Raw genomic sequence first — 144,179 nt, 5'->3', positions numbered from 1 at the left:
AGTCTTTCAAAGTATTTTCTTTTAAACATTAACCATTTATTTCCCAAAACTAAGCCCAAAGAAAATGAGAAGTGCTACAAGTTTTATACTACAAAGGACAAAAGCAAAGGCATCTGTGTCCTTTTTCTGGTCTTCTCCCCTTCCCCAATCTCCATCCTGCAGACCATTTGTAGGTTTTGGTTGTTAAAATTTAGTTCTACAGTAATCTTATAATACTCTAGATGCTGAAAAACTTCTTATCCTTTAACATTGCTTGGCTTAAATTGATGCACTGCTCCTAGGAAGGTAACCCAAAAGCCTTTTTAATGACAGATGTATTATGGAAAATTTTTCCTACAAAGTTCTGATGCTGTGAAATATCAACACCCTGAATCACAGAAAGGAAATGACTTACATTTTGGAAAATTAAGCCACTAGCAGCTTTCTCCGACAGCATTTTCTAATCCCCAAACTTCACCCTGTGGCAAGTGGGTGTATTTCATACAAAAACTACATTTAAATAGATTCTTATAAAACCAATAAACAAATATTACCGGGTCCTTGAAGATAAGGGAAGGAAAATACATGGAAAATACAGCAAGAAATGATTTTTCTCTATATTTAGAAGTGCTAGAGCAGAGTTGAAGTCAAAAGCAATCTGAGAATTGTAAGTTCATCTTCCCTGCTGTGGGTAATGCACAACTCCTGAGGAAAATGCTGGCAAAACTGATTCTTTGCTAAAATAAAATAAAAACTAAAACTAAAAGGGTAGAAGGGAGTTAATGACCTAATATTTCTTTAGGCACAAGGTACACAACTGTAGGGTCCCAAAATTTTGCAAGCTTTCATTTCAACTTTAAAATATACTAGTTTTGACAGTTTTCCATCTCTTCATATCTTTTAGAAAAAGCCCCTCTGTTAGGCTCTGCCATCCCGGGACTGGAGGTGTTGTCTTCATCCTTTTGATCTCCCATGGGTGGCTCCAGGTGTCCCTACCTGACAGTGCCTGGCCAGCCAGCCCAGAAAGTAAACTGGGGGGCTTCTTTGCTGTCACCTGGACTATGGGCCGCAAACTCCTCCCAAAACTCACATTCTGCAGGCCGCCCCTCGGATCCCTTTAGGCGCCCATGAGCTCCCCCCCCCAGCCTCCAGGCCACATAGCCGGCGGCACCCACAGCCCCCAGGAATGCGGGCTCAGATGATGATCCCTCACAGTGACGGAGAGACAGGCAAGAGCCCTAGAACAGAGCATTGGAGACACCACCAAGCCCTGGAACCTCCGGAGCCCAGTGATCCCTGGTCGAGGCTTGGCGCAAGGAGCCCGCAGCGCAGCCCTCAGTTGCCACTGGCTTCCTGCCCTCACCACCAAGGTGGCCCAGGAGCTCCAGCCTCCCCTGCTTCCAGGTTCTCTTGTCCTGTGGCCCAGTTCTCCCGCCTCAACATGGGCGAGCTTCAACTCCCAAGGTGACTGGCTTGCCTGGTGCCTGACCCTAGACCCGACGAGCTAGAAGAAGAAAGACCAAGAAGGGGCCTTCCTGGAACTGGTGACCTCGAGAAACCCTCCCGAACCCCAGACAGTCTCGGTGGCCACAGTCTGGCTTACAGGGGACCTAGCCGGCGGCCAGGGCGGTGCCCAGGCAAGGGGTGGACTAGGAGGTACCAGGCGCTGGGTTCCTTCTCTTCCCTCTAGAATGTCCCCAGGGCCAGGAGTCAGAGCCTCCTCAGCTGTTGATTTACTTTTGCTGGCATTGAGCCTGCCCACTCCTTCCTTGAGTCTCTTTTAATAAGTCTTATCTGCTTTATGTGACTTTTTGCACCACTGAATCTGGCGGAGCAAGACAGAGCACTCAGCCTCTTTTTTAAAAATAATTTTTAGTTGTGAATGAAGACAATACATTTACTTATTTATCTAATGTGATGCTGAAGATTGAAACCAGGACCTGACACATGCTAGGTAAGTGCTCTACCACTGAGCCTCAATCCCAGCCCCACTTAGAACAAGCAGGCTGGGGTGAGCAGTCATGATACTGTTATTTATTTATTTATTTGCCTTGAAAAGCGCAGAGTGGCCAGCTACTATTAAGAATGAACACCTGGGAAGTGGTTTTGCAGGTTTTGTAGGAAGGCAGGTGAGTGCCCAATGCCTGGAATTCATGTGACTTACCTGGAAACCGGGCAAGCACCAAGGTTGATATTTCTTTGTGCAAGGCTGTCATCATGAGGCCACTGCAGATATTTCTGACCAGTCAACTACTGAGCCCAAGTGCCCAGCTGGGATTCACACATTTCTGAGCTGACCCAACTCTTCTGTAATGATTGCTGTTTTCTGCCTCCAGCCAGAAACTCATCTCAAGATATTAATTTCAGAAGGAGGAAGATAAGGTTCTAATGCTGCCATCCAGGTCCAAGTCTTCTCCAGGGCACCTGCTAGGCCTACTGTGAGCCACCATCAAAATGGTCAGGAATTCATTGAGAAATTTCAAAGGGGCTGAAATGTCATTACTGTTTGTATAATTTTGTATTGATTAACAATATCATAAGTGATACAAACATGACAAAGGTGGAAGGTACAAAGCAAACCTCTCATTGGCAATCTTTTCTTTATTCAGTATTCAGCAGTAGAGTCAAGCAGTGGTTTACCTAGCATGACTTATTTGGGGGGCAGAAAATGGCTTAAGAAAGGATCTGGGTTACATAAGCTTCTTTCACCATATCAATTTTCTTTCAGAAGCTTACAAACACTCTTGTCATGGGCACTTATGTCATTCACATCTCCAAATAAAATATGTCAAATCTTTCTTTTCTGAAATCTAGATTCTATTTTTTGATGTTTCATAGTCCTGCCAGTAATTATATTTCCCACCTTGGTCTCCTTTATCCTCTGTGTGCTTTCTTTAAAAAAGTAAAATAAACAAAGAACAAAGAAAAAAATTCTTCTGCATGCCTATTTAGCTCACTTTTTTTTTTGAAAACATAGGACTTGATGGTACTTTACATCTCTCTAGATCAGCCTGTTCTCTAATTATTAAACCTTGATTAAACTTCCAACATATTCAATGACAACCTATATTTTGTATATAAAGGGGTGTTGAGATAAATTCTAGCTGGTGTTTGTCCTTGGTGTAAACTGTGAAGGGTATGGAAAATAATTCCAAGGACATTACTCTAAATCTTTTGTCATTTAAAATTATAGGGGCTGAGGATGTGGCTCAAGCTGTAGCGCACTCGCCTGGCATGCGTGTGGCCCGGGTTCGATCCTCAGCACCACATACAAACAAAGATAATGTGTCTGCCGAAAACTAAAAAAAAAAAAAAAAAAAAAAAAAATTCTCTCTCTCTCTCTCTCTCTCTCTCTCTCTCTCTCTCTCTCTCTCAAATAAATAAATAAATAAATAAATAAAATTATAGACCTCTGCCACAGAAAAGGAACACACACAAAACTACTTGCACCTGCCTGGTTTCAGACTCCCCACCCTAATGGGGCAGCTGACTCCAAAAAACGATAACCCCAGGAAATACCCTATTCACATTCCTGTTCCATGCTGATGACTCAGCCATACTCCAATATAATATACCCCAGGAATTGCCATCCAACCCTAAAAGAAGCCTATTTAATTGGGACCCTTGCCTCAGCTCACCAGCATTTTTTGTCCCAAAAATTAGCCTTACCAGGGTTACATCTATTGACTCCACTGCAAAATACTGAACAAAGTAATTATCTATTTCATAATAAGAACATAGAGCATCTGGTCATGGTTGCACATGCCTGTAATCCCAGTAGCTCAGGAGGCTGAGCCAGGAGAATTGCAAGTTCAAAGCCAGTTCACAGCAAGAATGAGGTTCTAAGAAGCTCTGTGACACATTATCTTAACTAAAATACAATGAAAAAAGAAGGAAGGGGGTGGATATGTATGTAGTTCAGTGGCCATTGCCTCTGAGTTCAATTTTTAGTACCAGGTAAAAAAAAAATGGAACACGGAACAGAAAATGTCAGGGTTTTTAGCACCCCCCCCACACTCCTGCTGCTCCCTCCTGACCTGCAGGAGAGATTGGGGAGAGATGCCTCAACCAGGAAAAACCAAGAAAGGAAAGGCCAACTGACTGCCCGAACCCAGCCCTCCCTCGCCCAAGGACAATCAGACCAGTCAGGGAGACCAGTCAAAGAAGGATCTCAGCTTATTGAGAACACACACACAGCTAATAAAATGTACAGGTGCCAATCAGGATAAAGGTCAGCAGGGTGGGGAGAGTTCACAGGTACATCCATCCTATGGGCAATAATAGGAGACATGAGCTGTCCAGGAGGGCGGAAGGGTTCTGAGCCTATCCTAGAGGTCATCTGATTTTTTGTCACAACCCAGGCAATGCCTTCTGCCTAATCACCAGGTGCTATCTTAGCCACATGTGGCCCCAGGACCAAGAAGCAGGTAGCAACATGCCCTATATGTTACATCATGCCCTACAAGAAAATGTTAAATAAAATTTTATACTAAGTGTCATTATGTTACTTTTATTCTTAAATCATATATAGGCATATATAATCCATAAATTGAAATGACTTCCTATGAAAGATTAAATGCAAATCTTCTGATATTTGGACTGGATTCCGCTTCTTGAATTAAATCTTACCTTAAAATAGAAGTAGCATGAGGCTCTGGGATGCTAGGAAAAAAAATGCAAACAACAATTTGTCCTAACCTTATTCATGCCTGGAGTGGATAATATTTTTTAAAAAATGGTTTATTGATCTCAGATTTCAGGGCCAATGTCTGAATCTCTGGCAAGTAAGTCATACTTAGTGAGAACTCTCCAATTATGTGTGCAGCCAGAGAGGAGAGAACAGGCTTCAACATTCACATCTTTTCTCCCGAATGCACCATTACTGTCATTCATCTCTGGACTCTACACTCATGCCTGGAGTCAAAGGTTGCTCTGCTGTGCAGGTGCTGAAGCTCCCTAGGGAATAGGCCTGGCTCTTGAGCACCAGGAAATGGTGAGTGTGCAGTATCCTCGGGATGGAGACTGTGGGAGAGATACAGTTAGAAGCAAAACTGGCTGTGGTAGGAACAGGAGCTAGCACATGGGAACTGTTGGCAGTCTCTGGAGTCTGCAGGCCTAAGCCATGCACTGGGACAGTATGCCCGAAGTCCTACAGGCCATCCAGGGGTGGAGCATGTCAGTGGAAGAGATTCCTTGCTGCCTTCCTTATCCTCAAAGAGCATCCTCAGCCCCTGCCTGAAATGCCATCTGGCAGATGTGTGCTTGTAGCCCAGTGTATATTCAGATGCTGATAAATGACATGTGGAACAATTAACATAATAAATTTTGTGATTCATATTTAGCTAATGTGCTAAATTGAGTATTATGCTCGAATTTGAGACCCCCAAAAGACCACCAGAAACCAAGATTGATGTAAACAGCAAAGAGGTGTTTATTGTGAGCTAGCTTAGTCCTCTGCACACACACAGCAACTCGTGACGCTGAGAGGCCCCGAGCCCAGGGTTTGCAACAGTTTTATGCAGGGACCCCCACATACATCATAGCATCTCTTAGCAAATCATCGCACACGGCAGGAAAATCAAATAACAGCTCTAAAACATGATTAGCACATTCACTGGTGGGAACAATTTGGGTAGGGGTGATTGGTCAGTACAAAAGGGGTATTCATTTGAACTGATTGGTTTAAGCCAAGAGGGGTGTATGTGCTGAACTACATGGTTTCCCAACATGTTATCAATCACCATAAACTACTGGGAGGATCATCTGGCATCCCAGGTATTTCCCTGTCTCATGTTGATTGGTGGTTGCTAGGGGGTTGCTATGGATTCCCACCTAGCCTGATTGAGTCAGGGACACCTGGCGCAGCAGATCTCTCCTGTTATTTGTAGATAAACAACTTAGCAGGGTGGGAATGTGCCTAGAAGTGCTATATGGGTCTTTCCAAGGACAAAGGTGATGTCCCTTCCTTGGACAGGCTTTGCTCTGAGGTAGAGGCTGGTTTTTCATGAGCAATGTACCTTTGATGGACTACTAATTCTGATTAAAGTTGATGAATATCCAATAGGAGCAATAAACTAACTTTCCTAGGTCTGTTCCAGTGTTAATTAGTTGAGATAAGATAAAAATCAATTACATATTGACCTTAAATTTAAATATTGGTATTCTTATAAGAAGAGGAGGCAACATACTTAAAGTTGCAGAGAAGGCCAGAGAAAGCAAAGTCAGAGATTGGAGTGGTACAACAACAAGCCAGGGAACATCAATATGTTAAATCTTGTTACCAGAAGCTAGGAGGGGAGCATTGGACAGATTCACCCTCAGGACACCCAGAAAAAAAAACAGTGTTATCTGAAAATTTTTTCTTTTGTACTTATTTTTACATGAAATTTGATAAAATTAACTATTCTTTTGAGCCGCTGGGTTTTGGTCATCTATTGTGTCAATTCTAGAAAAACAATAAAACATTTGTTACAATACTGCTGATTCAGTATATAATTTGCTGCTTGATTTTATGAGTCAATGTGACAATATTTAAAAAAAAAATACCCTTATAGCTGGCAAAGCATTAGTTTGGGAAGTGTCTGTGAGAGTGTTTCCAGAAAAGATTAGCATTTGAATAAATAGAATTAAAATGTTGTGTCTCCTCAAGAATGGAAACAGGGAGGCCAGTTAAGAAATAACGTACATTGTCAGGGATAAAATGATGGGAAAAAATAATTTGTTTGTTCAGGGAGTGGAGGGAATAGGAAGATACGAAGGATACTAGAATGAATAAGACATTAATATTCTATGTGCATATATGATTACATCGATCAGCACAATTCTACAACATGTAGAACCAGAAGAAGGAGAAGTTATACTCCATTTATGTATAATGTGTCAAAATGTGTTCTACTGTCATGTGTAACTAATTTGAACAAATAAAATAAAATTAAAAAGAATTCATTTGTCTGTAATTCCATGAAAGCGTTTTTTAAAAATTTCATATGAATCAGTGTTTTTGATAAGGGAGCAGTATCAAACAAGATGATTTTTTTTTTTTTTTGGTGCTAACAACACTGCAGAGCTATCTCAGGTGTGATAAATTGCATTTCCCTGAAGAACTGAGGGAAAGTCTTACCTAGAAACAGACATTAGCTCCTGAGAAGGGCTTATGCTACCCATGCCTGACCACTCTTATTAGTCTGGGCAAGCTTAACAGGGATGCCCCCCACCCAAATATGATGGATCTAATGGGAACTTGGCCAGATTCTAAAGTTAGAAAAACAATTGTTGAAGTATTTGGCTAAAATAAAATGGTTAAAAAGATCTAGGCATGATGGGCACTGAGGTTGTGGCTCAGTGGTAGAGCACTCAGCTAGCATGAGTCTGATACTGGGTTTGTTTCTCAGTACCATGTAATTATATATAAAAGTGTTGTGTCTATCTACAACTAAACATATTTTTTAAAATGGCACTACAGAATACTTTAATGTGTTTTTTAAGAAAAATTTAACCCTTTTCAGATTTGCTGCCTTTTGTTTGAAATTTAGAACAGGTAGCCCCAGGTATTTCCCATTAAGGAATAGCTGTCTCCAGTCACAGGTGAATAAAGAAAGAATGTGACAGTATGCCAAGTTGAAAGGTAGCGATTAACCATTAAACTTGTAATGATAGTCCAACCATTCTGCATTAAAGACCCTTTTTGTAGCATAAAAACCAAATGGCCCTACATGTCTACTTAGCCCTCCTGAAGATCCCAGATGCAGCATTTCTTGTATCCCTCACTCTTCACTTATTACATCTGGGATCTTCAGGATGTGGTTCTGTAGTTTGGTGATTAAATAATTTGTGAAGCATTGAAATAATCTTGGATCCTCTTCACCCTCAGCAGTTCTGAATTAGTTGGTGGTAGCCAAAAAATCACTACTCTATAATATGCACGATGTGTTTCAAATATGTAGACAGATTTTAGATATACTTCTGTAGAAATAGGGATACAGATACTAATAGCATTTTGGGAAAGAAATATTGTTATAAAGGAAAATAAAAACCATAAACAAACTGCAAATATTTTAAGCAATGAACAAAAATTTTAAAAAGTGATTATAGTCGAGTATAGATAAATGATACTCAAATGCCAAAAATAATGTAATTTAACCACAAGTGGAGGACATTGTAATTCCTGAGATTTGTTATGTCCTATGAAAAATTGTCAGAGTGGGCCTGGGGGACACTGAATTAAGCAAAATCTATGTGGGCCAAAGGACTATGATATTTGGAGATAATTTAGACAAGTATTAGCTATTTGGGAAACAAACCCAGTAAAGACAATGTGTAAGGTTGACAGTAGCTTTCTTGCTCTAGGTAGAGTGTAGAGTTAAGTCAGCACAGGGGGAGAGGAAGTTCAGGATATATCTTCACAGAGTCAGGAGCATCTCAAGATTAAAGCCATCCTCAGCATCTTTGAGTTCCCCAGTGACTCAGCAAGATCCTATCTCAAACAAAACTAATAAATAATTAGAGCTTGGGGGTGGATTGTTGCTCAGAGGTAGAGCTTACCTGAAGGAGAAAGAGGAGATGGAGAATCAGGAGAACAGAAGTGGGCAGGTAGGAGGCCAGTGGGTGCCAAGGCTGGAGTTGGAGCTGACCCTGAGTTCTCCAGTGGCCTTCATGCCTCTCATATTGGGGGTGTGACAAAGTGTGCATTTGAGGATAGTGCAGGTCTGTGTGTCAGTAGCCCACTAACCCCTGAGGAAGCTCTGCTCCAAGAATGCTCCTTGTCCCTGCTATGTGACCCAGGTTGCTAGGAAGTTCAGCACCACTCAAGCCACTGTGAAGCTGAAGAAGTGGGAGGAGACAAGTCTTTCTGTGGGGTGGGAAAGGCATCACAGGGTGCTCTGGGAGCAACCAGAAGGCAGTCTCCTTTGTCCTTCATTTCCCTTCATGTTCCCACCAGGTCTAGCCTCCCCACCGTTCTGTACACCTGCTTTTTTGAAGGGAGAGGCAATTGTCATGGAGCAGAGGGTTCCTTGCTGTACTTTGCCTTTCAAAGCCTTGACTCTGTACAGGAAATCCAGCTCCCATTTCCCAACTCTGCCTTTCCTACACTTCTGTCACAGGCTGTAAGAAAAAAGCATTTGATAGACCCAGTCTGATTCCCTCTTAAAATTGGGAGCAACATCACCACAAAGAGATTAAAAGTTAATTTTAGCTTTACTGTAAATTACTGCAAATTCTGAACTTGCTTGGAATGCCTGCCCATGCCATGAACTCATTCATGCTGGGTTTTCCCTGACCAGATAGCAGTGCTCTCTGAAACTTTAGTGATGCCTCATAAACCTTGGCCTTCCCTGGCCAGATAATGACCCTCTCTGAGGCTCTAATGACCTTCATAAATTCTGATGTTAGGGCCAGCGAAAATATAAACTAGCCTTTATGTTATGCTCATGAGAGTTTTGTTATCTGTAACCTTGTTTGTGTAATTTTCTGGGAGATAAAGCTAGGCTGCAAGAAAGCTGCAGGGCTGTCTTGTTCCTGTGGTTTTTGGTGGGAGAGGCAGCATGGCCAATTGAAATAATAAGCTTGCTTTAATTTGATTTGAATTGGAGTCGGTGGTCTTTTCTTTGTGTCCTGGTGTAACACATTGCCCGGACTCCCCTTCCTTTTCAGATCTATCAAGCTTTTGTAAATGATTTAAAGGATCCTCTCTGTTGTTGACTTTTAGAACTAAATTTCTTATTGCAGCTGTCAAAAATAATAACATGCTATATTTTCTTGTATTTCAATGTTCATGTAATTTCCCTTTCTTTTTTTTTCCTCTCCTTTCCATTAGTGGTTTGCTTCTTGCTTAAGTACTGCTGTAATTCAACTTACTTATAAAATATACATGATTTTAGTATACATTAATTTTAATGTACTATTTATAGCCTATTCAGCATTATTTTTGCCAAAATTACCTCTAAATTATTTGTGTTAAATCTTTTTAGTATATATATTTTTTAATGTTGAAAATTAACAATAAGGCTTTCCTTCAAAGGAATAGCCAAATGTCATAATTGGGAGGTCTAATTTTTTTCATGTTTGATTATAAGTTTCAATTATAATATGATGATGGTATTGTGTATTTGTAACACTTGCAAAAATTTGGGAGAGGAGAAATGAGGATTGAACCCAGGGTAACTTTGCCTCTGAGTTACCTCTGCAATTTTATTTTTTAAATTTATTTTTAGTTTAAGACAGGGTTTTACTAACTTGCTGATATCCTTACTAAGTTGATGAAGTTGGATTTGAACTTATGATCTCCTTCTTTATCTTTCCACTACTGAAATTTCAGGCATGTAGTATTTTATCTAGTCACTAATTTTTTTTAATTATATACATGTTGCACATAAACCACATTAAACCAAGGTAATTAATAATAAATTTATAATGATATGAACTTAATTAAAATACCCTATTAATATGTCTTAGTTATATAATATGTAAGCTGATTTTTTATTTTGTTTATAGGTTTGCATAGTTAAAGGCCCCAGGAAGAATAAATATCCCAAGAAGAGTATTTCTTGATAGATAAAATCAGCTTATTGTAGGGTATTTCATATACAGTTTGACTATATAAAAGAAGAGGATTCTAGAACAGGAAGAGATGAAATTTTAACAATAATATTATTTTTATAATCTCAAATTTTCAAAATTGTACATAAAATCATTTGAAAAATAGGGAGTAATATTAACTTAGATATACTTACAAGGGAGTAAGAGAGGTGCACATGGTGACTTTAAAGTGATTTGCTGAATTATCAGGAACTTAGATGTAGTGCAAGGATTAGCAAATAAATGTCTGTAGTAAAATCCATATTTGTAAATATAATGATCTTTCTTTCTTTTTTTGTTGTTATATTTTATTTCTTCTAGATCTCAAACTCAGGGACTTTCATGTGCAGTCTTGTTAAGCAATCACCTTACCACTACTCTAGTGATAACTTGATTAAGAATGTGTCCACACCTATTTATTTATTTTTTATAAGAGATTTCAGAATATAGCCACAGGATTCATTGGTTCCCAGTTTCTAATTTGAATAAAATAATTGTTCTTCACATTTATGTTATATTGGTATCTCATTGCAATTTTAAGATATTGAGGATATATATAAAATTTTAGAATATCTCTGGTTTTCTAAGTGAACAATTCCAAGATTGATAATAAATTACTTTTCATCTTTTCAGGTACATATGTGATTTATCTCCTTTCTTTTCTTAACTATACCTATTTTCTATTTAGGTAAATTTGAATAGTAAATTTTTATTTTTTACCTTTTAATATAAAATAAAAATAGCTGACATTTTTCAAGTTCAAGATTTTAATTAAAAAATACGTGTTGTGGCATCTGGAAATGGTGCTGTCTTCTGCTTTGCAGAAGTGGTGCTCATTCTGTTCTACTTTTACTGCCATTTTAATTAGAAATACTGACCAAAGTGCTCCTTAATCTGTATTCCTCTTTAAGATATTGATTAGAAATGAATTCTCTGAGAGGGATTGCTTTAACTTCCGGATTTATATATTGAGAATGTATTTTTCTTGTTTATAGATTATCTTTAGCAATATTCTACTTAGATTTTTTCCCTTCCATTTATTTGTGGTATTTTGTGATACTTTTTAGGTTTTAATAGTCATGTTTTTCCAAATTAATAAAATGAAACCATGAGACTTCCATGCTAGTTTCCTGTAGTCCTGAATATTTTCAAATATCTCAGAATCTAACTCTGGTCCCTAAAGTTAGCTAGAACTCAGCTATTAACCTATGTAAATTGCCTGTCTTCCTAATGTTAAATAATAGTCCCCTTTATGATATAATAATTCATCTACTAATATTTGTCACTGAGTTACTTTTAACAGTATGAAATTTATTTAAAAAATAGTCCTTATTGATTTTCAAATGTAATGCTATTAATCACCTTCTGTAATCTCTGTTGATTTTTTTAGTAATGTATACATTGTTATAGGAGATTGAACCAAGTGGAACTTTTCTAATAACCTTCATCCCCATGTTTTTCATATTTTAATTTCATACATAATCTCATTAGGTTCCTTAGGGTCTTGCTAAATTGCTGCAACTGGCTCTGAATTTGTGATCCTTCTGATTGAGCCCCCAGGTCAAATCACTGGAACAAAATGCACATATCAATTCTCCTAGATTTTTTGTTGGTTAAAATATCTTTACTGAACTCTGGTTATTACTCTTTCTCAGTACTAATATTAAAGTTTCATTTGCCTTCTTTTTTTTCTTTATATAAGATTGAGAAGCTGGGCACAGTGGCTCATGCCATAATCTCAGCACATCGTAGGTTAAAAAAAAAAAAGAGGAAAAACTCAATTTTAAGCCAACTTGGAAAATTTAGTTTTTCAAAATTAAAACTTTTCATTTAAAAAGGACTGTGTGAACAGCTCAGTGTTGAAGTACTTCCGGGTTCCATCTCCAGTACTGGGGATTGGGGTAATTGAGAACCATAAATTTAATAATCACTTGTATTTTCAATTATATGTTTGATAGATTTATCCCTGATGATTAGATTTAGTAAGTTACTTATTTTTAATTTTATTAGTATTCCATAATCCTGTCTTTTGCTGCTTTTGGTGTTGATTAGTTCTTGTTTCTCTAGGGCTTTGAGATGTAATGTTAAGGCATTTTTTTGTTGACTTTTTCTTCTTTTAAGAAATGAACTCCATGCAATTAGGTTTCTTCTTAGAACTGTTTTCATAGTGTCCCAGAGATTTTGATATGTTGTATCTGTGTTCTCATTCACCTCTAAATTTTTTTTAAATATCCTCCTTGATTTGTTGTGTAACCAAATGTTCATTCACTAACATCTTGTTTAGTCTCCAGATGTTGGAGTAAATTTTATTTCTTATTTTATCATTGATTTCTAACTTTATTTCATTATGGTCTTATAGAATGCAGGGTAATATCTCTACTTTTATAGATTTACTAAGAGTTGCTTTGCAGCATAATATATGGTCTATTTTAGAGGAGGACTCATGTGCTGCTGAGAAGAAAGTGCATTCTCTCATTGAACGATGAAATATTCTATATATGTCAGTTAAGTGTAAGTTATTGATTGTATTATTGAGTTCTATAGTTTTCTTGTTCAGCTTTTTTTTTTGGCTTGGAAGATTTATTTAGTGAGGAAAAAGTGTGTTAAAATTACCCAAAATAATTGTGTTGTAGTCTATATGACTCTTGAACTTGAAAAGAATTTGTTTGATGAATATAGATGATTTATCTTTGGGGGCATACTTATTTATAATTGTTAAATCTTGTTGGTGTATTTTTGAGCAGTATTGTAGTATTCTTCTTTATCCTTTTTGATTGACTTTAGTTTGATGTCTGCTTTATTTAATATGAAGATGAAAACCCCTGCTGACTTTCATAGTCAAAGTGAGTGGTATGATTTTTCCTAACCCTTCACGTTCAATCTGTGGGTGTCTTTTTCTATAAGTCTCTTGGAGACAGCATATTGTTTTTTATTGGTGAGTTTAGGCCATTAATATTCAAGGTTATTATTGAGAAATGATTTGTATTATTTGTATTATTAATATTTTATTTATTATGTAGACTTCTCTCTAGCTGTAATTTCATCATAATTTTGCATGGGCATTGAAACCAGTGTTCTAACAGAGTGCAGAGAAAGCACAGAAATTTAACAGGATGAATTATATTTTCAAATTAAATCAAGTTTTACACTGTTACAAATTGTGTAGATAAAATGTGAATCAACAGACTCCTGATTAAAATAGATAATATTTCCTCATTATATGTCAAAACAAGTCTAATGTTTAAACCTTAGTAAATAAGACACCATTTAAAATGGGGTGATTATCACAGCTCTTTTTCTGTTTGACATCCCAATTCTGCCTGTGTATGAACCTGAAAACAACTGGTATGGTGATATGTTTCTGTAATTTCAGTGACTCAGGAAGTTGAGGCAGGGAGATTTCACACTCAATGCCATTATCAGAAACTGAGTAAGTACCCAAGCAATTTAGTGATACACTGTCTCACAACAAAATAAGACTGTGTTGGGCAAGGTGCACACAAATGTAATCCAAGAAGAATGGGATAATGAGGGTTGAAGATGGTAAATTCAAAGTCAACTTCAGCTAAAGTGAGACCCTAGGTAACTCAGTGATATTCTGTGTCTAAGTATAATACAAAATAGGGTTGGGGATGTGGCCCAGGGTCAAGTGCCCCTGGCTTCAATCCCTGGTAAAATAAAATAAAATAAAATGGGGCTGTAAGTTTGACTTTGTTCTTAAATACCCTTGGGTACAATCTATGGTCCAAAAGAAAAATAATCTGCTATTTTGAATAAGTGCCACTATCTAACATCCAAGAGAATATGAAAATATTGTTAACTCATGTAGCCTAGAGAGGTGAGTTTTGGTTTTGAGATAAGTTAGAGTTGACTCTGAATTCCAGTAAAGTTACTTAGTAGTTGTGAGCCTTAGCAAATATTCTTTCACACTGAACACCTATGTAAACCTCATCTATTACAAAAGGCACAATAATAATAAGGGTCAACATGTAAGCAATTCTACAGCTTGATCTATATACAGAAAATTGATGGTATGTTTTTACTCCTACTCTAGAAAAATGTAGAATGTGTTTCCAAAACTTTGAATCTGGCCTCTTATTATTTTTTATGGATTATGTAATGCTGTGGCTAGAAAAGAATATTAGGTATCTGTTCAGGAAACAATTTGAATTCTTCTGGTTTTGCTTTCAGAACACTGTAACCTCCATAAGAACAAGCCCACAATATTTTTTGATAACAAGTTTTCCAGGAAAAGAAAACCAAGGTTTTTTTTTTTTTGTCAGCCAGATTACACTCTAAAGTTCAGTGTACTTACCAACCATCAGCAAATCATATGCAGCAAAAAATCCAGATGAACCCAGCCTAAATTTATGACCATCCCAAATATGAGGTAATAAGTTTTAGAGTGAGTTAACTAGTGACAGATAATAAATTATTTCACTCACTATAGGCTGGATGCTAGGATTCAATCACATGATGTGCAGAAGTTGTATGAAAACAGCAGTCAGCTTATAGATAGAGTTTATTTTTACTTTATTAAAATTTTGTTCACTTTCTTAGTAAACTGTATTGAACTATAAAAAAATGTAGACATATCTGCCATTAATTGTGCAAATATTTTCCCAGTACCTTATACATTTGGTATGAATATTAGCACAATTAAAAAAAAACAGTTATCTCAACCTTGCCTCTAGGCTCAAGATAATTGCAAATATGTTTTCCTACAATTTATACTATAGAGTCTAGGCTACTGAAAAATCTGAGGACCTAGCAACATCTATCTCATGGGATACTAATTGTTTGTGTTTACCCTGTGGTACCTGAAATAGGAATAAATATGTTCCTAGAATCTAGTGAGAAACAATGCCCCCATTTGTACAGTTCTGGGTTGGAGCTGCCAGCAGTCTCAATGTGTACTGTCTGTCCTGTTCTTTGGCCCTATTGAAAATATGTCGAGGAAGTGTATTCTGTCACCTAGGATATAAAAATGAGTGGTCCAGGCCTTTCATCTCACTGATGTCAATGAATTCAGAGCTTTCAAACATAAAATTTGGATGCATTAAACTGAGATATGCCTGAGACTTTAGGTAAATAGTGAATATTAAGATGAATTTCTGAAAGTACATGTATATATTAATAAATTCATAATGTCAACCTTTAAAAATATTTTGAATATAGTGTTTTTAGTTGTTATAATTTCTTAAGCTCTTATTTTATTCTTCTCTTCCTCCTCCTTCTTTTTCTCCTCCTCCTCCTTTTTTTTTTTTCATTTCAAGACAGGGTTTACTGAGTTTCTTAGTGCCTAATATTTTTTCTGAAGGTAACATTGAACTCACAGTTGTTTTGCTGATAAACCCAGCCTTATTCCCTCTTAAAATTGGGAGCCATCTCACCACAAAGACATAAAAAGCTAATTTCAGCTGTACTATAAACTATTACAAGTTCTGAACTTGCTTGGAATGCCTGCCCATGCCTTGAACTCACCCATGCCTAGCTCTCTCTGACCAGATAACAGCCCTCTCTGAAACTTTAGTGATGCCTCATAAATCTTGGCCTTCCCTGGCCAGATAACAACACTCGCTGAGGCTTTAATGACCTTCATAATTTCTGATGCTGGGGCCAGCAAAAATATATCTAGCATTTATGTTATGCTTCTCAGATTTTTGTTATCTGTAATCCCCCCCCCCCCGCCGCCTTTGTGTAACTTTCTGGGCTATAAAGCTGGGCTGCAAGAAAGTTACAGGGCTGTCTTGTTCCCATGGTTTTTGTTAGAAGAGGCAGCCCAGTCAGTGAAAATAATAAGTTTGCTTTAATTTGATTTTAATTGGAGTCAGTGGTCTTCTTTTTGCGTCCTGGTCTAACACTGCCTCCACCTTCTGAGACACTTGGATTTCAGGTGTGTGTCACTGTGCCTGACTTTTGTCTTTTATTTTTAATGTGAAGAGTAGAAACTTTAAAATTATACTTGTGAGTCACTTGTTTAGCAAGGAGAGCTATGGGAACATTGATGCCTCAGGGACTTGCTAATGAGTTTAAAGCTCAAGTTGTTTTTAATAAGATCAGAGAATAGGAAAGCTAAATAAAAATTTAAAGTAACTGTAATATTATTTTCATGAATAAAAATATATACATATTTATTCACAAATTGCTTTAACTTTATATACAGTGATAAGTGTCAATGCACTTCTGTCTGTTTAGGTTCTACTATTTGGAGGAAACTACCTTAAAATAATTCCATCCATATACTCTGAATGCTATTCTCAGCCACTCAAAATAATAATAACAAGCAGGGTAGGGGGATTTCAGGTTTGTGAAGCACATTGTAATATAAGTTACTTGAAAAGGCATCACAATAAAAATGTATACCCTCTCTGAAGACATATATGTATAATATATATGTGTGTGTGTGTGTGTGTGTGTGTGTGTGTGTGTGTGTGTGTGTTTATGGAGTCCTGTAGTGAGGGTGCCTAAATCTAATAAACAGTTCTTTTAAAAAAATATATTTTTGTTTTAGATGGATATAATATCATTATTAATTTTTTTTAATGTGTTGCTGGGTATCTAACCAGTACCTCACTCATACTGGGAAAGCACTCTAACACTAAATCACAACCCCAGTCCCCACAGTCCTTCACTTAATCTTTCTTTTTGTTTGTATGTGATGCAGAGAATTGAATTTGTGGCCTTATATAAGCAAAACAAGCACTGCAAATGCAGTTACATAAGGGGCTTGAACAGTCATGAATGTGTACATCCTCAGGGGTCCACCCTAGATCTTGTTCTCCACAGACACTGAAAGTCAGCTGACTATCCCTAGGGTCCTGAACAGACCTCATCCTCCAAGACACAGAGGGACAGCTGACTATTTTTTTCTTCATAGAGATTCAAGGAAACCACAGCTGGGGAAATGGTGGTGCTGGTTCTATTCTTCTCCCTTAGTCTCCAGCTCCTTTTTTGCAGCAGAGAACACTCAAGCAGAACATGCTGGATGAAGGGAAAATAAAGGCTCAATCTGGGTTCCATCTACTCTGTCCCTATTAAGTGGAAAAGACCTTCAGGTCCTGGTAACAACTGACCCAATCATACTGCCTTTCATTCTATCCTGTGAAGAATAGTAATTAATTACACATTTGTTCTTGTCATGCTTTGAACTAAATTGAGATTAAAAAATGTTTACATGTACACACAAAAAAATGCAAATGTGAACAATCATTCTGAAAAAAAGGGGTTAAAGCTTTTTTGGTTTGTGCAAAAATGATGATTGATTGGCACCTTATTATGCAAATTATGCTCCCCAGGAAGAGATGGAAGGGAAAAACATAAAAGCTACCAAATGAGGTGAACATTCCCATGTGACTTATTTTCTATTCACCTTTCCCATTTTGTTCTCTAATATTACCCTATTTCCCTCATGAAAATTTATTTTCATTCATTCAACAGAATATAGGTCCTAAAATTAAAGTCTAATGTTATATGTGGCCCTGACATCTGGGGAAATTTTAAAGGATTAAAATTACTTAACCCTAACTCCCCCTTCCATCCTGTCGCTGCAGGGCTAGTCTCCTGGCCAGGGACATCCTGTCATTCTCAGGCAGCCTCTGCAGAATGATTCCAGCAAACCAGTTGTATCTTCTGGTGGGAACGGGGTCAGTTGGCCCTCTTTACACTAGGAGTTTGTCTCTGAATCTTGCTGGAGGGACTTCATCCTCTCCTGTGAGTCATTCCCATAATGAGTCACCTGTGGCCCCAAAACAGCCTGTGTAGCCTGACAGTATCTTGTACACCTCTCTGTCCTAAAGAAAGGTGATCACAAGCTGGTGTGGGCTCTTTTGTGTGGTACCTGATGTTGAGTGCTTAGTTCTTCTCATAAGCTTTCTCCTAACAGGTGAATGGGAGGGCATTAAAGAAAGTCTGGGGAACTTTTAAAAAGTCCTCTTACTTGTTCAAGGAGGTCTAAGAACCCAAGGTAGACCAAAAAGACACCCTGTCTAAAGTTCAAATTCCATGTCACCCAGCCAGTCCTTTGTGCTATGACTGAGATTTGCAGGTCCTGCCTTCCCAGGATATTGGGCTGCTCAGAGTTTGTATGTGTTACCATCTATTTCTGTGTAGCAGAGCTCCCCAAAACTTTGTTATGTAAAACAACACACAATTATCTTGGGTTTCATGGCCCAGAAATTGAGGCATGGCTAATCTCTCTGCTCCATGGTCTCCCCAGAGGCTGCAGTTACAGTCCCAGCCCTGGGCTTCTTACAGGACTGCAATGAAGATAAAAGCCAGGCTCCAGTATTTCTGATCCAGTGGCCCATTCATTGGTTGCTGAAAAGACTCTGTACCCTGCAGGGTGTTTGTTTGAGGCCCAGGGTTTTTGCTGTACTTGGTCAAAGCTTCCTTCATACCCTGGTGGGGTTGCTCTCCCCACAAGATTAGCGTAAGAAGGACAAAGGGTCCCATGGAGCAGGTCCATCAAAGTGTGATGGTGCAGCATGGCTCAGGGGCTCTTCTTGGCCTCTCTGTGCAGCCTTCTCTCCTCCTGGGGTCAGGCAGGACCTCTTCTGAAATGGGTGTCTTGTGATCTACTACCAGATAAGGGAAGTCAGAGCATTTGTTTGGGGCCAGCTCTAAGACAAAGAGGTGGGCATTTGTTTTATTTGGAGGAAGGGGCTCCAGTTCCCATGAACTGCCTTGAAAAAACAGAAATTCAGAATTCTAGTTTCTAGAGCTTTCCTGAGGGGTTGAATGGGGGCAGGAGGAGAGGAGGAAAAAAAAAGACAGGCTGCTTCTGTTCTCAAAGTGCCATGCTTCAGGGTGCCATTTTCAGAGCTCCAAGAGTATGAATGTCAAGAGGCAGCGGTGTAGGCATTTCTCTCAAGAGCTGTCTCCCCTTCTGGGCTTGATAACTAGACAGATACAGTAGGGCACTAAGATGCTGCTTCCTAATTTGAAGGGAAGGCATCTTGCTGGAAAGCCATGCCCCCCAAGACCCTATTTCCAGACTCTCCCCAGGGGCTATACACCTGACCTTACCCATGATAAGAGCAGCAGGAACAGGGACCACCTTAGCTTCCCAAACTTGCTCGCTCCTTTTCTCCATCTTGATAATCCTGCAATTGTTGGAGGCCAATGGTGAACCTGCAAAAGCCACAGGAAGACAGCCTGAACCCCTGTGCCCACTGCTAAGAAGAGAACCACCCTACGCCCTGAACCAGAATGTGAGATCTGTTGAAGTGAGAATCCAGTCATGGCTACACCTGTGTGTGCTCTGGAGTTTGTTGAAACAACCCTCATTGTGTTAAATGAAATGTGTGTGCATCTGTGCATTCACATGCAAGTGTACACACACATACCACAATCACATTCTTATATTCTACACAACAGTTGTTTACCAATGCATATACTGGTGTCCATCCCTTCCCCCAACAAACATTTTCTTTCTTCCATCTGAGCTTAGGCTAGGCATTTGCTAGGAGACATGGTTGAATTAGAGCATGAGACAGACTTTTTCCTGATTTAGAACTTGCAGGGTGAAAGACACACATCAATGTGCTCACTTGTAGCTTTTGGGATCATGCACTGAGTTGTTTGGTCCCCCAGGATGTTCCTGGAAGAAGTCATGGGCACCTCCATCCATTTCCAGGCAGGACACCCGAAGGCTAGCAGGTCAGTGCATGTGGCCCATAAAGCGCTTAGAAGAGACTGCAGCAGGTCTGAGGCTGCTACTGCCCTTGCTGCCGCCCTTGCTGCTCAAACACACACTGCATGGCACAGGAGGTGCTGCACATCCCACACAGAGTCCAGAACCTCCCACCCTGAGGGAGGGGAGTTAGGCACCCTGGACCTTAGCTCTACCTTTATCTACTCTGGTTTTACAGCTGCTCCTCATTCTCACTTCTACAGAGACATTTAATGTTCCTAAACTACCTGGTGAGAACCTGTAGATGTGAAATATATTTATTAAGCTATTATTTTCTTTTCCAAAAACTTTCTTCACCATAAATGTTTCTTGTTGATGTCCTTAGCATCCAACTGAATTTTTGAATTTTAGATAAAGCACAAATGTTTTCTATAAGTTCACCCCTGATATTCCCTAGAATAGGTCTACACTAGTACTTTTATTAATAACCAGAATTCCAGATTTAATTGGGGTCCTGCATTTCTATTTGGCAAATCTGACAGCCCTATCATAACACTGCCCTTTCTCCTCCTTTTTCTGTGAAGTGTGTGTATAGTGTCTGAAGAACCATCACCATTTCACTTTGTTCCTCTGTCACCTCAACAATTTCAATAGAGGTGAGTGAGATGCAGGGCAATATGTTCAATAATTCACTTTTGCATTAATCACAGTTCCTCATGTCACAAGGAAAAACCCAGAAACAATAAAGTCAATGCCCAGTCCAAATGCCATGGCAAAATCACATGCATGGCCCTAAATAAATGCCAGTTTTGAAAATTAGAATTTATAAGGAGGTAATACATTTTGAAAAGCCCTAATAACCATATGCAGGGTTTGATATTTTGAGTCTCAAAAAAATGAAATGCTTAGAGAAAAACAAAAGGCAGACTCCTTTTGTTGAAATGTATAATTGGAAGCATTTAATGAGGCTGAACATGCAGTATCGACACTAGGTTGTTGGAAAGAACAAAGATTTGTGAAAGGCAAGGGAACCTCTGAGGAATGGTCAGACTCTTATTAGTTTTAAATGGTTTCTAAAACATCAAAACCCCCATTAAACAAGAAAAATTACTAGACATGTATTAAGCAAGAATATTTTCTCTATAGCTTTGTCGTTAGCAATGAAAATAAAGTACTTTGTATCATTAAAGTCAAGGTATGGATATTGGATCATTCCCATGATGTGGGGTTTTTTTAAAACTAAAATGAGCAGAATTAGAAAGTTTCGCCATCAAATTCCTTCTCAAAATATGAAAGAGAAAGAAGTGCTGCTCTGGATAGAAGCAGAACGTCAGCACTTACAGTCCCGCGTGAGAACGTCTGCACAGGCCAACTACCAAATATGTTGGCACCTTTGCCAACTCCCCAGAGCATGCGCCAGCCTTGAGGTTCAATTTGTTCTGCTTTGTTAATTTGAAATATTGGATGGCCAAATGCAGCAAATGAAAAAGCCCCAGACAGTTCCCTTGCTGTCTTGTCTGCTTTCTCCACCCTTCTCTGATTCCACAAGATATTTGGCTTTCCATCAAACTCAAATAAAATGGGGAAAAATATTTGTCTTTACTAATTCATGTTTCTTTGCCTGAAGTGACTAGAGAAATCAAAAGCCAGAGAATAATTGAAAGAGTGAAGCAAAACTCTAAATTTAATCCATTAGTACTCAAAAATTTAAACTTCATTCTAGATTGTAATATTGTCTCTATAAAATCAAATTTATCAAAGGAGCATTTGAAAATTCAGTGAATCATTATCTGTTAATTTCACACATTTCTCAGAAGAAGCAGCTTCTTCCTAAGACAGTGCTAATGAAGCACAAATCCATCCAGCACTCAGGAGACCAACCAAGGATATGAACATTTGGATGCAGAGTTACAGTACACCAAGATGGGTGACTCACCAGCAATCCAGCTGCAAAATCAGGAATCATGCAGAGGCCCAGTAAAGCTCTGCACTCAGTCCCTCCCAGAGTGAGAGTGGCAGAATTATGGCACATTATATCACTGGGGCATAAGGAGACTTGGCTTCTACTGGAACATAAAAGCATATAGCAGAAAAATCAAGTTCCGAATAAATCATGTCATTCAGTCACTATTAGCGCACCACGATGAATGTCTTTGACTATTTTTCTCTGTTATATAAGATGCTAAGATAAGTGTGGGATGTATGGGAACATGACAACTACTCCAGAATTCTAAATTTAAATTTTTAAATGCAAGTTGGTGCTGAAATTTTTGCCACTTTTTCTCCTCAATATAGAGATTCCTTATTTCCAAAATATAAAATGCCCTCCTAACATTGAAACAGTAGCTCCTTCCCACAACAGTCTTCTTGTAGCTCCGTTTATTTTTATGCAACAACTACTATCTTTCTGGTTTAAAGCTGGCCTAAGATGTTGACAGATGTATTAACTGGTCCACACCCTGGAAGAACTCACAGGCTAGCAACAGAGACACCAGCCAGTGACATAGAAGACCAGGGAGTTCCATACTCTATTCTAGTAAGTTAACCAGTGAGATTGGAAACAAGGCAAATATTTCAGAATTCTAAAATCAACTTGATTTTATTTTTAAATGCAAAGTGGTACTGATATTTTTGCCAATTTTTCTCCACAATATACAGATTTCTCATTTCCTTCACCTTCTAATGTTATTGAAAATGGGATGCATTGTGCATTAGATGGGGTTTCCAAATTGCAATTGGCATTATTCTTTCTCAGTGGTACAAGGTAACAGTGATGCATTTTTCATTAAGGGGCAAAATTACTCCATCCTGATTCATAGGAGCACAAAGAGAGATACTTCTTGAGGGGTGTTACTTGGGCCTGTTCCTCCCTGGTGCTGGGACAGAGAAGCACATACACCTCCTGACTCTGCCTCCACTCCACCCCCTTCCCTTCATAGCCACAGCATTTAATCTATTCTCTACCACATTTTTCCTCCCAGATAGCCTGCCCTGCCTGGGCTGACCTCTTCCAGCCCTTTCTGCCCAGTCTATTCTCCACTCTGTGATCCTCATATTCCTCATTTTTATTCTTATTTATTGAGTATGATGGACAAACAGAAATAATATCCTTTTAATTTTGATAAAATATTCTACTGTGGAATGATGCCTTTGATCAAACTAATTAACATACCTATTGCTTCATCTTTTCTATGGGGTGTCAGGAGTACTTGGGAACTACTCAGCTTATTTCAGACTAACAGGGACAATGTCACACAGGTGCTGCAGAGACATTTGTGACTTGAAGGTGGTGATGGCATCAACAGGTGTTTGGCATGCCCAAACACACCAAATTGTGCATATTCAACATATGCAGTTCTTTGTACATCAATTTTACCAAAGTAAAATTGCTTTTTAAAGTAAATTTGAACAACTGCCACTATCCTAAAAATTCACATTGATTTGATGCATAGTCTCTTCTTACACAGCATGAGGACTTGTTGGGGCTGGCTGTCTTCACGAGCTCAACAATGGAAGGGGTCAGATTCCAAATAATCTGTCTCCCACCTTAAGCAGTTTTTCTCCTGCCACTAGGGTCCTAACCAAACTGCCTGACCTCAGCGTGGTCAGGGATACAGTGGGTCTCACCTGATGGGCACCAATGCTTAATGGTTCATGGTTCACTCCCAGAGGTCCTGACAGGTGTTCAAAGCTGGCTGTCTAGTGAGCATTTGGTCCAAACAGCACAGCCTTGTTCAGAGAAGGCCATCTCTCCTGATTCCTGCTCCTATTTTCTTGGCATCTGTCCCTGGCAGAAGAGCAGAACCTCACACTACTCACATCTTAGGTAAACATGTCACCTGTGAGTACTGCAGTGGGAGTCACAATTCCCCTCCTGCCCAGGAGATGCCTTGTTCCACTGCCCCTCCAGTGCAGCCACCCACTGCACAGTGACCAAAGCCTAGCTGTCTTCAGGGTGAATTCAGGCCAGGCACATGTGACCATACCCTCCTAATGGGCAGATTCACCTGGAGCTCTGCGGGGTGGCCCTGGTCAGTCACATCCCCCTACCTAGTTTGCTCCTTGTGTGGAGGGGTGTGGAACTCACAGCACAGCTCTGCAAAAACACCCTTGGGCTGTCCCCACCATCCCCAAAGTATCAAAGTGTCTGATTCATGAATATCCCCAGTGGAGGTGTCTTGGAAAAAAACAGCTTCTGGTATAAAGAGAGAGGGACCTTGATAGTGAAGATACAAATAAAAAGGAGAGCCACAAATTAATTTTGTACCCTTCTTTATGAAAAAAGAGAGAGTCATGCCTGTAGGCACAGAGACTCATGAGGCTAAGGTTGGGGGATCACAATTTCAAAGCCAGCCTCAGCAACTTGGCAAGGGCTTCAGCAACTTAGTGAGACCCTGTCTCAGTATTAAAAAAAAAATTAAAAGGGCTGGGATGTGTCTCAGGGTTTAGGCACCTCTGGGTTCAATTCTCAGTAATCCCCTTCCCCAAAAAAAGAAAGAAAATCAGAGGGATTTGTTACTAATCTACTTAACATGAAGAGAAGTTGAAAAGAGGAAGCAGAGGGGAAAAGGAAGGGAGGCAGCCAGCTTCTGGACCCTTCTTGCATCTTATAAAGGGGCCTGGGGAGTAGGGCGGGGCTGCATTTCCAGTCCTTGCCCATGGGCTATGGGTCTCTGTACACCTGCGCTTCACATCTCCCACAGCCACAGTCAGTGTAAGGGGTGGCCAAGTGGAAAGGCTCCAGCCTGAGCAGCTGCATCCACTTCAGAACTCAGGCCAAATCGATGCCTCCTGGCCCAGGGAGAAGCCACCTGCACATCATGACCCCTGCCCTGTGGCTCCAACTCCCTCCAACATGCAGTAGAGATTCTTGAACACAGAGCCTTTCCTCCTAGTTGGGAGACACAAATGAAAAAGAAACAATTGCTCATATCTGATGGCACAGCTCAATGGGCTGGACACATGCATACCCCTGGAATACCCAGTGAGGCACGGGTTTCCTGCCATTCTCTCATAATCCCCTGTGTGCTTTGCTTTGTTTTGCAAGAATACTTAACCTGAGAGCTAAAGGGCAAAATGCCACATTTACCACATTCTGAACTATGGGCAGTTCAGGTGCAGGAGATCTCTAGGTCTCACTCACATGGCACACATACGAGCATGTAGCTTTGACCAACACCTATTCCTTACCACTCACCCCTGATAACTATCATTTCTCAGCCTTTGTAAGTTCACATTTTTAGATTTCCTATGTAAGTGAGGTCATGCCAGATTTCTCTGTGTCAGGAAACTCAGCACAACATCCTCTAGGTCCATCCAAGTTTTTGCAAGTGTCAGCATCACCTTCCTTTTCGAGTTGAATAATATTTCACTATACAACCACCAATTTGCTTATCCATCCATCCACAGGACATTAAGATGGATGATTCTGTCCCTAGCTATATTGAAGGGTATTCAGCAAACCCATGAGTACACACATCTCATCCACATGCTGATTTTATTTCTTTTGAATATATGCAGAAGAGGGCTTGCTTGGCCATATGGTTATTCTATTTTTATTCTTCCAAGGAACCTCCACACTGCTCTCCATGGTGTCTCCACTTGCACATTTGAAAATCCTCAGTGAGTAATGCTTCATGGAAATTGAGGAGGGGGTAGGCTGGAGAGTCGGCCATATGCGTCCACCCAGAGGAGTTGCTAGGGGAATGGGCATGCAACCTTGAAGCCCACTGAAAATAAGTTCAGTGGCCTTGGAAAGTTGCATTGCCATGCACAAATCTTATGGAAGGTGAAGCTCAAGGCAGAAGCACACATCACATGTTCTTTGGAAGACATCAGGCTGGAAGTCTGGTGCTGGCTCTGCCCATCCACCTGAGGGTCTGTCAGTGGTAAGTGATGCTTCACTACCTTCCTGTTCTCTCTAGTGGTATCAATCTACAGTCCTGAAATGGTTTTCTGGTGACATCTGAAAAACCTGCTGTCAGCTGGACACAGTGCCTCATCCTCTTACCCACTGCTTCCCACGCTGGCAGTGCCAGCCTCCCCATGTCCACTGGACCTGCCAGCTGCCTTGCAGCCCATTTCTGCAGATCAATGCTTAAGAGGGACTGAAACCAGAAAACCCAGTCAGGCTGCTCCACTTCCATCTAGGATGCAGTTGAACACATCCAGGGCTTGATGACTCCCTGAGAAAAAAAATTTTTTTTAGATTTAAACCCAGAGTGATGTAAGGCTGGAACTGCCTGCCTCTGTGGGAGAAGAGCCTGTCTAATAATGAGGAATGCACAACAGAAGGCAAGAAATGTAAGGTAAACTATATCCTGATGAACCCCTGGATTCTACTGGACCTGCAGTCCACTTTTTCCCTGAATACTTTAGCTATACAATGTCACTCTTTGTTGTTTGTTTAAACTTGCTTTAATTGGATTTTCTGTGATTTGCAAAAGGAAGATAACAATCTGATATATTTCATAGACTCAGGACAATTTATCTTGCATTTTTGGTTTTTCAACTATGTAGAACAGCATCTGTTTCCATGAAAAAAAGAAGAAAGGGAATGAGGGAGGGAAGAAGAAAGAAAGAAAGAAAGAAAGGGAGGAGGAAGAAGAAGAGAGAGTGAGTATTGGATGGAAGGCCTAGCTGAGCACTCAGCCTAAGAATAGAAGGGCAGACATGGTTGTTCTCACTGTCTCCACAAAGAATGGCTGCCTGCACTCCAGGTGGGATCACTCATGAAATAAAGTAGGCTATTAGGCTTATCTGTCTCTCCCACAGCACTCTAATTAAATAACCACCTTTAAAAATGTTACTATCTTGAAAGAAATTCATTTAAGTAATTTTAGTTAGATGGGAAATTACAAGTACCAGTAGTCTTTGATAAAAAAAAGGCTGTTCCAAACTGACTCACCAGAAACCCCTTTCTAAAATGATTTACGGTGCCTGAGATTCCACAACTCAGGCCTCAACTGTGGTTCAGGATGGGGGTGCTGCCACCTAAGCACAGAGAAGTCCCTAGCCATTAGGAGACTAAGCCTGAAGGCAAAGGCCGTGGTTACAACTTACCCTGAAAACTGGGCTTTCTGAGGGTTTAGACACAGAGAAAATCCACATTAGGGCCACTGCCAGATCTTGCTTCTCCTGGGAAATGTACAGTAGATGCAGGTGCAGAGACAAATGCAAAAATTAGAAGCAAAAATAGCTCAGTTCAAAGCTCGAGCCCCTCAGGTTCACAGAGGAAGCCCTGGTGGCCTGCAGGACCTCATCTGTCTACCACAGAGAAGAAAGCAAAGAGCGCACAGAATGGGAGGGCAGAACTCTTATATTTATTTATTTTTAATCTGAATTGTTTAAGCATCCTTTGCATTTCTCACAGGGATCTGCAAACCTGGAAGTGCCACAGCCACTGTGGCAGGGGCTAGGGGATTCCTCAAAGGCCAACCCATGCAGCATATGTGTGCAGGCAAAGGGACTCCAAAAATATTGCTGCAAATTGCCCTGGAAACTGCTGAATTAAACACTTGCCCAGGCAAATGTATGGGCAGGGAAGACAAAGGACAAAGACACAGTGTTCTAGCTGAGGGCATTTTTTGTTTGTTTTGTTTTAATTTTTTTTTAAATGTAGTTTTAGATGGACAGCATACATTTATTTTATTTATTTCTATGTGGTGCTGAGGATGGAACCCAGTGCCTCACACGTCCTAGACAAGTGCTCTGCCACAGAGATACAGCCCCAACCCCCTGAGAGTGGTTTTTATGACAGCCTCAGGTAATCATTTCAGAACTTTAGCAGCTCCAATGTTCACACAGGTGATTTTCGTAAAGGTGCACTTCAGGGTCCAGCCAGCTTTGGCCAGCCTGGGCATCTGCAAACGGCCATACTGGAAGCCTCTGCTCCCCATGCTAGAGTGATGTTGGACACCCTGGGTGGCTTAAAGACGTATCCTCTGTGGCCTGGAGGCCAAAATACTGAGCTGGTGCCCAGGCCATGATCTAGGTCACCTCCAGGTGACTTCCTGTGCCCTCCCAGCTCCAGTGATCCCCGAAAACCTCAAAGCCTTTTGCCTGCGAGCTGCCTGGCTCCAGCTTCCTCCTCTGTCATCACAGGGCACCTCTGTGTACCCTTCACCCAGCCATCTCCTCATAAAGACATGGTCACCCTGCATAGGGGCACTCCCTGCAGCAGTGTGACCTCATCAACTAACTCTGCAACAACACGACTGATTTTAAATCTGTTTGTATCCTGTCCTCGGGGACAGAGTGTCTATCTACCTTTTGGCAAAGACAACAATCACAGAACCCCACCCCTGGCCCAAGAATGCACGTCCTTTCCAGGTCCACATCCAGGCCCATCACCCTCATAGTGCCATTCAGCCTTGCACTTGATAAGTCTCAAAGTCAACGTCACACAGACACCTTGATCTGGTTTGGGGGTCTCCAAAGAGGAGGCCTGGGGAGCTTGTGGTCAGGGACCAGAGGCCGAGGGTGAGCACCGCGGGGCAACTTCCACTGAGAACCCCTTCTGTGCCTTCCTGGGTTGTGGTCCCAGGGACTGGACCCAGGGGTGCCTACCCACCAACTGCCCCAGCCCTTTAGAGACAGGGCCTCGCTGAGTTGGTGAGGCGGGCCTCCACCTGGCAAGCCTCCTGCCTCAGCCTCAGCCTCCTGAGGCACTGGGATGACAGACACACCCCACTGCACCAGGCTCCTTCGGACATTCCAAGCCATCCCCCTCCCCTGTGCCAGGGAACATCTACCGCGGAGGTTCCCTTCACAGACGGCTCCCCACGGGCACCTCCCCATGCTCTGCTCCTCTTCTGATGGGAAGCAGGCTGCAAAGGAGCTGAGCTAGCGTGGCCACGCCCCAGGGGCGGGGAGTGGGCGGTGCATAAATGGGGGCGTGGCTACGCCCCAGGGGCGGGGTGTGGGCGGGGCGTGGGCGGTGCAGGAGGGGGGCGGGGTGAGCATGACCATGCCTCTGGGGAGAGGCGTGGGCGGAGCGTGGGCGGAGCCAGGACCACGCTGTGCAAGGGCTTCTGCGTGGGGACGCTGCAGCCTTCCGGTTGCCGGCCACGCTTCCTTTTGAGGCGACGGCAGAGCCCCGGGGAACCGCGAGGAGGCGACAGCGCATCTCTGCTGCGGGTTTCGTGAGGCTCAGATGACCCGGCCAAGGTCCACACCTCATTCCCGCTCACAGCTGGGCTCCTCTAGGGAGGCCGCGGCTGTCCCCCGCCCGGTGGCGATCGCAGACGCTGGGGGACGCCCCCGGACCTCCGTGTCCCCCAGCCGGTCGCGCTGGGCTCGGGGCGACTGCGGAGCCGCTGGTTTGCAGGGACACTGCCCAGGGGACAGGTCACCTCAGGGATCTCCCCGCTTGCCTGGAGGAATGCTTCGGAGTTGGGTGAAGTGCCCGGGAGCCCCATGACCTTGACAACTTGTTGCCACCGCCACCCGGTCCTGAGTCTGAAAAGTTCCCGCTTAGGGTGCCATGGGTGTGGGATTCGCCCCTGGGGTTGGGACCAAACTGAACCCAGGGGCGCTGGCCACTGCTCCAAGTCCCAGCCCTTTTGACTTTTAAGACAGGGTCTTGCTAAGTTCAGAGGCTGGCCTCAAATTTGCCATCCTCTGGCCTCAGCCTCCAGACTAAGATGACAGGCGCCCAGCTCGGATCTGGGGTTCATGGCTGGGACAGTCGGAAAGGGGTCCGCAAGGGACAATGATGGTGGCCCTAGAGGCTGAGTCTGTTGCAGGCAGGGGTGAAGTCGGGAAGCCTGCCTGGTTGTCACTGTGCTACTGCCCCCACCCCTGCTGAAGTCCCTCTGGTCCTTGGGTTACCCTGGTGCAGGAGCCAAGTCCTAGGGTCCCCCTGCGCGCCCCAGGCCCACATCCACCCTGCGTCCCCTGTGTTCCACAGGGTGTCCTGCGACGTCCCTCCCCATGGGCTGCCAGTGTCCGCATTAATCACAAGAGGCTGAGGGTGCAGGCCTGCCATCCTCCAAGTGGGAGGTGGCAGTTTGGTGAATCCCCCTGGGGAGGGGACAAGGCAGGTGCTGACCTGCTGACCGATGGGTGAGTGGGGAGAGGGGTGGCCGATGCCCTCCAACCCTGGCTCTGCTTCCCCTAGGCCTTGGAGCAAGGGAGGCCACTGCTCCCTCCCCTCATTGCAGCCCTGGGGCAGCAGCCCAGGGTCTTTCTCCCAGTGGGGTCACTGGGTGGAGCTGATGACTTCGCCTGGTCTGATCCTCTTGGCTCTTAGGCCCTCTGCAGGCCTTGGATTCTTATCCCCCAAATGGAGATTTATCTTCTAAGCCCAGCCTCTGGGAGGGGAGAGTGGAACCGGCCAGGGGGTCTCCTTGTTGACAGACTGCCAAGTCCTCTTCCTGGAGGGACCGGGATTGGGGGCTCCTCTCAATCCAGGCTGCTTGGGTGGCTGATCACACATCACCTCCCAGGTCCATGGGATATGGTCACACACCTCCAGTGATAGGAAACGGAGGCCCATCTTACAGATGGGGAAACTGAGGCTCAAGAACTGAAAGGAGCGCCGCTGGGTGGCAAATACCTGTCATCCCAGCATTTTGGGAGGCTGAGGGGGGAGGATTGAAAGTTGGAGGCCAGCCTCAGCAACTTAGAGAGGTCCTGAGCAACTGAGTGAGACTCTGGCTCTAAATAAAATATATAAATGGTTGGGGACGCGGGTCAGTGGGTAAGGGACCCTGGGTTCAGTCCATGGTGCCAAAAAAAAAACGCTTTTCATGTCCTGGGTTCTCACTCCCACAGGGGCCCCTGGGAGCCGGCAGGAAGCTGGGATTGATGGGCCACCCAATCCTGCACTGGGAGGCACCCCAGAGCCTGGGCCCAGCTGTGACCAATTCAAACACTTTAGGGGACCAGCCCCCCCTTCATCAAAACATCACAACCATTTTTCAGGCTCGAGCTGAAATAGCGCAAAAAATGGGGGTGCTGTCATGGCTGCTAGGTGGCGTCAGCACGATAAGATGTGACAAATCCCCTGCTCTCGCCCAGGCTGTGTCCTGCTCATAATGGAGGGAGACATTCTCCCCCCCACCCTCACCCCCTTGGGCGAAGGATCACTAGGAAAAACTGCCTCTGGGAGATGAATGTGACCATCAGGCCTGGCAGCCAGGGAGTCAGAGGAGATCCAGGCCACTCAACCTGCCCACCAAGAGCTATCTCCACCCAGAGCCAGCTGGCCATCTCCCCGACACCTGAGGAATAGGAAGGAGACCACACACCCCTCTGGTCACCAGGGCACCTCTGTCCCAAACCACAGCTGGGGCCTGCTGTCACTGCGGCCTCTGGTCTGTTCCTGGGAAAGGTTGGGGCCTGGGTCAGAGGAGGGGTTGGGGCCAAAAATGCCCTTAGGGGTCAGATCTGAAGATGTGCAGCAACCTTCAAATACACAGGACTCAAGTGAGGCCAGTTTCATGCACCAAGGGAGGGGATGTGGCCTAGGGTGCTCTGGGCTCTAATGGCCAGTTGGATTCCATTTTTTGGAGGGGTATCAGGGATGGAACCCAGGGTCACTCAACCCTGGGCCCCATCCCCAGTCCTATTTTATATTGTATTTAGAGATAAGGTCTCCCTGAGTTGCTTAGGGCCTGGCTAAATTGTTGAGGCTGGCCTCCAATTGCCATCCTCCTGCCCCAGCCTCTCGAGCTGCTGGGATGATAGGCCACCCCTCTGCACATGCCTTCTTGGAACTTTTGACCACCATGTGAGGCCCTGGGTTCCATGCCCAGTGCTACAAGGGGGGAACTTAGAATTTTAGAACAGTTTTAGATTTGCAGAGCAGTGTGACGGTGGCAGTGCATTCCTGTGTGTCACCCATCATCATTTGTAGTTGGCACCCAGTCACCACCTGCACCCACGGACTTCTGTTTTACCTGATGCTCCTTTTTCTGTCCTAAAATCCTAGCCAGGGGCCTTGATGTCCCATCTCTAGAGGCTTCTCTGGGCTGTGACCTTTTCTTCGATGGCCCTTGTTCTTGGTGACCTCAAATGTTTGGGGGAGGACTGGTCAGGTGCTCTGCTCCTGTCCCTCAGCTGAGCTCATGGCCTGACCAGGTGTGGGGAGTCCACTGTACCCATGTATCTGCCGAGGCACTTGCCGTGGACGCCTCCAATTGGCATTGACCACCACTTCCTGGCTGGTTCGAGGGGACGCTTCAGACCCACATGGTCCCTCTTCTCCTGTCCAACTGGTGTCTTGAACTGCACATTTACCTCATTGACTTGGAACCCGCAGGTGGCCGAGCCCAACCCCCTGTGTTGACCAAGTTCCTCTGATATCTGTGTGACTTGCGTCACTGTGCACTGGGTGACAATCCAGAATGACTCTCTCTGGTTGCTCAGGCTGGTCCAACTGGGCCGTTGAGAGCCTTCTGTTGGCTCCTGGTCCCTTCAGCGTATCCCCATCACTGACCGTCTCAGGGTTAGAGGGCCACTGAGTGAGTGGGGGGGGGCAGCCTCTGACAGCTGGCCAGTCCAGAAGGTTCCTTGCCAATAAGCCAAGCACAGTGTGTATGAGCACACAGAGGCGTCCCCCAAATGGGCAGGACCTCAGCAGCCAGGGTGTGGGGACATGGATGGAGTGGACGAGGAGATTGTGGGCAGAGATGGAGGTAAAGCTCAGGATTCAGCCTTCCCCCGCTGTCCCCTGCGCCACAGTGAGCTTGCCCCAGGGCTTGACCTGAGAGAAATCCCAACAGCACCCAGTGGGGGACATGGAGGCACCCTTCCTGGGGACAGTGCCCAGAACCCACACCTTTGGCCTTGAGCCCAAGCCATGTTGGAAGAAATATATATATAACAATAGTAGATAATTAAGATATGGCCAGCTGGGTATGGTGGCACACATCTGTCATCCCAGTGGCTTGGGAGGCTGAGGCAGGAGGATCTCAGGTTGGAGGCCAGCCTCTGCAACTCAGCAAGGCCCTGAGCAACTCAGTGAGACCATGTCTCTGAATAAAAATGTCCTTGGGTTTAATCCCAGTTATTCCTTGCCCCTAAAAAAAAAAAAAAAAAAAAAAAAAGTTTAAGGGAGGGAGAGAGATGGAGGGGGTAGGGGTGGTGTCTTCCAAATAATATTTAAGATTTTATTTAAAAACACCTCAGGGGAGGGAGGATTCCACCAAAGCAATTCCAAAAGTTATAATTTAAAACAAAACAAAACAAAAAACTCTTCAGACAGAACTAACCATATCACAGAGCTCACGGGAGAGGGGAGGCCAGGCTCAGGCCATGCATGCTGCCTTTGTGGAGACACAGTCTCCATGGAGTGCCGCCTGGGTCCCTTCATGGACTTGTCCTGCTGGTCATCCAGGATCTTGGCCAAGTATTTGGTGTCGTGAACAGCTCACTGGTCTCCTCCATGGGCTCTTGCTCAATGCTGTTCTTCCTGTTGATCTTGGCCAGCAGGTTGGCTGGAGTCAGCAGCTTCACCAAGGACCTGCAGTGGACAGTTGGGCCAGGAGTTTAGCCGGGCCCAGAAAGAGTCCCCCTTAGGTCCACGGACAGCAGGACTCTGCCAGCTGGGCCCCCTCCAGGCTCTGGCTGGTTCTTGCTGGCGCAAAGGATAGCGCTTCCATGACTGGGAACATAACAGCCCCATCAGGGAGGCCACCAGTGTGACATAAGTTCTGGTCCTCACATCTTCACCCTAGTCTAGAAATTCCTCAAGCCAGGCACAGTGGCTTCCCAAGGGCTCTGGAGGCTGAGGCAGGAGGATGGCAAGTTGGAGGCCAGCCTTAGCAACTTAGTAAGGCCTTGAGCAACTCAGTTGAGACCCTGACTCTGAATAAAATACAAAATAGGGCTGGGGATGGGGCTCAGGGGTCAAGAACCCCTGAGTTGAATCCCTTTACCCTCATCTGAAAAAAAGAAAACAGACATCATTGCCCCCAAATGCCACAAAAAGCCTTCCATGGAGCTGTGTGGGGTGCAGTGTCCAGGAGCTGCCCCATAGAGCCCCAAGCCTGATGCCAAGACACCCCACTTGGGATCCCCAGGGAGATGCGACTTCATATGCAGATTCTCCTCTGCTGCACTCAGTCAAGGAGCCCTTTTGGGGGCCCTGAGTGACAATGCTCAGGTTAATGAACTTTCCATCAAGTGCAGTTAGAATCCTCTCCCCAGGAAACCTGAGCAAGGAGGGTCAGAGAAGGCCCAGCCTCAGCCCCTAGAACCACCAGCCCCTGCAGAATGGCAGACCCACCTCAGGTGCCAGCCCTCACCTTCCAAACCAGCGCCCCCTATCATCAGGATGGAGCAGTTCCCAAAGAACTGGGATCTGAGGCCTGTCCTCGCCCAGAGCCATGATGCGGGGCTGTAAAAACCAAGTTCAGAGACAGATCTGCTCTTGGCCACTCATGGAGGAACTTAGGCTGCTGTCAAGCCTCAAGGCAACAGTGGATTCATGTTGAACTTACATTTTCAGGGAGTAAAGTGGTAATGGGCCCGAGAAGAACATAAAATTGGGGAAGAATCAGGCGCAGTGGCACATGCCTGTCATCCCAGCAGCCAGGGAGGCTGAGGCAGGACAATCACAAGTTGGAGGCCAGCCTCAGCAACCTAGCAAGGGCCTAAGCAACTCAGCCAGGCCCTGTCTGTAAATAAAAAATAAAAGTGCTGGGACGGGGCTCAGTGGTCGAGGCCCCCCGAATTTAATCACCAGCATCAAAAAAAAAAATAAGTCCACAACGGAGCAAAGGAGAACCACTGCCTGGGGTCAAATTCGGCACCTTTCTGGGACCTCAAAGGAAGCAGATGCTGACCTCAGTGGGACCAGAACACACAGCACTTCCACGGCTTCTAAAGGGAGTAAAGACCCAGAGTGGCGCAGTGGGGGTGCTCAGAGCCGGGAGCATATCAGAGGCAGGGCCTCAGCTCGGCTCCAGGCTCAGGCTTCACCACGTGTCCTCCCTGTGATCTCTGCCTTCTTTGGCTTCATCAACTGGCCCATCATGGACAGGACGTCTTGTCCCTCATGTAGGAGAGAGGACTTTCTAGGCAGCTACCAAAGCCCATCCTCCTGCCTCCTGCGGGTCCCTGATGTCACTCAACTTGGAAGCCTGAGGTGGACAGGCCCAGCACAGCTCCCCTGGGAAGGATGAGGGGCTCCTGAACTCAGAGGGATCCCCTCGAGGTTTCCCCTGACCTGCAAGAATCAAGCAGAGTCGTGCGTGGTGGCATGTGTCTAAAAATCCTGGCAGTTTGAGAGGCTGAAACAGGAGGACCGCAAGTTGAAGGCCAGCCTCAGAAACTTAGTGAGGTCCTGAGCAACTCAGCAAGACTCTGTCTCTAAATACAATATAAAAAGGGCTGTGGACGGGGCTCCATGGGTAAGCACCCCTGGGATTTAAGCTTCAGTACAAAAAAAATAAAATAAAATAAAAACCACTCTGGCCAGGTAGGAAGAAAATCCAATCCCAAGAGTCTCTGGCCTCTCCTGGGCAAAGCTCCAAGGGACACAAAGCAAAACCAGATTCCCGGCAGAAAGCCCGTTCCTGGTTGGGAGGAGGAGGCCCCCTTCAGAATTACAAACGAACCTGTCTTTCTGTCTAGCAGGGCCCAGAGCAGAGCCAGCTGAGAGCTGGAGGACTCGGGGCTTGGGCTCTGTAGAGGCCGGAGCCTCCGTGAGGCTGTCTGAAGCCCTGTGAAGGCTCCCGCCAGGAACCCCCAACCCCGGGGTGGAGAGCAGCCCCCAGCAGGCTGGCAGGCAGCCAGGGGCAGACAATGCCCAGAGATCAGCGATGATGGCATCTGGACTTTGGGACAAAGGGGCCTAAGCTCATGTCGTGCTCATGGTTGAGCCTCCCAGAGGGCCTCCAGGAGGACAACACGGCCCTGACCACTGGTTTCCAGGGCCTTGGGCATGCGCTGGACCAGCAGGGCCTGTCCCTGGTTCCGGGCGTGGGTCACGTACAGGTCCTGCAATGTCCTGTCCTAAATGACCTCCTCCTTCTTCTTCTTTTTTTTTAACAGAGAGTGAGAGGGAGAGAGAGACAGAATTTTTAATATTTATTTTTTAGTTCTCGGCGGACACAACATCTTTGTTGGTATGTGGTGCCGAGGACCTAACCTGGGCCGCACGCATGCCAGGGGAGCGCGCTACGCTTGAGCCACATCCCCAGCCCCGACCTCCTTCTTCTTGTGCACGTCGCCCTTGGGCAGGGCATGTCCTCCTCCGCCTCCAGGATGAACTCCGTGGCCTAGGAGTCGCACCTGCCCTGCCTCTGCCAGCAGACCATGGGGCACCGGGACCACAGAGATCTCAGTGACAGAAAGATCCCCGCTGCCCACCAAGGGCCCCCAAGGGCACCCTCCGCCTGTGCTCTGCGGCCTGGTGCCACAGTGGGCTCCCAGACCCACCCAAGCAACACCTGAGACTTTCTGAAAGATTCTCTCCCCTTTCTTTTCACTCCTGATAAAGGAGCATCCACGGGACTCACTGGAGCCAGGCCGGGCTCTTCTAGGTGGTGATTTATGGGTGACACGAGCCCTGAGGCTCATCCATGAACCAGGGAGGTGCAGCCACCATGGGATGCAGCAGCAGATAGAGGAGAAGCCACCTGGTGCAGTCCCCAGGCTCAGGACTCAGGGAGAGACACCAGGGAGATAAAGGAAGATGGAAGACGCCGCCTGGTGCAGTGGAAGGGCCGAAGGCTGTCTGGTCCCTGTCCCCCAAAGGGTTTGGGTCTTGAACATCTGCCTGCTGAAGTCACGAGGAGAGGAAGACAGAGAAAAGCCAAGATGACTTAGGTAAAGGAACGGTTGCTGACCTTCCACCACCCACCCCCGCTGGGCAAAGTGATGCCCTGGTCACCCAGGTCTCCCTCTGGGAGACCCCCAGGCGTGGCGCTGTCCTGGGGGAGCATACCTTCACAGCCCTGCTGTTGACTTCCACATAGATGACATCTCTGGCCTCCACTCACTCCTTCTGCAGACTTTCAAAAATGCTGAGTTTCAGCTAAAACCAAACCAAACCAAACAAAGGGGGACTCAGACAACTGTGATGCACGTTCCAGTTCCTTCTGACCCCGAGGGAAGGCACCTTTCCGTAAGAGACCTGAGGGGCCAGGCACAGTGGGGCACACCTGTCAACCCAGGGACTCGGGAGGCTGAGGCGGGAGGATTGCCAAGTTGGAGGCCAGCCTCAGAAACTTAGCAAGGGGAGACTCTCTCTCAAAACAATCAAACCAAAATAAAAAGGGCAGGCTTCTGGCTCCCTGCTTAAGCACTACGGGTTCAGTTCACAGGACTAAACACAAGAGAGAGACAGACAGACAGACAAACACCTGAGGTAGCCAGTGACCCTAGGAGTGGGTGGGTATGAAGGTGGGTGGCAGGGCACAAGAGCCTGGACTGGGGGCTTAGCTCACCAGGAGGTGAACCTGAGGGTGACCGTGTCTGCCTGCAGGAGACAAGAGAAGGTCACCATTACTCTTCCTTGCCTTGCCTTCAGGGGTGGCATAGTGGCAGGAGCATTCTCACAGGAACCCAGCTGCCCTTAGAGGGGACACGTGTCCATGGCCATGCCTCATGGCACCCCCCAGGATCACCACTACAGCCCTAGTCCTTGGGTTGGGGACACCAAATTTTCCTGCTTAGCCACCTGAGGCTGCATTTGACGTGGCCTGTGATTCCGGCTCTCTGGGCCTCGGTCTCCTCCTCTATGTGACAGCACCCAGAAGCACCCACAGAGGAGTCCAGCTCAGAAGGGGAAATATAAGTTGGAATCCCCCCAAACTGTCTGGGTCAGGAGGCTGAGGAAGGAGGATCACAAAGGTGGAGACCAGTCTAGACCACACAGCTAGGCCCTGGGGCTGGGGCACAGCTCAGTGGCAGAGCACTAATTCACTATGGCCAGGGCCCTGGGTTTGAGCCCAGGACCACAAAAAAAAAAAATCCTAGCATCCTCTGGCCCCCAGGGCTGTGCACATACATCTCAGGGTGACGGTGCTCTATGAGGCCTTGCTCTTCCCCAGGGGTGTGCACTGGGCAAGGACAGCAGCCTCTGCAGGACACGGCTGGTAGACAGGTCCTGAGGCTGAGCTTCCAGAGCAGTTACTACAGACTGCCACCCTGTGGAAACATACCTGAGCTCTGTCCCAGTCAGAGTCCAAAGGGGGGCGCGGGGGACATGACACAGACTAACACCCAGTGCAGGGCTCCCTCGGCAGGAGGGGGCCCCCAAATGGCCAATCCAGAAACAAAGTCAGTATGTGGTGACCAAAGGCCAGGGGGAGGGACAGCAGGTGGCCATTCATGGGAATGAGGTACCTTGGAAGGTCATGACAATGTTCTAGAATTAAGATGGGGAATGTAAACTTTGTCATGCATCAAAATCCTGTGGGCCACACACTTAAAATGGGTGGATCTTGTTCACAACTGCACCCCAATAGAGCTGCCAGGAGCTTGCCAGGGCCCAGACTCTCTGGCCCCCTTGGGGCACTGTGAAAACAGGACCAGGGCTGGGGAGTCCCCAGGCCAAGATTCATAAGCCTCCATTAAACTCAGACACTTCACAACTCCATACAGTGCATCTGAGGTTCTTCTGTCCCAATATCTCATCCATGTGGGAAAACTGCCCAGAAGGACTTGGGTTTTGGAGGGGCTGGGGGTACCAGGGATTGAACTCAGGAGCCCTCGACCACCAAGCCCCATCCCCAGTCCTGTTTGGCATTTTATTTAGAGACAGGGTCTTCCTGAGTTGCTTAGGGCCTCACTTTGTCTGAGGCTGGCTTTGAACTCGAGATCTTCCTGCCTCAGCCTCTCAAGCTGCTGGGATCAGAGGTGGGTACCACCTTTGTTTTGGAAGACAATTTTCCTCTTCTCTGTTAGGCTCTTTCCTTTGAGAAGCTGGATGGAGCAGCCTGATGGATGGCTCAAATTTCCAATGTGTGCCTGTGTCCTCTTTTCTACATGGAAGAGGACAATTTTTCTCTTTTCATCTCAGGCACTTTTATGTGGTTGATTTTCCAGATGAACTTCTCATTCCTGAGAAGGGGCCACCTTCTCAGAACCTCATTAATCCAGGGTAGACAGGATGTGGTGAGGGATTAAAGAGAGAGAGAGAGAGGTTTGCGGAGCCAAGCTCCTGAGATGAAGGCCCCCTTAGGAAACAGAAAAATGGACCTTGGGAGAAGTGACATTTTCATGATCTCCATAAAGCAGTGACCCAGAAACCACCTCAGAGAATCAAAGAGCCACCAAATTATAAAAGGGGAAAAGATGGAGAGATTCTATGGTGGATGGAGAGTGGTCTCCAGATGAGAAAATGAGTCCCAGAGAGCTCAGAGGACTTGCAGGGGTCACCCAGCACCAGAGGACTCGCAGTCACCCTGCCCCTCAGCCAGCACTGGACGCAGGATGACTGTGGAGCCTCTTTCTGAGCCTGAGGCCTTGATCTGGAAAACAGGGGAAATGAGAATCATGGTGCCTGCACACAGACACACAGCTGCAAGGAGCCACAGGTAAAATACCTCCCCAAGCCTGCAGCAGGGGACCTGGCTATGCAGCAGGCGACAGATACAGAACTAGTGTCAGTCAATCATAACAACAGTGCATGCATAAAAACATTGGAAAAAGAAAGAAAAAAGAAAACAAAATCATGTCCACTTTGACTTTTTTTTGGAGGTGAGGGGGCAGTATTGGGAATTGAACCCAGAGGTGACTTACACCTGAGCCCCATCCCTAGGCCCATTTTTTATTTTATTTAGAGACAGGCTTTCCCTGAGCTGCTCAGGGCCTTGACTAAGTTGATGAGGCTGGCCTCCACCTTGTGATCCTCCTGCCTCAGCCTCCTGAGTGGCTGGGATGACAAGCATGCTCCACTGTGCCTGGCTGGCCAATGGTCATTAGGTGGGGGACGAGATGGCAGAAGCAATTTCTTAACTACACAACTCCCAGGAGCAATGAGAAAAGGAAGAGCTATCTCATGAAGGGACCCATGTCCAAGCCCTCTACGAGGTGTCCCTTTATACTACACGGTGTTATCCTGAGTGTCCCATATGGCACAAACAGTGCAGAGGCCAAGGAAAGAGGGACACAGAGGTCACACCACCTGCTCAGTGCCACAGTGCTGAGGACAGGGCTCAGGACAGACTCCCCTTGAGCTGCTTGGTGCCCTTGGCTGTCTTGAGCCCTAAGATCATGTAGCTTATGGTCTTGTCATAGCCGATCATGGAGTTCTCGGTCTCACATGGCGTCATCTCAGTCACCTCCCCCTCGTAGACTTCCTTGGCCTCCTTTATCCGCAGTCCTGGGAGGGACGGCTGATGGGGACATGGTGAGAAGAGGAACCATCCTTCTCTCCACATCCATCTCCTTCCCACCAACAACCTTCTTACCTCAAACTGCCACAGCACAAGAACTGACAAGTCACCTTACAGTACAACCCGGAGACACCATCATGGGCAGAGAGCAATACTACAGGGAGCAGTGGTCCACGCCTGTCATCCCAGCTCGGGAGGCTGAGGCAGGAGGATGGCGAGCTGCAGGCCAGCCTCAGCAACCCAGTGAGGCCCTGATCAACTCAGTGAGACCCTGTCTCCAGATAAATTCAGAACAGGGCTGGGAGGTGGCTCCATGGTTAGGTGCCCCTGGTTCAATCCCTGGTGCCCCTCCTCAAAAAAAAAAAAAAAGAGATGAGGTCGCTGCTCTCCTGACAAATGGGGAGGCCACCGAGGACTTCTGCTGGCAGGTGGCCATCGGGCTCCCTGTGAGCTGATATGGAAATGTCCCGAAGACAGAGACACAGGGCCACAGGATCAGACACTCTGGCCACTTCCCATTGTTCAACGGGGGCATTATCTTATCACGCCATCCCTTGCCTTCTCTTCTCCAGAAACCCAACCAGGACAGGGACACTCAAGACTGGAAGCTAAAGGCCAGCTCTCCTCTGCCTGTGATCCACTTGAGAGCCTTTAAATGGGGCTTTTGGAAAACACCCCAAAGAGAAGCCACATTCTGTGTTTGATGAACCAAGTTCCCAGCTCCTGAACCCCAAGACAAACTTCCCAGAGCAGCTGCGCACACCTTGAGTTCCAGCAGCTCCAGAGGCTGAGGCTGGAGGATCATGGGTTAGAGGCCAGCCTCCACAACACTAAGGCCCTGAGCAACTCAGGGAGACTCTGTCTCTAAATAAAATGCAGAATAGGGCTGGGGATGGGCTCATGGGTTGAGGGCCCCTGGGTTCAATACCTGGTACAAAAAAAAAAAAAAGAAATTTCTCAGACAACATGAAAGTATCACAAAACTCTGTCAAGCTTGGAAAATTCTGAGCTTTTAAGCCTACTTTGATTTTTTTAATAGAACCTTTTCTATTCTGCAAAGAGGAAATTCCTCCAAATGGAATGCCTGCCCATACTCACTGTGAGGGGACAGTGACATGAAATTCCTCCAGGAGGGGAAGAAAGGCATTCCCATCTCTCAGCCACTCATAGAAGTCTCTCCATGGTGACAAGTAGACAGGGGAAGCCCAGTGGACCATGGGCCCAGCTGGTGGCCAGGAGAGGGGCTGCGGGCAATGTCTCTGGCCATGACTGCACAAAGGACATGGGTTTCATCCACTGGCTCAGGTTTCTAAGTCCCTGACTGGGACCTTTATCACGTCAAGGGAATGGCATAGATGGGCACAGACGATCCTCTCTCCCTCCCTCTGCAGCTTTGTAGGAATTCAAAGGTGCAGGGACAGCAGGCTCCTGACTGAGAGGAGGCCACAGCTTGCCCTTTCATTCTGTGGCAGGATCTAGAAATTTCTCCTCACCTGCTGCCATCAAAAGCCCCCGCTGTGTCCCCCAACCCCCACTCCAGGGGCGACTCCCATCAAATGTGCCTGGTGACCTCTACTTTTTCAAATTTTAAAAGTATTTCAGTTCCCACTGAGCCACTGAAACACAAGCAACTGTGTGAAGGCCAGTTTCATCAGGTGTTTGTCTCACAAATTTTTTTTTAATTTTTTTAAGTTATAGATGGACATAATTCCTTTATTTTATTTTATTTTATTTTATTTTTTATGTGGATGGAACCCAGGGCCCCACACATGCTAGGTGGGTGCTCTACCACTGAGCCCCTGCTCCAGCCAAGAAAAATGTTTTTTTTTTTAATTTAAGTTCTTAAAAATATTAATATTCAGGTATTTGAAAGGTTGTGATATCTTACTGGTCACATTTTTTTTTGTTCTTTTTGGTACCAGGAATGGAAATCAGGGGCCCTCAACCCCTGAACCCCATCCCCAGCCCCTTTTATATTTTATTTAGAGACAAGGTCTCACTGAGTTGCTCAGGGTCTGGCTAAGTTGCTGAGGCTGGTCTCCAACTTGCTATCCTCCTGCCTCATCCTCCTGAGCTGTTGGAATATGGTTCATATGTTTAATTAATGAGATAAATAAAATCACTGGCACATGTTTAAATAAGGAAAAGTAAGCCAGGCACCATAGCACACATCTTTAGCCATAGTTACTCAGCATACTGAGGCAAGAGGATCCAGGAGTTCCAAGACTGCCTGGGAAACATAGTGAGACCCTGAAAAATAGGAAATGAAAATAGAAAAGGAAAGGAGAAATGAAGAAAAAAACAATAGAGAGAAAAATTTTAAATGTAAAACCTAGGTGTGGTTGTACACACATATAATCCCAGCAGCTCAGGAGGATGAAGCAGGAGGATTGAGAGTTGGAGGCCAGCCTTGGCAATTTGGGGAAACCCTGTCTCTAAATAAAATATAAAAAGGGCTAGGGATGGGACTCAGTGGTAAAGTGCCCCTGGGTTCAATCTCTGGTACCAAAATATAAAAATAAAAAGCCTAAGTTCAATGTGACACAAAGCTTAGCTCCTGGACAAAGTTCAGAACTAGAACTCTTCAGTTTATCATTAGTGAAACACAGGGGCTGGGGATGGCTCAGTGGCCATGGTCCAGAGAGAGAGAGATAGAGAAAGAGACAGAGAGAGACAGAGAGAGACAAAGAGGACAGAGAGAAAGAGAGAGAGCGAGCCCATAGTTGAGTGCTTACAGGGACCTGCTGGGGAAGATCAAGAGGCAGAGCCAGTCCCCCAGAGAGGCACCGCAGGAAGACACAGTGCCAGCCACCAGGAAACCAGGTGGCTGTGGAGGGTGAAACACGGTCCCATGACATCTCCCCACTTCCAAACACTGCACCTTCCCACTGCATTTTCTTTCCTTCAGCATTAAATCAAAAGCTCCCCATGTAGACTTCTTAGTCTTTTTATTTATTTATTATTTGAGTACGAGGGATGGAACCCAGGGGCCCTCGACCACTGAGCCCTGTCCCCAGCTCTTTATATATTTTATTTAGAAACAGAGTCTCGCTGAGTTGTTTAGGGCCTCACTAAGTTGCTGAGACTAGCCTCCAACTTGCGATCCTCCTACCTCAGCCTCCCAGGCTGCTGGGATGGCTGGCTGCTCTTGCCTGTCTTGTCAACAGCACCAAAAGAACACAAGCAGTCCAATCAACACATCACAGAAGCATTTTTAGGATGAAAGGATTCAAAGCACCAGAGAAGTAACAGCCATCTGTCACTCCAATGTGAAACTCACTGATAGCCCTGTGGAAGTTCTCCATCAGCACCTCTTTGTTCTTGATATCCATGGAGTAAACTTTGCTCCCCACCATGGGGCAGAAAGGCACCTTATTCCCCAGCTCCTGAGCAATCACCAGGGCCAGGGCTGTGTACATAGGCAAGAAAGAAAAGGTTTTCATTTTACAGTCTTGAAAACATAATTCAAAGACATCTATAAAAAAATTACTCAAGAGGCTGAACATGGTGTCACACACTTGTGATCCCTGAGATTCAGGAGGCTGAGGCAGGAGGATGGCAAGGTGGAGGCCAGCCTCAGCCACCTAGCAAGGCCCTGAGCAACTCAGTGAGACCTTGTCTCTAAATAAAATATAAAAGGGTTGGGGATATGGCTCAGGGGTTAAGCGACCCTGGGTTCAATCCCTGGGACCAATTAAATAAATAACACTAACAAATCAGGAAGGATTCATTACATGACCTTCATTTTATGTTAAAAGGCCGGCAAATAGTGGATGATACATGAGGCCAAATCTGGAAGTGGTGGGTTGGTCTGCACAAGCTCCCCTGACCGTGCCCTGTGGTCAACTATAAATTGATGCTCAGTACCCTAACTTAGGTTGGCAGATGATAAAGAGAACCAGGTGGAACAGACGTCTCATCAAATAACAAGTTATTTCTCAATCATGCGCATAGCCAAAATAGTGGTGGGCAAAGTTTGCATTCGAAAAAACACTGGCTGACTCATTTTCCCCCTCCAACAATGTGCCACAGAAGATTTTTTAATATTTTTTAAGTGTGCATGGATATAATGTCTTTGTTTTATTTTTCTAATATTTATTTTTTAGTTGTAGTTGGACACAATACCTTTATTTCACTTATTTATTTATATCTGGTGCTGAGGATCAAACCCAGTGTCATGCACGTGCGAGGCGAGCCCTCTACCACTGAGCCACAGCCACAACCCATCACAAATTTTTACACGGCCCTGGACCAACAGAAACGGATTTTCAGCTGGGTGTGGTGGTGCACGCCTATAATCCTACTGCTCAGTAGGCTGAGGCAGGAGGATCACGAGTTGGAGGCCAGCCTCAGCAACTTAGCAATGCTCTCAGAACCTTCAGCGAGACCCTGGCTCTAAATAAAATACAAAAAATGAATGTGGCTCGGTAGTTGAGTGCCCCCAAATTCAATCACTGCTTAAAAAAAAAAAAAGAAAAGAAAGAAAAAAAGAGAGAGATGCATTTCCCAAGCAAAGGAGACTTGAAAGAGTTCAAGGACCATCCCAGTGACCAGACCCCTCTGAGGACTTTTCCCTCCCTCTGGCCAGGATGATTTTCATTCTAGAAGTATGAGTTGAGATCAGATTCCTTTTTTAAACACACATGTGACCATGTCGCTAAACAAAGACTAGTTAAGATATGAATTCCTTTTGGCTTCAACGTGAGGATCCTCCTCTTGGGAACCAGAAATCAATGAGAGCACAAGGACCTTTCCAGATCCCAGAGGTCCCACCCACAGCACGGCTCTTCCTGCCATCTTCTTGCTTTCTATGAACTCTACTATGTTGCCACATGTCTGCAGCACAGAGGGAAGAAATGGTCACTATTACTGTGTTTCAGTGGGGAAAAAAATGCAGTCTCTGGTCCAAACCATTCACAGACTCGTCCAACCAACCCTGGGTGCCAGCACCCTCCATGCACTGTTCTGGATGCCCCAACAGTGGAGGTGAGAGAGAAAAGTCTGCTTGACACAGTGGCCCACATCTGTGATCCCAGGGACTCGGGAGGCTAAGGAAGAAGGATCTCAGTTCAAAACCAACCTCAGCCAAAGTGAGGCCCTGAGCAACTCACAGATACCCTGTCTCTAAATAAAATGCAAAATAGGGCTGGGGAGGGTCTCAGGAGTCAAAGGCTCCCCAAGTTCAATCCCTGGCACCCCCCACCGCCAAAAAAGAGACATAGGGCTGGGGATGTGGCTCAAGCGGTAGCACGCTCGCTTGGCATGCGTGCGGCCCGGGTTCGATCCTCAGCACCACATACCAACAAAGATGTTGTGTCCGCCGAAAACTAAAAATAAATATTAAAAAAATTCTCAAAAAAAAAAAAAAGAGACATAGACGAGAAACCAGAGACTTTTCTTTGGCCCTTTCTGTTAATAGGAGGTTCTGAGGCCACAGTCACAAGCTCATATAAATTGCAGGTTTCTGTAGCTGCTCAGCCTCCAGGGAGACCACAGGCCATAACTCTAGGATCCAGGGGCATAGAGGCGGTGGAGTGCAAACCCCAGCTGTCATTACTAAACTCCGGTGGCCAATGGATGGGCCATTTTTTTCTGCAAAATAATAATAATAATAATAATAATAATAATAAATACTGTAAGTGCTGGGACTTGGTACAGTTGCCACTTAACAAAAGTAGACCTGACTGGTAAAAGGATGGTTTGTTCAGAGCACAGTGGCGCAGGCCTGTCATCCCAGGGCACCTGGAGGCTGAGGCAGGAGGACTGCAAGGTGGAGGCCAGCCTCAGCAGCTCAGCCAGACCCTGTCTCTGAATAAACACAAAAAGGGCCACAGAAAGGGCCGCAGTGTGGCTCTGTGGGCAGTGGCCCTGGGTCGACTCCGGCAGGAAAGTGACACTGAGTCGGGCGGGCGAATGCTAGGATGGTCCTCACACCCCCGGTCCCCCACCCTCCGCCCCCCCCCCCCGACCGCTAGTAGGGCCAATGTGGGGACGGTCCCCATGCCCCCGGCCCCCCACCCCGACCGCCACCCCTCTCCAGCGTTCTCCTGGCCCTGGAGCCCTGAGGCCGCCTGCATGGCCAGAGCGCTCTCATGGAGACCCAGCCCCTTCCCGAAGCTGTGCGAGGCAATGCGCGATATCTTCGTGGAATTAGGAGCCACTACCCTGTGCCGCCCAGGGGTTACCAAGCGGCAGTTACTAGGGCGGCTTGCAAAAGCCCGCCTCCGTGGGCGCCCCATTGGAGGATCTTGGAATACCACCACTTCCCATTGGCTCAGGCATGCGCTCATGGCAGCTGCTGGTAGAGCTCCGCCCACACACTTCCAGCCGCGTCTCTGGGTTGGCTTCCCTGGCAACAGTACTTCCAGCTCGCTCTAGGGGTGTGATTGCAGAAGGACTGAGCCCAGAGTTTTGCTCCCTGGCTAAGGAGCTGAGCCCAGGGGGTGGGTGGCCCCGAGGAACGTTTTTCTGGGTGTTTGTTTGGTATCCAAGATTGAAACCAAGGGCTCTAAATCACTGAGCCCCAGCCCATTTTTTTTTTTAGAGAGAGAGAATTTTAACATTTATTTATTTTTTTTCTTAGTTCTCTCGGAGGACACAACATCTTCGTTTGTATGTGGTGCTGAGGATCCAACCCGGGCCACACGCATGCTAGGCGAGCGCGCTACCGCTTGAGCCACATCCCCAGCCCCCATTTTTGTATTTTATTTAGAGACAGGGTCTCACTAAGTATCTTAGGGCCTTGCTAAGTTGCTGAGGCTGGCCTCCAACTTGCGATCTTCTTGCCTCAGCCTCTAAAGCGGCTGGTATTAGAGGTGTGTGCCACCATGCCTGGCACCTACTCAGAATCTTAATAAATAAGTGATAATTTATCAGAAGCAAATGGCATTGCACCATTTTGCAGAAGAAGAAAACCCATCCAGAGGAAAACAGAACTTCCAGAAACAAGTGATCTCACATGAGGGTGAAGACACATCTGAGATCCAGTCCAGTCCAGCTTGGGGTGGGGGTGGGGGTTGCTGACTCCCATGTGATTTCTTTGTCCTCTCTAGTCTGACTTTTAAATATAATTGTTTTATTCTGATCATTGACATCATTATTGAGGTGATATTTGCCTCATTCCCTCTACTGCTTTACATTATGAAGGTCGAGAACACATATTTACCATTTTCATTTTAATTTTGGAATGTGGTACACAGTCTACAAACCAGCTTATAGATAAGACTTCTTATGAATTCAAAGAAGGTTCTAGAAAACATCCCCCTGCACATGCACACACACTGTTGAATCATGTTCTTTATTTTTATATTATGGATTGAAACTAGGGGCACTTTACCACTAAGCCACATATCCACCCATTTTTATATTTTATTTACCAACAAGGTCTCACTGAATTGCTTAGGGACTCAATAAATTGCTGAGGCTGGCCTCCAGCTTGCAATCCTCCTGCCTCAGCCCTCCAAGTCACTGGGATGATAGACATATGCCACTATGCCTGGCTTCAGTTATGTTTTTATCTACTAACAGGTACTAAAAAGCCAGACCAATGCAATGAAACATACACAAGTAATACTGTGGAGAACTACCTTCCAGAACCATGCACTGGACAACCCATCTCTGCCATCTCTCAGTTTCACTCCCATCAACTTTCTCCTTTAGTCCTTCCACCTCTCTTCTCTCCAGCTCAAGACTGATGCCCTCAGTCACTTGGTTCCCGACTCTCTGCTCCCTGCCTTTCTTGACCTCTGTCCCATCTGACCTTTCAACACACAAGCCTGGGGTCAATCCTGCCTTTCCTTCTGTACTGCTGCTCAGGAGGAGAAAGTCACCCAGGGTTCCCCAGGAGCCCTTGTGTCATCATGGCTTCCGACCTCAGCTGAACACTCAAAGCTGTGCAAGTGTTGATCTAATGTTGTATTAGTTAAAATGTTAGTATAACTGCATTAACAGAGAGACTCAAAACAATGGTGGATAAAATAAAATAGAAGTTATTTATTTTTCTCAGTTAGGCACATTGGTGCACGCTTGTAATCACAGGGCTCAGGAGGCTGAGGCAGGAGGATCTCCAGTTGGAGGCCAGCCTCAGTACTTAGTGACACCTAGTATCAAAACAAAACATTAAAAGGGCTGGAGATGTGGATCAGTAGTTAAGCACCATGGGTTCAAGCCCCAGTACCAAAAAAAAAAAAAAAAGTTATGGCTAGATGCAAGGGATTTCCAAGAAAGAAAAGCAAAGCCCAGGACCCAATGGCTTGACTCGATTGTGAATTCTATGATAAAGAATGAACACCAGCCAGGCAAGGTGGTGCACTCCTGTTATCCCAGCAGCTGTGGAGGCTGAGGCAAGAGGATTACAAATTAGAGGCCAGCCTCAGCAAAAGCAAGGGCCTAAACAACTCAGTGAGTCCCTGTTTCTCAATAAAATATAAAAAAGGGCTGGGGATGGGACTCCGTGGATAAGCGCCCCTGGGATCAAACCCCGGTGCCCAAAGAATGAAACCAAATGCATCCCAAACTCTTACCAAATAAATACCTAAATAAATAGGAAGAAACGTTTTCTCATATGTTCTCATGAAGCCAGCGTCATCCTGGTAACAGCATCAGGTAGAGATTCTACAAGGAAAAACAAAACAAAACAAAAACCCAGGTCGATATCCCTGTGAACACAGACACAAAATTTCTCACAAAAATCTGGTATTAGTAAACCAAATTCAGCGGCAGGTTTTCTCATTGATTGTGGTCCTAGGGAGGGAACCCAGGGATGCTCTGCCATTGTGCTGTATCCCTCGCTCTCTTTGGTGTTTTTATTTTGAGTCACTGTCTTACTAAGGTGTGGAGGCTGGCCTCCAACTTGCTTGCCATCCTCCAGCCTCAGCCTCCTGAGCCACATGGATGACAGATGAGCACCACTGTGCCCTGCTGGAATGAGATTCTTCCACTGTGTCAGATTTCCTCCACCTCTGATTCAGTGTGGCATTAGCTGATCTGTTCAGTTCTGGGGGTGACAGGGAGGTCACCTGGAGGCCTGACAGTCTGATCTGAGGTTGGTGCACGACCCACTGAGGAACACACAGGGTTAATGGCAATCGCTGGCAAGGTAGGTCCCCTCTGAGAAAAGAGAAATTTCCATTTCACTCCTGAAAGCATCTTTAAAGCCCAAATTCCAATCAAAGGGGAAAGTCTAATAACTTCCTCTGGGCAAATTTATAATGAATCCAGGATTAATTGGCCTTAATGAAGTTGAATTCATGACTGGCTGTTTGTAAAGAACTCTGAACCACCTCGGTTTCAAAATGGCATTGAAGACACAAAAATAAGCCAGCATCCTATGTCCATGAAGAACAAATTCCAAATCATCCAGTTCTGCAGGCAGTTTTCCAGCCGTCATGTCCCCTGGGACTGTGCCCAGCCAGTGGGACTGAAGGGGACCTGGGGAGTGTGCTTTAGAGGAAGATGCTATATAGGCTAGTGCTCTGGGGGTGAGTTTCACTCAACTTGGGGTCATGGTACACTTTCAGGTGTCCATGCATTCTCAGAGCTGGGTATGGTGGTGCATTCTGTCATCCCAGAAGCTTGGGAGGCTGAGACAGGAGGTTCAAAAGTTGGAGGCCAGCCTCAGCAACTTAATGAGGCCCTGAGCAACTCAGCGAGACCCTGTCTCTAATTAAAATACAAAATAGGGTTGGGGATGAGGCTTAGGGGTGAGGCATCCCTGGGTTCAGTCCCCAGTACACACAAAAAAAGAAAAAAAAAAGGAAAAAAAGACCAACAGCCCTCAGGACATGGGTGGTCTCAGAAGGGCTGACCTGTGGGCTAACCTCCATGCTCAATCCTGAGGCTGGCTTTGAATTCAAGCACGTGGCCAGTGTGGAGGGACATAGGGCCCGGGAGGGTCTTGGGCACATCTGGACCACAGATGGCTATAGAGATGTCCTTACTAGCCTGCTCTCTCCATATGACAAGAAGATGGAGAAATGTTGACAGAGGCCTCCAACTCCAAGTCAACCCTTCAACAAGCTGGGAACCATAAATGGTGGGCCTTAGTTTCTAAATCTGTGAACTACAGCCAAGGACAGGAGCAGCCCTGCCTACTGAGAGGTCTATTGGGTGAATTACAGACTAGAAAGTATGGAAATACTCATGAAGCTTTAAAGGGCTATTCAAAGTTGGTGACAGCTAGAGATTCAAAAATGTCTGCCAGGTATTGCTACAGGTGATGCTGGAGATGTGTGGGTTCTGTGAATGAAAGTTGATAATATGTTTTTACATCTGAGTCAGAGAAGTCTGTTCAGTTTTGCTGCCCACCATAATCTGTTGAGATAGGTGCAGAGTCTCACACTCATTACTCATGAAAATAAAACAAGGTTTCTGAGTATGGGAGGAACTTATCCAAATTCCCACAGCTCCTCTGTGATGGAAATGATGGCACATTGCACTCTGCCATTTGGGTTCTTGTAGGATTTGGTACAAAGTCCTCTCTAAAGAGTCAGATTGACAAAGCTGGGTAGGGAGCAGACTGGGTGTGATGTCCCATGCTGGGAGCCTTGGCTTCAAGTGGATTATTGCCAGTTTCTGAAACTTGAGTGTCTCCTTTTCCCTTCCCTGTTTAACCTGAGATGTATTTGTGTCTTCAGAGCAACATTCTGTGCTCTGCCTTCTCTGCTATTTGGCCACCCTGCCCTTGACCCAGGAATTTCCTCCAAGAAGAAGCTAGGAGGTTACATGATGCAAAAGATAAAATCTGGCTTTAGGGCCAAACAGGTGCAGTTGGATTCCCAGCTTCACCTTTTCTTAATCTGGGAGATTGCACAAGCCATGGTTTCTGGGCCTCCGTTTCCTCATCTGAGATGCTTTGAAAATTTAATGAATTAACAAACCCAAATGAAAGAGCCCAGCCTGGGGCCCAGGACTGAGCCAATGCTCAAAGAGAATGGGCACCTTTGTCTTTCCCCTTCCATGGAAGCAGTTCCATGGGAATATAAGGTCAGTGTGTCCTGGGGAGCAGGCAGGCAAGACCTTACCAGCTCTGGCCACCAGGGACTTGAGAAAAAAGCAAAGATTCAGTGAGATGAGTCCTGAGAAGGTAGTGTGGAAAAGTTCAGAAACATGTTGCTAAGAATTCCCTGGGAGAAGAAGGGAAAGTTGCTTTTTGAAAAAAAATATCTATGTCAAGAAACAAATCCAGGGAATCATAAAAACAAACACTATTCTGTGCAGAGTTGATAGGGCATTGAAGATAGTCTTATCCAGCTCCTTTGATCCATGTAAAAATTGAGGCACAAAGAAAAGAGGTTAGTATTGGGGTCACAGAAGGCATTCATGAAAGACTTCCAACTCCCTCTAGTGATCATGACACCTCCCATGCAGCCTGGATGGGACTGGAAGAAGGCCTACCTGTGTCATGGAAAGGGACATAGAACCTGCTCCTATCTTTTGGTGGTCAGAAGAGGAACAGGAAAGAAGGTGGGTCCATTGGCAGCATCCAAAGCATGGACCCCAACTTTTCTGTCCAAGTCCTGGTGGCCTTGCAACGACTGTGATCTGCCAGTGGAAGCTGGCTGGCCAGACTTATCTGTCTAGAATTCTTTTTTTTTTTTTTAAAGAGAGAGTGAGAGAGGGGAGAGAGAGAGAGAGAGATAGAGAGAGAGAGAGAGAATTTTTAATATTTATTTCAGTTTTCGGTGGACACAACATCTTTGTTTGTATGTGGTGCTGAGGATCGAACCCGGGCTGCACGCATGCCAGGCGAGCACACTACCACTTGAGCCACATCCCCAGCCCCTCTATCTAGAATTCTTTCTGGCCCATCCTGCTAAGAAAGAAGAAATTTTGCACTCAAAGTGGGAGCTGGGGCAGGCTGGATGTCCTTGGAGGTCCTCAACAGCTCTGGAAGTCTTCACACAGGGTCTCTGGAAAAATAAGAGGTCATGTCCCTGCAGAAGAACCATTAGAAACTTCTGTGTGATGGTGACACAAACCATTTCTTCTTCCATAATCATCCTTGCTATAGCCCTGGCTCAGATCAGACAGCCTGCCATACATGCACTTTATTTTAAAATACCTCTTGCTTTATCTATATCTATATCTATATCTATATCTATATCTATATATAAATCTCTCTATATATCAATCTATCCATCTACCTATCTACCTATATATCTATATATCAATATATCTGTATATCTATATATCATGTATCTATCTATATCTATATATCTGTATATCTATATATCATGTATCTATCTATATCTATATATCTGTATATCTATATATCATCTATCTATCCCTGTGAATTTCTGAACTCCCAGTCAGAAGAAAGCACTCAATTCTGTCTGTGAGTGTGCTGATGGTGATGTGATTTCTCAGAACCCTCTGAGCTCTGCAGCAGAAACAAGCCCCCTCCTGAAGTAATTTAAAAGAATAGCCTCCCAATTTTCTCATCTCTTTGCTGGATACACCTTATCCAAGGACAGGATAAGCCAGTGTTTGGTTAAATAGTTCAGAGGTTAATTCTCAACAGATTTGAGAACTTTTTTCTTACATTCCTCCACTCTTAGAGGGAATCTGGTCAGCTCTTCTTGCTGGATTCACAAGGCTACGTTTGGCCCACGTGTGCCCCACTCTTCAGGCCTTCCCACCTACATTCCATCACTGAAAGATGACAGAACAAAGGACAGGAACACTGACAGAAATGCAGGAAAGCTAAAAGAAAACCTTAGAAATAAAAAGGGGAAGATATCACCCTTCCACAGATGGGAAACAGATGGGATTAATTGTGTACTTCAAATAACAAAATATCACTTATTAAAATGGAATAATTTTCCTAAGTTCAGAAATTTACAAGGATTGTTTTAAAGTGTGAATAAAGAAGGAGTTAACAGATGGGAAAGAGAAATTAGAAGGTTCTAAGTATGGATTTAATAGAAGGAAAATGTGTTTTGGGATAAGAGAGTGTATGTGATTGAGTAAATAAGAGGGTTTAAGCAAGTGATAAAGAAGGTCTGTTTATGTTGGCTGTATAGGATTCAGTAAGTGATAATGACGGTCTGTGTAAGTTGATTATATATGTAAGTTTTTTGAGCAAGTAATCTTGAAGGAATTAAGCATTATACAACTGTGATTAAACAACAACTGTTATTTTGCAATATTTTAGTATGTTATTTTTTTTAAGAGCTAAACTTGATTAATATAAAACCATCAATAGTAATTGTGGTAGTATTACTCTTTTTTTGTATATTAAATGTGTTCATGTTTTCCAGGCATATAAGTCTTTAAGATAGAAGCTCAAACAACAGCAACAACAACAACAACAAAACCAAACATTATATCAAGCTGGTGTTCTCCAAACTAAAGTTGCATGGTAATTTTAGACTTATAAGAATAATATATTGGAGATTTATTTATATGATTTAATTTTCTATAACTGGACCTGCTATCAATAAGATAAATATGAAATCCTACACACTGGGTAGAATTTAATTGTAACATCATATTTTGTTAGCTAGTATTCATATAACATCAAACAACAATATGTGTAAACTTTATAAAATGATATTTAAGAAACAAAGATCAACTTCAATACTAGAACACTTTACCTAAGATTTATAAAGAGCCTTGCCTTCCCTGAGATAAGGTTCTGCCTACCATCTTACTACATATCAGAATGACTCCAAAGTAGCTATTACTTCAGCTAAAAGCCAGTACTCTTAATTTAAGGTGAAACTGACTTTGCTGGATCTTTAAGATCAAGACTTAAATTAAAATGGCCAAGAAAACCAATATTTGACTCTTGCCCTCTGAGTCAGTCTGAATCTAGGGAACAGGGAACTTCTCTAAAGAGCTTTGCAACTCTGGGCCACATAACCTCCTGATCAGGGAGATTAATGAGACCACTGGAGAATGAAAAGCCGATCAGTGAACTTGCTGTGAATAGGAGGGTCATTTGAGACAGGAGATGTTCCTGATGCTTCCAACGAAAGCCACATGGTCAAGCAAGACCTGGACCCATCATAGCGCAGATAGTACTAGCAGAACTAAGAAGCTGCTTTCAAGTTCTCCCACGAGTGACCCCTATGGGAACTCAGCTGACTCTTAATGATAGAAACAAAGTCAATTTTGACCAGCTTGATCTTAAACACCTACCTAAAACACAGTCATTCCTGGGAGTAATGAAGGACAGGAACAGCTAGAAAAAAGGAGACAGCAACTAGGCCAACAGGCTCCACGGGAAATGTTCAGTCAAGTGTGGCCTTGGCTCCTCCACCTCACAGGACCCCTATTAGTCCTCTTTATGTTTCTCCTAATAGAACTCTGTATGTTAAATTGCCTACAGAAGTTCCTGCAAGATCAGATACACAAATTCACCAACCAGCTGGTCAATCAACTACTTCTTTAAGACTACCAGCCCCTGATGCCCACGACTGAGACCTATGACTCATGACCAACTCTTTTAGTGAAAAACCAGCCTCTACCTCAGAGCAAAGCCTGTCCAGAGAAGGGACATGACCTTTTTCCTTGGAAAGACCCACAGAGCACTCCTAGGCACATTCCCACCCGGCTAAGTGGTTTATCTACAAATAACAGGAGAGATCTGCTATGCCAGGTGTCCCTGACTCAGGCTAGGTGGAGACCCATAGTAACCCCCTAGCAGTCACTAATCATCATGAGACAGGGAAATACTTGGCATGCCAGATGACCATCCCAGTAGTTTATAGTGTTGGGAAACCATGTAATTCAGCATGAACACCCCTCTTGGTTTAAACCAATCAGTTCAAATGAATATTTGTAACCAATCACTTCTACCCAACTTGTTCCCGCCGGTGAATATGCTAATCATGTTTTAGAGTTGTTATTTGATTTTCCTGCGGTGTGTGATGATTTGCTAAGAGATGCTATGACATATGTGGGGGTCCCTGTCTTCTCCAAAGAATGTATAAAACTGCTGCAAACCCTGGGCTCAGGGCCTCTCAGCATCACCAGTTGCTGTGTGCATGCGGAGGACCAAGCTAGCTCACAATAAACACTTTTTTGCTGCTTACATCAATCTTGCGTCTCTGGTGGTCTTTTGGGGGTCCCGAATTCGAGCATAACACTAGTTCCAGAGACTCTGCCCCCACCTAACACCCTTCATAACCTCTTTTCCAGATTTTACAACCTCTCTTTCACTTCCTAGAAATGAGATCTGCTCTCTGGCAGGTCCACTCTGCTTGGTCTGTCTGCTCTACAGCATCCCCACAAGGAAGCATCAAACCTAAACTTCCCACACATCAGATGAGAGCCACCAGCCAGACGAAGACTGGCAGATCAACTTCACTCACATGCCTAGGCACTAAAAGCTTCACTATCTACTTACTTTGGTTGATACTTTTTCAGGTTGGATAGAAGATTTCCCCACATCCAGGGAAACTGCTGACACCATCACCTCCATTCTCATCAAGCAAATCATTCCCAGGTTCCTACTTCCCACCTCCACCCAGTCAGACAAGCCCCAACTTCTCAGGAAACAAGCAGACCAGTGCCTTCCTGCAACATTCATTGTCTCAATCCCAGCACAACCACAAACTGAATTGGACCCTCTTCAACTGGGTGACTCAGTCTTACTTCAGGAACTGCATTCTCAGTCATTGCAACCTCGCTGGATGGGACCCCATACAGTCATACTTACTACCACAATGGAGACCAAGCTTTTAGACATTCTCCCTGGTACCATGTCTCCCACCTGAAAAAGGCACCTGTTTCAAATATCCAGTCCTGGACTTCCACCACACCCATCAAACTCAAAATTTCTCACCAATCCTGTTCTTCTTTTACTAATCATTAAATTTTTTTCAAGTTTCTATCTCAACCACAGATGGTGCTTTAACATCTAAGCGACATGGAACCAGGATTACACCACCCATTCTCAGTTTATGGGTCAAGGCGATTGCCCTTCCACTGGCTGAAATTGGGCTGTCACCCTTAACATTACTGGATTCAACCAAGCTACCTCTGATACTTCCTAGAGTTCCTACGACAGGACCAATGACTGATACCAAGGATCTCCTCTGCCCAGGACTGATTTGATACCATTGATGACTTGTGGTTTCAGAGAAGTTTTATGGACTTTACCCCTGCCAAAATAACTGTTTATAGCCACTGGGTGTTATTTCTGGCTGCCTGGTGTTCCCAGACCTGTCCCTGAACATTCCTCCACTTTCTCTCCTAGGTCCCATGCTGCCCACCATTAAGCAGGATATAACCAGAGGATTTTATTATTTCCCCATGTCACTTAGAAAAACAAATGGAAGAAATGTTAGGTTCAGGACAGGCTGAACCAAGTTGTCTGTAGGGCAGGCTGAACGGATGTTAGCTGAGGATAACGCATGCACACAACCCCCCATCTCTGGTCCTTTATCACCTGTTTACATCAAGTCTGAACACTCGACCCCCACGCATTTGGTGCAACAGAAACCCACACCTGATCCCTGCCCCATCTGCCTGAAGGCAGAAGAGGATACCCTTAACAACCACTGTGTAATCCAATCATTGTCCGCCAAGAAGACAGCTTGCAGATCCAGAGACCCCATTAGAATTTGGCTTTAAAAACTCCCTCTTGCCAGGCCCCGTCTCCTGTTCTCTCTGTCTCAATCTCTTGCTTCACTCTCCGTTGCTCTCTCTTCTCTCTTTCTCTCTCCTCCTCTTTTGCACTGCTGCAATAAAAATCTCTTGGTCACTCCGAGTGTTGTGGTCACTTTTCTTTCACTTCCACCCCTAAACTATTATTTGTCCCTGTGTGAGAGAGCAGAGGTGGGCTTAGAGTGACCTTTGTATTCCAGGGGTGTGGTCACTCGCCCAAGGAAAGTGAAATACTGGAGCCCAAGCCTTGCCTCAGGCAAAGAAAAAAGTTTGATTACCCTTGAAGCAGGGAATTCCAGTCTGGAACAGTTGGTTGTTAATCACAGAACCAAGGTATTCTCTCCGTGGTATTGAACGTTTATCAAGCCCACTTTGCTACTGAGCAGTGAGGTTTGTACACAACAGAACCTGCCTACACACATAAGTGAAAGTGGGTGTGATACTTTCACTTACATGTAGAAGAGAAATAAAGGGAGGACAATATATGACATGCATTGCAGTCTCACTTATAACCAGAAACTTCAACTATGGTGAAGGACAGCATGTGTTCCAAGTGCTTGCACCTGCTGCTAGTGAAGAAGTTTGAGTTGGTTAAAAAAAGAAAGAAAGAAAAAGTACTAGGATCTAGTTAAAACAAGAAAATCCAAGAGGGAGATGAAGATGGAAACTAGTGTTGGGACACTTAGTGTTGGGACAACCTTATTTAAACTAATAAAAAGGAGAGGCTAGATTGAAACTAGGGATAACATGCCAAGGTCAATTACAGGCTGTCTCAGTCTACCCACAGGTTGTACTATGACCCTTCCATGGATCCCTTCAGTTGCCAGTAATAACAAGTAAAATATTAACAAGATTGAAATTTTTGGATTCATTGGGGTGAGATTTATGTGCCGTCTCATACTGTTAGCATATATACTAGTCTATGTATACTCACTATAATGTTAAATTTATGTTGAGTTAATGTGTAGTGTGAAAAAATGAGCACTAATTTTCAGACAGTTTCCTTATTCTCCTGAAGCACCCCTTACTACTTTGTCTTACATACTTAGAGGCAAGGGGTGGAGTTTCCTATAAAAACTTTTAAATATTGCATCTTAAAGTAATGGTCATTTAAAGTGGGCTTGATTAAACCATTTTAAGATCAAAATTCTTGTGAGCAGGATGAATCTTGATGATACAGATCCATCCCACCCAAGCATTGTGTGAAGTCTAGATCCTGGCCCCCAAACACTAAATACCCCCAAACACTACATTGGTGTCCCTCAATATCTTTGATTACTAAAAATTTTCCTTAAGGACTGTTCTGCCTCTTTGAGAATACTATTTTTTTATTTATTTATTTTATTGGTTATTCAAAACATTACAAAAGTTGCAGAATCACATCAGTTACACATCCACATTTTTACATAATGCCATAATAGTAACTGTTGTATTCTGCTACCTTTCCTATCCTCTACTATCCCCCCTCCCCTCCCCTCCCATCTTCTCTCTCTACCCCATCTACTGTAATTCATTTATCTCCTTATTTTTTCCCATTCCCCTCACAACCTCTTATATGTAATTTTGTATAACAATGAGGGTCTCCTTCCATTTCCATGCAATTTCCCTTTTCTCTCCCTTTCCCTCCCACCTCATGACTCTGTTTAATGTTAATCTTTTCCTCCTGCTCTTCCTCCCTGCTCTGTTCTTAGTTGCTCTCATTATATCAAAGAAAACATTTGGCATTTGTTTTTTAGGGATTGGCTTGCTTCACTTAGCATAATCTGCTCTAATGCTATCCATTTCCCTGCAAATTCCATGATTTTGTCATTTCTTAGTGCTTCGTAGTACTCCATTGTGTATAAATGCCATATATATATATATTTTTATCCATTCATCTATTGAGGGGCATCGGGGTTGGTTCAATAGTCTAGCTATTGTGAATTGTGCTGCTATGAACATCGATGTGGCAGTATCCCTGTAGTATGCTCTTTTAAGGTCTTCAGGGAATAGTATGAGAAGGGCAATAGCTGGGTCAAATGGTGGTTCCATTCCCAACTTTCCCAGGAATCTCCATACTGATTTCCATATTGGCCGCACCAATTTTCAGTCCCACCAGCAATATACAAACATATCCATTATCTACTCTATTTAACAAGAAAGAGATGACAAACAACTTCTTTCTGGGAAAATTATTTTTTCTGATGTGTCTGCCATATAAAAAAGGCCATGACCTTGGTTAGTGATGAAGCCAGATTTAAAATTAGGTACTCAGTGTTGTTAGGTAAATCGGGTCTAATATCGAGTAAGATCTAAAATGGAGGCCATGTTGAGAATGAATTAAGGGAAATGCAGGACAACTCATGGAATGTTAATGAAGTCCTCAGGAAAGCCCTAGGCCCAAAGTCCATCCCAAAGAAATGTTAATGAACAGCCCCAGCAGATTTGAAGATAGCCCATCCCAAAGAAGTGTTAATGAAGTCCTTCCTGCCCAGATTACTTCTTTGGCTCACCTATGTCCCACCCCTCAGGCCTTCCAACCTAGGATCCATCACTGAAAGAACTATAAAAAGGGGAAACAATGGCACTTCCACTTATTCCACCTCTTGGGTCCCCTTCTTCCTCCGGGAGAAGTCTTTTCTGCTGTCCTTTAATAAACTTCTAATTTCTACTCTGACCTTGCTTTGCGTGCTTCTCTGGTGTTATTCTTCAACATTGGGGAAGCAAGGACTCACTGGTCAACAGCGGTAACAGTGATAACTTTGTCAATTATTCTAGAATCTTGGAAGGTAAGGTTGTGTTTGTGTTTAATGGGAACTCACATTGGAAATGTTGACATCTAAACTCTAATATCATTTTAGCAGTTTGATGTGAGAACAGAGTTGAGAAGTGACAGCAGTGTGTACAATAGCATTTCTGAGTTGAGTAGAATATACATTCATGTCATCACTTTGGGAGATGGGTTACTTCCTAGGGGTTGAACCCAGAGGCACTCTACCACTGAGTTCCAGCCCTTTCTCCCCTTCTTGAAATGGCAGTCTCAAACTTGGGATCCTCCTGCTTCAGCCTCCCAGATTATTGGGATTAACAAGGAAGCAGCACCATGCCCAGCTGTAATCACTTTTAAAATAACCCTTTCTACTTACTGGCGTTCATATTAGCAAATTTGGAAAATGTAGATAGATGTACATACACTAGACCTCATGGTATGACTCATTACAAATTATCTTTTCATTTGAAACACTACTAGTTATGATAGAGAAAAATTAAAATAGCATTTAGCTCAAGCTAGCTACAGTGTAACAAAAATTTCTTCAACTTGTTTAATTCTAAAAAGAATGTTTATTTTGACTTTTTAAAAACCTTGTAAGGTGTTTATTGCTTATTACTATTGAAAGGTGCTGTGGAAACAAACATGTAAGTAAAGATTTCTCGGAAGAGAATATATTTTCAATTGTGTAGAGATGTATTGAATCTCTTTGACCTGAGAAGTCAGCCACATTGAAAATAATTACTTTTTTAAAAATTTCGAGCAAGTAAAATGTCCCAAAGTAAAAGAGGTCAGTACTGTTAAAAATCATTACTTTTTTTTCATATTTACATATTCCTAAGTAAACTAAATAAATAACGAGTTACAAAGATATTGAAAATGTTCCAGTTTCTAAGCATGGAGGAAATGTTGTCAAATGAACAAAACATGCATGCCTTTATGGAGTTTTACATTTGAGAGACATAAGAGTTAATTGGAAGAAAAACAAATAATTTACCATACAATTCTGTGGTTTATAATTAAGGCATTTCAGTGATTTTTAAGATGCGCATCTGAGATAGATGGAATCTTAAAATTGGCATGTTGTAACCACATGGCAATTTTTCTTCTGAGTTGTAAATAAAATAAGAATGTTCTAAGTGTCTTAAAGGTGATGGCATCTCAGAGACAATGAAATAGGAAATATATAAAAATGTTAGCACATTGGTTAATTTTTAGCACCAAAAACTATTCAAAGGTGACTTGCAAAAAGAAGTTACAGATTTCTATATCCTTCTTTTTATTGGAGGGGGATGAGTACCAGGGATTAAAATCAGGGGCACTCAGCCACAGAGCCACATCCCCAGCCCTATTTTATATTTTATTTAGAGACAGGGTCTCACTGAGTTGCTTAGTCCCTCACCATTCCTGAGGCTGGCTTTGAATTTGAGAGACTCTTGTCTCAGCCTCCAGAGCAGCTGAGATTATAGGCATGTGCCACCACGTTCCACTACTAAATCTTTCTGTCTAAATTAGAATTCTTTTTTTTTTTTTTTGCAAAGGTCAACAATGTTTTATTGTGGCTTGAGGGGGAGGGGAGCGCTGCGGATGCCCTGTACCCTGAGCAATTGTTGGGAGCCCAGAGGTGGGGAGAGGGAGGGGGCCTGGCCTGGCCGCTTCAGCCAGCTGGCTCATTGGCTCTAGAGTCGGGTGGTAACCATGGCGAGGGCCCTTGCTAAGGGCCGGAGCCAATGAGGGCGTCACCCGGGTTGTTTCAAAAATCTCCCTGCAGCCTATGGGGGAGGGGAGGCCAGAGCAGCTCCTTGGGGAGGGGAGGTGAAGTGAGGTCGTGGTCCAGCGGGAAGGTCCCGGTCCCCCTCCACGTTGTCACGTGTGGGGCCAGGCGCTCACTTGCAGCCCTTGGGCACCTTGGGGACACTGGGCTTGGCTGCCTTCTTCAACTTCTTGCTCCCAGCCGCTGCCTTCTTGGCCTCGCTGCTGCTGCTGCTGCTGCTGCCGCCGCCGCCCTTGTCCCGGTGGCAGCGGCCTTCGGGGCGTGTGCTTGTTGGCTGTGCTGCCCTTGGTGGGTCAGGGGCCCATGTGGCGCCCTGCTGCCGGCTTCTTGGGTTTGTGCACGGCAGGCGCGGAAAAGGGGCGTACCGTTAGCTGGCCACCAGCTTTTGGCGATGAAGTTTGAAGGAGCCTGTGGTGACTGTGCCCTTGACCTGCAGTAGCAAGTCATTCTGCACCAGCGTGGACCAAGTACTTGAGGTAGGTGCGGCTGTTCTGCTGGCCGAACCCCGCCACCTTCCTGGCCTCTGCATAGATGCGGGCCAGAGACAAGCCGCTGCTCGCCCAGCCTGCAGAGGTCTCCACCACCAGCTGGCTGTACTTGCCCAGCTGGTTCTTCTTGCGGCTGCTCTTACGCTTGGGGCCACCACGGCCCTTGTGGCTGTCCCCCACGTGTCGCTGCCCCCCCCCCCCATGGTCCCCTTGGCGCCCGGAGCGGCAGGGCCTCCTCCAGCTCCACCGCCATGGTGGCCAGCGGGTTGGTGGCAGGTGGCTCAGGGAAGAGGAAGGTGAGGGGCTGCGGGGTGGGGGTAGGGAGGGGGAGCTCGGGGCGCGGGTCCTGGGGCTGGGCGGCAGGGCTGGGGACAGATGGGTGAGCGCCATCGGGGAGACTGGGGCAGCTCTGGGGCTCAGGGAGGGCTCCAGCTTGGGTCCGAATCCCACTGCTGCTGCCGGCGCCACTGCTCCAAATTTGCCCGCCTTCTGGGCATGTGCGCTGCGCTCTGTTAAACTAGAATTTTTTATTCAGAAGATTCCTATACAGATCTTTCTCCTTGTGTAAAACAAATGGAAGACCAGTGTTCATCAACATGAGGACAATTTTTTTTTGAAAAGGGTTTGAGGGAAACAAACTTCTTGGTGCTTTTCCATGAAAGCACATGGTGGGCAGTTAATGCATTTGAGATTAAGTTGTTCAAAAACACAAGCAGCATTTATGGAATATGGATTATTTTTGTTTCTTTGCCCTATCTCTGAAAGTTTGTAGATCTACTTATAATTTTTTTTTTCAAGTGAGACATCCTTAAGTTGAATTTCAATGATTCATAGTTGTTATTGTTTTTATAAGAATGTATTTGAAAACATTCTCTGTGTACACAGTTTATGTAAAAAAACTAGCTCCATGATATCTCTTGGCTAGGAAGCCTGTATAAGGACTTTTTCCATCTGATACTGAGGACAGGTTTCATGGGAAACTCAACCATACGAAGGTTACATACCTTTTTCCCCCAGGAGGACTTCAGCTTTGCTTATCCAAGTGTGGTTCTATGTCCTGGATCTTGTTTGAAATGCAGACTCGTGGTGTACATGAACCTGTGGGAAGAACCAGACAAGATATGTGACTCTCAGACTTGAGAGTATTACTAGGATTGCTAGACTAGTACAAAGTTTCTGATTCAGTAGTCTGGGTGGGAGCCTGAGAATTTTAATTTTAATAAGTTGATGCTGCTGGTATAGGGACCACACTTGGAGAATCATTATACTAGAGTGTCCTCATTGTACATTTTTCTCCCCTTTCCAAATTTCTTACTCATTCTAATAGCTTTTTAAAAACAGACTATTATATTCTTTAACTTGATTGAAGGGGAAAAAAGCATTTTTTTTTTTTTTGCAATGACCACACCAAGATTGCTTTTCAGCATCTAATTCAGAGCAAAAAATCTCTTTAAACCTTAATTTATCTATGGGTGTCTCTTTCTCTTCTTTCTGTAAGTATTCTTTTTAATGTTTAAAAATTCTTTTAATGTAGATAGCATGTTCTTATGGTTCAAAAGTTAAAATGACACAGTTAAAATGACAATGCCTGTGTCATTTTAACTTTTGAACCATAAGAAAATGTGATTTCCAACTGCTTTGGCCCCCCCCTTCACCTTTCTTTCTTAAATAACGACCTATTCTATTAGTCTTTTTCTTCATATACCAGTATCACATTATTGGTTTTATAAGTTTTAATATCTTTTAAAACTAGGTTCCCCTTGTTGCTTTTCATATTCCTGGAAATTCTTGCTTGCTTATTTTCCCATGAGTACTTTTGAATTGTTTTGTCTAGTTCCAGAAAAACAGAAATCTAAAGGAAATAAACATCAGATTAAATGTATACATTTAAAATCTATTTAACTTCTCCAAACTTTTTTTTCAGGATCATAATAAAGGTGCTATGAAAGAATGTAAGACAGGAAAATAATTAAATATTTTTACTGTGGTGTTTTATGATTTTACATTTTAAAAATTCTTTTATTATTATTATTATTATTTCAGTCTGTTTCTTTAATGTGTAAAAGGGATATTGTTTTAGGAGTGTTTGATTTCATAGAACCTCTGGGTGGTAAGTTGGAAGCAAATAATGTGGGCTGTTTAAATAATGATGTTTGACTCGAATATTTTAATTTCTATTATCTTGTTATTTTAAAGTGTGGTTCTGAGAAAGAGATCCTGTATTACATTTACTTGCAACATTCAATGAATTCTTTCCTCTTAAAGAGGAATATGAAAAGATTTGAAGTAATTTTGGTGATATAGAGGCACTTCTTTCTCTTAAATGTTTGTTGTGATTATTTATTATAATAATTAGAAAAATTTTTACCCAGGCTGGGGATGTGGCTCAAGCGGTAGGCTCGCCTGGCATGCGTGCGGCTCGGGTTCGATCCTCAGCACCACATACCAACAAAGATGTTGTGTCCGCTGACAACTAAAAAAAAAAAAAAATTAAAAAATTCTCTCTCTCTCTCTCTCTCCTCTCTCACTCTCTCTTTAAAAAAAAAAATTTTACCCATATAAAACAACATAATGACAAAAGTAAGCCCTCAACTCCTGCACAAAGAAATGGCCACCATTAACTCACTTTTGGAAACTTATTGATGGATATGAAAGTATATATAAGACTTTAAATACAGAGCAGTCTTTCTATATGAAGCTATGTGGTCATTTTTACTGTGTTCTATATATATCTCTATTTGTTAGTTGAACCTGATGTGCACAATCATGGGTGATCATTTTACTGGCTGCCTAGTTTTGTTTTTTTAATTATTTTTTTAGTTGTCAGCAGATCTTTATATATGCAGTGTTGAGAATCAAACCCTGTTCTTTACACATGCCAGGCAAGTACTCTACCACTGAGCTACAACCCAGCCCTGCCTGCATAGTTTTCTATTATTTAGAGACATCATACTTTATCTAGCTACTTCTTTCATAACCATTTAGATTGTTACTTGTTTTTCTTTCTTGTGAATAATGGTATGTTGATTATAGTATATTTATTCACTTATCTTCATAGAGGATTTAACTGCCAGGTCAAAGATTATATACATTTTAAATATTTATAAATATAACTAAGCTGTTATCTGTAAAAACTGTTCCCCTCAATGTCCATGAGAATCCTATTCTCAAAACCCTTGCTCACACCAAGTTTTGTTAATCTTTTTAATCTTTGCTAATTCAATAGAAAAAAAAGTACATTTTTGAGATAACATGTTTTTTATTGGTATTGGGGATTGAACCCAGGGGTACTTTACTAGTAAATTAGATCCCCAGCACCTTTTATTTTAATTTTTTTTTTTAAAGAGAGAGGAGAGAGAGAGAGAGAGAGAGAGAGAGAGAGAGAGAGAGATTTTTTAATATTTATTTTTTAGTTATTGGTGGACACAACATCTTTGTTTGTATGTGGTGTTGAGGATCGCATGCCAGGCGAGCACGCTGCCGCTTGAGCCACATCCCCAGCCTTAATTTGTTTTTTTTAATTTTGAGACAGGGCCTCACTAAGTTGCTGAGGCTATCCTTGAACTTGTGATTCTCCTGCCTCAGTCTCCTGAGTTTCTGGGATTATAGGTGTGTTCCACTGTAAACTATTGAAGGAAACCTTGTGTTATTCAAAGATTTCTTTCATTCAACATTCTTATTAACTAAAGAATTCTCTTCCTTAAAAACATACAAGTGATTCTTACATGTCAGATATTCTTAGGCATTAAATGTGATGAAAATATTTAAATATTTTGAGTTCTTTTTAGGTCTTTTGCCTTGATTTTAACTCATTGTTAATATTTGAAAACTTGAGGGTTGGGGATGTGGCTCAAGTGGTAGTACACTAGCCTGGACTGTATGAGGCACTGGGTTCAATCCTCAGCACCACATAAAAATAAAAATAAAAAGATTGTTTCCACTGTGGAAAAGAAAAAAAAAAACCTAAAACTAAATATTAAAAAAAAAATATTTGAAAACTTGATCAACCAGCTATAATTGTTTTGAATACAGAATGTTTTCTTCTGCAAAGAGCAGTACTTTTGTGTTTTATTCACCTGAAGGGAAGCCTAAAGTAACTTTCAAAATAAATTTCTTAACAATTTTCAAACATGGATACCAATGGCTGAATAGCATATAGAATATTATTTCCATAATTGGGTGATAATATAGTTTTTATGACTTATGTAAACTATATGAATGTGCGATCATGTCTAAAACTATGTGTATCTCTTCTGTCCAAAGATTTTATCACTTCCTAATGTAAATATGATTTTTTTGCTTTTAAAGAGAGAGTGAGAGAGAGGGAGAGAGAGAGAGAGAGAGAGAGAGAATTTTAATATTTATTTTTTTAGTATTTGGTGGACACAACATCTTTGTATGTGGTGCTGAGGATCGAACCCGGGCCGCATGCACGCTAGGCAAGTGCGCTACCGCTTGATCCACATCCCCAGCCCCATGATTTTTAATTTTATGTTTGCTTTAGATTTTATTTCAGTCAAATAAGAGTTACATATAAAGATGGTCTCACATGAAGCAGATTCACAACTTTATCATTGACCTACTATTTATTCTTTGAACTGTCTTCTATATATAAAGTACATCTAGATTGCCTTTCCTGAGAGTGCTTTTCTTTTCACTTTAATTAACATTGTTTACTGAATAACCCAAGGCTGGGACAATATGGTCTAACTGGCGATTTATTCACCAGTTTTCATTCAGCACTGAATACCTACCTACCTGGTAGGTATCCACAGACCCCCAAATCAGTATTCTTTGTTTAATTTTTTTGGTACTGGGGATTGAATCTAGGGGCACTTTGCCACTGAAACACACCCCCAGCCCTTTTGTTTATTTTTTAAAAAATTTTTAGACAGGATCTTGCTAAGTTGCTTAGGGCCTCACTAAGTTCCCAAGACTGGCCTTGAATGTAGGATCCTCCTGCCTCAGCCTCAACCTCCCAATGGTTGATGTATATTGTCATTATTAAGTTAAAGATGCAAAAGAGAATAGAATACATTTTAATTTAGAGAAGAGTACAATGGTCTCTTTTAAATTTAGATGTGCATAACTGTATGACACTTGCTGCCATAACATTCGATGGTACTTTATTTCAAATTTTGCTGTGGACTATATTCTATTTAGTTTTTAGAATCACATAAGTCCTTTATTTTAAATCTTTTTTTTTTTTTTGTAATGTGCAGAGTAAGTATTTAAACTTAGTATGTTGCTGGATCTTGTTTAAGATCTGTTTATGTTTCTCAGTATAGACATAGCAATATTTTTCACAATATATTGTTTGAAAATAATGATAAAGTAAATGCCCCCCCAAATAAAGTAAATATAATTGTATGGTTCACATTTTTTAAAATAAAAGCAGAAAATTAGATTGCTAGACTTTGAGTAGAATGAATAAGTTTTTGTCTGAGACTTGCCTGTGAAGCCTTTCTGACTCCTGAACCAGTTTTTCACAGCCAAAGTAAACAGAGATGGAACAATTAATGATTTAATAGATTTTAGTCTCTATTTTATATACTTTATTCCTATTAGAATACAGGATTCTAAAGAATACATGTAACTTGTTTTAATTATTATTTTTGCAGAAGTCATTTGCATGTGAAACTTAAAATCATTTAAATAATACTCTAGCAAGTTTTATTTGCACTTTATTTTGCCTAGCAATTATTTCTTTTCTTAATATATTTTTTTTGTTGTAGTTGGATACAGTACCTTTATTTTATTGATTTATATGCGGTGCTGAGGATTGAACCTAGGGCTCCTCATGTGCCAGGCAAGCACTCTACTGCTGAGCCACAACCTCAGCCCCTAGCAATTATTTCTTAATATATAGTCTGAAATTAAATCAAGGCAGACTTGAAATTACTGAGTCTTCCTTATTGGGCCAAATTAATGAGGTCTTCCTAGACTTTTCCTTCTGGTATCTTGTTGTGGCTAATGATGTAATCTTATTTGTTTTCTAAAATATTCAAGTTTTAGGTTTTTGAATCTTTTCTGTGGAAGTACAGGAATTTGTTTATACAGTGCCTTTCATTTTACTGATGAGTTAATTTCTTTAATTTTGTGCCCTAAAACCTACTAAATATATTCCTGGAAAGTGTGGGATTAAACAGAAGTTGTAATAAAAATGAAGGCCTTTTTCTTTATTTCTCCTGTTAGCTCCATTTGTTAAAATTTTTATACTACATTTAAATAAAAATTAAGAATTTTGGGGCTGGGGAAGTGGCTCAAGCGATAGCGCGCTCGCCTGGCATGCGTGTGGCCGGGGTTCGATCCTCAGCACCACATACCAACAAAGATGTTGTGTCCACCAAATACTAAAAAAAATAAACATTAAAATTTTCTCTCTCTCTCCCTCTTTCTTTTTTTTTTTTTAATTTTTTTAAGAGAGAGTGAGAGAGAGAGAGAGATAGAGAGAGAGAGAATTTTTAATATTTATTTTCAGTTCTCGCGGCCACAACATCTTTGTATGTGGTGCTGAAGATCGAACCCGGGCCGCACGTATGCCAGGCGAGCGCGCTACCGCTTGAGCCACATCCCCAGCCCTCACTCTTTCTTTAAAAAGAAAAAAAAAAAAGAATTTATTACAGGGATGGGATTATGGATCAGTGTAGAGCACCTGCCTGGCATGTGTGAGGCACTGGGTTTGATCATCAGCACCACAATAAATAAATAAATAAATAAACAAACAAATAAATAAGGCAATTATGTCCATCTACAACTACCCCTCCCCCCCCAAAAAATACTTTATTACATATTAAATGGGTTGGATGTTCTATATTTGAAACAGTTTCTTTCTATATTAGGCATAAAGTTTAATTTAGACTGGCAGAGTAAGTGATCATTTGATTGGAAAGTTGGGTAGACAGTCTTTGGTTAGTTTCATTCTATAATCTTCCAGCTAATTGTTGAATTGCATGCTCTTTTGTTCTTTGCTCTTTCTACTTTGGATCTGGTTTTATGGTTGGCTGAAATAGGAATTTATTGGTAGGAACATAGATTATTTTCAAATTTGAACAGATTGTGTGTTTTTCTGACAGCTTATTCTGTCACAGGCAGAGAGATTCAACCAGACCCTTGTGAAGAGGTGTTAGTATATGATTTGGGCAGCCATTTTCAAAAATAACAGCTTTATTGATATATAATTCACATTACCATCAAGGTCACTCCTTAAAAGTGCAATTCACTGAGTTTTAGTATATTCACACAGTTGTGTGCCTATCCAGCTATCTAATACTGAAACACATTTGTCATATCCAAAGAAGACCCATGCCCTTTAGCAGTCAGTCTCCACTCACTCTTGCTCCATGTAGGTATAAATCTTCTTTCTCTCTTTCTGGATTTACTTTTTCTGGACATGATATATAATATAAATGTAATCATTCAATATATGGCCCTTTGTATCTGTTTTTTTTAGCCTGTTTTTGAGGTAGCACATATCAGAACTTCATTCCTTTTATTGCTAAATAGTGTTCTGTTATATAGATACACTGCAGTTTTTTTTATCCATTTATCAGTTGATGGATATTTGGGTGACTTTCACTTTGTGGTTCTTATGATCATGCTGCTGTGAATATTTGTGTTTTTGAGTTCACTTCTGTTTTCTTTTGGGTAGATACTTAGGATTGAAATTTATGGGCCATAAGTAACTCTGCAAGACTGTTTTATAAGGTGACCAAACCATTTTGTATTCACTTTAGCAATGTTTGAAGATTCCATTTCTCCATATCTTTGCCAACATTGTGCTATGGTATTTTTCCATAGTAGTTATCCTAATGGGTATGAAGTGGCATTGCATTGTGGTTTTTATTTGCATTTCCCTGATAACTAATGATATTCAATATCTTCATGTACTTGGTAGCCATGGTTTATCTTTGTTAGACAAATGCCTATTCAGATTGTTTACCCATTTTAAAAATTGAGCTGTCTTTTTCTTGTTTGGTTGTAATAGTTCTTCTGTATTCTGGATATACACAAATGTACACTTATCAGATATATGAAGTATAAATTTTTTCTTATTCTATAGTCTTTACATTCTTATAAGGCCAATAGGTTTTTTTGTTCAAGTCCAATTTACCAGTTTTTTTGACTGCTTATGCAATTTGCTCTGAAATTTTCTATAAGTTAAAAATAAACAGACCTTATTTCTCAATATCTTCCATTAATTTTTTTCTACAGAAACAATGATCATTTAGTTAACTACACAATGGGTTAGAGATATTAAAGATATTTTTTGTTTTCAAATATTTTCATCACATTTACTGAACGAAGCTCAAGATTTCTAACTCGATTTCCAGTGCACTTTTGTAAAATCAGAAGATGTCTTTGATTTTTCTGCTTAGCTTCGAATGCACACATTATTCTGTAAATATTTACAGGTGTCTGATGAATTCTGAGGACTTGACTGTACTTGGAGATCCAGGGATGCTTGGAACATGGTTCTTCCTTAAGGAACCAGAGGTCATGTGCCCAGCTACGGATTTCTACAGAGGGTAGTGGCACCAGTGGAGGAAGAGGGGCACTGTCTGGGTGAGAATGCCTCTCAGGGAGTCAGTGATGGTGCTCTGTCTGCAGAGATTCATCGGTGATCAGAACCTTTTGTTATAGCCTGTGATTCTTCCTTTCAGACATTTGCTGCTGCTGTGTGTTATGTACATTGGCATCAGTTATCTGTTACAGCAATATTTAGGGATATTGATGTAATGAAATGTAGACATCAATGTGATGATTTTGATACCTAGAAGCAAGCTGGAAGAAAGCCACATTTCTTTGATTTCTTCAGGTTTTCAAGAATGGGAAGTTTCTACTCACTAATTAATTCAGTGTGGTGGGTGTGTGTATCTGAGCTCCAGACCAAACCCAAGCAGTTTTGGGTAGTCAGAGCTAAAATGTGAGTCAAGGAGGAACAGCTGTTTGACTGGAGGGAAGATTGTATATAGGGTTAGGGTTAGGGTTAGGGTTAGGGTTAGGGTTAGGGTTAGGGTTAGGGTTAGTCCTGTTAAGGAATTTAGATCTTTCTTTAATAACAGAGAGCTATTGATGTATGTAGGGAACGTGGTCCCTCCTATTATCTGTACCACAGAAGCTCTTTGTGAGGACTAGAGACAGGAGACTTGTGGGGCTGTGGGACTAGTCCAGATGAGAGCCGATGAGGACCTGAGCTAGGGCTCTGCTGATAGAGGTGGACACACAGACTGGAAATGTTTAGAAGGTGCAAGTCTGGATGCTTGTCTGCAATCAACCATCATAAGTTAAAAGGAGGATTACTGAAGAAAGAAGATTTCTGAAGAAAGTTTCAAAGGACTGAAATGCCACTGAAGCCAGCATGATTTTAGGCCCTTGAGGGCTAAGCGACAGTGCAGGGCCCATACTCAGGCTCTCCCACAAGAAGGAGGAAAGAGGGTCTCCTTCCATTTGTGCTTTTTAAAATCCCAAGAGCACTCTTTTTTTTTTTTTTAAATTTATATTATTTATTTTTTTTAGTTTTTGATGAACTTTATTTTGTTTATATTTATGTGGTGCTGAGAATTAAACCCAGTGCCTCACACATGCTAGGCCATTGCTTACCACTGAGCCACAACCCCAGCCCCCAAGATCACTCTTAGCCTTGGGTTTTGTACCCCCTGCTCAGGCAGACGCTTTGCTGGGAGCTCTGTGCCCTCATCACTAGCATTCCCAGAAGTGGGGAAGGATTGTGGAGCAGAGCCATCTGTTGCTATTTGGTTACTCAAGCTGGCTTGGCCAGATGTTAAGATCTGAAGGGGAAGGTTGGGAATGCCTCAGAAGTTTGTGGCCTGGGTAGACCATGATGACAGCATTTCTGTGCAAGAACAAGGTTCACAAGTGAGTAGACTAGAATGCAGGAAGTAAACAGAGTTCACTTTTAGACCAGTTTAGTTTGGAATGTGACTGTCAAGATGGTATGTTTCTGTGACAATTCACTTGACTTTATTCACTAATAGAAGCCTCTCTAGGGATTGGTTATTTTCTTCGCTATGACTTTCCAGAGACTATCATGGATTTTCAGAGGTACTTTTATTAGCTCTTAGATAAAGTAATTAAAATTCATTTTATATAGTGCAGCTTATTCTATTTTTATGTTTTCTGACTTTTTTTTGTACCAGGAATTGAGCTCAGGGTGCTCAATCACTGAGCCACATCCCCAACTATTTTTTTCTTTTTTCTTGAGACAAAGAAAAACTTTTTTTGTTAAGTTGCTTAGAGCTTCACTAAATTGCTAAGGCTAGGTTTGAACTTGCAATCCTCCTGCTTCATGTTTACAAGCCACTGGGATTATAGGTGTGTGCCACCGACCTGGCTGAGCAATCTTTCTTAATGGACAAAGAACAGTAGATGCTGTTTTAACCGGTTCTTGCTCCTATGTTAGTGAAGTCTGAATTGAAATTTCTTTCTGCATCTCAAAGAGTACAATATAGTGTACAGCAATTCTAAAAGGGTGGAAGTTATATGGTTTCTGTAAACTTCTTTTCTGGATGTAATCCGTGAAACATCAGTGTGTGTAGCAGTTAAATAGGAATTTTGGTCAGAGGACAGTGGAAGGCTGGCCTGGCACTACACTGTTACTCCAACAGCATTATTCAAACACCAGCATTCTGGGCTGGGGATGTGGCTTGCCTCACATGTGTGAGGCCTTGGGTTTGATACTCAGTTCCACAGACAACTCATTGTTCTGTTTTCATTAATGAAATACAAAGTTGTTTTTGGAGGAATGAAGGATAAATTACTCATTTATATATCTTATGTGTTATAACATGACACGAATCATTTGCTTATGTGATAAACACTACTACATTTAAGATCATAATTGTTTTGAATATTTTAAGTCACTTTAAACATGGTCAGAATTGATAATAGCATTGCGGGTAAGGCCATTCCATAGATGTCATTTTACTAAAGAGATCTTGATCTTGCCTGGCTTTGCAAGATATGATAATGAAGGCTAGCTGAATGCCAAAACTTGGAAGATAAATTGTTGCCCACACCAGCTCTGCCACTATGTTTTTTTCTCCTCTATGCCAAGGCATCAGATTAAAGTGAATTAGAGAAAAATAAATTTGCTGAAATTAAATGGGAGGTACTCATGGTGGGATGAATCCATATTCTCTGGCAGGTGTGGTCCCATTTAGGGCCCTCTTGATAGAAGATTCTAGATATACTTTGTGCTGTTAGTAATGGGAAGTAGCTCAGTGACCTTGGACAAGTATATTAAGGTCAGTTACACTCTACCTGTCTATAATATTCTCCATCATAGTATTGTTGTGAGGATGAGCAGAGCTGCTGCATATCAACTGGTAAGCACAGTGCCAAGAACATTTCAAATTACAAGTAAATCTTACTCCACACAACAGTGTTTTTCTTCAAAGTAAAATGCAACAGGAGGGCAGTAATTGACAGCAGAGGTATCACAAGGAACCACAAATTGGCTCTTAGCTTCAATGGAACTCAAGCTGTAGCAGGTGTTATTTCACAATTTTAATTAAAATCAGTATCAGAGGTGAGATGTAAATTTTCATAATTTTAACTATAAGCAGTTAAATTTCTGTGCTTTTTTCACCAATTTACCTAATGCAAGCCATTTTCATTCGTAAAACTCTAAAAAATCAATAAATAGAAGATGCAATAACTGAATACTACGGTTGGTTTCATCTTTTGTTTAGTGGATACTGCTTCTCAGTGAAGATGAGAATACTTGGATATTGTGCTTGCAGAGCTCATGGTCTGGGTTCCATGGTTACTGAACACTGAGGATTACTAGTGTTTAATGTAGATATGAATTTGGGTATGATGTGTTTGGAACACTTGCAGAGTAAGCATGTCAGTCAAAATTAACTAAAAGCTTATGGTTTAGCAAAATTGTACCTTTGAGAACACAAAACATGACAGTTCTGAAGAACCTGAAAAAAATTGGAAGAAGAGTAACTTTCTAAGGGAATCTGAAGCACATGCCATCCACAATTATCGCTGACAAGTGATTTTTATAGATTTTGGTGGATGTGGCATGAGTTTGTTGGGTTCTTTTTTTTTTTTTAAATTATTCACTAGTTCTAATCAGTTATACATGAGAGTAGAAAATGCTTCAATTCATTGTACACATATGGAGCAGGTGTTGGGTTCTTTTAGAGAAACAATCTTAAAGGGTAGTATCATTGCAAGGGAAAAAGATAGTGGATGGTTTTCAAATGAATATCCTTGCTAAGCTGTAAAATGGCAGAGCTATGGATGGTTATATTTATGATGAATAATTAAGGTTGTATCTTCTATAAGATATAGTAATTTCCATTCTTGATTCAGTTAGCTGAGCTCGGTAATGAAGAATATGCTCTTAGAGTGTTATATTTTATACCACCTGTTAGAATATTTACTTAAAATTTCCTGTTATTGGTATTTTAAAAAAAATCATTTGGGGTCTGTCTTCACATCCTTTTATATTTCTAAGCCAGAATGACCTCTTAGAGCTGGTAGACTCTATACTTGCTGTGTGTGGAATAATTTTTAATCTTTTTTTCTGAGTTCACTTAAGATTTGAGATACACTTGTCATTTTGGAATTCTAAGCTGTTAGGATACAGTTCTTCAGTCATGTTATCATTGAAATTTAATATTTTAACCTTTAAAAGAAGAGTCATTGGTCTAGTCTGTGGCATGTTTCCATTGCTATTCTTTCATCATGTGATTTAAGTGTTGCTAAACTTTACAAATTATTCCAAAAGAAGACATGGAATAACTTTGTAATTTGGTACTGTCTATTCTGCATGAAATGCAGCACTTTCAACAGTGCCATATAGAAAGCACATGTGCAGTAAATATTTATTTGAATTAGAGAATTGCTTTAGGGCAGCTTGCAAAAGTAATGTTTTCAATATTCAGTGACTGAGCCTTCACTACTGGTAATTTAGCTAAACATTCAGATTTCATTTAAAGCCAGTAAACAGACAACTGTGCAATTTAGGGAGACCAATTTCTTCACTTTTTTTTTTTTTAAAGAATTCTTTTTTTAAAGAGAGAGTGAGAGGAGAGAGAGAGAGAGAGAGAGAGAGAGAGAGAATTTTTAATATTTATTTTTTAGTTCTCCGCGGACACAACATCTTTGTTGGTATGTGGGGCTGAGGATCGAACTCGGGCCGCACTTATGCCAGGCGAGCGCACTACCGCTTGAGCCACATCCCCAGCCCCCCAATTTCTTCACTTTTCTATCCAATAGTAATTTTCTTTTACAGTCATGTTTATATAGAGTAAAGGTCAAAGGAAAAGGTGTATTTGGAACAGTTACATGAGTAAGTTTGCTACAGTGAAAGATTTTCGGTATGCTGATGGAAAAGGGACAATTTAAAATAGATATTATAAAATTCAGGTAGCTCTTTTTTTTTTTTAAAGAGAGAGTGAGGAGAGAGAGAGAGAGGATTTTTTTTTTTTAATATTTATTTTTAGCGGACACAACATCTTTGTTTGTATGTGGTGCTGAGAATCGAACCCGGGTCGCATGCATGCCAGGCGAGCGCGCTACCGCTTGAGCCACATCCCCAGCCCCTCAGGTAGCTCTTTTTACAGACCGTTTTATTGAGGTCTAATTGGCATCCAATCGACTTCATGTTTAAAGTGTATGATTTCGTCAGTTCTGACACATGTGCACACTCAGGAAACCATCATCACAATAAGGAGAATGAGCAGATCCATCACCACCCCAAATTTCTTTGTACTTCTGTCCTCATGGTTCTCTGTCCCTTTTTCCAAGCAGCCACTGACCTCCCTCTCTACTGTCCCAGTAGGTTAGTTTGCTTATTCTAGGATTTTATGTAAATGGAATTCTATCACATGAATTTTTATTTTTTGGCTTCTTTCAGTGTAATTATTTTGAAATTTATCTCTTTCTGATGATATTAATAGTTTACTCCTTTTGTGTGCCAATGTGCAAGGAGAGCTGGCAAGAGAAGCACCTCAGCACTGCCCTCTCCCCCGTCTCCTCCGTGGGCCTCACTGTAGCCTGAAGAGTTGGCTAATACTCGAGTAACAGGAGGCAGGAATCCACTAGGCAGCTCTTTGGTCAGTCATATTTCTTAGAATGCTGCTGCTCTTTTATTTTATTTATTTATTTATTTATTTATTTTTTGCATTCAAAGCAAGCTGTGGTTAGGTGCTGAGCAACTTGTTGAGGCAGCTTGTCTTCCTGGCCTCCTCATGGTACACCTATGGTACTCACTATGCATCCTGCTGACTGACAAGGCATTCTGCCAGCCCCAGCCTCATGTGCTCCTGGTGTGTTGCAGGCTCTGCAGATGACTGGGAAGGTGAGGAAGGATGGCCATGCCTGATGCAGGCATTCTGTGCTTGTGGACTGCATTTGTTTCACTAGGCTGCACTTTCAGAGCACAGGTTCAAGGATGAAATTGTTGAGGATTTCAAGATGGTGAGCACAGCACAGCAGAAACAACTGGGAGGCCCTTCTGGGCATGGGGTCTTTGGTACTTGTGAGGCTGGCACTGTCTGCTCAGAGTCAGAAGAAGGAATGCTGTTGGTATTTCATGAAAATATGGCCTTGGACATAGTTTACTTGGATTGGAGGAAGGCTCTGTTTGGGAACTCAGTGGTCAAAGACCTGCTGAGAGAATCACAAGCCCAGTGCTCTTGCCTGAATTTACCTGGGAAAGATGAAGGAGGCATCTTTGAGGTTCTATGTATTGTGGATAAAGAAGTGTGACTATCAATCTGGATTTGGTCCTTAAAGAGTGCTACGTGTGGGAAGAGGGGCCTGACCTCTTGGACTCATGTCTCCATTTCTTTCTGGAGAGCACAAATCTGACTTCAAAGCTGCTGCTGAGATCAGGCAGTTGCATTGGGGGGGGGTAGAGCTGGTGCTTCGGGTCCTGTGCTCAGGTCATTAAGCAGTCAGGTTAAGTTACCGGTGGCATCCTGGCTGACTACATGCTTGAGACCCAGGACATCAATGCTGAGGAGCCTTGGACCAACTCCATGTGGTGAAATTGCACTCAACTTCACATGAGGATCTGTGACTCACTGGTAAACCTAGGCAGTCATATCCAGCTTTGAACATCTGAACACACAAGGTAATTTTCATGGAAAAACTGCCCTGCCAGTTTCAACTGCATCATCCTGGCTGATGGATCCTCTTCTCATTTTAAGTTTGAGGAGATTGAGGCAGAGGCCATGTGAAAAGACAGCTGTGATTTGAGCCATGAATGCTATGCAGCCCACTTTTTCTCCTGTGTTACCCTGTCACCATGTCCCTTTTTGGTTTTGGGAAAGCCTACTTATTGCAGAGTGTGTAAGAGGATGGAGTGACATGGCAGTCTCACAAAGCATTTTATGTGATGTCTCTTTCTGCAGAATTGGGTGGTGGGGGCAAAGCTACCTTCCTAATAGCCAGGGAAAGGATGCACTTCACGCTCACTTGGCAGGGGCCTCTGCCCACTGGAGGCCAAAGAGAAATGAAGGACAGAAACTTAAAAGACAAAGTGATCTTTTCCAAACCATGACCCATTCAGGGGATTTTCCAGGCAGCACCTTTGAGGAGCACCTCTGTTTTGTACAGTGAGTCTAATTCTGTGTTTGGTCCACAGACTTCTGATGTCCCATTCTTTTTCCTGACCATCACTGTGACTCACTACTGGGTATCTCCTCCAAGACAGCTACCTGTGAGACAATAACTTATCCCCATGAGAAAATGTGAGGCACCAAAAAGACCAAAGTAAAAAACTAGTTAAGAAACTACAAATAATAAGTAAAATCGATGGCCCTTGTTAGCTTTAACAAACTGATGGATTTCTTTCCCCATGAAACAATGAAAGTTCACATGGATTACCCAGTAAGTTTTGAAATAGAGACGACAGTCATTATTCCAGGATATCAGGTTAAAAACATTCTTAGGAAACATGCAACCTTGTTAATTATGTTATGTTTTTCTTCAAACTAGAGCAAATAACAGAGTGACGTTTACTGCTTGACACTAAATTTGTTACTGCTCTGCTCTTCACAATCTCACATTTGTATTTTACCCATAATGTTCATTTATCTTCCTCAGGCTGATTGATTTTCATGTGAGAAAGATACTTGCCTTGGTGGGCACAGCAGATCACTCTTAGGCTTTATCATGATGTGCTCACCAGGCCCTCATGTGCTCACACATGAACTCCACACCCATCTTTCCTGGATGAACAAAACCACATCATCACTAGATTCTTAGCCATGAAAATTTCTTGTGCCACCTTTGCTTATGAGCTTGATGGAAGAGTCTGACTCTATGAATTGTTGTCTCTCCTCAGAGTTTCTGGTGATGTTGATGATGGCAATGATGGTGATGACAATGATGGTGATGGTGACGATGGTGATGATAATGATGGTGGTGTTGATGGTAGTGGTGGTGGTGGTGGTGATTATGATGGCAGTGGCAATAATGATGACAATGATTATGATGGTGATGACAGCAATGGTTATGCCAATGATAGTGACATAATGTTGATGGGAATGATGTCATGAAGAGGATGATGACCATGTGATGATGATGAATGTTAGCAGCTGACATGAATTAGATTATTTTATCTTTCCCATTGGGCAGAGTCCAGCCTAGATTCTGTTGCCCTCAGACTTGGTCATGTGATCTGTTTCACCAGTGAGAGGAGAGTGGACAGTGGATTCTTTTGGAGGCATGATGGGATTCCACTTACACTCAGTTTCTGTTGGAAACATGGCCCCACATCTCAGCTCTTCAGAAACAGGTTTAGGTGGAGAAAGGGTCTGTGAAATTGAGTGGTGTGTGTTGAATTCCTGTGGCAGATGTTGATTCAGGATTTGTCTGAACAAACATTTATTGAGCATCTCTGTTCTAGGCATTGGGGATAGAATGTAATTAGAGCTTATAATTTTGAGAGGGGAGAGAGAGAAAAGTAAATATAGAGTAGATCAGGAAAGTTAAAGGGCAATGGGCACAATGTGGGGGGCACAGAGATTGTCTGTTGGAGACAGGGTTGAGAGGGGGAAACCTCCAGACTGTTGAAAAGCTCATGTCGAAGCAAAATCCAGAGGGAGTGAGTGGGTAGTCCATGTGATAAATGGGGACGGGAAAGTTCTAGAGAGAGAAGTGGAATGGCAAGGGCCCTGGGATAACATAGAAAGCTGACCAAGGGGGATAGTCATGGATGAGGAGGCCAGGAACTCCTGAGACCAGGAACTCCAGAGACCCTGCCACCCTGGACAGCACTTATCCATATTCAAGAGCCCAAGATGATCAAAACGTCAATCCACAGGGAGCCCATCAAATTCAGCTAATCCCACTCCACTGTGCATACATAAGATGCCCCTACTACCCCAGATTGCTGTGTCCCAGCCTGTGGGTGCAGCCCCGTTTGTCCCTGCTGGGCACCTTTTTTCCCTTGAGGCTCTAACTCACATGTCCCAAATGTTCCTGTGGTGTGTCATGTCCTATCATCCAAGGACCCTGGAATCTTGCAAAATAACTGCCAGCATTCCAGCAGGCCTTTGTCACCTTGCTTAGCAGGCCTCTTCCTTGTTCTGATTTTCAATTTTTCCTGTTCTTGAGTGGCATTAGATAACTCTGTGGTTGCTCCAAGTGTTTGCTCCTAAATTACACCTTCACTACAGACAGAATACCATTAGTTCAAAAGCTCATGAATGCCAAATCCAAACTTATTTACCCCTAATTATTTTAAAAATATAGATGAAAGTAGAAAAATTCTCACCATTCACATCCCAACTGCTTTGGGCATCTAGCATCTAATGTCCAATTAAAAGAGAGTGTGGTTAAGAGACCCTAAGGTGATACCACCCTTCAGATTTTTATAACCACTGCCATACTACTAGCTATATCATCTGGGCAAATAATTTTCAGAGACACTTTCTTTGACTCTCTTTTTCCCCATCAGTTCACTTGAAATTCTCATCTTTTGGATGATGGCTCTTTGTCATAATTCCCTGGACAGTTTCGGGCTGTGAGGGGTGTTATTTTTTTCTTTTCTTTTCTTTCTTTCTTTCTTTCTTTCTTTCTTTCTTTCTTTCTTTCTTTCTTTCTTTCTTTCTTTCTTTCTTTCTTTCTTTCTTTCTTTCTTTCTTCCTTCCTTCCTTCCCTCCCTCCCTCCCTCCCTCCCTCCCTCCCTCCCTCCCTTCCTTCCTTCCTTCTTTCTTTCTTTCAACTAGGAATTGAACTCAAGGGCATGCTTAACCTTTAAGCCACATCCCCAGCTTTAGTTATTGTTGTTGTTTGTTTGTTTTTTAACATGGTCCCTCTAGGTTGCTTACAACTTCACTAAGTTGCTGAGTCTGGTTTCAAATATGTGATCCTCCTGCCTTATTCACCCAAGCTGCTAGAATTACAGGCTTGAACCACCACACACAGTGAAACATAATTTTTTGTTGTTGTTGTTGTTGTTGTTGTTGTTTTGTTATGAGACTCTCTCCCATAATTGTATTTTTATGCTGTATAAGCATCCAAAACCTCCAAATTTCTTACAATTGTCAATTTCAACTCCATCACTACAGAAGCAATCACTATTTTAATAGTCTGTGCTAGAATTTTATATAAAACACAAGAGTTTATATATTTTTATTTAAATAAACTTTAGTTATCTTGATTTATTATTAATTCATAGTATATCTAACAGTAAGACATTGAAGGACTTTACTAAATACTATTCAGTGTATAGGTAAATTGGCCAGAGTGTATTTAATTTTCTATTTGTAGACTCCAAACTACAAATATTAGGTATTATGAATAAAATGTTACTAAATGCTACTTTTGTGATTTATGTCTTCATTTCTCTTGGGTAAAACCTCAGAGTGGAGGTTTTGGGACTCACATTTGGTGTCTATGTTCAATTTCAGAAACAAAAATGGAAAATTCAAGTTTGTTTTTGAAAATGTTGGGTCCATTGTATATACTCAGAAATATCACAGAGGATTTCCAGTTGCTCTGCAATCTTGCCCACATGAGGGGCTATTATATTAGTCTTTTGTATTTTAACCAGTCTAATAAATATGTAACAATATGTCATCCAGATTTTAATTTGCATTTATCTGAAGACTGGTTTCTTTTTTGTTACTGATATTTTGTACATCTTCTTTTATGAACAATTTTCTAATTTTTTGCACACCTCTAGGAAATGGGTTATGCCTCTTTATCATTGAGTTTTAAAAATGTTTTTATATATCATTTACCAGAACTTTGCAAAATATTTGTTTTGTAACATTGTCTGTAGGTGAATCAAACAAAGTATGACTGTGAGCTATATATTTCCACTTCAAAATTCAATTTGTATCTTACTGTTTTGATACTTTTATTGTTTTACCATACAAAACTTCACTTATTTTAGGAAAACAAAAGCAATCACATGAACAAGCAGCTGTAGTCTTATAGAGGTTTGCCTTAAACATATCACAAGTGCTTCATTCGAACCTCTGCTGGAACATCCAATCGAATCTTGACATTGACCATTTGAAGAAATTAAATTTAACATAGTTTCCCTATCAAACAAAAGTAAATGTAAGCCTTAATAATAAAGCTAGATAGAAAATATACAACAAATGTTGGTAACATGAACTGTGCTAAAGAACTTTTAAAGAGAAGAAAGAAACCAATTTTATATTTACTATTGTATAGGAAATTATTTTCCAATTATTAATCTTTTCACCTGGTGTGGTCACCATTGGTATGAATATTTCAATGACATAATATAAAAGGCCTGGGATTTTAAACCAATCTTTTGACTCTGAACAGTATTAATCGTGAACCCAGCCTAATTCCAATGTAAGAATGGGAGCCATCTTGTCAAAAAGCTATAAAAAGTTTATTTTTGTTTTCTGTAAAAAAACTAAAATTTCTCTTTGGCCTGAGAATATTTTGATATTTTAAACTTGTTTGGAATTTCTACCTGTGCTTTGAATTCACCTATGCCTGGCTATCCATGGCCAGATAACAACTCTCTCTAAAACCTTACTGGTGCCTTATAAATCCTGGCTCCCACTGACTAAATAACAACTCTCTCTAAATTTCAGTGGCAGCTCATAAATTCTAATGTCTGGAGTTGAATTTATTCCCTACCTTGAAATGTTCAGACATGTAGATCCTTAACCTGCTATCTGCCTTTGTTTTATGCTTGTCAAAATCGTGTTAGCTATATAGTACCCGAGATACCCACCTTCTTTGTAACATTTTGTGCCGTAAAAACTTTTTCCTGAAGATCAGGGGGTGATCTCTAGCATGGAGTTTTGTAAGAGACAGTTCTGGCCAGCTTTTGTGTACACAATACAATCTTGATTTAATTTGATTTCAAATTGGAGTTGGTGGTCTTTTCTTTGTGTTCTTTTTCAACATTAACCTTTTTTTTTTTTTAACTTCACTGTAAATAAAACCAAAGAACAAAACAAAACTCCTGTAAATAAGCCAGGTGCATAATAATAGCCATTCTTTACTGAAAGCACTGTATTCATTATAGAAATGATATAAGCTTAAAAATTAAAAGATAGATCAAATATCAAGGGAGTTTAGAAGTTAGAAATTTTTTCTTTCAGAATGTAGGTGGTAAAATAGGTAGATGGAACATGTGCTGGGAGAAATCAAAAGTCTTTGTAGAGTAGGCAGCAGAGATTTGAGTCTTTCTCAGGTCTATATTTTGCACAGAAGAGAAAATGTGAAGCATAAATATATCAAGTAATGTGCAAAAAAATCACAAAAATATTTATTAAAAAAATCATATCTACAGAAATGGTTCAAAAGAAGCAGGGTTGTTTTTTTTTTTTTTCCCCTTTGGTCAGGAATAAACATTTGGACAGGAATGGAAGCTTTGGTACTATTTTTAAGTAGTTTTATTCATAGTGAATAATCTTTATATGATTTCTCCACTTTACTGGTTGGAATTAATTACAATTTATATATCTGCTAAAAAAGGTACTGAACGCAGAAAAATATTAATTGCTCATGTTTAAATCAACTACATTATTTGATCTTTCCCTTTTTAAACCAAAAATATGCATAAAACCATCTCTTAATAAATATCTCTATCTCTGTATATTAGCAGCAACTCAGTCATAAAATATGCTATGATAACTTGTCTCTTCATGTACTTATAGACTATGAATTTGCTGCTTAGCATTTAGATATAATTTTCTATGGCGTTCTCTACTTATTTATGTCTCTCTGCCAAGTTTTATACCAAGCTCTTAGTATGTGCCTTAATTACTCTGTGTAGCAATGTAGGATCCATGTCTTATTTGTGACACTTTGTTCCCAGAACTGTGTCTAAAGGAAAATATGTACAAATGATTATCCAGGCAAAAATATCTATCTAACATTATATTTTATTTTATACTTATTTATATATTTACGTATACATGTTATTTTTATCATTTAAAAACACACTTTGGTCTGAAACCACAGTGATACTAGTGTATTTTAGCTTGAATTATTTGTGCGAAACAAACAAACTAAAAAGACATTTCTCTTTGTTGGCTGGTGATTTTTGCAACCTCAGGAGCCTAGTGAAGAATGGCAGAAATAGATATGTAACTCTCTAGTTTAAGGCAGACCCATCAAACTAGATGATGTTTTGCTTCTGCTTTCTATCTTGATCATTATAAACATACTTTTATATTTACATGGAACATTTTTGTAATTCTGTTCTGTTAGTTCTTCTAAAAAAATTAAATGAAAGTGAAAAAGAATGCAGGAAAGATAAATAATTAATTTCAAACAATCCGTTTTGAAAATATTTTTTTTCAAATTACCAAAAATTTTGAAAAGTTAAAAGCTTTAGAAATAGCCTAAGGCAATTTTCTCTTTTGCTCAGGACACTAGACTATACCTCCAACTCATTTCTCTCTAGAATTGTACTGTGTGCAAATATGAAAAAGAAATGTGCTAAGATGCCCCACATGGCTTATTATTTTAAAAATCCTGACAGGGGTTCAAATGTACCATTTTTCTACTTTACAAATTACAAAATCTGAAATTCATATACTTAACAAATATTTACAAAACTGTAATTCAAAATGACCTAAAAAAAAAATTGAAGAACTGGCCTACTGAACATTAATCATAGGGACTTATAATATTGAAGCCATTATATTAAATGTCTTTATCAGTCACAATTTTCCATGTTTATATCCATCAATATATTAATCAAAATTTTTACCCACTTAATAACAAATGTCTTAGTTTCTATTTTAATTGTTTTTTAAGAAAAAATTAGGGGCTGGGGATGTGGCTCAAGCGGTAGCGCGCGCGCCTGGCATGCGTGCGGCCCGGGTTCGATCCTCAGCACCACATACCAACAAAGATGTTGTGTCCGCCGAGAACTAAAAAATAAATATTAAAAAAAATTCTCTCTCTCTCTCTCTCTCTCTCTCTCTCTCTCTCTCTCTCCTCTCTCACTCTCTCTTTAAAAAAAATTAGTAGCAATTCATTAATAAGTTAATGCTCATATTTGTTAAAGTATGAAATATATACTTTAAAAGCTATGGCTATAACAAGTAAAAAATCCAGCCTAAATTCCTCTTAAGATTGGGAGCCATCTCATCACACAGGCATGAAAATTACTGTGATTTTTAAACTTGCTTGAAATGCCTGCCAGTGCCTTGAATTCACCCATGTCTGGTTTTCCCTGATGAGATAACCACTCTCCCTGAAACTTTAGTGATGACTCATAAATTCTGGCTTTCCCTGACCAAATGACAACCCTCTCTGAAACCTTAGTGGTGCCTCATAAATTCTGATGTTGTGATCTAAACTTACTCCCTAAGTGATGAACAATTTTAAACCATTAACCTTGTACCTGCCTTTGTATTATGCTTGTCAAAATCAGGGTTGTTTTACCTGATAACAACCCTCCCTGAAACTTTAGTGATGACTCATAAAGGGCTCTCTGGTCTCAGATTCAATATACATGATCTGAAGCCCCTTCCAATGAAGAGCATTTTGTGGGAACTGTGCAATCCTATGTGTCATCAGGGAGGAGGAGGGTAGGATTTCACTGTTATTTCTTATCTCCTAAGTCTTCCATTTTTGCCATTTGGCTGGCTTTCCCTGACTAATAACAACCCTCTGTGAAACCTTAGTGGTGTCTCATAAATTTTGATGTTGTGATCTAAATTTAATCCCTAAGTGCTGAGCCATTTAGACCATTAACTTACTACCTGCCTTTGTATAATGTTTGTCAAAATCCTGTAATCCATTTAAGTTCTCAAGACACCCCCCTTTTGCAATTTTATGTGCTATAAAACTGCAGTCTGAAAGAGCTGGATTGCTGTCTTCTATTCCCATGGGTTTAAGGAGAGACTGTTATCCTCAAATTTGGGACCCCCAAAAGACCAGCAGAGACCAAGATTGATGTAAGCAGCAAAGATGCATTTATTGTGAGCTAGCTCGGTCCTCCACACCCACATCAACTGGTGACGCTGAGAGGCCCTGAGCACAGGGTTTGCAGTAGTTTTATACACTCTCTGGGGAAGCCAGCTACCCCACATACATCGTAGCATATCTTAGCAAATCATTACACACCGCGGGAAAAATCATAAAATGAGTCTAAAACATGATTAGCACATTCACTGGCAGGAACAAGTTGGGTAAGGGTGATTGGTTAGTACAAGAGGGAGAGTCATTTGAACTGATTATTTAGGCCATGAGGGATGTACCTGCTGAACTATGTGGTCTTCTAACATGTTTTCAACCACCTTAAACTACTGGGAGGGTCATCTGGCATCCCAGGTATTTTCCCTGTCTAATGCTGATTGGTGGTTGCTAGGGGGTTGCTATGGGTCCCCACCTAGCCTGACTGAGTCAGGGAAACCTGCCTCAGCAGATCTCTCCTGTTATTTGTAGATAAACAACTCAGCAGGGTGGGTATATGCCTAGGAGTGCTCTGTGGGTCTTTCCAAGGACAAGGGTCATGCCCCCTTCCTTGGACAGGCTTTGCTCTGAGATAGAGGCTGGTTTCTCACCTTGTATCTTATGTTTTTTATGTATTTTTTAGCTGTAGCTGGAAACAATACTTTTATTTCACTTATGTATTTTTATGTGGTGCTGAGGATCGAACCCATAGTCTTGCACATGTGAGGTGAGTGCTCTACCCCTGAGCCAAAACCCCAGCATCTTATGTGTTGTTTTTATTGGGCATTTTTACTTTAGGAGGTTTCTTTCCAGTTCAAAGTTCAATCTGTTACCTAAAAAGAACAGAGCAGAATAGAATAGACAATATGATGTGCATTCCATGTATGTATTATATGTCAAAATGCATTCTACTGATATGTATGACTAAAAAAAAATGATAGTGATTGTCATTATTTTATATTAATTCCTGAATAATATACAAGCATATATAATCCATAAACTGAAATAACTTTATATGAAAGTTTAAATTAAAATGATCTGTTGGTTGAGCTAGGATCTCACTTCTGGGGAAAAAAAAAAACAACTTGCCTTTAAATAACAGCAGCCTGAGGTTCTGGGATATATTTCCCAGATTAAAACAACCTGAGATTCTAACCCTTATTCATACCTAGATTGGATAATATTCCCTGTCACTCAAAAAAATGGTCACTGGTCTCAGATTCAATGTGCATGATCTGAAGCCCCTTCCAATCAAGAACATTTTGTGGGAACTGTCCAATCCTGTGTTATCAGGGAGGAAGAGTGGGCTTTCACTGTTACTTCTTATCTCCTAAATCCTTTTTTTTTTTTTTTTTTTTTTTTGCCATTTGGCTGGACTTTAATCTCATACTTTAGAGTCACAGGTTGCTCTACTGTGCAGAAACTGAGGATTCCAAGCAGGCCCAACTCTGGAGAACCAGGAAATGGTGAGTGTGCATTGGCTTACTGAGGGAGGCTGGGGGAGAAAGACTATTTATTGGAACCACAAGACTGTAGTGAAAACAGGAGCTAGCAGATTGGGACTCTGGGCAGTCTCTGCAGTCTTAAGTCCTCCACTGGGCCACTATGTTCACAGTCCTACTGGCCAAGCAGGTGGTGAACATGTCAGTGGAAGAGACTCTTTGTTGCTTTCCTTATGCTTAAAGGGCATCCTCAGTGTCTGCCTAAAATACTATGTGGCTGCTGTGTCCCTGCAGCCCAGTGTCTTACCAGATGCTAGAGATTGACAGATGGAATAATGATCAAAATCAAATCTACACAGGCCATTTTCTTGAAGAAAAGGAGCTGTTGTTTTGGGGCACCTAATTTCCTCTTGAGCCAGCTAATTTTTATTTTGACTTTCTTTTATTTTTACTTATTATTATTATTATTTAGGTAGTTAGTGTCATTAGGTAAATCAGGTCTAATATTTAGTAAAATCAAGAATGAACATTATATTGAGAATGAAGTCCAGGAAAATGGGAATTGAAAATGTCCCCAAGGCCCAGAGCCCATCCCAAGGAAATGTTAATGAAGCAGATCCCAGCAAATAGGGAGATACTAATCCAAAAGCCTTCCTGCCCAGATTACTGCTTCAGCCTACCTGTCCCCCAGCCTTTGGGCCTTCCTGCCTACATTCCATCACTGCAAGATAAGGTGTCTTGTAAAGGAAATTGGGGTGTAATCCTACATGATGAAGATTAGAGCCTGCATTTTATTCTATTAGATGCAGAGTCTCTGGTTTAAGTCCTAGGTTCTTGATACCCTTTGAGTTGAGTTTTGTGCATGGTGAGAGATAGGGTTTGTTGAAGAGGCTATATTTTCTCCAGTGCATGTTTTTGGCACCTTTGTCTAATATATGATAATTGTAATTTTGTGGGTTAGTCTCTGTGTCCTCTATTCTGTACAATTTGTCAATTTGTTTTGTTGCCAATGCCATGCTGTTTTTGTTACCATTGCTCTGTAGTATAGTTTAAGGTATAGTGATGGTATAGTGATGCCACCTGCTTCACTCTTCCTGCTAAGGGTTGCTTTAGCTATTCATGGTCTCTTATTTTTCCAGATAAATTTCATGGTTGCTTTTCTATTTATATGGGGAATGCCATTGGGATTTTGATCAGAATTGCAGTGAATCTGTATAGTGCTTTTAATAGCATGGTTTTGATAATATTCTGCCTATTCATGAGCAAGGTAGATCTTTCCATCTTCTAAGGTCTTTTCTGATTTTTTTCTTTAGGGTTCTGTAGTTTTTCTTGTATAGATCTTTCACCTCTTTCATTAAGTTGATTCCCAAGTATCTTATTTTTTTGAAGTTATTGTAAATGGAGTAGTTTTCTTCACCACCATATGTACCCTATCTTTTGTGTGTAAATTTTTAAGCTTTGTACTTTTTATATATTTCACTATTATTTATTAATAACTTATATTCAGCATTTAATGTGTCAAAATATGTTGTTATGTTTTATGAGTAAAGGGACAAAATAGCATTTTATTATCACACTGTTTTCCCAATATTCTAGCATCTTTCTTTGGAATGAATGCCATTTTTCCTCTTTTCTGCACTGTAATCTTTATTATGTATCACTGCCTAAATAACGAGGCTTATTAAGAGTTTTGTTTTTGTTGTTGTTTTCTGTAGTTCCACCATTTATTTTATTATGAGGTTTACCCTGATTGATTTAACTTCATAGCATCAATCATGTGGCATCATGATATTTTCATCAGCAGTAGACTTTATGTACAACAGTGGATATAGCAAATATCTTAGCCATGAACTAGTCTATACCATCTAGAGATTCTTGTCATTATACTCAGAGAAATGAAAAATTGCAGAATATTTTTAGGATAAAATTTCCATCAGAGTGTATTTCCATCAAGTGAGAAATCATTATATATGCATATATTTGAATTATATACTATATAATTGAAATGATTATTATTTGTTGAATTTACAAATTTGCTAGTGCTTTTTTAATTGTATCTGCTTTTTTTTTTTAATTTGTACTGTAAATTGAACCCAAGGGTGCTTAACCATGAAGCCACATCCTCAGTCCTTTTTATATTTTATTTTATCAGTCTTGCTGAGTTGCTAAGTGCCTCACTAAGTTGCTCAATACAATATATATAAGACAATATTATATATAATATTGTCTTCGAATTTATGATCCTTTTTCCTCATCCTCCTCAGTCACTGGAACTACAGTTGTCCATCACTAAACCTTGCTCATTTGCTTTTTAAAAGCACCAACATTGATATTGGCAACTCTCTCTGTGTTATGTTCATCTTTAATAGCTTCTAATTTTGCTCTTTTGCTTAAGATTTTCTTTACTTTTAGTTTATAAAATTTACTTTTCATTGGGATGGAGGATTTGATAATAAATTCTTAGTCATTTTATGGCTTACTAATTATTTTCTGTATGTTTTATTTTCAACCTCAGGTTTAGTTGAATTTTAATTTTTGCAGCTGTGTAAAGGTCTAACTGAAACATAATAACCTGTATGGATATTGTTAAAATAAATGGAAAGATAATTTAACCCAGGTTTTTTTACTGTACTGTATATATGTGAAGGACATAAAATCAGAATCCTACATTGACTCAGCCACATTAATGTTTATAGCAACACAATTCACAATAGCTAAGCTACAAAACCAAACATTCAATGAGGAATGGGTCCATTCAATGATGACAAGATAAAAAATTGTTGTTTATGTACACAATAAACAATTAATCAGCCATAAAGAAGAATAACTTTATGACATTTGCCAGTAAGTGGATGGATCTGGAGATGTTATGCTAAGTAAAACAAACCATTTCTTTAAAACTAAATGTTGAAATTTTTTGCTGATATGTGAAATCTAAAGTTCATAAAGTGGGGAAGGGTAAGAAAACAAGAACAGTAGATTGCACAGTGGTAATAAATAAATAAATAAATAAAAGGGAAGGAAATAGGAATATTAAAGATATATATATATATATCCTATCATCATAGTCACCAACAAGAACAGGATTCTAATTAGGATAAGATATATCCCATGCTTGCATAATAACATAAAAATTGATTTTAATATCAGGTAGAACTAGAAAGAACCAATAAAATAAAAAAAAACAAATTATATTTTTTAAAAAGCTATATGTATATTCTATTATAAATATCATACAATATTTGCATCTATCAAATTAATATATATATATGCATGTATTATTTTGTATGTTAAAAATTGTTAAAACTATAAAACGGAAAATGCAAACAGGATTGTTTTTGTTATTTTTTATATTAATAACATACATAAATACCATAAAATGTTTGAACTTAAATTCACTATTCAATATTTCCATTAAGTGGTCTTTCTACCCTGTTACATTTCAAAATTTCTCTTATACCATTGGTATTGGGATTACTAGAGATCTCACTACATATTCAGAAAAGCCAGCTCTATCAGAGAAATAGCAAATAAGATTCTACACTTATCTTTGATTAGTGGTTGTACAATTAAAATATGAGCATTCCCTTTTTTAATCACAATAATTTTCTCATCTGAACAATATACATTATTTATATCATGATATAAAAAAATTACAAAATATATATTTTTGTGGTAATGCCTGAGTTTTACATTGTGTTTCACAAATGTGGAATATATAAACTGTTTTGAACTTAAATCACTTTTTCTGCAGAAGTAGATAATAGTATCATTGTGTTCCAAAACACTACCTACATGATAGTCTACTAACTCTCATTTTAACTTCAGTTACCTTACAGACTGTGCAAATGTTCATGTAGTCAATGTGTTATTTATTTATCCATTCTTTTTACAGTTACTGTTATCATTCAAGGATATAGCCATTGATTTTACTGAAGAGGAGTGGGAATGCCTTCAGCCTGCTCAGAAAAACTTATATAAAGATGTGATGTTAGAGAACTATAGAAACTTTGCCTTCCTGGGTAAGTTTAATTTCCCTTTAAAATTTTTAATTAATAGTTATTATGTAATTTACTTCTGTTGTATCTTCTGGGAACTTCTCTGTAAGAACGAGTTTTAGATTTGTGTTTCAAAGAAAAAGGGCATTTTTAGTACAGATAATTTACTCTTTAATATATATTATTTTACTCTTTAATCTCTCCCTTTCTTGGTATGTTATACATTCTCCACTTTAGATAAGTAGTTCCTAGCATACTTTAGTGATGTAAACTCTTGTAGCCTACACAGAGCAGGGGACGCAGCGAGAAGTTCAAATGGAGAAAACCAAACAAAAATGTTGGTAGAGTAGTTATTTAGCAGAAAAAAAAAAAAAACATTTCAGAAGCTTAGGTTTATTTCTTTTGATTTTAATCATTGAACACATAACTGCCCTACATTTATCACATTTTCAAATTTTTTGTGATCCTCCATTTTCTTCTTTAGTGATGTCCCAGTTTATTCAGATTAACTACTAAAACTTATGTTTTATTGTGAGAGCCAGCATAATGTGTTATAAATCTTCCTGTGAGGAAACCTATAAAGAAGCTAACAGAAGACAGAGACTCAATCTCAATGAAAAGGAAAAAAAACAAAAAACAAAAAAAACTGGCCAGTCCTCTTCATGGCTGTACATAGTTTACCCCAAAATTACATAGTTTCTGTTGCAATGACTACATTCTAACCTAGTATTATTTTAACCCCAAGTGCTAGCTAACCAAGATAAGGTATAGTTAATAAAAAACATAGAGTCTCTTCTCCCAAAAGGACATTACCACAGAAACTAGATAGTGCACCTGTAGAGTTGTCTTAATCGCTTCAGGGAGAAACTGCTGGGAATTACAATTGTGGGACTCAGGATGCCAGTTTCCATCACCCCCACACTTTCTATTCCCAATGTCAGAAAACCTGAAGCCCCTCGCTTTTTTTAAGGCCTTTTGAATAAATAATATTACTTATCTCCTTAATGCTGGTGGGGGCAAAAAATAGGGCAGCCATAGACAACAGCAAGTGCCAACATCAGTAAACATCCACCTGTGTATATTTTTTGACGCAGATGAAATTGAGTAAACATGAAGTTAGCCAATCCAACAAGTCAATCATCAATCATCTTGTTGTACCTTATTAATGATATCTTTAAGGTAATCTAACTCTTTTGAAATAAAATTACTATTATCACATAAATTGAAGGAACACGTGCTATTAAACTTCTGATATCTATTATGATATAACAATACCAGACAATCAATTGCAATCATGAATTTTAAGTATGGCTTGACAATGTTGTTTTTGTTCTTCATTAAGCATATTAACAGCCATGGAGGCTTGACTAATACTTTTTATGATAGCATAGGTGAGTTTCATAGTAGTTTTGTAAGCCCATAAATCTAGTCCAGGGAAACCCTTTAAGGAGAATGTCAAAGCATCAAATTCTGCCTTAGAGAGAAGGTTCACTGAATTATCACAGTTTTTATCAAGAGGAATAGACCTTTTATGAATAAATTGTGCAGGATTGTGACCTATTAAATATAATGTGGATGGTAAGGACACAGTTATTCTGCTAATCCAACAGTGAATATCATGAGACATTTTTTCAGGTAAATAACAATTTCATCCAAATGAGTCAAGATATTGTAATGGGTTGTAGAATTCCAGGATCTGAGAGTACTGAATTTCCCACAAGTGGTGTACAAAAACAGAGCAACATTGTTATTAAGACCAAAGCATTAACAGAGTTTTGTGGGAGTGTAGCAACCTAACTTATCCGTAGTACATTCTAACTTATTTGAGCCAACACCTTTTGAGCTGAGGTTAATAATGGTTTTATATACCCCAAGTATCTGGAATTATAGTATCTTGGGATCCTCTTTTAATGTTTCTCCGCTTTTGAGGAGAATGATTATTCTCTTGTTTGGAGGGACTCTTCTCTTCCAGGGTTAAATGAATCTTATGAATCAACTTGTCAAGTCCCTGATGTACATTTATAATTGCTATATTTCATGCATTAAGGTAGAGTCAAAAAGAACATGTTGGCATAAGTTTAACAGTCTATGCTTTTCCCCATGTGATCAAAGGCATAGTATCTTGCCATGTTTGTAAGGTGAAATCTTATATATATATATATATATATATATATTTTGATAATGGCTGTTTTAGAATAAAATGTCTATTCAATGCAGATGACCAATTTTGAGTATTAATTTTATGTTGTATATTGAGGGCATTAAGTGTAAATAAAACATTATTTAATGTATATTAATATGAGAGAGGCTAGATCTTTGTTTTCATTTAAAAAGGTAAGGATCAGGATATAATTTACTCACTCAACAAAAGCTTGTCCAAAATGATTATGAGAAATTTCATAATTTAAAAGTATATCTCATTGATTAAAAATTGTGCAAAAGGATGAGATGTGAAGGCAGAGGCATCATCCATCTTTAAATAAATAGGCCCTCTAGGAGCAGATCATGCTTAGTTTCTTTTCATGCTCTCTACTGGTACTGACTTGGAAGTTTCTTTTTTTAGATTCAATTCAGTTAGTAATTTTTTTCTTTTTTATTGTGTTTTGCAATAATGCATTAATAATCATAAATATTTTGAAGTGAATAACTCATTATACTTCTTCTTTGTAAGCTATTTTCTACATTTCTTATTTTTTGTATTTTGATTAATGATATAATTTCTAGATCATTGATCTTATTGTGGCATGCTTGGAACTTTTACAAATATATACATATTTGTAATTATATATATATATATATAATCTCCCACTTATCTTTATATATCCTATAGGTTTTTAATTTTTACAGTATTTCACAAGTTGCTTAGACTTGTCTTAAACTTGGTCCTGTTTGATAAGCCTCTCTCATATTGGTAGAATTTCAGCTTTGCACACTAGGAATGCCCCTGTTATTTTTTTCTTAAGGAATTATTCACATACACAATTTGTGCTTATTTATATTTATATTTTTTGTCTCAATTTTACTCTTTAAACATTCTTTAAATAGTTATTTAGTGTTCTTTGAGTAATTCATAACGGTTAGTATCCTGATGTTCAATTCTTAATGTTTTTGTATTTTTTTTTTGTCACTTGGATTAAGCCATGTTTCTCTTTGTTTATGTTTGTTGTACTATTTTTTATTTCTTCATTAAAGGAGGCAACAGTAGATTATGTAGTCCATTTTGTGAAAAAAGTATAAAATCTTTTAAATAAATAAAAATAGGCAAGAACAGTGCTGCATCCTTGTAATATTTGCTAGTTGGGAAGCCATGCAAAAGTACTTCATTTTTAGGGAAGTGACAGATATTTAGAAACAGCATGACTCGAACAATTCTAAAAAGACTTGTGTTGTTATTCATTGATGTAGAATTTTTAGGGCTAATTTCAAGCACCACAGATGAAAAATTAAAAGTTGGATGACCTAAAGACTCAGAAATGCCAGTACTAAATATGATTCCATGAACAATTAAATCAGAAAATTGAAGAGATACCTCTGGTTTTGTTTTTAGCGCAACATAGTTCTCAGTTTTAAAGCTAGAGTCTCAATGTATGTGCCTATCAATGATCAAATGTGTAGTAATATTGTACTTATATACTATTATTATTTAGTTATAAAATATTTTGTCTCTTAAAGTGTTATAAAAAATATATGCAAGACTTTGCATTAAGTCAAATGTGGCAGGCAGAGATTAAGTTGTAGGAGCATTGGATTCACATGTGACAGTCAGATATTTAGTGAGTAAAATTCTGCTCAGCAGGTACTGTGTTTTGTGTAGGGTTTATATTATAGTCAAAGTCCATGTTTTTATTTTATTGAGCATAAGAGGGTCAAGATTTTTGTTTTACCACATGGTGAGTGTATTATATTCTTCATAAATACTAGTAGAAGGAATACAATACTTGTTAGAGAAAACTGACAATTATATAAAATAATGATTGTGTTAATTCCTTCTATTTACTCATTGTACCTTGTATATACAGTATAAAATACCATAATATATTTAGTAAATAATGTTGTATTTGTCAATGAAAGAAATCATCATATCACACCAATTTAAAAATATAAAAATCAATTTATTACACTTGATTGTCATGTGTTGACTTCACCCAAGTATAAGGGCCATAGGCTATGAAAGGTTTTTATAGTTTTTTAAAATGTTTTTATGGAAAATTTTATAGACATATATGTGTATATTTCTTAGTAAATTTTTTGTTCATATTTCCATTTAAGAGTCCATAGCCTCTTTACCCTTGTTGAATATTTGTGGTATTATCGCTCAAAATATCCTAGATATTTTCATCTCTCTTTGTCATGGTAGATAAAAACTAGTTTTTGGATGCCCTTTGAAAAAGCCACAAATGTTTGTAGGTGTTTTACATTTCTTTTATTTTAATGAGAGTGAAGGTAGCTGATAGATATTTCCTAAATACACAATGATATCTTATGGAGGACAAAAGGCTGTGGATGATAAAAGTGTCACACTTTTCTTCTGTTTATTATATTACTCTTCTTAATGATCTTTGGTCCCTACAAGAATTTGAGTAATATTCTCAAGATAATTTTGTCTATATATTTTTATTCACCTGATATATTTTTGGAATTATGATGACTTTGGATTTACTAATCTGCTACACTCCTAATGTACTTATTTTACCTTAATTTCATGTTATGTATGCAAAATATATTTATCCCAGTCTAGAAGGAATTTTTTTTAAAAATTTTTGTTTATTTCAGCCATGACTCCATATGATACCCAAGAATATTCACCAGAAAAGGGCATAAAACATATATTTCCCAAAGTGATAAATGGGAAATATAGAAGTTGTGGTTTTGACTATTTACAACAAAAGAAAATATGGAAAACCACAAGTGAGAGTGAACACCAGGAATCATATAAAAAATATGGAGATAATCCCTACAAATATAAACAATGTGGCAAAGCTTTTAGTAAAATAAATGGTCTTATTAACCACAGAGTAACCCACACTGGACAGATGCCCTACCAATGGGCAGAATGTGATAAAGTTTTTAAAGAAAAATTAAACTTTATTAAGCAAAGCAGAATTCACATTGAAGAGAAGCCCTACAAATGTGAAGAATATGATAAAGCTTTTAGTAAAAACTTAAACCTTATTTACCAAAGAAGAATTGACACTGAAGAAAAGCCCTACAAATGTAAAGAATGTGGTAAAGCTTTCAGTCAAAAGTCCCAACTTATTTGCCACAGCAAAACTCATACTGGAGAGAAGCCTCACAAATGCATAGTATGTGACAAAGTTTTTACTCAAATATCAACCCTTATTTGTCACAAAAGAATTCACACTGGAGAGAAGCCCTACAAATGTAAAGAATGTGGCAAAGCCTTTAGTCGAAAAGTTGGTCTTATTTGCCACAGGAGAAGTCACACTGGAGAGAAGCCCTACAAATGTAAAGAATGTGGCAAAGCCTTCAGTCAAAAAGTTGGCCTTATTTGCCACAGCAGAAGTCATACTGGAGAGAAGCCGTACAAATGTAAAGAATGTGGCAAAGCCTTTAGTCGAAAAGTTGGTCTTATTTGCCACAGCAGAAGTCATACTGGAGAGAAGCCGTACAAATGTAAAGAATGTGGCAAAGCCTTTAGTCGAAAAGTTGGTCTTATTTGCCACAGGAGAACTCACACTGGAGAGAAGCCCTACAAATGTAAGGAATGTGGCAAAGCCTTCAGTCAAAAAGTTGACCTTATTTGCCACAGCAGAACGCACACTGGAGAGAAGCCCTACAAATGTAAAAATTGTAGCAAAACTTTCAGTCGAAAATCACACCTTAGTTGCCACAGGAGAACTCACACTGGAGAGAAGCCCTACAAATGTAAAGAATGTGGCAAAGCTTTCAATCAAAAAACATGCCTTATTCGCCACACCAGATCTCACACTGGAGAGAAGCCCTACAAATGTAAAGAATGTGGAAAAGCTTTCATTCAAAAATCAGACCTTATTTGCCACAGGAGAACTCACACTGGAGACAAGCCCTACAAATGCAAAAATTGTAGTAAAGCTTTCAGTCGAAAATCACATCTTAGTTGCCACAGCAGAACTCACACTGGAGAGAAGCCCTACAAATGTAAAGAATGTGGCAAAGCTTTCAGTCAAAAAGCAGACCTTATTTGTCACAGCAGAACTCACACTGGAGAGAAGCCCTACAAATGTAAAAATTGTAGCAAAGCTTTCAGTCAAAAATCACACCTTATTTGCCACAGCAGAACGCACACTGGAGAGAAGCCCTACAAATGTAAAGAATGTGGCAAAGCTTTCAGTCAAAAAGTAGGACTTATTTACCACATCAGATCTCACACTGGAGAGAAGCCCTACAAGTGTAAAGAATGTGGCAAAGCTTTCATTCAAAATTCAGACCTTGTTTGTCACAGGAGAACTCACACTGGAGACAAGCCCTACAAATGCAAAAATTGTAGTAAAGCTTTCTTTCGAAAATCACACCTTGTTTGCCACAGCAAAACTCACACTGGAATGAAGCCCTACAAATGTAAAGAATGTGGCAAAGCTTTTACTCGAAAATCACACCTTATTTGTCACAGTAGAACGCACACTGGAGAGAAGCCCTATAAATGTAAAGAATGTGGCAAAGCTTTCAGTCAAAAATCACACCTTATTTGCCACAGTAGAACTCACACTGGAGAGAAGCCCTACAAATGTAAAGAATGTGGCAAAGCTTTCAGTCAAATATCAAACCTTATCTGCCACAGAAAAACTCACACTGGAGAGAAGCCCTATAAATGTAAAGAAAGTGGCTAAGCTTTCTGTCAAAAATCGCACCTTATTTGCCACAGGAGAAATCACAGTGGAGAGAAGCCTCACAAATGCAAAGTATGTGACAGTGCTTTACTCAAATATCAACTGTTATTTTCCACAGGAGAATTCACACTCAAGTAAAGCCCTACAAATGTGAGGAAAGTGACAAAGCTTTTAGCAATAAAATAAGCCTTATCCACCAGAGAAGAACTTACACTGGAGAATAGTCCTACAAATGTGAATAATGTGGCAAAACTTTTAATAAAAAATTAAATAAAATACACCCTGATGAATGTGAAATGTGAATAAAGTGATAATGCACATAAAGAGAAACTAAACCTTAAAAACAACAGAATTTATACAGAAAAGAACCCCTACAAATGGAAACAATGCAGCAAAGCTTTTAATAAAAAATCAATTATTTTTCACCACCATGCTATTTATTCTGGACAGAAGATACACAAGTGTAGAGAATGTAGAAACATTTTAAATTCTATATCATACATTACTAGACATCATAGAAAACACACTGGAGAGAAGCTTTATAAATGCCACCATTGAACAATTCCTCTAAGAAAGGGTCAAAATTTAATCCTCACCACAATAACCATAGCAAAGAGAAAGTTTTGAAATGTGAAAATTGACAATCTGACAATGCCTTCAAAATTTATTCACCAATACTCATCACCTGTGAATACATACTGGTTAGAGAGAATACAAATGGAAAAAAAAATTTCATAACCACATGTTTCTTAAACACTAGTGATTTTTGGAGAATACATTGTGCCCAGAAATCCTAAAAAGTTAAATAATATTTCAAAAAACGTATTCAAATTTTAAATTCATTGAACATCTGAAACATCATACCAGTAGTGAACATTGAACAGATTTTGTCCAAAATGTATGCCTTATATAACATTTATAATAAACACCTTGACAAACGTGAGAGTATAGTGAAGTCATTATCTATACATTACACCTTGATGTATATGAAGATAAGTAAAAGACACAACTCATTTAAATATAGAATATATAAGTACTTGTTTTTAACTTTTAATTAAATTTACTAAGCATTATCAAGTTATTTGGTAGAAATATCAGTCATAAATATCATACATGTATAGTGCAGAAACCTCATCTTTGAAAGCATATATATATATTTTCTAAATCAAGTATTACTATTTCCACTTTTGAATACCAGAGAAAACAATTATAAGAAATATATTTTTTGATGTGTAACACTGAATTGTTATATTTTAACCTTTTTTATATTTTTGTATTGCAGTTTAAATTTAGGGATTTTTAAACATTGTGCAACATTCCTATGTCCTTTCTCCAGTTTCTCAAATTTTGAGACTGCTCTTGCAGTGAAACCACACTAAGTTTCTGAGGCTGAATTTAAACTTCTGAAACTACTCAGCTTCCCAATTTGCTTGGATTACAAGCATGGACCATCATGCCAGGTTTACAGAGCATTTTTACATATTTATGTATGCAATATGTCTTTATAACTGAATATTTCTGTATATGTTAACACTCATGTATTGCATCATGTCATTAAATGACAGACATCACAGTATTCCACTTGTTTAAATGTTTTATGCAACAGTAAAACCTACTATTGAGTAGATAATACTCTAGCATCTCTTAATACTTTTACACATTTTAATCAAACTCAATGTGGAATATAATTTGCATTATCAGATCATTGTAAGTTATTTTCTGTTTATTTTCATGGTGAAATTACGAGTTATAGGAAAGACATATATATGAAAATAAGCTCTAAATTTTCACATCTTGTTTTACAAATTTTGACATTTTAACTTTTTAACATTTTACCATTTCATAATGATTTGAATAGACTGAATTTCCACATCCTTAAAGGTAGCTCTTCAGGAGAGAAGAGCTTTATCTTTCTTGTGTGTGCATAATGGCCTTCTAGACTCCAGCCTCATTGGAAACATTTCATTTTTATGTGAATGAGGTAAATGATAAGTGTTTTTATATATATTAGTTAATTCTGACATCACTGTTATTCTATAGGAAGTGTTATTTTAGGGCAGGAATCACAGAAATTCATCTGTTGTCAAGGTTGAGTGAGGCCTACTTATGACAAAATAATCAATGAGCTATGTTTCATAGTCTTATTTTCTGTAAACCAAGTGGTAAGAGGTAAACTGAGAAGATTGTATGTAAAGATTAAGTTTCTTATCATTAAATGTTGGCTTACGAGCTACAATAGGGCAAAGACTTCTTATGCATTGAGTCCATACAAAAATCATTGAATATCCTTCACAATATTATTAATATTACATATAAATCATGAAGAACCGAGTTTAAAACAATATATGGCTAAGAACAATGCCTTGGGACATTGTACACTCTCCAATACAGACATATTTATACCAATTTAATTATACATCAAATTACACTAAAGAAGAAAAAAAAAATCAATTGGATCAAAGCACAACAGTATACAAATAAACCTTGTAAAGGCTTAAGCGAGATACCCAATAGTTGATGAAGTGTGGCTTCTAAATGCTAGGGGGAAAATTCTCATAATCAGAGGTAATTGAAGGAAGAAAAATTACCCACTTTGAGCTAGAACAGCAAAGATTATTCACTTCCATTTGTATGCTTTGTAATATGTTCCAAAAGATTTCTGCATGTTTTATTTCAGTCAAATTGAGAAACAATCCAGAAATTTAAAAAAGCAAAGTATTGCTCCTCTGGTTTTAAAAGCAAGAAAAAAATAGAGATCTATTGAGCTAGAAAACTTACTAGTTAGAGGTAAAAAATAGAACTGAGATTTCCAGAATCTGTAGAATGTATTTCAGCCATCTCTGGACGCACAGGGCATTTTTGCATAACAAAGAATTTGTTCACTTATGTACAGCTTAAGAAACATTGCTGTTTTTAGTCAGTCTTTTTTATTAACAACAATGATGTACCTTTCAATAGTTTCCAGCCACAACAATACACAATTTCAGAAATCTTTTGGTTCATCCTCCATATATTCTGTGACAGTATTCACCAGGACAAGATAATATAAACCTTTTGGCAGCCCCGTCAAAGTATTCATTTCTATTAATTTTAAGGGCAAACATATACTGCAGAGAAAAGTATGATACATCGAACAACATAGTTTTACTTAGTAAAAATAATTTTTTGATGAAAAATATATCCCAACTGCTTTGTCTTGGGATTGCATTACAAAAATATAAGCTAATTATACTGTGTATTATGACCTCAGGCTCTGAGCCTTATAATGCAAAAGAATATTTTATGTTTATTTTTAAATATAGTTTTTATATTTCAAACATTCAAATCAAATTCCACAGCAATCAATTATAAAAAAAGAAAACACGAGAAAAACAACTGCAGTTTGGTGTCTTATCATGACCTTTCAATACCTGCTTTAGATTGCCTGTGGGTTCCACTTTTAATTTAAAAGATAATATTTTTTCCATACAATTTGGGTCAAGTGGAGGATAAAATCTCCTGCATTGTTTTCCTGGGCAAGCTGTCATACTTGAAACAACTGAATCCCCAGTCAAAATATCTTTACATTTTAATTATATCAGTTCTTAACTGATCTAGCATAAAACAAATACACTTTCTTCTTGTTGAATATCTTGAGCCCAAAGATAATGCAATCATTTAAGAGAAGTCACTAATATGAATTTATTGACCATTTTCTGCCCAGCACAGTCTTCCCAGAATTTGCATTATCTTGAAATACTGTGCTTTATAATTTTAGAAATCAACAAGATAAATCTAGGACATAGAATTTTAGCTTTTGACATAAATCCAACAAGTCTGGGCTGGGGATGTGGCTCAAGCGGTAGCGCGTTCACCTGGCATGCATCCGGCCCGGGTTTGATCCTCCGTACCACATACAAAAAAGATGTTATGTCTGCCGAGAACTATCATAAATATTAAAATTCTTTCTCTCTCAAAAAACCCCAAGAAAACAAAAACAGGTCTGACTGACTACATAAGGGCTGTTTGGAAATAAATGGAAAAAGTGCTGGTGTGCTGAGTAAATATCAAGATCCAAAATAAAATCCAGAGTTTATTTTCATTTTCTTTATTGTGTACATTTAAGGGGTGAAGTACAATGTTTTGCTATTCCTAATGCAGCGGTTACCATAGTCAGGCAGATGAACACACCCTCCTCTCACACAGCACCTTAAATCAGTTTTATGAGCATAAATTCCTGCTGTGGCACAATGAAAACCTGGATTCCCTCACTCAGGGCAGAGAAGTACTACTCAGGTGTGCAGACCACAGCTGGGATTCCCAGAAGAAAGCCTGGGAACAGAGTAGATGGGGAGACAGAGGAAAAGACGAAGGTTCAGGCATTTTTTGGAGAAGAAGTTGTGGATTCAATAAGAGTTTTGGAGAGAGCAGCTGAAACCCACTTGGGTCAAGAGAGTCCCTAAGACAAAGCAGTTGTGGAGATTCGGACGAGGCAACCGGACAAACAGAATTTGGTGGGAGTTTTTTGGATGATTAGTGTGATGGCAGCAGCTCTTTTGACTGGGGTGAGGCTGCTCCAGAGAGAGAGGACAGAGTTGTCAGAATCACTGAGTGACTGGTACCCTGTCCCACTGTACACATCACTCCCAGGAATACCTGGCCATGTGCAGGGTTCAGGCTGTGCACATAACCTCCTCAGTGGCTGGGGCAGGCTGGTGGTTTTTAGGCTGCACGTAGACATCTGGTTATGGCTCAACCAAAATGAGATTCACTACTTGCATTGGCTGGGTCTTGCCATCTGGAGACAGAGGTGGCATTGTGGACCATGGCACCATTCAGAGACTGGAGTGCATAGGTGGCACCAGGGAGAGGAGTCTGACATCCTGAGTCGGGCAGTGCATTCCCTGGTCTGTCCCAAGTTTTGGAAGCCATAAGACCCAAGAGACCCTGTGAGTGGCCTTTCTTTCTGTGCTCATTGGTGTTTTTGGAGAAGGTGTCCCTGGGCACAACTGCCATCAGCAGCCTGGCCTCACTTTTGCTAACTGGTCCGAGTTTGTGCCCAGTGCTTTCTATGCATTTCGGTTTTGGTCCAGGCGTGTTTCTCAAACTTGGTCATGTGACTTGAGGCACTATTAAAAATCATCAAGCCCAGGATTTGTCCCTACAGACTTGATTCTGCAATGAGTCCTAATGATCAGCTTTGTTGTCTCACTGCTGGTTGTTGCCGCGAGCAGTCAGGGTAGAGACCTCCTGGCTCAGTGCTGATGTCTTTGTGGGGAAGACTCATAGTATGGACAAGAAGATGTGACAGGCCATGGAGGTGCCTAACCACATGGACATGTGACAAGCATGAGGACTTGAGACACACTCCCAGGTGGCCATTTTCTCAGAGCATCTGCATGAGCATGTCGCCATGTGTGACTGGTGGTGAGTGGTCCTTCCAAGTTAGGGCCTGGGGTGCATTCCTAGTGATGAATAAACATTCTGATGACAGGGTTGTTCAGTGGCATTGGAGGGTGAATGGTGGTTCTGGCAACATTCAACAAGGGAACAACAAGGGTAGAACATTGGTGGCGTCCAATCTCCTGTTGGCCACACTTCATCCCTGTGTGAGGACATAGAAGATGACAAGTTTATCAGACAGTGCTCTAATCTTTAGGATATACAAAGAACTCAAAAAGTTAAACACCAAATACCAAATAACCCAATCAACAAATGGGCCAAGGACCTGAACAGACACTTCTCAGAAGAGGATATACAATCAATCAACAAATACCCGAGAAAATGCTCAACATCTGTAGCAATCAGAGAAATGCAAATTAAAACTACTCTAAGATACCATCTCACTCCAGTAAGAATGGCAGCCATTAGGAAGTCAAACAACAAGTTCTGGCGAGGATGCAGGAAAAAAGTACCCTCATACATTGCTGGTGAGACTGTAAATTGGTGCAGCTAATTTGGAAAGCAGCATGGAGATTCCTTGGAAAGTGGGAATGGTACCACCATTTGACCCAGCTATTCCTCTTCTCAGACTATTCCCCAAAGACCTAAAAACAGCATACTACAGGGACACAGCTACATCAATGTTTATAGCAGCACAATTTATAATAGCTAGACTGGAGCCAACCTAGATGCTCTTTAATAGATGAATGGATAAAGAAAATGTGGCATTTATACACAATGGAATATTACTCAGCAATAAAAAATGACTAGATCATGGCATTCTCAGGGAAATGGATGGCATTAAAGGAGATTATGCAAAGTGAAGTTAGACAGTCCCCCTACAAGAAATGCCAAATGTCTTCTCTGATATAAGGGGGGGGTGACTCAAAATGGGATAGGGAGGAAGAGCATGAGAAGAAGATTACCTCTAGATAGGAAAGAGAGGTGTAAAGGTAAAGAAGGGAGAAGGGAAATTGCATTGAAGATGGAAGGAGACCCTCATCGTTATACAAAATACATGTACGATGATATGAGGGGGGAAAAAGAATCACGTCACCTTAGATGTTGCAGAAAGAAGTGATGGGAGAGGAAGGGAGGGGAAGCGGGGATAGGAAGGATAGTAGAATGAAATAGATATTATTATTGTATGTATATGTGTGACTGCATGACCAATGTGATTCTGCAACCTGTACACTCGGAATGAGAAATTATATCCCATCTGATTCAAATGTATTGTACTGTTATGTCTAACTAATTAAACAAACAAACAAACAACAACAACAACAAAAAACCCCGATGAGTTCTCCTAACTTAAAAAGCTCCTGTCCTAGGTTTCCTCTTGCCTCTCATGGCCAAAATGCATAGGTTCTTGGGACACTTATGATGGATGGGTTGTTGCTATTTTACAAAACAGCACATCCATCAACGCTGTCAGATTTGAGAAGATTCCTGCTACCTCATGAACTGTCACTCCTGGGCCTCCGTGACCCTCAGCCCCGCAACTTCTGCTCTGTCTGCATGGATTTTTGTCACTGTGGGCACTTCCGTGGCAAGCACATGGCCTTCTGTGTGTGGCTGTTTTCCTTCAGTGCAACATTTCCAAGGGTCACTATGTTCTATGTTATGGTCTGGCCATTTTCTGTCACCTGGATGACCCTCTGAGGCTCAGCACCACACTAGTGGGTGTGCTCAAAGGCCACCTCTGGGTGGGATGAAGAATGCTGACTTGAACATTTGATTTCAGTTCTGTTGAGGAGCTGGTGAGAAGTGGCCCTTTTGGGTCATAGGCTAACATTATGTTTAGCTTTTTGAGGAATTGCCCAAATGTTTTCCAAAGTAATAGTAGAATTTGACATTCAACCAGCAGCCCTAGGGGGCCCCCATTGCTCCCCACCTCCCCCACACCCAGGGTTGCCGGGTGTCAGATCCCAGTCTCTGTCTCAGAGGTGTGAAGTGGTTTTCATCATGGTTTCCCCCAGCAACTAACAAGCTGAACACACACAGTCATGATCAGCTTCAACGCTTCTAAAGAAAAAGACCTGTTCAGATATTTTGCTGTTTGCAGCTAGGTTGTCTTTGATGGTTTGTGGGTCCTGGTGCTCTTTACATATTCTGGATATAAATCCTTTGTCGGATATGTGGTTTTCAGGTATTTTCTCCCCAATGCAAAATCCTCATTACACACAGAATTTTCTGGACATTAGAAAAATGTCTTGGTGATTAGTAGGAATGGACCCATGGGCAATGCCTGGGCGATGCATGGAGAGAGACAAGGACACTCAATACAGGGGCTTTGACCAGCCAAGAGGAAAGGGAAGTTGGAAGAAGCAGATGGGCAGAGGAGACGATAAGAAATTAAGCACCTTTGGTTGAAATCATGGGAGTCAGAGTCCCCCAAATAAGCCATAAAGTAGAAATGCCGGGGCAACAGTACCTTTGAGGAGTGGAGGATGAAGAGGGCTCCTCTGATTCTGGAGGTAAATGTTTCCAGATGCTCTCTGAGTTTCTAGAAATTCAGTTTGGGGTCATTAAAGTGACCTTGAATCTTTCTTTGGCTGGGTTCTGAGGCCTGGCAGGGCATAGCAGAGTGACTGGAGAGGTCGTTTATACTTATGTAGATTTATTCCTGGAATAAGGCATTGAATGAAAGAGTTAGAAGTCCCTGTCCTCATGGTGCTTACAGTCTAGCTGGGACATCATATTGTAAGTGCTAGAGAACTTTAATGTAGGTGTATAATGAGAATTAGGCAGCCTGGGTCTGTAGAAGGGGAGGGGCTTATAGACTTAGGTAGATGGCATTTGGCAGTCTGACAAAGTAACTCCTGAAAGAAGCCTGACAGGTGAAGGACTGAGCCTGCATCTCAGGGGGAACTTCCTGTGCAAATGTCCTGAGGTGGGCCTGGTCCATAGCTGGAAAGTGGGGAGGTGAGCATGGCTGGTGGGTGAGCAAGGCCATGTGGGGTGGAGAGAGCTGCAGGGCTTCCCAGGCTCTGTGAGGACCATGGTCTCTCTCCAGGTGGAATGGACGTGAGGGCATTAAACAGTGCTCCGTGAACTGGCCGTTGAACAATGAGGCCAGGCATAATGTCTGCTGTCACCAGGTTTCTCTGGCTGTTGATGGAGAGCAGATTGCAGGATTCAGGACTAGGTGCAGAGGAGAAATACCCATCAGGTGTCTCATGCAATGGCTGGAGAGATAGACGACCTGGCAGAGTAGTCTGGTGGCCATGGAGGATCCAGCAAGTTTCAAGAGGTCACACATGGGAGGGGGGAAAAGAGTCAGAGGTTATCCCAGACTTCTACCCAAGTGACTCACAGATGGACTTGTGTTTAATGGGATGGAGAAGTTTGAGGAAAGGTGTGTGTGTGTGTGTGTGCGCGCGCGTGCGCGCATGTCCACCATTCAGCTTCTGACAGGTTCACTGGGAAGGGTCCATCACCATCCATCCTGATCAGGGGTAGGTGATGTGGTGTAAGTTGTCCTTTGACACTACTCAGTGCTGCTGACTCTGTCCTGGGGAAGGAGATTAGGGACTTCCCATGGCTGGCAGGATGGTGGTGAGTACGGAAGAAATCCTGCACCCCCAGCTGCACAGGCCTGCACAGGCAAGCTAATGACCTTGCACTTAGGTGCTCTGCAGGTCAGCCATCCATGCCTCAGCCTCCTGAAATTCCTGGTACCCCCGAGTCTTGGCCCCTCCCTCCCTCTTTCTTCTTCCATGCTCTGGAGTAAGGTCACAGCCCAGGTGACTCAGGGCCTCTTCCCATCCTCTGGCACCTGCCTCTTCATCAACACTGGGTCTAGCTGCCATGAGTGATGAATGGCTCAGAAGTGTCACAACTTGGTAGCTTTTAGTACAGTGTGTGCTAGCAGCTGCCACCCATCTTACCTGTGCCTGCCATGCCTCCCTCAGATGCCAAAGCAAGCCTTCTCTACCAGTGTGCCCTCGCACCAACCAGGGCCCTCTCTTGATGTGAGCATGGCTGGGATCCAATGAGTAGCCCCACGTCACCACAGAAGGGGGGACAAGGGAACCCAGGGGGAGGTGGGAGTGTGAACTGGTGGCATCAGGCAAGGTCTCATGGCCACTTGGGGCTCTGCTGACCAACATTGATCCCTGGGGCAGTGGTGTTTTGAGGTTTCGTGAGAAGGTGGCACAGGGCTGATTGGACATGCTGGACATCTGCTCTGATAGAGGCCTGGGGCCACTGGGGGCTGGCACAATTGCCAGGGATGATGGCTGGGCCACGTGTTGCCCACACATGACTGCTGACTGATGCTGGCTGGTGTGCAGGTGGTGGGGTGCTGTGCCAACTGTCTGCACAGACACTCATGTCCCCTGAGCCTAATGATGGAGGTGCCTTGAGGAGCCTTCAGTGACCATTAGGTTTCTGGTCAGTGACCTCAGGTGTCCCCAGCCTGTATATGCAGCTGCACTCAGCTGGGCCTGCCTTCTGCTGGTGAGAAGTGAGGCACGAGCGGCTTGAACAGCACCTGCCCTGTCAGGTGGTAAAAAAACAGGCCAGCTGCCCTGGGACACACGACACAGACAACTACTCTTAAACACGGAGCCCCAGTACTTCCTTCAAGGTCACTCATTATTAAAAATCTAAAAGTACTAGTGGCCAACATTTCCAGATTACCTCCCATGGCCAGGCACAGTGCTTGATTTTTCAGGGTGGAACAAAGTGGTTATTGGATAATACAGCATTTATTATTTAACCCTTCTCTTTGGTCATATTTTTGTTGCACTGGCCAAAGGCTAGCCAATGAAATAGAAATAAAACTCTTCTTATGATATTTAAAAAGGCATTTGATTTTCTGATTCTTACACCCTCTTTTCTGTTTCCCCTTTTTCTTGCTTTGAAATAGCTATGATGGTGAGAGCGGCAGCAGCCAACTTGTGCCCATGAGCCAAAGGGCTGAAGAATCAAAAGCCTTACTGTAGACATTATTGAGACGTAAGCCAATGTTAAAAGGACCTATTCCCAAGCATCTCAGTATATAAAGAATATAAGTGTTTGTTATTTGAGCTACTGTGGTCATACTTAATTACCTTTAGCAAAACCCACCTCAATTAATACACAAATGTTAAATTATTTGATCCTTAATGGACCCCTAGTTTCAAAGAATAAAATGCATTCTGTTTGGGGGAGGATTCAATTGGTAAGTAGGAACCATTGTTCGTGCCCAGGTAAGATTGTTTCTATTTGGGTAATGTCATCTCCATCTGATGTGTTTGTCTCAGGGAATACACCTCCAATATTGCATGCTGTGGGTTATTTAGAAAATGAGCATAAATCACCCCAAATCTTGCCTCTCAGAGATAAGCATTGAATATATATTTGGGGGAGTAATTTTAAAAATCTTTTTTTCTTATACTATTAGTATAGCTGAAGTCATAACTTGCACACACACACACACACACACTGGTGCACAAACACTTCCACAAATCTTTCACAGTGGACAACGTGCCATTAATATTCATGTCCAAATTGCTATAGATTCTAGTCCCTGGCCACTCAACTGCAAACTCAGGCTTTTTAAAAAGTCTCTTTTTTTTTTCCCTGTGAAACTCCAGTGAATGTCACCAGCCCTCCCACATCCCAGTGGCATGTTCCTCCCCTGAGTACCAATAGCCTTCTCCCTGAGCAGGCTCCAGGGGACCCACAGCATGGGAAATGCCCACTGACCATGCTCTTCCAGAGCTGCCCAGGCCACCCTCGGCAGCATCCCAAATGGTACTGGGCCCCTCCATTCCTCCCACTGCCGATGCCTCTGCAAAAATAGTTTCTCCATTCTTCCTGTTGCTCCAGTTGTCACCCCTTGGCTGCCTGTGGTCCTTTGCTTCATCTTACTCCATGTCCACCAAGTCTGGAAATCCTTTGGCTTCACTCTCAAATCTGTCCAGATTCTGACCCATGAGGCTGATCAATGACCTCCCAAAACCTCTCACCTTACTTCGGACCTGGGAACATGTAATCTCCCACAGAAAAGGGGTTTTGAGAATTTGACGAAGGTTCCTGATGTGGGTAGAAGATTGTGGGTCACCTGGGGGCTCACAGTGGGCCTCAGAGACCAGAGCCAGAGAAGGGGTGAGATGATGATAGCAGAGATGGGGTGGCAGGGACGAGATGACAGAGAGGAATCTGAAGATGAGACCCTGCTCTTTTGCAAGTGAAAGAAGGATCCACCGGGCAGAGCTTAGGCAGCCTCAGAAGCAGGGAAAACTCAGGGAATGGTCCCACTCTGGAGTCTGGGGAGGCAGCACAGCACTACCCACACTGTCTCAAAACTTCTGACCTCCAGCTCTGGGAGAAGAAATCCGTGCTGTTCAGCCAGGAGCTTGTCTGATTGGTTACAGCAGCAACAGGAAAAGGGTCCACCTCTCACCTGGCCAGCTGTCCCCCAGGTCCTGCAGGAGCCTCATGACTGCACTCCCTGGCCAACCTCTGCCCCTGAGGCCTATGTGCAGACAGTGTGGACCTTTGGGACCTGATGGGTCCCATCATGGGTGTCCTCTGCTCAAACCCAGCAAGCCCCCCACTCTCCTCCTGTGAAAGGCAACACTGCCCTTGTCCTCAGAATGCTGCTCCAGAGGGTCACAACTCTTCCTTTACCTGCGCCTCCTTTCACTCTCTACCTTCCCCTCCTCTGCCCTTTCACCTGCTCCTCTAACTGCCCCTTCACCTGCCCCTCTACCTGCTCCTCTTCTGCCCCTCCACTTGCCCTTCCTTTGCCACTTCACCTTCCCCTCCACCTACCCTTCCTATGCCCCTTCATCTGCCCTTGAACTGCCCCTTCATCTGCCCCTCCACCTGCCCCACACTGCCCCTCCACCTGTCCCTTCTCTTGCCCTTTCTCTGCCCCTCCACCTGCCCTTCCTCTGTCCCTCCACCTCCCTTCTCCTTCAGCCATCTGGACTAGCCACATGGTTTCCAGAGCCTCCCCAGAGCACAATTTCACTCCCCAGGGCCTCTTTCACTCCTGTCTTGGAGCCAGCCATGCGCTCTGCATGATGGACACATATCTCACACAGAAGCCAGCTTCTGCTCACATGCCAAATTATCCATCAGGTTTGTCTCCATCTGCTATTTCCATTCTCTCAATGCCCCTTCCCAGTCTCTCTCCTCATTCTCGTGGTACTTCTCACTAACATCCCTTATGATTCGCTTACTCATTAGCATCCTGTGCCCCATCAGAGTTTCAACCTCACAGCAGAGGGAACATGGCTTCTAACCTACATGTTCCCACGAATGAACCGATGGAGGGCAGCCCACAGTGTTCCTGTAGCCACCAGGTCTCCAGGAAGACTGTCCATTAGTTTTATTGAAATAATCAGCTTCCTGAAGAAAAAAATAGTGTGATCGGTGTGCACATGACTTAGATAGAGCATCACCCAGGTGGGCTATGCTCTCAGGTGTTCCTGGGTGATTATACAGTGTGTCCCCTCTCCTCTAAACAGAGACACTAGTCCAGTGGGAGGCTGGGTGGGAGCCACATGCCAGGCTTTCACTGTTCTTACCCATCTTTCCTACATCCACTGATGAGAGCTTCCAGTAAAAAGTCGAACCCATGACACGCATGTGAGGGCAGGTGCAGGGGTTCCTCCTGGGTGCCGCTGGGCATGTGTGAAATACAAAATACAAAAAAGGGCTGGGGATGTGGCTCAGGGGTGGAACACCCCTGAGTTCAATCCCCAAGACTGAAAAGAAACAAACAAAAAAGATGGTGGTTGTGGCTGAGAGGCCAGCAGAGCCGCAGAGGGCTGGTGGTGTTGGAAGCGGGGAGGTCAGTGCCAGTGGACAAGGCCCTCGTAGAGAGGAGGGCAGAGACAAGCTGGGCCATGGCCAGGTGACCTGTGAGGCCATCACCTTGTGGTCGGGAGGAGGGACGGTGGGGAGAGGCCCCGGGTGGCAGGTGCCTGGGGCAGGAGGAGCACCTAATGCGGCTGCGCCTTGTCCTTAATGGAAGGCTGCCTCTGGTCTCCCTGGGGCTCTCCACCATTTTCTTAGCTCTTCCCTTGCCACTCAGTAGCAGCCACAGTGATTAGGGCTGTGTCTACAAAGTCAGGTGGCAGACCAGGTTGTCCTGTGGGCTCTCACTTGGTGACTTTTCCTGAAAAAAGCAACCATGTGAAAAGCCACAATTGCAAATCCTTGGTTGCTTTCTAGTCCTTGGAAGGGACAGTGGCCATTTTCAGAGACATCTTCAGCATTTGGGTCTCGTCCCCAGCCCCCCAGCTCCCTGTATTGAGATCAAACCCAGGGTCACTAGACTGCTGAGCCCCGTCCACAGCCATTTTTATATTTTATTTAGACATAGGATCTTGCTGAGCTGCTTAGGGCCTTGCAAAGTAGCTGAGGCTGGCCTCCACCTTGAGATCCTCCTTCCTCAGCCTTCCGAGTTGCTCTAGTGACAGGCGTTGACCACTGCATCTGGCAGCCTTTCAGTTTGGACTAGTTACAGTCCCCTAGCAGGGACTAGGTCCCATAGCATTAGTGGAGGCACAGGGGTGTTAGCAGATGATGCTCCAGGGAGGTGGTCGGGCTTCCGGAGGTTCTGGTCTCAGTCATGAGCAAGCCTGGTCGCCAAGTTGGGGGCTCTGTGGTGCCCCAGGGCTGACTGCCTGCCCTCCCCAAGGTCCATCGCCAAGGCAGGGGCCTTTGGAGCCTGCGCGTCGGGGCCCTCTGGGTCCTGGCTGACTTCCTGGGCCCCTCAGCAGTGGGATCAGGATCCTACTGGAGGTCACCATCATCTCCCAGACCTTCGAGATCTTCGTCCAGGAGGTGAGCAAGGTGGACGGCATGGGCGCTCTGATCTTCTAAGAGCCACACCTGCCCAAGGACCTGGGAGGATGCCGGGCGGTGCCCTGGAAGGCAGTGGTAGTGGGGGGCAGTGGTGCTGTGGCGTGTGGGTACGTCGTCAGCTTGGCCTCCTCTGGCTTTGGCAGCTGCAGCGCCGTCACAGGGATGGGGAGCGCTGTCCCCATTTTCTGTCTGACTTTGGTTTTGGCCTCCCCTCCCATCCTCAGTGATGTGTGCAGCCACCATGGCGTCCCTGGTCCCCACAAAGGTGGCTTTTTGACTCTGTTTGGAAGCACAATATATCTGTGTGTGGCCTTAGGGTGGTCAGGCGTCAGGTCGCACCTCCTCTTGGGACATGGACAGCGTCACCAGCATGTCCCCATCATCACCAGTGGTGGCACTCTCTGGGTGCAGACTGTTCCCGTGGGGGGCGTTGGGTCCTCTGGGCTCAGGTTGACACAACTCCCTGCCCAGCTGTGGGCGGCTGCTCTCAAACCAAGTATCCAGATGGGCCTCGTGCTGGGGCAGAGCCAGGACTGCCATCCCTGCCACCTCGTGGACAGGCAGCTTTGTCCTCTTCCGGGAGAGGCCTGGGGTTGCCACTTCCATCCTCACTTGGCTGAGCTTGGTGCCCTCAGGTGACCACCCCGCCACATCCATTTGTCCAGACTCCAGTCAGCCGTGGTGTGTCCTCACTGTGCAGCTGCCCCCGCGCCCCTGGGAAGGGACATCTTCCGTCTCTCCCTGTTTTTCTAGAATGTTCTGACTGAACTCAGGGACCAAATGCAAGTAAGGGGACAGTGAGATGCCACCAGCTCTCTTGGCCTCCACCATATTCAGCCTCCACCGCACTCGGAGGCCAGGAGGGGAGGTTCAGGCTCAGGGCCTGACCTTAGAGTCAGTGGCTCGGGTCCCTGGGAAGATGCTCTGGTGTCTGAGACAGAAAGACAATGACATCTGTGGTGACAGGTGCTGTGCACCATGAAGCTGGGGACCTTTCCAGAATTCTCAGAGGCCCCTCTCAGACTCAGCTGCAGGTTCCCTCGCGAGGGTTCCCCGATTCTGCCCGGGCCCTGTAAAGGCTCAGTAGAAGTGTCACACTGTCCCCAGAGACTGGATCAAGAACTAGAGGGGCCCTGGCCTTTCCCAGGGCCCAGCACCTTCTCCCACGTGGCCTTGTCTAGATCCAGTAGGGCAGTCCCACCACCAGCCTCCTCCCAGCCCATGGGGGCCTCCGCCATACCTCTCCTGCTCCTGTTAGAGGGCAGGGCCTCCCAGGCCACCACTGAGGAGTGCCAGACTTTCAGAGGAGCTTGCAGTCCTGCTGGCCCTATGTGGCCTGGGCTTCCAGCCCGTGGGCAGTGATCACAGTGGATGGGTGGGCAGGGGCTGACCCACCTTCCAGGGGACTGTCACTGAGGACGCCAAAATGGCATAATTGAGATACAATGGATAAATGATAAATAAAGCCAACTTTTTAAAAACTGCTGGTTCAGGGTCTCGTTTCTGCTCAGGCTCATCCCAGAGATGCACTGGCATTCAGCCTGGCCTTCCTCCTGCTGGGAGCGTCTCCTTGTGCACATGCCTGCGTCCCAATGACTCGGGAGGATGAGGCAGGAGGATCATGAGTTAGAAGTCAGCCTCAATTAATAGGTGAGGCCCTAAGCAACTCAGGAGACCCTGTGTCTAAATATAAAAAGGGCCGAGGTGGGCCTCTGTGGTCCAGCAGCCCTGGGGTTCAGTCCCTGATACAGGGAAAAACAATACCCCAAGTCAGGAACCTCTTGTCCCAGGAAGTGCTGGGCCTTTTCTCTCTGCCCTGGGGACTTGGGGCTGTGCCTGGGGCCACTGCAAATCTGCCTCAGAGCAGAGCAGATGGAGCCCAGGGTCAGGTAGGGTGTGTTTGTGTGTGTGTGTGTGTGTGTGTGTGTGTGTGTGTGTGTGTGTGTGTGTGATGGGAGGGGTGGACTGGGGCTCAGGCCTGCTGAGGGCCATTACCAAGTAGGAATGACGCATCGAAATTTCCTTGCCAAGCGTACCCCATGCTGCTTAGAGGACATTCGATGGGACATTGCATGCATGCTTTAATAAGGTGACCTTGCTCAAGGACCAAGGCGGATCCGGGTTTAGAGCTGATCAGGTTTGAGGAAGTAAACGGCACCTTGAGTTTAAGGCGTTGCCAGTTTAAGATAATGGGTTTTAGGGAAGTTAGAGGTTGAAGATTATTGCTGGGATTAGGGTGTTCCTGCTGCTTGTTCCCGTTGAGTTCTTGTTCCCGTTGAGATTAAAATGGGATTTGGAGATAGCCTCGTGGAGTAGGTGAATTGTGCGGGCAGACGGAAGAACGGGATTGCCCCTGGACCTGTGTGGAGGCGGTGTGAGAGCGGGAATAAAGAATTGCTGTTTGAACCTACGAAGCTGTGTGGTGGCTTGTGATTCTGGTGCCAAGCCGAGACATTGGCCTTGGCACAGGCCCCGCCTTCTTCCCCCCACTATTGTCTGCCACTGACTTCAGTGGCCAGATGGCTCTTCCCTTCTGGGGAGGGGGAAGTGGGTGGTGCAGGTACAGGGGCCTGGCTATGCTCCAGGGGTGGGGGTGTGGGCGAGGCGTGGGCAGAGCAAGGACCTCCCTGTGCAAGTGTGTCTGTGCTGGGACGCTACAGCCTCCTGGTTGCCGGCCATGCTTCACTTTGAGGCGAAGGCGGAGCCCCTGGGAACCGGGAGGATGCGACATTGCATCTCCGCTGTGGGTCTCATGAGGCCCAGACGACCCAGCTGAGGTCCATACCTCATCCCCACTCGCAGCTGGGCTCCTCTAGGGATACCCCTGAACTTCGTGGACCCCAGCCGGTCGTGCTGGGCTCAGGGACAGGTCAATTCAGGGGTCTCCCTGATGACCTGGAGCAATGCATCAGAGTCCGGTGGGGTGCACGGGAGCGCAGGGACCCTGGGAGCTTGTTGCCACCGCGTCTTGAGTGTGACAAGTTTTCACTTAGGGTGAAGAGTGCAGGGGTCTGGCAGCCAGAGCTGCCCCTAGGCTGCCGAGCACGGGTACCATGTGGGAATCACCCCTGGGATTGAGACCAAACTGAACCCAGGGGCGCTGGCAACCGCTCCACATCCAAGCCCTTTTTGACTTTTAGGACAGGGTCTTGCTAAGTTCAGAGGCTGGCCTCAAATTTGCCATCCTCTGGCCTTAGCCTCCAGCCCAAGATGACAGGGGACCGTTGGGATCCGCGAGGGGACAATGATGGTGGCCCTAAAGGCTGAATCTGTTGCAGGCAGGGGTGGAGTCAGGAAGCCTGCCTAGTTGTCACTGCGCTCCCGCCCCCACCACTGCTGAAGTCCCTCTGGTCCTTGGGTGAACCTGGTGCCAGAGCCAAGCCCTAGGGGTCCCCCTGCACTTCCAAGGTTCACATCCACCCTGCGTCCCCTGTGTTCCAAACAGCGGCCTGCGACGTTTCTCCCCAAGGCCGCTGGTGTTCCTATTAATCACAGGAGGATGAAGGTGCAGACCTGCACGCTGGCGGCATGAAGGTGACTGTGGTGACTGCGACAGCCAGTGACTGAGCTGACAATAGGTGGGCGCCCATTGGCCCATCTTATCCCGCCGACTACTGATCACCGCCTACGGAGGTGATGAGGGCGACAGAGGCCCTCTGCACCCAGCCCCCCCGACAGCCTTCCTCCAAGTGGGAGATGGCAGTTTGGTGAATCGGCCTGGGGAGGAGACAAGGCAGGGTGCTGACCGATGGGCGAGCGGGGAGAGGAGTGGCCGCTGCCCTCCGTCCCTGGCTCTGCTTCCCTGAGGCCTGGGACCGAGGGAGGCCTCTGCACCCTCCCCTCAGTGCAGCCCTGGGGCAGCATCCCAGGGTCTTTCTCCCAGGGGGGACACTGGGTGGAGCCAGTGACTTCACCTGGTCTGATCCTCTCAGCTCTGAGGCCCTCCGCAGGCCTTGGGTTCCAGCTCGGACATGCCCTGGTTGATGTAGTTGTTCACTACCTTGTTGATCTCACCTTGGAAAGGGTCCCAGCCAGTGGGGGAAATGTCACCTGCTCTCTTCTCCACACCTCAATTCCTTCCAGACCCAACCCTGCAGCCTGGTTCTCCTACTGGCTGTCTGACCCCAGGCTGGGTACTGGACCCATTCCAGGTTTGGTGTCATCACTTGAAAACAAGAATCATGCCAGATGTGGTGGCTCACGCATATAACCCCAGCAGCCTGGGAGGTTGAGGCAGGAGGATCACAAATTGGAGGCCAGCTTCAGCAACTTAGTAAGGCCCTGAGCAACTCAGTTGAGACCCTGTCTCTGAATAAAATACAGAATAGGGCTGGGGAGGGGGCTCAGGGGTCAAGAACCACTGAGTTGACCCTTATCTAAAAAAAAAAAAAAACCAGGCATCATTGCCCCCAAATGCCACAAAAAGCCTTCCATGGTGCTGTGTGGGGTGCAGTGTCCAGGAGCTGCCCCATAGAGCCCTGAGCCTGATGCCAAGACACCCCACTTGGGATCCCCAGGGAGATGCGACTTCATATGCAGATTCTCCTCTGCTGCACTCAGTCAAGGAGCCCTTTTGGGGGCCCTGGGTGACAATGTTCAGGTTCATTAACTTTCCATCAAGTGCAGTTAGAATCCTCTCCCCAGGAAACCTGAGCAAGGAGGGTCAGAGAAGGCCCAGCCTCAGCCCCTAGAACCACCAGCCCCTGCAGAATGGCAGACCCACCTCAGGTCCCAGCCCTCACCTTCCAAACCAGCGCCCCCTGTCATCAGGATGGAGCAGTTCCCAAAGAACTGGGATCTGAGGCCTGTCCTCGCCCAGAGCCATGACGCGGGGCTGTAAAAACCAAGTTCAGAGATAGATCTGCTCTTGGCCACTCATGGAGGAACTTAGGCTGCTGTCAAGCCTCAAGGCAACAGTGGATTCATGTTGAACTTAGGTTTTCAGGGAGTAAAGTGGTAATGGGCCCGAGAAGGACATAAAATTGGGGAAGAGCCGGGCGCAGTGGCACATGCCTGTCATCCCAGCAGCCAGGGAGGCTGAGGCAGGAGGATCACAAGGTAGAGGCCAGCCTCAGCAACCTAGCAAGGGCCTAAGCAACTCAGCCAGGCCCTGTCTGTAAATAAAAAATAAAAGTGCTGGGACGGGGCTCAGTGGTTGAGGCCCCCCGAATTTAATCACCAGCATCAAAAAAAAAAAAAAAGTCCACAACGGAGCAAAGGAGACCCACTGCCTGGGGTCAAATTCGGCACCTTTCTGGGACCTCAAAGGAAGCAGATGCTGACCTCAGTGGGACCAGAACACACAGCACTTCCACGGCTTCTAAAGGGAGTAAAGACCCAGAGTGGCGCAGTGGGGGTGCTCAGAGCCGGGAGCATATCAGAGGCAGGGCCTCAGCTCGGCTCCAGGCTCAGGCTTCACCACGTGTCCTCCCTGTGATCTCTGCCTTCTTTGGCTTCATCAACTGGCCCATCATGGACAGGACGTCTTGTCCCTCATGTAGGAGAGAGAACTTTCTAGGCAGCTACCAAAGCCCATCCTCCTGCCTCCTGCGGGTCCCTGATGTCACTCAACTTGGAAGCCTGAGGTGGACAGGCCCAGCACAGCTCCCCTGGGAAGGATGAGGGGCTCCTGAACTCAGAGGGATCCCCTCGAGGTTTCCCCTGAGCTGCAAGAATCAAGCAGAGTCGTGCGTGGTGGCACGTGTCTTTAAAAGTCCTGACAATTTGGGAGGCTGAAACAGGAGGATCACAAGTTGGAGGCCAGCCTTAGAAACTTAGTGAGGTCCTGAGAAACTCAGCAAGACTCTGTCTCTAAATAAAACATGAAAAGGGCTGTGGACGGGGCTCCATGGGTAAGCACCCCTGGGATTTAAGCTTCAGTACAAACAAAACAAAACAAAACAAAAAACCTCCAGCCAGGTAGGAAGAAACTCCAATCCCAAGAGTCTCTGGCCTCTCTTGGGCAAGCTCCAAGGGACACAAAGCAAAACCAGATTCCCAGCAGAAAGCCTGTTCCTGGTGGGGAGGAGGAGCCCCCCCCCCCAGGATGAAGAGCAAACCTGACTCTGTCCAGCGGGGCCCATGGCAGCGCCAGCTCAGAGCTGGAGGACTCAGGGCTCGGGCCCTGCAGAGGCTGGAACCTCCGTGAGGCTGTCTGAAGCCTTTTGAAGGCTCCCACTAGGAACCCCCAGCCCGGGATGCAGAGCAGCCCCCAGCAGGCCGGCAGGCGGCCAGGGGCAGACAATGCCCAGAGATCAGTTGCGACAGCATCTGGACATTGTCATGCTCATTGCTGAGCATCCCAGGGGGCCTCTAGGAGGACAGCATGGCCCGACCACTGGTTCCCAGGGCCTCAGGTGAGTGCTGGACCAGCAGGGCCTGTCCCTGGTGCCTGGCATGGGCCATGTGCAGGTCATGCAATGTCCCGTCCTGGATGACCTCCTTCTTCTTGTGCACGTCGCCCTTGGGCAGGGCATGTCCTCCTCGCCTCCAGGGTGAACTCCATGGCCTAGGAATCGCACCTGCCCTGCCTCTGCCAGCAGAACACAGGGCACCAGGACCACACAGAGCTCAATGACAGAAAGGTCCCCGCTGCCCACCAAGGGCCCCCAATGGCGCCCTCCGCCTGCGCCCCACGGCCTGGTGCCACAGTGGGCTCCCAGACTCACCCGGGCAACACCTGAGACTTTCTGGAAGATTCTCTCCCCTTTCTTTTCACTCCTGATAAAGGAGCATCCACGGGACTCACTGGAGCCGGGGGCCCGGGCTCCTCTAGGTGGTGATTTATGGGTGTCAGGGACAGCTGCTGACCTTCCCCCACTCACCCCCTCTGTGGAAAGTGACGCCCTGTTCTCCCAGTCCCCCTCCGTCCCCGCCGTCAGACCCTCAGGCATGGCGCTGTCCCCGCAGAGCATACCTTCACAGCCCCATGTAGATGACGTCCCTGGTCTCTACTCGCTTCTTCTGCAGATTTTCAAAAATGCTGGGGTTCAGCTAAAAGCAAACCAAACCAGACAAAGGAGGACTCAGACAACCGTGATGGACGTTCCAGTTTATTCTGACCCCGAGGGAAGGCACCTTTCTGTAAGAGACCTGAGGGGCCAGGCACAGTGGGGCACACCTGACAACCCAGGGACTTGGGAGGCTGAGGCAGCAACTTAGCAACTTAGCAAGGGGAGACTCTCTCTCAAAACAATACAAAGCAAAATGAAAAGGGCAGGCTTCTGGCTCTCTGCTTAAGCACTACGGGTTCAGTTCACAGGACTAAACACCAGAGAGAGACAGACAGACACACAGACACCTGAGGTAGACAGCGACCCTAGAAGTGGGTGGGTATGAAGGTGGGTGGCAGGGCACAAGAGCCTGGACTGGGGGCTTAGCTCACCAGGAGGTGAACCTGAGGGTGACCATGTCTGCCTGCAGGAGACAAGAGAAGGTCACCATTACTCTTCATCGCCTTACCTTCAGGGGTTGCAAAGTGGTAGGAGCATTCTCACAGGGACCCGGTGCTCTTAGAGGGGACACGTGTCCATGGCCACGCCCCATGGCACCCCCTAGGATCACCACTGCAGCTCCAGTCCTTGGGTTAGGGTCACCAGAGCTTCCTGCTTAGCCACCCGAGGCTGCATTTGACGTGGCCTGTGATTCCGGCTCTCTGGGCCTCGGTCTCTTCCTCTATGTGACAGCACCCAGAAACACCCACAGAGGAGTCCAGCTCAGAAGGGGAAACATAAGTTGGAATCCCGCCAAACTGTCTGGGTCAGGAGGCTGAGGAAGGAGGGTCACCAAGGTGGAGGCCAGTCTGGACCACATAGCTAGGCCCTGGGGCTGGGGCACAGCTCAGTGGCAGATCGCTAGTTCACTATGGCCAGGGCTCTGGGTTTGAATCCCAGGACCAGAAGAAAGCAAATTCTAGCACCTTCCATACTCGGGCTGTGCACACACATCTCAGGGTGATGGTGCTCCATGGGGCCTTGCTCTTCCCCAGGGTGTGCACTGGGCAAGGACAGCAGCCTCTGCAGGACCCGTCTGGCAGACAGGTCCTGAGGCTGAGCTTCCAGGGCAGGTTCTACAGACGGCCACCCTGTGGAAACACACCTGAGCTTGTCCCAGACAGAGTCCAGAGTCAAGGGGGGCGCGAGGGGAACGACACAGACTAACACCCAGTGCAGGGCTCCCTCGGCAGGAGGGGGCCCCAAAAGGTCAGTCCAGAAACAAAGTCGCTATGTGGTGACTAAAGGCCAGGGAGAGGGTCAGCAGGTGGCCATTTATGTGAATGAAGTCCCTTGGAAGGTCATGACAATGTTCTAGAATTAAGATGAGGGGGGTGTAAACTATGTCAGGCATCAAAATCCTGTGGGCCACACACTTAAAATGGGTGGATCTTGTTCACAACTGCACCCCAACAGAGCTGCCAGGAGCTCGCCAGGGCCCAGCCTCTCTGGCCTCCTTGGGGCACTTTGCAAACAGGAACAGGGCTGGGGAGTCCCCAGGCCAAGATTCATAAGCCTCCTTCAAACTCAGACACTTCACAACTCCACACAACGCACCTGAGGTCCTTCTGTCCCAATATCTCATCCATGTGGGAAAACTGCCCAGAAGGACTTGGGTCAGGGGGGCTGGGGGTACCAGGGATTGGACTCAGGAGCCCTCGACCACCAAGCCCCATCCCTAGTCCTGTTTGGCATTTTATTTAGAGACAGGGTCTTCCTGAGTTGCTTAGGGCCTCACTTTGACTGAGGTTGGCTTGGAACTCGAGATCTTCCTGCCTCAGCCTCCTGAGCTGCTGGGATCAGAGGTGGGTACCACCTTTGTTTTGGAAGACAATTTTCCTCTTCTCCGTTAGGCTGTTTTCTTCAAGAAGCTGGACAAAGCAGACCAATGGAAGGCTGAAATTTCCAATGTGTGCCTGTGTCCTCTCTCCTACGTGGAAGAGGACAATTTTTCTCTTTTCATCTCAGGCACTTTTATATGGTTGATTTTCCAGTTGAACTCGCTCAAGGTGTCATTCCTGAGAAGGGGCCACCTTCTCAGAACCTCATTAATCCAGGGTGGACAGGATGTGGTGAGGGATTAAAGAGAGAGAGAGAGAGGTTTGCGGAGCCAAGCTCCTGAGATGAAGGCCCCCTTAGGAAACAGAAAAATAGCCCTTGGGAGAAGTGACATTTTCATGATCTCCATAAAGCAGTGACCCAGAAACCACCTCAGAGAATCAAAGAGCCACCAAATTATAAAAGGGGAAAAGATGGAGAGATTCTATGGTGGATGGAGAGTGGTCTCCAGATGAGAAAATGAGTCCCAGAGAGCTCAGAGGACTTGCAGGGGTCACCCAGCACCAGAGGACTCGCAGTCACCCTGCCCCTCAGCCAGCACTGGACGCAGGATGACTGTGGAGCCTCTTTCTGAGCCTGAGGCCTTGATCTGGAAAACAGGGGAAATGAGATTCACGGTGCCTGCACACAGACACACAGCTGCAAGGAGCCACAGGTGAAATACCTCCATAAGCCCTCAGCAGGGGACCTGGCTATGCAGCAAGGGACAGATACATAGCTAGTGTGAGGAAATCATAACAGTGGATGAGTAAAAACATTATGAAAAAGAAAGGAAAAAAATAACAAAATTATGTCCACTTTGACTTTTTGGGGAGATGAGGGGACAATATTGGGAATTAAACCCAGGGGTGACTTAACACCTGAGCCCCGTCCCCAGCTCCATTTTTTATTTTATTTAAAGACAGGCTCTCCCTGAGCTTCTCAGGGCCTTTACTAAGTTGATGAGGCTGGCCTCCACCTTGTGGTCCTCCTGCCTCAGCCTCCTGAGCAGCGGTGATGATAGGCATGCTCCACTGTGCATGGCTGGCCAATGGTCATCATGTGGGGGATGAGATGGCAGAAGCAATTTCTTGACTTAACCACACAACTCCCAGGAGCAATGAGAAAAGGAAGAGCTACCTCATGAAGGGACCTATGTCAATGCCCTCTATGAGGTGTCCCTTTATACTACACGGTGTTATCCTGAGTGTCCCATATGGCACCAACAGTGCAGAGGCCAAGGAAAGAGGGACACAGAGGTCACACTACCTTCCAGGTGCCACAGTGCTGAGGACAGGGCTCAGGACAGACTCCCCTTGAGCTTCTTGGTGCCCTTGGCTGTCTTGAGCCCTATGATCACGTGGCTGATGGTCTTGCTGTAGCCGCCCATGGGGTTCTTGGTCTCACAACGGTCAGCTGGTCACCTCCCCCTCGTAGACTTCCTTGGCCTCCTTTATCCGCAGCCCTGGGAGGGATGGCCGATGGGGATATGGGGAGAAGTGGAGCCATCCTTCTCTCCACATCCATTTCCTTCCCACCAACAGCCTTCTTACCTCAAACTGCCACAGCACAAGAACTGACAAGTCACCTTACAGTACAACCCGGAGATTCCATCACGGGTGGAGAGCAACAGTACAGGGAGCGGTGGCCACACCTGTCATCCCAGCTCGGGAGGCCGAGTCAGGACAGTGAGCTGGAGGCCAGCCTCAGCAACTCAGTGAGGCCCTTATCAACTCAGTGAGCCCCTGTCTCCAAATAAATTCAAAACAGGGCTGGGAGGTGGCCCCATGTTTAGGGGCCCCGGGTTCAATCCCTGGTGCCTCTCCTCAAAAAAAAAATAAATAAATAAAAAGAAGAAAAAGAGATGAGGTCACTGCTTTCCTGACAAATGGGGAGGCCACAGAGGACTTCTGCTGGCAGGTGGCCATCGGGCTCCCTGTGAGCTGATAAAGTTATGTCCCAAAGGCAGAGACACATGGCCACAGGATCAGACACTCTGGCCACTTCCCATTGTTCCAGGGGGGCATTATCTTATCACGCCATCCCTTGCCTTCTCTTCTCCAGAAACCCAACCGGGACAGGGACACTCAAGACTGGAAGCTAAAGGCCAGCTCTCCTCTGCCTGTGATCCACCTGAGAGCCTATAAATGGGGCTTTTGGAAAACACCCAAAAGAGAAGCCACATTCTGTGGTTGATGAACCAAATTCCCAGCTCCTGAACCCCAAGACAAACTTCCCAGACAAAGTCCAGAGCAGCTGCCCACACCTCGATTCCCAGCAGCTCTGGAGGCTGAGGCTGGAGGATCATGGGCTAGAGGCCAGCCTCCACAACACTGAGGCCCTGAGCAACTCAGGGAGACTCTGTCTCTAAGTAAAATGTAAAATAGGGCTGGGGATGGGGCTAAGGGGTCGAGGGCCCCTGGTTTCAATCCCTGGTATAAAAAAAAAAAAAAAAGAAATTTCCCAGACAGCATGAAGGTATCAGTAAACTCTGTCAAGCTTGGAAAATTCTGGGCTTTTAAGCCTACTTTTATTTTTTTAATAGAACATTTTCTATTCTGCAAAGAGGAAATTCCTCCAAATGGAATGCCTGCCCATACTCACTGTGAGGGGACAGTGACATGAAATTTCTCCAGGAGGGGAAGAAAGGCATTCCCATCTCTCAGCCACTCATAGAAGTCTCTAGAAGTTTCTCCGTGGTGACAAGTAGACAGGGGAAGCCCAGTGGACCATGGGCCCAGCTGGTGGCCAGGAGAGGGGCTGCGGGGGCTGTCTCAAAGGACATGGGTTTCATCCACTGGCTCAGGATTCTAAGTCCCTGACAGGGACCTTTATCATGTCAAGGGAGAAGTACAAATGGGCACAGACGATCCTCTCTCCCTCCCTCCGCAGCTTTGTAGGAATTCAAAGGTGCAGGGACAGCAGGCTCCTGACTGAGGGGAGGCCATGGCTTGCCCTTTCATTCTGTGGCAGGATCTAGAAATTTCTCCTCACCTGCTGCCATCAAAAGCCCCCGCTGTGTCCCCCAACCCCCACTCCAGGGGTGACTCCCATCAAATGTGCCTTGTGACCTCTACCTTTTCAAATATTAAAGCATTTCAGTTCCCACTGAGCCACTGAAACACAAGCAACTGTGTGAAAGCCAGTTTTATCAGGTTTTTGTCTCACAAAAATGTTTTTTTAAAATTTTTTTTCAAGTTGTGGATGGACACAGTTTCTTTATTTATTTCTTTATTTTTATTTTTATGTGGTGCTGAGGATTGAACGCAGGGCCCCACACATGCTAGGTGGGTGCTCTACCACTGAGCCCCTGCCTCAGCCCCGAAAAAATGGTGTTTTTAAATTTAAGTTCTTAAAAATATTAATATTCAGGTATTTGAAAGTTTGTGATATCTTACTGGTCACATTTTTTTCTTGGTTCTTTTTAGTACTAGAAATGGAATTCAGGGATCCTCAACCCCTGAGCCCCATCCCCAACCCCTTTTATATTTTATTTAGAGACAAGTTCTTACTGAGTTTCTCAGAGTCTGGCTAAGTTGCTGAGGCTGGCCTCCAACTTGCTATCCTTCTGCCTCATCCTCCTGAGCTGTTGGAATATGGTTCATATATTTAACTAATGAGTTAAATAAAATCACTGGCACATGTTTAAATAAGGAAAAGTAAGCCAGGCTGCATAGCACACATCTGTAGCCATAGCTACTCAGCATACTGAGGCAAGAGGATGGTTTGAACCCAGGAGTTCCAGGACTGCCTGGGAAACATAGTGAGGCCCTGAAAAATAGGAAAAAATAGGAAATGAAAAGGGAAAAGGAAAGGAGAAATGAAGAAAAAACAATAGAGAGAAAAATTTTAAGCGTGTGGTTGTACACACATATAATCCCAGCAGCTCAGGAGGCTGAGGCAGGAGGATGGAGAGTTGGAGGCCAGCCTCGGCAACTCGGCCAGACCCTGTCTCTAAATAAAATATAAAAAGGGCTGGGGATGGGGGTCAGGGGTGAAGTGCCCCTGGGTTCAATCCCTGGTACCAAAAAATAAAAATAAAAAGCCTAAGTTCAATGTGACACAAAGCTTAGCTTCTGGACAAAGTTCAGAACTAGAACTCTTCAGTTTAGCATTAGTGTCACACAGGCGCTGGAGGTGGCTCAGCAGCCATGGCCCCAAAAGAGAGAGATACAGAGACAGAAAGAGAGAGAGACAGGCAGAGAGAGAGAGAGAGAGAGAGAGAGAGAGAGAGACAATAAGAACCCCGTAGTTGAGTGCTTACCTGCTGGGGAAGATCAAGAGGCAGAGCCAGTCTCCCAGAGAGGCACTGCAGTTTATACAGAGTGCCAGTCACCGGTGTACCAGGTGGCTGTGGGGGGCAAAACAAGGTCCCATGACATCTCCCCATTTTGAAACGCTGCACCCTCCCACTGCATTTTCTTTCCTTCAGCATTAAAATCAAATGCTCCCCAAGTAGACTTCTTCATCTTTTTATTTATTTATTTATTTGAGTACCAGGAATGGAACCCAGGGGCCCTCAACCTCTGAGCCCCATCCCCAGCCCTTTTTATATTTTATTTAGAGACAGAGTCTCGCTGAGTTGTTCAGGGCCTCACTAAGTTGCTGAAGCTGACCTCCAAATTTGATCCTCCTACCTCAGCCTCCCAAGCTGGTGGGATGGCTGGCTGCTCTTTCCTGTCTTGTCAATAGCACCAAAAGAACAAGAGCAGTCCAATCAACACATCACAGAAGTGTTTTTAAGATGAAAGGATTCAAAGCACCTGAACAGCAACAGCCATCTGTCACTCTGACGTGACACTCCCCAATAGCCCTGTGGAAGATCTCCATCAGCACCTCTTTGTTCTTGATATCCATGGAGTAAATTTTGCTTCCCACCATGGGACAGAAAGGCACCTTATGCCCCAGCTCCTGAGCAATCACCAGGGCCAGGGCTGTGTACATAGGCAAGAAAGGAAAGGTTTTCATTTTACAGTCTTGAAAACATAATCCAACCCCATCTATAAAAAAATTTATTCAAGAGGCTGAATATGGTGTCCCACACTTGTTATCACTGAGACTCAGGAGGCGGAGGCAGAAAGATGGCAAGGTGGAGGTCAGCCTCAGCCACTTAGCAAGGCCCTGAGCAACTCAGTGACACCTAGTCTCTAAATAAATTATAAAAGTGTTGGAGATGAGGCTCAGGAGTTAAGCCACCCTGGGTTCAATCCCTGGGACCAAAATAAATAAATAAATAAATAAATAACACTAAAAAATCAGGAATGATTTATTACATGACCTTCATTTTATGTTAAAAGGCCAGCAAATAGTGGATGATAAATGAGGCCAAATCTGGAAGTGGTGGGTTGATCTGCACAAGCTCCCCTGACCGTGCTTTGTGGTCAACTATAAATTGATGCTCAGTAACCTAACTTAGGTTGCCCGATGCTAAAGGGCACCAGGTGGAACAGACGTCTCGTAAAATACCAAGTTATGGAAAGCAAATGCTCTCAATTGGGCCCAGGACTGGGAAATGCCATGGCCTCTAAGTGCCATTTCATCCTCCCTCATCTCTGAAACAAGAATGAGGTCAGCCCCCAGGAGTGTGGGCCACGCAGAGCCTCCCGAGTTGCTGAGGCCCTAACTAAGTTGCTGAGGCTGGCCTCCAACTTTTGATCCTCCTGCCTCAGCCTCCCAAGCTGCTGGGACAAGGCCAACTGGAGCTGCTGCTTCAAAGATGGCCCAGGGAAGGCTCCTCTTAGATTTTCTTTTCAATGCCTTTTTGGTGACACCTCTGAGCAGCCAACCTGGGGGATGATCAGCGAACACTGTGGGGCAAAATCCAGTAGCCGGTGGGGCAGAGGCTTGTTCTAGTTCTGATATTCTCCCTGTTTTCCAGGGTGGTTTTGGGCACATAGCAGTGCTAATGCTGCAAGGCCTTATCTGGCGAATTAAAATACTGTTTAGATTACAAGGAGCCAATGAGCTGCCCACAGGATGGTTTGGTTGGGACCACGTAGTCTTAAATGTGCCTTTAAACTTGGCTTTTTTGTGGGAGGATTGAACGCAGGGGCATTCAACCCCCAGCCCCATCCCCAGCACTATTGGGTATTTTACTTAGAGACAGGGTCTCCCTGAGTTACTGAGGGTCTCGCTTTTGCTGAGGCTGGCCTCCAACTTGCTATCCTCCTGCCTCAGCCTCCCAAGCCAGCCACTGGGATTAAAGACATGTGCCACTGTGCCCGGCTCTTGCCATTTTTGAACCCTAGGAATTTTCATGTAGAAATCCAGCTATTTGGCTTCTTTTGAGAAACCAGGTCTGAACACAGTGGCCCTCTTTTTGTGAAAGGGCACCACAACCTTGGGCTTGAGCCAGTCACTTTGCTTACCTTGCTGCCCGAATGCTTATGCACCTGAGTTGGCAAGCCCAAAGCAAGTGTTCTAATAGGAAAGGGAAAAGTCTAGAACAGAATACAGAGGAATGTGATTCCAACACCACAAGGCCCAAGGGAGGCCACAGACAGCTCTGCCCACCTGTTTTATTTTGCTGGTTCTGGGAATGGAATCCAGAGCCTTGTATGTGCCAGGCAGCTGCTCCTCCACTGAGCCCCAGGCCCAGCATTTTTTATTTAGAAACATGGTCTCACTGAGCTGCTGAGGCTCGCCTTCACCTTGAGATCCTCCTGCCTCAGACTCCTGAGTTGCTGGGTTTACAGGTGTGAGCCACTGTGCCTGGTTTTCATGTCCACCTTCTAACCAGAATGTCTCTTCCCTGTTCTTTTACAGCACCCAACTCTCCATTCTCAGTTTCCAGTGTCAAAGACAGTGACCACATCCCACTGAACAGTATCCCTGCCTCCTTCCACCTAATACTGAAGGGGTGACCATGACCCTTCCATTCAAATAGGATCAATACTTGGTTAAGAATGGCTCCAGGTCTGTCCAGCTTTCTCCCATTAAAAGGTCATGGAAGGGGCTGGGCTGGGGCTGGGGCTCAGTGTTGTAGCACTCACATAGCATGTGAGGGGCCCTGGGTTTCATCCTCAGTTCTACATAATAATAAATAAATAAAACAAAGGTATCGTGTCCAATTATAACTGAAAAAATATGATATTATTTAAAAAACTCATGGAAGAAAGGCACATATACCTACCCTTTCCTATAGAGCTCTATAGATCTCACTGATCTTTCCATAGCCTGTCATCTTGAAAGTCTAACTTGTATTTTATTGATATTTTAATATTACCAGGCCTCCCAGCTGATCTATCAATACCCACCAACATGTATCCCAGACCTTTGTGGTGTTTATTTTTGAACAGGGTTGCATTACTTATATTTATTTTTTAATTTTTTTTTCTTCAAAACAAGATTAATTTTGTTCCAGCCCCAAATTAAGGGAAGAACTTAAATCTTAAAAAATACTCAAAAATCAAGCCATTAGAAAGTTAAACGCCCCTCCCCTTAGCAATACTATTGAACTATTATAGGTGACTGAACTGATATAACTGATTTAGGTGTAGACGGACATAACACAATGCCTTTATCTTGATGTGGTTCTGAGGATTGAAGCCGGGTCCCACCCATGTTAGGGGAGCCCTCTACCGCTGAGCCACAATCCCAGCCTGCTAACTTGTATTTTATGGATTAAGAAACTGAGAGCTGCGTGGGGAGGGGGAGTGCATGCCTCTCATCCCAGCAGCTTGGGAGGCTGAGGTGGGAGGATGGCTAGTTGGAGGCCAGCCTCAGCAACTTAGCAAGGCCCTGAGCAACTCAGCAAGACCCTGTCTCTAAATAAAATACAAAAAGGGCTGGGGAACGGGCCTCAGGGGGTAAGAACCCCTGAGTTTAATCCCTGGTAGCCCCCCTTGAAGAAAAAAAGGATTTCTCAGTCTTTTTTCTATTTTGGGGGGACAGCCTTGCAGTGCAGGTTGCTTGGCAGCATCGCTGGCCTCTAACACTAGAGTTCCCACACCATGTTTTGAAAATCACAAGAGACGACTCTCCAGATACTGGCAAATATCTCCAGGGGGCAAAACCAGCCCAGGTTGAAAATCACTGCAGAGCTAATCTCACCTAGCTTGACTTCCAGAAAGAGCACACAGAGAACAGGAACAGCCCACAGCTCAGGGGTTCAGAGCTGGCAACTGTCCAAACCAAGGACACCAAACAGTGAGACTCAGAAAGCCCTGTGGACATCAAGAAAGGGAAATCAGGAGAGGGCGTCCTATCCAAAAGTACCTCCAAAACATCCAGAAAGAAAGGTTTCAACCTTGGAAATCAGACTTCTTAAGAACAACACTGGAAGACAAAAAGTACCAAATAACACTGAGAGAAACAGCACTGAAGGAAACAGCTATCATGCTGGTGCTGTGGTGCAAGCCTGTCATCCCAGTGGCTCGGGAGGCTGAGGCAAGGAGGATCACGAGTTGGAGGCCCCCCTCAGCAAAAGCGAAGCCCTAAGCAACTAAGTGAGACCCTGTCTCTAAATAAAATGCAAAAAGGAGTGAGGATGGGGCTCAGGGGTTGAGAGCTCCTGGGTTCAATTTTTGCTAAGTCCCCCCCCCCAAATGGGAGACTACTTGGACAAGCTAATGTTCCTGTAAGTGCACACTGTATGGCATTCCAGCCTCAAAAAACTTCCCCCAGACACAGGACTTCTTCATCCACCATCAGACACCAACACAACACACCCTGGCAACTCCATATGTACAACTTACCAAGTATTGCTCAAAGGACTTGCTAACTAGGATGAGATCACCTCCAACCCATAGTTTCTCTCCTTCTGATCACTGCTTCAAGGCAGGATGTATAGTCCACCAACAGGCCTCGTTGTTTTTCCATTTTCTTCTTGGAATGGGCTCAAACCCATGGCTTTGGGAATGTGAGGCAAGCACTTCACAGCTTTGCCATTGAGCCACTTCCCACCCCATTCATTCATTGTCAGCATGGGAATTCGGGGCTGATTTTATGAATGAATCTACTATGAATATTAAAAAGAGACTGACCAATGGCGTTCGCGTGTGTCCAACCCAATTACCATAACTTTGGGCCAATAGCATTGGTACTTCTTTCAAGTCCTAATTAGCATAAGTTTGGACCAATAGCATTGGACCAAGCGCTATATAAACCCCGTGGAGGCTGTTCTGAGGAGGAGAAGCTGCCAAGGTCCTCAAGGTTGCTGAGCTGGAGTTCGCTGGAGATTCTGGAGTTTCACCGGAGTTTCGCCTGAGTTCCGCCGAGTTCCACCGAGTTCCACTGAGTTCCACCGACATTGCAGCCTGCTTTGGTTCCCGGAGAAGATTCTTTGACAAAAGAGACTGCAGAAAGAAGACGAAATGGTTGAGGATCTGCTGAGGTCTGCTGCAACGCTGGATGGAATGGCCCGCCATGAGGAGCTAGGACTCCTCTCTGCTGCAGAGGCCTCTCCGCCCCGCGCGCCCAGACTCCTACCTGCCAGCAGAAGCCATGGAGGTTCATCTTAAAACTCCGGTTCCAAAGGTATTGTTATATGTTCGATAATTAGCGTCTAAATATTGAAATTTTATTAATTTTAATTATGAGATTCATAAAGAATAGAAAATTATTTCCCACAGTTCTGGAGGTCAGAAGCGGGAAAAGTCTGTCTCAATAGTTGTGTCATCATTTGGCAGAAAAGTGGGAGAGACTAAACCCACTCTTAAAAGCTTTTTTTTTTTTCCATTCATTTGAAGTTCATTTTAGTGCTATAGAAATGTTTAAAGGAACTAGGAAATGTTTCATTTCATTAATTTTCATTTATTGGCTGCTTTAGTTATAAAATCCGTTTTTAAAAAAATTTTTAAAGTTATTAATGGACCATTTATTTATGCGGTACTGAGAATTAAACCCAGTGCCTCACACATGCTAGGCAATTGCTCTACCACTGAGCCAAAATCCTGGCCCATAAAATGCATTTTGATACAGTCCATATTTGTATAATTATACCTTATCTCTTTAGAGTTGCATTTTTAGGCTATACATGATGGTGGGATTCACTGTGTTGTTTCCATGTATATACATGGGAAAGCTGTGTCACAGTCTTTCCACTGTCTTTCCTTTGTTTATACCTCCTCCATTCCCTCCATTCCCCATTGTCTATCTACTGCACTTCTGTTCCCATCACCCCTCCTGTTGTGGGTTCCCTTCCACATATCAGATAAAACATTTGTCTTTGTTTTTTGTAAACTGGCTTAGCTTCAGTTAGCGTGATTGTCTCTAGGTGCATCCATTTATGGGCAGATATTGTACTTATATTTTTTTCCTGCAAATTGGTATGTTTTCTTTAATCTACTTATAAAAAAACTTGTTCTAATTCTACATGACCATAGAATGCACTTTGACATATCATACATAAATGTAGTATGATTTCTCATGGTTCTGGTTGTGCAGAATATAGCATTACACCAGTCTTGTAATTGTATATTACTTTGGATGATTATGTGTGATTCATTCTACTATCCATTTTACTCATTATACTCCTTCCCCTCTCTTCACTCCTCTATTCAATCTAAAGCAAATGTATTCTTCCATACCCGCCTCCCCTTACTGAAATTAGCATAAGGCATCAGGAAACACTTTCAACCTTTGTTTTTTGGGGATTGGCTTATCAGTTAGAATGATAAGATCCATCCATTTACCAGCAAATGCATAATTTCATTCTTCTTTAAGGATGAGTTGTATTCTATCATATATATATATATATATATATATATGTGTGTGTGTGTGTGTAAAATTGTTTTATTGTGTGTATGTATATGTGTATATACATATGTATGTGTGTGTGTATATATATATATATATATATATATATATATATATATACACTCATACACACCACATTTCATTTTCTTTATCCATTTATCTGTTGAAAGGTACCTAGGTTAGCTCCATAGTTTAGCTGTTATGAGGTGATCTGCTGTAAACATAATGTGGCTGTTTTATTGTAATATGCTGATTTTAAGTCCATTGGGTATAAATTGAGGAAAGGGATAGGTGTGTCAAATGTTGGTTCCATTCCACGTTTTCTGAGGAATCTCCATACTGCTTTCCATAATATTTGCACCAATTTTCACTCCCACCAGCAATGTGTGCATGCACCATTTTCCTCACGTCTTTGCAAACATTTATTGTTATTTGGTAATTGTATTCTTGATAATCATGTTTGTGTCTGGGGTGAGATGAAATCTTGGAGTAGTGTTGATTTGCTTTCCTCTAATAGCTAAATGTTGAACATTATTTCAAGTATTTGTTGCTTCTTCTGTGAAGTGTCTGTTCAGTTCCATAGGCCATTTATTGATTTGGTTGTTTGGTTTTTTGAGTTCTGCATCTATCCTGGAGATTAGTGCTCTATCTGAGGTGCATGAGGTGAAGATTTTCTCCCATTCTGTAGGCTCTCTTTTCACATTATTGATTGTTTCCTTTGCTGAGAAGATGCTTTTTAGTTTGAATCCGTCTGGTTTATTGATTCTTGAATTACATTTTGGAATGTAGGATTCTCGTTAAGGCTGTTAGATGTTAGGCTGACATGGTGAAGATTTTGGCCTACTTTTTCTTCTATTAGGCACAGGACGTATACTCTAGTGCCCAAGTCTTTGATCCATTTTGAGTTGAGTTTTTTTTCAGAGTGAGAGGGGTTTACTTTCTTTTTGTTATATGTAGATTTCCAATTTTCCCTACATCATTTGTTGAATATGCTTTCTTTTCTCCAATGTATGTTTTGTGGCGCCTTTGTCTAGTATGATATAACTGTGTTTTTGTGAGTTTGTGTCTGAAAATTTCTTTGGGTCCTTTATTCACTTTGCTTGATAACTTCTGTGTGCTAGGCACTATCCTAGATGTGGAATACAGAGTGAATAGGCCAAGTCTATGCTTCCATGGAAGTTAATGAAGTTAGTAAGATGATTATAGCATCTACCTCAGTGTTACTGTGAAGCCTAGAAGAGAGTATGTCTGTTCATAACTGCAGTGCTGAGGACTGTAATATTGTTGAGGAAAATAGCAGATGACTTCAACAGGCATCACCTTGTTTCTGTCTGGGAAGTATTGTAAAGTTGTTACTTTTTCTATAATAAAAACAGACATGTAACATAGTTTGTATCTGAAGTCTGTGAACTTCAGGGATCCCTCTGGGATGCCTGTCTCCAGGTCAGACACACAGTCCTGTGCTGACTCAATACAGGTTTGGAGACCCTTGAAGCCTCTTTTATAACCATGAGAGCCTGTGCTTCATAGTCAGCAGGCCAAGTAGGGGTCTCCAGGTCAAGTGGATCGCACATTCCTATGGTGCTGACTTCCCCCAATCAGTTCATCTCCTGCCTTCACACACTCACTGGCTGCCATTTAGCTGGATGGGCCCTATTTCATAATGGGAATCTTATATCCTTTGCATTAATTGTCCAGAGCTTTTGGGTAGAGGCCTGGCCTTTCCTAATCCCCAGAACTATCTCTGTGTCCTCTTCACAGGGTCCTCTTATTACTGGCTGTGAGCGTGCTTTGTGCAGATGGTGGTGTACTGCAAGCTCATATTACATTCATTTTGTGTCCTCTTCCTTATAGCACTTAACAAGGTGCTTGGAGTTGGAGTAGGGGTAGGTTAGTTGGCCTGAAAAATGACCCTAAACTTTATGAACATAGTTAGGGAAACCTAGGGGTGGGGGATGACCGTAGTATGGAGAGAGTCCAATTCCTCCTAGGGAAACACATGCGCAGTGAAACTTCATTTAAGTAAAGTGTCATGCTGCACTCAAAAATCAAGCAATTCTGGATTAATTTCAGACATTTAAAAAAATGAGGGGAAAACAGAAGTAGAAGATAAAATTGAATAGTTTTTCAATTTCTGCTAGGGAGCCAATATCACTGTAAGACCACGTTGTGCTCTAGCTGGGGATCATGAATATCACATGAAGTGAGAGATGTACAAACACATCCCCAGTTACTTGTGTTGTTGTGATACAGAACATTTTCTTAATCTTTGATGAGGGAAAAAGACATATTACCTTCAAAATATCACTCCTAATGAATGCTGTGCTAGGGCTGTTCTGCTTCAGACATTAAAAACCTGGGCTTTGTGCAGAGGCATCCAGAATTTAAGAAAAAGGCTAAGCAGCAGAGAGAGACACATATCAAATCAGTTGCAGAACAGGACTCCACCGTGACCATAAATGTTGAGCTAGTACTTCTGGTTCTGTTTTTTTAATATTTATTTTTTACTTGGACACAATAACTTTGTTTACTTATGTGGTGCTGAGGATCAGACCCAGGACCTTGAACATGCTAGGCAAGCACTCTACCACTGAGCCACAACCCAAGCACTGGTTCTGTGTTTTTAGTATCTGTTGTGGGTCTCCTCCTGGTGCTCTTTAACTGATAAGCTTTTGACATTGGCCTGCATGAGGACACCACAGGTGAGGACTTGGGGACAGTGGAGAGCCTGGCTGGGGTTGGGTTGGATGATTGTATAAGAGGCCATTGGAGATACGTTAGAACAGTGTCCTTGGGGTAGAGTCAGGAAAAAAATTTTTCTTACTTGACATTTTGATAGAGTGAGGAAGTGTCTATTTTTCCATGTAATTAGTTGGATATTGAAGCTAGGTTTCAAACTCTATTCTTTCATGAGTTTGGAGGGGAAAACTAATACTTACTATCCAGTTTACTGGATGTTCACTGGTTAGTTTATAAAATATCACCACATATCTCTCATTTTAATCAGATTTTAAGTATACACATGTAAGATACTCAATGTCAACATTCAAACAAAGAGTAGAGAATGAAAACCTCCTTCATTTCTCTGCCTATAGGGCATTGTGTTGAATATATATCTAAGGATATGTGCATTTCCATGTTTTTGAAACAAAAAAGGTATATATTAACACACTTTTTCTTTTGGAAAATCAAAATAAGAGAAGTCTTCTCAGTTCTCTGAGTTTACAATTATTTTATAAATCTCTGTACAATTTGGCTATTTAATCTTTTACAAAGAGTTTGCATGACTTTTGTAATTAAAAAACATGAGACCAAGTAGAAAAAAGAATGAGAGGAAGTAGTCCAACTTTATTCCTTTCAGGAGAGGACTCAGTCCATTCTCTCACTCATTCCAGAAATGCTTTCTGGTAGGTTCTGGGTTTAGCTTTATGGTGGAGCACTTGCTCAGTGTTTGAAAGGTCCTGGGTTCAGTCCCTGGTGCTGTTGAAATAAACAAAGCAGAACCATAACACACATTGTGGAATGCTATTGGACAGTAGTGTGAGTCTTGGTACCAGTTATGTTTGACATATTTCAATAAGCTAGAAGAAAATGTTCCACATGTTTTCACCATAAACAAACAGGAAAAGTTTGAAGATGTAGGTTTTCTTTAACCTAATGTGACCATTGCAGATCATTTGCATGTATCAAAATATCACATGGTACCCTGTTAGTATGTATAATTTTTACATTTTATACATCATGTAACTATACATTTAAAATAGTTTACTTATTCTCTAAATTCATAAACAACAAATGGACAAATAGCTATATTTATGAACCTAATTAATACATTCTGAGAATGCCAGGCTTTCTCATTTTTATTTCGTTTTCTATGGGCTCAGTAATTCTTCTGTATTTTTTTTAAGGTTTTATTTTTCTCACTTAATATATTTTAGCACATTACTAAATGTGCTAAAATGGTTCCTGTTCATAAGACAGGAAGGTGATTAGGGTGATTAGGCTGGTGATTTATTTTGTTGTGGAGCAGTGATTGGCAAATAGTAGTTACTGTAAATGTTTGTGTGAGTGAGTGAAAAACTATCTACACCTCTAAAAATGTATATGTGATCAATAAAGATAAGGAATTCTGCCAGGTGACCTGCAATTAAGATTGTGTAAGAAAATTAGCTTGAGGCACAAGCTACATATTAAATATAAGGATTCTTAAGAAATATTGTTGGATTAGTCATTATTCATTCATGCAGATTATGTTGAGTGGCTACAGTATGCTGTTAGGAGCTGGGAAGACCACAGCGAATAAAATATTGCAAAGTTCCGGCTATTAGGGGCCTTGCATTATAGTATCCAGGGGTTAGGAAGAAGAAATGTGTTGTAGAAAAGTAAAAAACCTGTGGAAGGGGAAAGATGGTAATTGTTAGCTAATAGATATGGAGAGAACCTCCCTTCAGGTCTTGGCAGATTGAAGGATGATGTGCCTCCACGCTAACCTCAGCAGTAATGCTGAAGTAGGATAAATGGACATGGTCTATGGTTATGCTTGACTCATTTAGAAGAAGCTATTTGATTTAATGTGTAACTGGGTCTTTTCACAATCTTTCCTTATATAGTAGGAATCTTTTTATACTCTGAGATTAACAGAAACTACATTTTTTAAAATATTTTTTTTTTACTTGTAGATGGAGACAATCCTTTTATTTATTTATTTATTTATTTTTATGTAGTGCTGAGGATCGAACCCAGTGTCTCGTATATGTGAGTCAAGCACTCTGCCACTGAGACATGGTCCCATCCCCAGAAACTACATTTTAAAATAACAATAAAGCAAGCAAAAATGGGACAGAATGGTAAGATTGTAGATGACAACACTTGACATTCTTTTTTGAATAAGTACCTTAAACCTGGGAGAGAAAAATAATCAGAATGGAAACTGTCACATTGCAAAGTCCTTCTGATATTAAAATAACACCAAGCTAGATGCTATTACAGAAGAGCAATGTGAACAGGGAATGGCATGTGATTGCATAGAGTGAAATCAGGTCTGGGGGACTGCTAGATTTTGTCTCATGTGAATTTATATGAATATTAAATAGTTTTTAGTGGGAGAAAGGGAGAGATACCAACCTTCCAAAATGTTGTAAACAGTTTCTATCAGAAGAAACTTTGCATTTCCATATGTGTTATTATAAGCTAAATTGGCTAAGTTCTTTAGATTTTCATGGTCTAAGAGAGAAATTTGCATAAATTTTTTACTTCTGAAGTTATGTTAATGGAATCAGTGGCAAATAAAATGGATTATAAGTTAAAAGACAACTTCTCAGTGTTTCACTCTCCTGTCACTCTGCAGATGAGGCCTGTTGGTGGACTATACATCCTGCCTTGAAGCAGTGATCAGAAGGAAAGAAACTATGGGTTGGAGGTGATCTCATCCTAGTTAGCAAGTCCTTTGAGCAATAGTTGGTAAGTGTGTACTGTAGGATCATGGGCTTAGTGTTATGATAAAGGACAATACAATGAGATGGTCTCTTTAGGGTTTATATTGCCAATTTTCTGGGAAAGTTGCTGTTTGCACAAGCCCGTACCTCTATGTGATGAGTTATTAACAATGAGTAGGAGAGGGAAGTGGCCTGAGTGGAAGTGCTTACCAGGTCTTTCAAGCAGTCTTCCTCATGCACTTGATTTTGAAGTGTATGTTCATGGTCCTGAGAGCACAACTGTGCCTGGATTCTTCAATGAATAGAAGTAAGCTCAGTATTATCAAGAGTTCCAATCTCTGGTCTTTATTTTATGCTCAATGTAAAGGCTGTATTAACAAGATTGTGATTACCTATTTTAATATTCATGAAAGAAAATTGTTACATCAGGAAAGCTTGCCATGTTAAAGAGAAATAGACAAAGTATAGGGGCCAGAAATGGGAAAATGAAGGGAAAAATTTGTTTAATCATTGGAGGATTTTGACTTTTTTGATGAGGGAATTGTATATTTGACTTATTTATTAAGTTGTAGTTTTGTTTAACAACAATCCTATGGGTAAATTCACAGACTATTGAAATCCATGGACCTGTAAAGGATTCCAGTGCAAAACATTGTTTTATTTTAAGGTTGAACAAAAGTTAAACATAAAATGGGACATTGTGAGCTTTGCATGAATACCCACATGAAATATCTGAGTTATCCTGGGTGATTTCAGAAATAGAGCACATTGAAAGCACAAAGGATTCTAGAGAGTGCATTGCCAGTGACATGAATCAAAATGTTGTTTGTGTGTACCTAAGTAGGAATGAGTCGGCATTTATATGCTCTATAAATGTGGAACTAGGGTGGCTTTGAGGTAGCTGTAAGTGTCTTGGGTTACCAGCACCTTCACTTCCAGTTTTCAGATGTTTCTAGGAAGCATGGCTTTGTTTTCCTGTCTCTATGGAGAAAGGTGATGATGAAGACAGGGAAACTATATCTGTGCTCTGTGTCACTGGCAGGGACTGTTAAGTTAAAAGGAGCATCTGCTGGTGCACAGCTGCTGGAAGGCCTGAGCATTTCTGTGCTCATTTCCTCTAGCTGATGTGCATGGAAACAGTCACCATGCCAAATTCTGGAAGAGTGCAGGTGTGAAGCTTGTAAAATAAGAATCTTTCAAGTCCTTGTTATGTGCATGTGTGTGCTGCAAGGGGATGCATTTATTTGCTCAGGAGATGTACAGTTGAGCTGGATTTGTCTTTGGAAACCAGTTGAAGTGGAACTAATTCATGGAAATTTCCATATACAAATTCTACATGTATCATATTTTGACTTTGATTATGAGTCTTCATTTGTTGTTGTACAACTTGTATTTTTCACTATATAACAAGAGTTTATTTGACAGGGTATTATTCACCAAAGGAATGGAAAATCAGAAGCCAAGGCTTCTAATGTCAATTCTGCAGCTAACTAACTACCTGAGGAAGTCATGTCACTCCTTGAACTCCAGCTTCCTTGCTTGTAAAGTGAGGTTATTGGTAATAACAGAATGTAGAGCCAAGATATTGAGAAGAGGCAGTGATATAATGATTTTGTATAAAAATTTAAATACATACAGGCAAACAAAATAACAGAAAAGTAGCATGATGCACAATCCATGGTTCACCATCAACAATTCTCTCATTTTGTTTCTATGGCACTTTCATCTTTCTGCCCCTTTATAGTAGCTTCTGGTTGTTCCTTATTTGCATTTGGTAGGGGCAAACTTTCTGTACATTTCAACATCAAAGACATTTTCATTTTCCTTAAGTTTCCCCAAGAAAGTTGCCAAGCATTCCCTCCCAAATTTGCCCTGCCTCTTTGACCAAAGAGATTTTTTCACTCCTGATTCATAGAAGTCACAAGTTTTGCATCCTTAGGAAAACTGATGTTATTTTTATATATACGTAGTCTCTTGCTAATCTGATTTTACTTAGATTCTTAAAAGTTAGCAATAATTGCTGAATTTTTTCAATTACAGGAGATAAAAATCATGTTTTAGGGTCCTGGTTTCATTGATAAATAAGTTACCCATATACCCAACTGTTAAAAAATCCCTACATTCATAGAATAAGCCGTAGTTGACCATAACGTGTTGTTATTTTGAAATTCTACAAGATTTGTATGTATTTATTTTATTCAGAATTATTGACTATATTCATAAGTAAAATTAAATGCTTTATTCATGGGTAATTAATTTCATACCATTTTCATATGCTATGAAATGTCACTTTTCTTTGATACTGAGCTACCTTGTTGGAAGTATCCCTGCAGGAGGGCAATCTCTCAGGCTCATTGAACTGTGCACTTCAGATTTATGCATTTACCTCTCCTAATGTTACCAGTTCATAGAAAGTGTGAGGCAAGTGCTCTACCACTGAGCCATGACCCCAGCCTGAAATATGCACTTTTTATATATACAGATAATTCAGTATGATGAAGATCTTAAAAAAAGGTATACATTTTAACAAGTTTGCACATATATCTTGTTTCTATAATTTGCTTTTGGATATTTGGGGAATGGATATTTATGTTATATTTTTAAATTTTGTTGATGTATTCTACTTGCTAATGTTTCTACAAGTCTATTATGAGTTTTTTGTTAATTTCTTGTCATAAATAAATTACAAATGTTTCCTACAACATATTAGTTTGGAAAAAAAAATTTTAAGTATTTTCTCAAAATAGCTAAATTAATAAATTATTTTTGCTTTCAAATGTAAGAAAGATCTTTCCTATCCAATATTATATTACTATTCACTTAATCATTATCTGCTTTTATAAACCATCCCACTCAGGATGTGTGTGTGTGTGTGTGTGTGTGTGTGTGTGTGTGTGTTGGGAGGACATTTATATGGCTGAAGATTGTGCATAGCATGCAGCTTCTTAGTATCTCTAGTGCTTTTTCCATTTCTGTGCCTAATTTAAACCTTAAACTTTTTCAGATGGAATAAGGCTTAGAGACTTAGAGATGGGGTAGGTGTCATTTTTATATTGTATTTATCATTTGTATTACTTATTAATTCCATTGCTTTATTCAGTACTTCTTGTAATAAATAGAAAAATTTACAGAAATTATGAAAGTGGAGAGTATAAATGCTATTGACAAAATTAGTATGGGATTTCATTCAAAAACTTCATAATAGTTGCAGTTTTATTTTTATTGACTTATGAAGGGGAAGTACCATATTTCAAAATGTAATTTGTAATTTGTAATTGAGATCTACAGTTTTCTTCATGTAAATGATGATACATTTTAAATATTTTGAGCATTATAATGTACAAAGCTAATTTAATTATTATTAATAAGCCTTTTATTGTTTCTAAAATATAAGTTTTGATGTAATCAGAAAAATTTGGTCAAAAATAGTTCTTTTCATTAAAATATTTTCATACAATTTTGTTGTGTAGAGAGCAAGGATTTGAATTATTTTTGAGGATTGAATTTTGTCATGACTAATGAGTATTACTGTATCAATTAGAATAGTGCTATTCTCCTATTTCTTTATGGTATGTGTTTGTGTGTGTGTGTGTGTGTGTGTGTGTGTGTGTCTGTTTGTGTGTTTTAATAGACTTTTTACCTTGGAATAATTTTATTTAAAAGCATCACATTTTACCGTGCTTTCCAGATACATTCTAAGCTGTGAGCTTTAAAACCAAGAATCTCAGTAAACTCAACAAATTATCATATTCTTATTCACTTGCATTTTGCTCCAAAGGCGAGAAAATACACTTTAGTCATCTTTCTTAATCTAAGTTTTAGATTTGAAAGTATTTAAAAGCATTTCTTTTGGATAACAGAAAAACACCTTAATCTGTTACATTTTGGGATTAACATCAATAGAATATATTTTCCAACTGCTAGGAATTAAACAGTGTAGTAGCTGGTGTCAGTGATCAAAGTACAAACAACAAGAAAATGTCAGAATTATGAATCCTGGAAGATGTGGCTTCATGCCTTAAAGGATGTAGTGCTTTAAAATGAAGTCTTAATATTGGTTGATTTCTAAATATTTAGATTCCTAGTTTTGTCATCATTGGTCCTATGCCTCTAGGCGAGGAGCTCCAGGTGGGGCTTTCATAATATGACCTGGCACCTCCATGTGGCAATAGAGTTGCTAATGGATGAGTTCATCCTTGCTGTGAGGGCAGGAGGGCCTTCCTTCCATATTCCTTTCACAGTAGTAGAGGGAGCAAATAACTCTGTGAAGTTATCTGTAAATCAAAAGACAGTGACATAAAAATGTGGGTCAGTGACAGCAGAGGTTTGCTGTGATTTCAGGAGCCTGGATGCTCTCAGCAAGAAAGCGAAGGCTCCTGAAGCCAACCTGCCCATATAGTTGGTGAGCCTGAGTCTGCAGGATATCTACTGTTACTTTCACCCTCCTGATGAGCACTTGGAGCATGACGACAAACTGAACAGGTTGCATGCCCTGAAGAATTGGCAGAACCTCTTCTGGGGAGAGGTGAGTCTGCCCATTTCTTCTTTGTTTTCTTGGGACAACAACTTTTTGGCAGTGGGGGAGATTCTCCTTTAATCTCCTTTAATTCCCCGTCTTTACACTTTGAGGTGGAAGGCAACAGGTATGCTACTGCACAGGAAAACAGGCCTAGGAGGTACATGGTCATTACTTTTATTTCTCTGTCAATGACTGTTAATTTTGCAGGATGAAATTTGCCATCACAAGTTATTATGTTACCTTGTTTATTTATATTTCATGCATTCCTGGGATAGATTTTATATATCTTTTGGGATTGATTTCTCTTCTTGTGTTATGTGTGGGTCATTTTTAGGGCATTGCCTACTCTTGCTTATGTGTCTTCAGTCTGATTTTCTGTAGAAGTGAATGCCCATAAGTGGAAACTGAGTTCTTTCAGCTGTTTCTAATTGGGACCTGGTTATTCTTTCTAGGGTTTTGACTCTTCTATTATTTTTAACTAAGTTTATGTACAGTTAATTTGGGTGTAGGTCAAGGTGATCTGTCTCTTCTCTGGATTTATTTCAGTAGCAGAGTTTATTCCCTGTGAACTTGTACTTGGTTTGTAGATTTCTAGCACTGCACAGAAAAGGCAGGGAGATAAAAAGCAACAAGTGAAGCAAAGAACATACAGCACTGAAATAAATGCCCAGTGCCTACTCCTATATCCACAGTGCTAATTACCCAAAAACAGTAATGGTGAGGTCACAAATTGCCAGCAGCAAAGACAGTAAATAGCTGTGGACAAGAATTGGCATTATAGTAAGCAGCAGGTGTCAACTGTGCCATCCACACAATTAATAAGTACAACAGCATGAATGGTTGGGGGCAGCAGTTACATGGAGCAAATAGTTCTAAAAGATTATAAAAGTATAGTTCATTAAGAGAAAAGAAAATGTGATAGGAAGGTAAAAAAAAGTTTAGATGTTCAAAATGTGAGTGAGAGAACACAGATGTAGCAAGTGAAGGTTATCAGTATGCAGGAGAATAAATAGCAAACACAAAAAAAAGAAGAGGGAAGAAAGAACAAGGGAATTTAGCTGTTATTGGGAGAAGGAGGAAGAGGAAAAAAACAAGAAACAAGTAAACAAAAACAAAACACAAATAAAATGTCATAACCCTCAAACAAAGCAAGGAAAAATAACTATTAAAAATGTTAGAGATTTGGGATTGGGGTTGTGGCTGTAGAAGGCTCGCCTAGTTCTCTTGAGGCCCTGGGTTCCATCGTCAGCACCACATAAAAGTAAAAAAACAAAATAAAGTTGCTAAAAAATAATTTTCAAAAAAATATGCTAAAGATTTACCCTATGTGCATGTATGAAAACACGGATGGTGTGTGACTCCACTTTGTGTACAACCAGAGATATGAAAAATTGTGTTCTAAATGTGTAATATGAATTGTAAAGCATTCTGTCATATAACAAATAAAAATTAAAAAAATGCTAAAGATGATAAAAAAGAAATATGTGTATGTATATATACTATGAACCAATCAGTATAGCAGGAACACCAAGAAAAAAAGAAGGAAAAATATTCGAAATGAAAAGTGAAAGAATTGTCCCTATTAAGGGAGTTAAAATTGTCCAGGAAAAATGGATTATCAATGCCTGCTCCCAAGGGTTTTCTTTCCATTTCTTGGACTTTTTACCACCTTAGAATGGCCCCTTGTTTTTGTGTTGGCCAAGGAGCTTCTAGTTGGAGTGGCCTTCCACTGAAGCTGGTTCTGATGACTCACTTCTTTCCTTATAATGAGTGTGAGGTAGGAGATAGTGGAAAGAACTGTCCTTTGGCATTTTGTGTACACAGACATCTCCATGCACTGCCACGGTGGGGCTGTGGCAGATTTCTATGAGGGGTGTTCCATGTGTGGTGCTTACTTCTAATCAGGCCTCAGTGGCTTTGCTGGGTGGTGTCTGTTAGGGGGAGATTAGATCAGCACACCCCTAGGGCCTGGCAGTTGCTGATCTCTGCTGGGAGTTTGGATCTCAGGAGCCTCCCAAGCATTCCACACATGGGGTGAGGGAGCCAGTCCTCTACCCCCTCTGCTGCCCACCAACGCAGCCTTCCCAGGCTTAGTCCCAGAGAGTGTTCACACCTGCTTCCACTGGTCATGAAGTAGGACAGTTGAGGCTAGATAGTGAGGAATTAGCAGGAAGCAGGCTTATTGGCTGCTGCTAACTCCATAGTGGGGGCTTTTACCTAAATTCATTTGTCCATCTGAAGCCCAAGTCCATAATTCTTTAGAACTTTATACCCAGTATGTAGGGAGAGGGAAGCTCAGAGGCTCCCAATTTGAAGTAGTCTATATAATAAAGTATTTTTTCTTCTTTTACTGGAATGTGTAACTAACCCATCCCTGAATACCAAAGACACTGAAAAAGTAGTGCTGGGGAAAGGGAAGGTTCTGCTCCCATTTCCCCCACCAGCTGGTTTTCAGGGAACCTAATTAGCACCATTCACTCTTATATTTTTTTTTATTGTAAAGGATTTTCCCTAGGATCTAACTACTCTCCTTTGAAGTGTAAACATCCCTGTGAAGGCTCCCAGCCCAAACCTAGAGGCATTTATTGCACTCTGCTTTATTTTTTCTTTCTTTATTTATTCTAATTTGTTATATATGACAGCAGAATGAAATTCAATTCATATTACACAAATAGAGCCAAAATTTTCATGTCTCTGTTGTGCACAAA

At 42.6% G+C, this 144,179-nt stretch overlaps 1 protein-coding gene and 1 pseudogene across 1 annotated transcript; one reads left to right on the top strand and one right to left on the bottom strand.

The window, feature by feature from the left end:
• Positions 1-61,371: 61,371 nt before the first annotated feature.
• On the bottom strand, positions 61,372-62,497 carry LOC144367615 (uncharacterized; annotated as a pseudogene).
• Positions 62,173-104,431, top strand: LOC101965412 (uncharacterized). Its single transcript, XM_078023533.1, has 6 exons — positions 62,173-62,403; positions 64,032-64,094; positions 86,154-86,237; positions 86,906-86,976; positions 90,848-90,974; positions 95,724-104,431. The coding sequence occupies exons 4-6, from the start codon at positions 86,974-86,976 to the stop codon at positions 97,775-97,777; spliced, it is 2,184 nt and encodes a 727-aa protein (XP_077879659.1). The 5' UTR covers positions 62,173-62,403; positions 64,032-64,094; positions 86,154-86,237; positions 86,906-86,973; the 3' UTR covers positions 97,778-104,431.
• The last annotated feature ends 39,748 nt before the right edge of the window (positions 104,432-144,179 follow it).

The sequence above is a fragment of the Ictidomys tridecemlineatus genome, chromosome 10 (assembly GCF_052094955.1).
Source record: "Ictidomys tridecemlineatus isolate mIctTri1 chromosome 10, mIctTri1.hap1, whole genome shotgun sequence".
Classification (NCBI taxonomy): domain Eukaryota; kingdom Metazoa; phylum Chordata; class Mammalia; order Rodentia; family Sciuridae; genus Ictidomys; species Ictidomys tridecemlineatus.
The sequence above is the reverse complement of the archived record's forward strand: the minus strand, read 5'-3'. Positions and strand labels throughout refer to the sequence as shown.

Bases quoted from the DNA above. Each gene is read 5' to 3' on its own strand.
- LOC101965412 (XM_078023533.1), top strand. The intron at 90,975-95,723 runs GTAAGTTTAATT...TGTTTATTTCAG, and splicing joins TAGAAACTTTGCCTTCCTGG to CCATGACTCCATATGATACC.